General features: G+C 43.1%; 3 protein-coding genes across 6 annotated transcripts; 1 reads left to right on the top strand and 2 right to left on the bottom strand.

Moving 5' to 3' along the window:
- Positions 1-3827: 3827 nt before the first annotated feature.
- Positions 3828-25104, bottom strand: Atpaf1 (ATP synthase mitochondrial F1 complex assembly factor 1). 2 transcript variants are annotated; one of them, XM_032899486.1, is made up of 9 exons: positions 24627-25104; positions 22004-22112; positions 19813-19863; positions 19144-19206; positions 14962-15012; positions 13719-13766; positions 12492-12587; positions 10075-10182; positions 3828-4810 (listed from the first exon to the last, which is right to left on the bottom strand). In XM_032899486.1, the coding sequence occupies exons 1-9, from the start codon at positions 24950-24952 to the stop codon at positions 4616-4618; spliced, it is 1047 nt and encodes a 348-aa protein (XP_032755377.1). In that variant the 5' UTR covers positions 24953-25104; the 3' UTR covers positions 3828-4615. The 2 variants fall into 2 exon arrangements, with proteins under 2 accessions (XP_032755377.1, XP_032755384.1); XM_032899493.1 differs by having other exon boundaries at positions 22020-22112; positions 24627-24736.
- A 127-nt stretch (positions 25105-25231) lies between these two features.
- Positions 25232-29735, top strand: Tex38 (testis expressed 38). 3 transcript variants are annotated; one of them, XM_032899509.1, is made up of 2 exons: positions 25232-25407; positions 28961-29735. In XM_032899509.1, coding segments are annotated over exons 1-2 (606 nt in total). In that variant the 5' UTR covers positions 25232-25406; the 3' UTR covers positions 29566-29735. The 3 variants fall into 3 exon arrangements, with proteins under 3 accessions (XP_032755400.1, XP_032755393.1, XP_032755391.1); XM_032899502.1 differs by lacking the exon at positions 25232-25407 and adding an exon at positions 25939-26767; XM_032899500.1 differs by lacking the exon at positions 25232-25407 and adding an exon at positions 28412-28572.
- Positions 29736-32363: 2628 nt separating this feature from the next.
- Efcab14 (EF-hand calcium binding domain 14) lies at positions 32364-72215 on the bottom strand. The gene is made up of 12 exons (XM_032899477.1): positions 71076-72215; positions 69335-69483; positions 63213-63358; positions 55901-55999; positions 52318-52428; positions 50401-50487; positions 49210-49401; positions 47277-47357; positions 44893-45004; positions 43089-43208; positions 35633-35800; positions 32364-34562 (listed from the first exon to the last, which is right to left on the bottom strand). The coding sequence occupies exons 1-12, from the start codon at positions 71255-71257 to the stop codon at positions 34438-34440; spliced, it is 1572 nt and encodes a 523-aa protein (XP_032755368.1). The 5' UTR covers positions 71258-72215; the 3' UTR covers positions 32364-34437.
- Positions 72216-121765: the final 49550 nt, after the last annotated feature.

Here is a 121765-nt window from a genome sequence, read left to right as displayed (position 1 = left end):
AAGCCCTGTCTGCCCTTCTCTGAGATGGCACTGGTCACTGCCTTGTATTCATTGGGCATGTGAGTGTCTTGCTTGAACTATGCTCAAGGGCAGGAACTAAACCTATGCCCAGAAACAAGCAAGCTTGTGTTTCAACAGCTTCATAACCACTTTACTTTACCTGGTACTCTCTCCCCAGCTCACAGATCAAATGAGCTCCGCAAAGATGGCTTTCCTGGCCATAAGCCACTGCGTTCACTCCCCTTAGGTTTCACAGCTGGTATCCGATGAGATAATTTTACTACTTTACTTTCTTGTCTTTGTTATGGGAATATAAGCTACTGAGAGCAGAGGCCCCCTTGGTCCTGCCCTCTGCTCTATTCTCACTTTCAGTGTTCAGTATAAAAAGAGGTGCTTGGTAAGTGTAGTCGCGGAAACAAGGTTTTATCAAGTGCCTGTGGGAGTGGGCATCTGTGCTTGTTTCAGACTGAACAAGATGCCATTACTGTAGGGACTAGCTCTACCCCCTAAGTTTCAAAGAGAAACAAGTATGAATATTCTGAGAACAAGGCAAAGCAAGACAGCTTCTAGAAGGCTCAGAATCAGAGGCAAGGAACAAGTGGTAGATCCACGGCTTGGGGCAAGGATCACACCTCCTCCTCCCAGGTGCAGCGCTTAACACAGCAGGAGGTGCTGAGTTGCTACAGCCGCCCAGATGGTGGAATGCATCCCTAGCATGTGTGAAGTTCCAGGGTTTAAACTAGCACTAAACCAGCTCTACTGTCTTACCACCTAAGAGACAAAAGCCAGTAATTCCAGTAAAGGTGCATGCCTGTAATCCCACCTCTTAGGAGGGGATGCAGGCAGGAAGTCAAGGCTAGCTTTGGCCATATGATGAAGCCAGCCTGGGTTACAGGAGGCCATCTTGAACATCTGGAAGGCAATGGGGCTGGAGAGACGGCTCCGTAGTTAAATGAGCACTGGCTGAAAGGACCTGGTTTGATTCTGAGTCTCACAACCATCTGGAACTCTAGTTCCAGGGGATCCAACGTCCTCTCTGGCCTTCATTGGCATGCAAACATACACGCAGCCAAATACCCATACCTATACATTCTTTGTACTAAAAAATAAACTCAGGGTGGGAGGAAAGAGATGAGACTGGGGGCGGGGGGGACTTAAGTTCCGAGAGCATTGCTAGTTACTTCTGTGGCACTGTGAGCAATCACCTGACAGACAGCTTAAGCAAGCTTATTTGGTTCATTTGGGCTCCTGCTTTCAGCAGGCATAGTCCATCATGGCTCAGAAGGCCCGGCAAAGTTCATGGCAGTGGGAAGTGGTAGCTAAGGCTTGTTCATATTGAACAGTCATCTTGAAGGGCATGCTCCTGACCTACCTTTGCCAGTGAAGTCCCACCTCCTAAAGGTTTCATACCCCCGATCCCCAGGACCGCAGGTTCAATCACGGGAGCTGTGGGGAAACTTACATTCAAACCACAACATTACGGGATTTAACAGAGAAATGCAGTCAGTAAGAGCTTATGGCTAAAATCTGTATCATTTATTTGTTCAACAGTTGAGTTTCTTCTGTGGTTCAGGTCATGTCTCTGGCACCGAGAATAAAGATACATCCTGACTGGCAAGGAGCTCACAGTCTAGTGGGGTAAACACACCCAAGAAAATATAATACACTGTAAGTGGGGCACACTGGAACTATCAGGAATATCCCTATTCCTATTATCAGGAAGACAGAGAACAGAGAATCTAAATCCCATGTGAATGTCTGCAGGTGAGAAAGACCCATCTAGTGGACACTTCTATAAGGAACAGGTAAGGCAATGGTTTGCTCACTACTCACCTACATCAGAGTTAGCTACAACGCATACTAAAATGTAGGGTCCCAGTGCTTTGTTCGGCACTGGGACAAGTTGATTCAGCAGGTCAGGGCCCCGGAACTGCATTTTAAAGAGCTCTGAAGTGATTCCACTGTATCTCAGGTTAAGAATCAGTGAGTTAGAACTTGTTTAAGCGGAAAGGAAGAGTGATCTGTACATCTGAAATGCTGACTTAACTTCCTTCCTGTCTGGTGCTGGGAACTGAACTCAGGGCCCGAATATAATTCAGGACCCTGTATTGGTCTTTAATGAAGCAGAGAAGTGAAGGAGAGGAAGGAACTCGGCATGGACTAGATCCACTTACTCTGTATATAAGCTGACTGGAGTCTCACAATGATCCTATGAGGTAGAGATCATCCTCATGTTCAGAAGAAAAGTAAGACTTAGAGTTTAAGTAATTAGTCATTAACAAGCTAATGAAAGTAATGGTGATATCTGAACCAATTCAACAAGCTTCAAAGCCTACCACCATCTTAGAAACACCATTCAGGAGTCAGGGAATAAATGCATAGACTAACTGCTGGGATTTTCACTTATTATTTGCTAGCTCTCTTTAGTAAAATAAATATTAGCAACATTCTGATGTTACTTTAGTCATGTCTGCTATAATTACCAGTGGAAGCATCGTCCTTCTTTGGCAAGATGGGACTGAGGGCAAAGCTGGGAAGAACTATGAAATAAATGGTTAGTTCTTTTTTTCTCTCATGTTTTTACCATCTAGTGGAGGCATCATGGAAATGTTCTATGGCTAAGAACTGGGTCTATCTGGAGAGAAAACAGACATAAATGGACACCCACAAAAACAACCCTACCAAATGCCTAAGAATCTTGGCACATATATCAGTCAGAAGCTTGAAAGGCATTTAAGGAAAATGGCAGGGTTGATAGGACTCAAATTTCTCAAAATGCGCACTTGAGACCATAGTGGGGTCTAGAAGCTGCATTAGAGATGAACTCAACCTTTAGAAAAGCCCAAAATAGGTTGGTCCCAGCTCGAAAAAAAAAAAAAAAAAAAAAAAAAAAAAAAAAGAAAAAGCCCAAAATACAGCACAGCTTCAGTTAAGTAAACATTATGTTTCTTGATTCAGAAAAAGAATGGGATGGCCAAAGCCTCCTTAGTCACTGTTCTATTACTGTGAAGAGATCCCATGACCAAGGCCGCTCTTACAAAAGAAAGCATTTAATTGAAGGCTAGATTACGGTTTCAGAGGCGTAGTCCACTACCATCATGGCAGACAGCATGGCGGCAGACAGCATGGCAGCAGGCAGGCATGGTACTGGAAAAATAGCTGAGAGCTACATCCAGACCACAAGCAGGTGCAGACACAGACACACACAGACACACACACACACACACACAGACACACACACACACACACACACAGACACACACACACAGACACACACACACAGACACACACACACACACACACACACACACACACACACACACACACACACACCCCTTCAAATGGTTCTACTCCCTGGCAACTAAACATTCAAATACATGACCCTACGGAGGTCATTTTTATTCAAACTACCACCCCTACTTAAAACGCTTTGGGAGAGGCCTACCCTAAAAAACAAAACAAAACAAAACAAAACAACCGTAATGAAGAACATATACAATAAATTGAAAACACTACTTAAGTTTCTACTCACCGTATTTGGTGGCATCCAACAAGATCAGTTGGTGGCAGATTAAGACCAAATGACAGGTGTGGTACAGGGAGAGCCAATAATGCTGGGGGACACCCAGGGCTTTGGTATGGACCTACCATCCTTTTTCACCAATGAACTTGGAGCCACAAAGCGACATGTGCTTCTGGTGCTGGGGAATAACTTGCTTATTTCTGGTGTTTCAAGAAATCACTGAGCCCCAAGACGAGTTCTGATAAAATTAGCCCATGACATGGATGCCACCAACAGTATAAAGCTTAGTTTCCACTATTCTGTGTAACAGGAACTGAAAACGAGACTTATTTTATTGCTGCATTCCCTACGTCCAATCTGGGAACATTTGAACCCACATTCACATTACACTTATTTTTTAATCATGCAAATCTAATGATCTCCTTAGAAAAAGGTTTTATTTACACTGTAGTGATTCATTGGCTTCTCACAGGCGGAGTTCAAGGAGTAGGGCCATAAGCGAAAGTTTAACAGTATGCAGGCACTGTACCTGTCTATTTAAGTATACCCGTAATTCACTGAGTTACACTGAAGGCAACTCTGGAGGGGCATCTACAAGTCTTTATTCTGGTGAGAATCACTGGCTGTATTAGAGTCTGGCCAGATTTTTGGGTTATGGTTTTAGCCAGCTCACTGGTGCATGGAAAGAGTCCATAAAGCCAACATCTCTAGGATCTTCAAGCTTATTGCTACATACAATTATGAAGACGCAGAACTGGGAGCTATGAGGTCAAAATGGCCAGAATGCAACTGCACTATTACACGAAATAAAACCCAGCCAATAGTCGTATGCATCTCTGAATGTTTCTCATTCTAAAGGCCAGAAACACTGAACAGGAACCCTTATGCTGAGAGGTAATTATCAGAATATTTGTATATCTTTGTTCCTGAATATCAAGTAGTAGGGTTCAGGTCCACAATCACTTCTTGCATACACAGTAACTCTTGACAGACTGCTTGTTGCAGATGCTGAGCTCTGGAATTCAAGGGCGTGGGTGGGCTTCAGGCTATCCAGGACTGAGTCAGCACTGTGAAGGGCCAATCCAGATATCTCTAAGTCTTATCTTGGGTCTGGGTACATTTCAGTTCTGCTCCAAGTCCACTTTGCTCCAATTCAGCGATGACAGACATATATTTGAACTCATTTGGTCTGAAGTTAAAGGTCTCTACTAGGCCATAGATCTCCTTCCGATCAGTGGCGTAGAATAGCTGAACCTGATTGGCGATGCACTGCGCCTCGGCAACGTTCTGCAAGGCAACGAGAGCAGTGAGGCACCCCCTGCACAGCCCCGAAGCTCTGTGCCTGAGTTCTGTGGCAGAGTCACTGCTCCTGGAAAGCTTCCCTGGCTCCCTGACCTCTCTGAGTCTTGGTAGATGTTCCTTCCACGGAACCAAGGCATCTTGTTTACCACTGTCAGCACCTTCTCTTATATTAGTCAGTTTTTGGTCTGGATTCTCTAATATAAATTCTTCAAAGATACAGACATCATGACTTGTTTTATGTTCCTATACATAGTGACATGACGTTTGCTGATAAGTTAGTTCAAATGTTCACAATGTCTCAATTTAGTTCCTAAATAACCATTACCTACATCCTGGGAAGAGTAAGCACTAAGAATAAGTTTGCAAGTACTAAGTTATTGACTAATTAGACATACTTGAATACAACCTGTTATCTTGTTCTTGACAGCACCCCAGTCAGGAAAACATGGCAAAGCCAGTTGTGATGATTTAAAATGTCCACAATTATCATGGTCCTTCCTCCTTTGGTAGAGTTCAATCTCCATTCCTAGTATGAGGCTGTACTTAATGAATTGCTTCTAGCAGCTAGACTATGGGGAAATGATTGGGAATGGCTCTTGCTATTAGAACATAAAAGAATATATCTTGAATCACTTGTTCTGGGGAAAGCTGCCATGTCATGAGGACATTCAAGTAGCCCCAAAGAAGAGCCAATGTGTGCAGGTAACAAGGGGACTCTTAAGCCCAGTCAGCCTTCAGGTGACTGTAGTCCTAGTGACATCTTGACAGCAACCTCACGAGATTGGAGCCAGGACCACCCAGCTAAGCTGCTCTTGAGTCCCTGTTCCACAGAAGCTGTGAGGTAAAGCTCGTCATTGTAGTCCACCACAACGTGGAGCAATCTGTAACCATTTATGATCATTTCCAAGGTACAGAAAGGGCATCGTAAGGAAATGGTGAGCAGCATGACAGGAGGGACATAGGGGATGCACGGGTAATATCCTTAGAACCTAATGGAAGAATGAACTGAGGGCTGCTGATGGCTTAGCTGGTAAAGGCGCTTCCCTTAGACCTGAGCTTGATCCCTGGAGCTCAAGGAAAGATGGATGGAGAGAACTGACTTCACAAAGCTGTCCTCTGATCTCCATACACATGCTTTGTGGTTAGAATTCTTCCCATCATGTGCACACACACATACAATAACAGTAAATGGAGTGAAAGGAAGAAACACGTGACTGAAGGAACTACTGCTTTCTACATACTCTACAGTTCTAGCTGGCCAGAAATATTTGTCTATTATTACCATGCTTTTACAGACAAAAGTACCTCACCCAAATATAGGGGAAAAAATCACTTAAATGACTGCCCAAAATATGTTGTGTGGGCCGGGACTTAACTCTGTGATAAAGGACTTGCCTTGGCAAATGCCAGGCCTATGTTGAATTCTTAGCATTGGGAGAAAAGTCTGCCATATGTAGTTATAAAATGATGTAGATAAGTTTATAAAAACCATGGCTGTGCTTCTTGTCTTTGTATACTGTATTTCTTCTACAGAGCATTCATTTAAACCTTTTACTTTTAAATTGGGGCTGGAGAGGTGGGCTCGGTGGTTAAGAACATGTGTTATTCCTGAGTTCAATTTCCAGCATCCAGGTCTGGTGGCTCAAACTACAAGCAACTCCAGCTCTTGGGATATCCAACGCCTCTGGCCACTGAGAACACCTGCACTCACATGCACATACTCCCACTCAGGCCTACATATACACACATGACTAAAAATAATAAAGCACATCTTTTAAAATTACATTTTCCTTATGAATGTATTATGTGTCTATGTATGTGAGCAGCTGTGCCATGGCTCATCCAATGGAGGTCAGAGAGCAAGTTCCAAGAGTGAGCTCTTTTCTCTTCCTATGTGAGTCCTGGGGATGGAACTCAGGTCATCAGGCTTGGTGATAGTACCTTTATCTGCTGAGCCATGTATGCTGGGATATCACAGTCAACGTGGTTTATACAAGGAAAATGCATTGTCTGGTATGTCGTCAAATGAAGCCAAAAAGTCACCACCGCCACCACCACCAAAAAAAACTCCAAGCCCCCACCAAACAAAACAACCCCTCCAAACCTTAATGATAAGACTGCATCAGTTTGAGACTATCAGAGTGAAGTGGTGAGACAGAACAAACCAAGAAAAAGTCTCCGGTGATCTACCTGTAGGGTTCATTTAAGCATAGCCAACACCATGTTTAAGTACACAGCATAGTCTCTGTGTCACATTTCATGTGACACAGAGCACACACTTTGCCATCAATGATGACGTCCTGTCCAAGATCATCTGAGACATCTGCAACTCAAGTTCACTGTTCTTGGTGTCTTATCTTTTCACTTTCCTTTTTACTCAGCTTTATTCTCTGGTCTTAGATCCACCTGTCTCTTCCTCCTCAGTACTGGGATTAAAGGTGTGCACCACCATGTCTGGCATACTATCTCTTTTTGACTCAAATATCTAACCCCATGCTATGTTTTCAGGGTTACCCTGAGCTGATGGCTTTTCTTTACATAAACAAAACAAAACAACTTGGCAAGAACTTCTGCAAGCTGCCACTACCTCTATCCATGTAACTACCCCGCACCTCTACACTACCTCTATCCTCTAATATCCCGCACCTCTGCACTACCTCTATCCATGTAACTACCCCGCACCTCTACACTACCTCTATCCTCTAACGACACCGCACCTCTACACTACCTCTATCCTCTAACTACCCTGCACCTCTGCACTACCTCTATCCTCTAACTACCCCGCACCTCTACACTACCTCTATCCTCTAACTACACCGCACCTCTACACTACCTCTATCCATGTAACTACCCCGCACCTCTACACTACCTCTATCCATGTAACTACCCCGCACCTCTACACTACCTCTATCCTCTAACGACCTCTGCACTACCTCTATCCTCTAACGCACCGCACCTCTGTCCTCATTTCCTGACTTTCCCATTATTAAACTCCTGGTAAAAGATGCCTTCATTTCCAGACCTGCTCACCCAGAATATGATTCCTTTTCTTTCTCCTAGATGGCTAATATTCTTCTCCCTACCATAGATTTCCATATTATTTATCCAATATTTAGAACAAAAGACAACCTTGTCCCCACTGCTGTTTCCTCCATGCAACACCCTACTTTCCTTCTCTTGAAAAAGTTAATGTTTGCCCTTTCTAATTTCTCTTCCCATCTTTCTTAAATTTAATCATGCTTATAATCACACCATTTCTCTGTAACTATTCTTGGTCCCCAAACACTTCCATGTCTGTAAATCTTGTAAAACTTCAGTCTTTTATTTCATTTGCCCTATAAGCAGGTTAGATTGGCCGACTAAACCCTCCCTGTTGCTTACAACATTTTACCTTCATTTCTAGTGATTTTCCTTACTTTCCCTTGCTGACATTTCCTCATCCCTTTAGGACTTAGTTCTTACAACTTTTCTCTTCTGCACCCTCATTTATTTTCTTGGTATTCATTCAGTCTGTGGCTTTACATACAATTTACATACTACAGCTTTTCTGAACATTAGGCTAATGTATCTACCTGACTGCATTATATGGATAGCTACTAGACATCTCAGATTTAATAGTTCAAAAGTAAGATCTTGATTTTCCACCCAAAACTACTCTTTCTGCAGCCTTTATTTCAACTGATGGCAAATGCATATGATAGTAGGAATTTGGGATCAATGTCTTCCAGTTGAATGTTGCATGGTTTAGGAGGAAGGAAAAATCCAGAGAAGTAAGACTGGGCAGGAGTAACAGTCAGGGAAGCAGTGTCCCCACTGTGTTCCAGTGTGGAGACTACTGTTGCTGTGAGACAGTAGTCTAGTGAAACCATTTCTTTCTCCCTATGCAGCTGATAAAAGACAAAGAGGAAACATAAGTGGATGCTGTAATGGAGGAAGAGGCTTTACAGTGCCCAGTCTTCTGAAGGCGTCCTACGCAACTGCTGTCAGTCAGATGGAACTGAAATAAGCAAGCCTTAGACAGACCTAAGACTGTCTCTGGGGCTGGAGAGATGGCTCAGAGGTTAAGAGCACTGAATGCTCTTCCAGAGGTCCTGAGTTCAAATCCCAGCAACCACATGGTGGCTCACAACCACCTGTAATGGGATCTGATGCCCTCTTCTGGTGTGTCTGAGGACAGACAGTGTACTTAATAAATAAATAAATCTTAAAAAAAAAAAAAACAAAACTGTCTCTGGTGCCTGAACACACGGGAAAACAATGGGCATCATCAGCTATGGGTGTGTGGCTGATGTTCTATTCTATGATTCAACTGGAAAAGGAGGAAAGGAAGTCCCATGGTGGACGTTATATAGCCGTGAACAGTGGAGAGGAAGATAAAGACACAACTATTACTTTAGACTCTGAGCTCAACCCACACTTCATAAGTCACCTATGAGTCTGTAATTTTACTTGAAATCTCCAGGGTCAGATGTGTCTTGGTTTCAGTATTACTGGATTTTTAATAGGTATAGGTGAAGATAATATGTAACTTTGTGTTATGATCCGTAATCAAACACATACATACTTTCTTAATAAAATGTGTAATATTTTGTATCAAATGACTGTAATGACTATAAATGACCTCATCTCAGTTTAAATGAAAATTTATCTCCAACAGAGTTTAAGGCAGGTAAGATGCTGTGATCAAATGAGAATGAAACGATTTTCAGCATTAGCCATGGTGGCAGACACCTTCGACCCAGCACTCCAACAGAGGCAGGTGGATCTCTGTGAGTTTGAGGCCAATCTGCTCTACTTAGCAAGTTCTAGGCTAGCTAGGGCTACATAGTGAGTCTCTGTGTGAAATAAAATAACCATTTCCAGGGCTCAGTGGGTTTAGTTGCTTGCTGCAAGATGACCTGAGTTTGACCCCTGGAAGCTAGATGGTGGCAGGAAGAGAACAGACCTCCAGAGCTTGTCCTCTGACTCCTTACATAGGCATCTTGCCATGTGCCCCATTCCCAAAGTGTACGCGCACACACACACAATTAAAAAGTAAAATGAAACAAAATACCACTGACAACAAAAACACCTACTTATCTGTGGATAACTATACTTCAACTTGGATACATGTAAGCAAGACAAAATTGTTTTCCACCATGAAAAACAAACTACACAGGCGTCTTTCCCTGATCTCGACCTGAGGCATGGAAATGAGTACTACTACAGGCCTACTAGGTAAACTCAGAGAGACAAATGGAGAGTCTTACCAGAAATGTGGAATCCATTTCTGCTGTCATCAGCACTATGCCCTTTTCTTCCTTAAGTTCAGGATAGTGGTATAAAATCAGCTGGCTGGCTGCTGCATCCCCGCGGGTCTGCATGGAGGAACACTTATCAAAGCTCAATAAGGCACCACGGCAACGAACTGCAATTTCAAAGCAACAGAGTCTGGAGGAAATGCTAGCTCTTAACAGCCCCCTGGGTGCTGGTGAGTTAGAGAACTGGTATGTAGGGGCAAGGTCAGGCCTGCAAAGGCACAGTGAACTGACAGTTTTCATGGTGTTATTTGTGTCTTCAATTGGAAAAGATTTGGCTTTTTTCCCAGAAATGTTTACGAAGGCAGTGAATCCTTCATTGTAGTCATACATTTAAAAACAAAATGGTACAGGCAGCTACCAAGCGAAGTTCTAAAGAAAGTGATGTGCTGGTGTAATTGCTACTTCTACACACTAGCGCATTTCATCTATTGCCTGTGGCAGCTCTAAAGTCTGAGCTCTTTTAAGCCAGAGCAAGCACTGGACAGTTTGTGCACAAGCCAGATTTCTATTGTGTGGCTTTAAAATATTATCTGGTTGGGGCAGAATGGAGAGAAAAATGACAAAAGTGTAACTTCATGAAGAATGATCAGCAAAGTCACCAGACCTCAGGTCTAGACTAGGAAGAGAAGCTGAATTTAAAGCCAATGCCTTTACATAGCACAGAAGCAAACAACCATATTAAAGCAGGTCCTTGGGCTTCAGCTTTAGAGCTCCAGCAGCCATCCTTTAAGTACACACTCAACCACTGCTAAGGCACTCTCCACAGTCCATCCTCTTAGTTCTCTCACCACACGTCTAACGTAATGATCACTCTGGCATAACCCTAATACATACTAATTATTTTGATCATTATGTTTCTGAAGGACTTTCTGACGGTTCATTATGAAATTCATACATGATAATATAACAAATAGACAACCACCTCTCAACCCATATAAGGAAGAAAACAGTAGAGACTGTGGTGGTTACAATGGTTAAATGTACCCCAAAACTCAGGTATCTGAACACTTGCTCCCCAGTTGGTGGTGCTATTTGGGGAAAGTTCTGGAACTTTTAGGAGGTGGAGCCTCACTGGAGGAGGTACATCTTGGGGGCAGAGGCGCCCAGGAGAGTTTACACCTTCGCCCAATTCCAGTGTGTTATCCACTGTATGCTTGTTGAAGAATGACCTCTCAGCCTCCTGCACTGGCTACTTGCTGTCATGTCTCCCAGCCATTACGGAGCCCCATTCTGGAACTGGAACTGTAAGCCCAAATAAACTCTTTCTTCTCGAAGTTGCTTCTAGAATGGTGTTTTATCACAGCAACAGAAGCAAACGAGGGCAGACATGCAGTATGAGGATCCCTCTGTACCTCTTTCCACTCGTATTCTAGAGTCAGCACCTACTCTGTATTTGGTATCTGTAGATTCCTCTGTGCATTTATACTTTTACTCTCCTCTTACTCTTAGCTATGAACTCCATTGGGGCAGTCCTTTTCTCATAGGACCTTGCAGGGTTCTCAAGACAACGGTCAGTGTTTAAGCTTACAGACTTTGGAGTCAGACAACCCGGACTCAACATAGTTTACCACTTAGTAATGCAAACCAACTCCCCTAGGCTCACCTTCTCTATAGATAGAAATAGTAACAGTAGCCACTTCATGACATATTTGAGAAGATTAAGTGACAAGTATAAAACACCTACTGCATAATATCCATCTAATGCTAACACTCTGCAAATTATAAAACAAATTGTAATACTGCAAATGCTCAGCAAGTTACAAAACTACAATGCAAAAGCGTGGTCCTTCATTTTATTCTGTGCCATCTGCCTCAACTTTAAAGTCAAAACAATACATGCTTTTTAAAAAACAAAAACAAAAACAAAAACAGATATGAGCTCCAAATATGGAACATCAATCCTAGTTACTATGAATTAAAATACTGACTTCTTTTTGTAAAGAGCTTCACGTGTACTTTGAGCTCTATTTTTTTACTCTATTATTGGAACTAAAACAAAGAAGAAAAGAAAGCAAGTAAACTACTATTTATGAAATGAAAACTATTCATCTAGTACTTTGGAAAAGGTAAGACACGGAAGCATTCCTCAATGGGCTTATAGCTAGGGTTAAAATGATCCACTGTGTTTAGACACATGCAATAGATGCCACAGAGGTTGTGGAAGGAGATGAAAGAGAGTGAAGCTAGAGAAAGGGATTCTGACTTCAAGTATCTGGTACTGAGGCCTAGAAAGCCAGCCAATACGCAATGATGGCAATTCATCAGCGGCGCAGCAGGCGCTGTTGGGAGTCAGCGGAGTTCTGGACCCCAACCCCAGGGAGGGCTTCTAGTCTTACAATGTGTTTTGTAGGACATATGTCACCTACCTGAATATTTATAAGTGCAGTGAAGTGGAGCTCTGTACCTGTCCATTGTCCTACAAAGAACTCATAACCATCCCTTCTTGGTAGTGCACAAAGAAACTGGGAAACAGAAAAACAAGCAGACAGGTGAATAAATGAAGTCATTTCTTCAATGTCTAATCACTAGTAGCACTCTGTTTCTTTAATGCTTGCATATTTAATTTTCTCTTCCTTCTTTCCTTCCTTTGGCTTGCTTTTTTTTTTTTTTTTTTTAATTTAAAGAAAATGTCTCATGTATCCCAGGCTGGCCTCAAACTTATATACAGCAAAGCATGACCTGACTCCTGAATCTCCTGCCTCCTGAATCTCCTGCCTCTTACCTCAAGTACTTGGAATAAGCATGTGCTGCCATACCCAGTTGATGGGGTACTGGGAATTGAACCTAGGATTTTGTGCATGCTAGGTAAAGTAACCTACCAACTGAGTTATATCCCCATCCCATAATGCTTGGCTTTATGGGATGAAGTTATGAAGTTAACTATGTGATAGAATAACAAACCCATGCACATTTCTCAACCCATCTAAGAAGGAATGCATCAGAGATGAAATCTGAGAGCTGACATTTAGCAATATTGCTATCCAGCCCACCAGTATGATATATATCTCTGATTTGCTAAGGTATTTTCTGCAAGCAATGTTTGAGAAAAACCCTAACAATCATTGCTGACAAACTGGCTGTCACATCAGCTATTCACTCCTTTTCCCTGGAACCGTGTGGTAGATCACTACTTCAGCATCAAAACATTAGTTTATTTCTGGCACATATTATCAGAATAGCGTTAACAAAACTGTAAAGAAAACGTAGGAGCCTAAAGGAGGTTGTGAAGATTATGGTCTTAAGTGGCCTTCTAGTATCCTTCCTTCCTTCATTTATTTATTGAGGCAGGGTCTCTCTATATAGGCCAGGCTGGCCTGGAACTTACTATGTAGGCCAGGCTGAATAGGATTAAAGGCATGTATCATTACACTAGCTGTATGGTGCCTTTTCATATGTACATACACTGTAGATTAAAAGGCCTAAGATATAGCAGGGTGCTAAAAGGCCATTTATAAGAATAAACATATCACTTATCAATATGATTAGCATATGAGGACCACTGTTAATAGAGCATTAATTATGAGAAGAACTGGTTTGAAATCGACTATTTGGTAGTATTTATAAGCAATTCTATATAGTCAGTACAGACTTACTGTTGGGCAGGACTGAGCCCGGTTCCAGATCAGATCAAACTTCTCTTTCTATAAGTTAAAAAAGAATAAAATTAACTCACAAATATGAAAAGCCACAGTCACACTGGATTTTTTTCCAGAACTGAATTCTAGAATTCTATTACGGATGAAACAGGCTTTTAAGTTCCATCATTTTACAAATCATTCTTATAATGAAACCACAGGAAAGCCTGATGCATGCTTTGCTGCTCATTGCTACAGATTATGTGTGAAGATTAAGTGCTCCAATGTTCAAAGTCTCCAAGGAACCGGGTGACTCAAGGGAGACTTGAGAAGGCCTGCTCAATGGGCTGGTATGAAAGATCTAAAACCTAACAAGCACTGACTGCTTAGGTCGTGGCGTTCATGAAGGTAAGAGCATAGATGTATAAGAAGTTAAAAGAACAAAGGACAGAGATTTCCTCACAGCCAAAGGCCTGGCCTAACTTTTCTTTCTGTATGCATTTTCCTCTTGAATCTTATAGCTATGTAAGTGTCTCAGAATACAGCTGTGTTCTTCAGTGAACTTTAAGGTAATAGGTAATCTCTCTGTGTCTGTCTCTCTCTCTGCTTTTCTTTTTTTACTTGCTATATAGACAAGGCTGGCCTCTAACTGGACCTGTTTGCCTCTGTTTCTACCTCTCAAGCACTGGGATTAAAAGTACGCACCACCATGTCTGGTCTAGAGTAAGACATAGTTTTAACTAGAGAAGACAGCCATGTCATTTCTTAATCATAGGCCTTATGGTAAAGCAGTGGCCAGCAATCACCTCTAAAACAATTCCAAGAAGGTAAAGCCAAGAAAGTGCCGCTTACTAAGGAGAAAAGCTGGAGAGAGGCCCAGAGGGCTCCAGGTCAGCTCAGCATTCGCCATCCACACAAGAAGGGAAGGAAGCTATGCTGTGGCAGTGTCTTGACTCCCCAGTTTGGTTGGAAAATGAAAATGAAATGCATCTGGAAATCAGCCAGAATCATGAACTTACACTAGCCTCTCTGGTTAGAGACTTGGAAACATTTCTAAACCAGAAAAAGGGAAAGCAAAAGTCATAAATATACCATATAGAGCTTCCAATCTTTGTTGCTTAGGGCATAATAAAACTCTTAGAGCTGTAAAGTGTAAGTTCCTGAGATATCATAAACAGAGGAAAAGTAAAGGCAATTGCCTGAGAGGGTTGGAGCACTGGCCTCACACTGAAACACTCCTATCTCCCCTCCAATTACTTACAGGAATAACTGCGTAGACAGTGTCTTTTGCTGAAAAATACTGCTGCCAAATCTGCAATAAACAAACAAGCGAGTGAATGACCTGTGGCAATGTGGTTACCTTTTCAATGTATACCAAGATACAGGGATAACTTTCATCCTCAGAGTATATTCTATCTGATAATAGGGAGGAAAACTCCACTGTAATGTTTTTACAACTAGCATATGGTTAAAATTTCAGTACCAGATTTTCTAAGATTCATTTTTTTCTAAAGATTTATTTATTATATGTAAGTACACTGTAGCTGTCTTCAGACGCATCAGAAGAGGGCATCAGATCTCATTACAGATGGTTGTGAGCCACCATACAGTTACTGGGATTTCAACTCAGGATCTCTGGAAGAGCGGTCAGTGCTCTTAACCACTGAGCCATCTCTCCAACCACCTAAGATTCATTATTTAAAGTAGATATCTATGTCTCTATGTGCCATGTGTGTAGATGCCCTTGGAAGCCAAAAGAGGTGTTGGATTCCCTAAAGCTGTTATTCCTTAAAGGCAGTTATGAGTCACCTTATGTGTATGCTGGAAACTGAACACAGACCCTCTAGAAAAGCAGAAAGTTCTCTTTACTCCTGAATCATCTCTCCAAGCCCCAAACTGTTTATTTCTTAAAAATCAACTCTGGGAGCTGGAAAGATGGCTAACAACAATGGTTAATAACATCTACTGCTCTTGAAGGATGTGAGTTTGGTTCTCAGCATCCATGTCAGGCAGCTCATGACTGACCGTCTCTAACTCCAGTACCAGGAGACCAGTGGGATCCAATACCTTCGGCCTCTGCAGGCTCCTGCACTCATGTGTACACCCCCCATCCCCCGCACACACAGTCAGCTGATAATAACAACAGGGGCTGTAGAGATGGCTTGCAGAGCACTGGGGTTCAACTCCTACTGCTCAGAGAGCAGCTCACACCATCTGTAACTTCAGTTCCAGGGAATCTGACACTCACTCTTGGCCTCTACAGGTACTGCATGCAGATGATGCACAGTCATATATACAGGCAAAAAACCCATACACATAAAATAAAATAACCTTTACAAAATCAGCTTTGTCAAAGAACTAGTTTCTATGACTATAACAAATTACTGTTGTTAGGATTTATCTTGTTTGTGATAGGTTTCCACAGTTTCTCTATCCTCTTCCCACACACCTTCCAGCCAACTGTGGACCTTCTCAGAGAGAGAGAATACAAGCCCTTCAGAGTTTAGGGCCTGGAGTCATGGCCTGGGACGAAAACCCTAGCCCTGACCATCTACTAGCTTTTTTACCTTGGGCAAATCACTGAAAGGTCTTAGACAACATCAATAAAGCAGCAGTGATGCCAGCCTCATAGGACTGGTGTGAAGACTAAATGAACTGATAGAACTGAGACTGGCAGAGTAGACACTAAAATAATGTTAGCTTTTATTGCTTATTACAGACGGCTCTTAAAATTCTGCTTCCAGGAAGTCCTACATATAGGGAACAGATATCTGCTGTCTGACTAGGATACAGAGCGGTCACAACCTCTCTGCCTGGCATCAAAGAACAGAGTATAGTTGATTTTCATGATGTAAATACCCAAAAGTAGTGAGCAGGTTTACACAGTATAAAATTAGAAAGCGGAAAAAGAAGAACATCCATAGTTTTATTACATTAAGAGGATTATTTTGGTGTCTTTTCTAGGGGTCTGTCTTTACAATATATTATATATAATATCTTCAGTATTATCTCTCAGTGCATAGGTATGTTCTATGTAAAGGCTTTTTACTCCTTTTTTTTTCTTTTTTTTTTTTTTTTTTTTTGTCCTTTGTGGCTTTTCACATTGTTGGAGTTTTCTTTTTCACATCTCTGACAACCTTCTCTACCAGTTCTTCCTAATACTCAAGGCTAAGTTTATCTGCATTTCCCCCCCCCGAAAGTAGCTTTCCTTCATCATTTCAGTCAGAAGTTTTCCTATGAATTGTCTACCTCGTATCTCTCTAGAGACTGAGCTGGCTTGTTTTATGTCAATGTGACAGAACAGTCATTTAGGAAGAGGGAGCCTCCATTGAGGAAATGCTCCCACCACACTGGCTTGTGGATAAGAATATGGTGCATTTTGTTTTTAAAAAAACACATTTACATTTTTTATTTTATTATTTTGTATATGACTATGTGGCTTGCACATACATATGCATGTGTACCACATTTATGTCCCTAAGAAGTCAGGAGAGTTTTTGATCTCTTGGAACTGTTGTTACAGATTACAGATGGTTGTGAGCCACCTAGTGGATGCTAGGAATCAAACCTCGGTCCTCCTGGTCCTCAGCAAGAGCAATTAGTGCTCTTAATGGCTGAGCCAATCCTCCAGTGTGTTCGTGATTAGTGACTGATGTGGAAGGCCAGCCTATGGCGGATGAATGCACCTCCTTCCCTAGTTTTCAAGCCCTGTGCAGGCAGGATATTGATCTATGCCATCGCCAATGCCCTTCGATCCAACACTATCAGATGCCTGTGATGCTAGGGATAGAGCTCAGCAGCAGAGCATGTGCTTAGCACGCATGAGGTCTTGGTCCAATTCTCAGTGCTGCTTGGCAGTGGGGGAGGGGGGAGCAAAGGGAGGGAATTTGGTTTATACCAGGACTTCTTAAGGTTTCTCTACCTGTGACTTCCTTTTGCCCAAGAAATGATTATGGGTATATGTAACATAAACTAGGCAAACAAATCAAATATTTACTGATATTAAATTATAAAAAATATTTCAAAATAAATCTTTCACATACATATAATTTTATCATTAAAGACAAAAGTGAACTTGTATATTTTTGAGAGGTATTTGCTTAGTTTTAAACAAAGAACTAAATCTTGACTGAAATTCGATATTGTAAGATGTAAATAATGAATATTTTTTCAGAGGTGATTGATTTCTTTTTAAAAAATTATAATTACCAATGTTTAGAACATTGTTTTACATAAATATTTATTTTTTAACCCCATTATTCTTTAAATTGAGAATAACAGCATCTACTTTGAAGGGTGGACATTAGAATTTAATGAAGAAATACCTATGAAGCAACAAGCAAAATGCCTGCCTGTTTTTCTTATTCCTTTAATATCATATTGCTAATTAGTACATAAACCTAAAATATGATGGAAGTGTAAGGAATCCTCAAATAGTTTCATACAGGCTAAAGAGAAGAGAGTTACTGTCATAAATAGGAATGAGCAATGCAGATCAAGGCACACAGAAAGACAAAGCAGGCAGGGCGGATCACGAAGGCTTTCAAGAGCTGGCTAGGAAATGCCTATGGAAGGTCCTTAGGTCACAAAGGCCAAGGAAATGAAAATGGGGGCTGGGGAGGGGTTGTCACTGGACATTTGCAAACAAGTTCCCAACACGGTATGTTTTCATTTAAGACAGCTACAGCACTTACTCTGTGCCAGGATTCGTTCTAAGTGCTTCTCAAATGTTAACTCATTTAATTCTCAAATAGTTTGAGAAGTAGGAATGCAGTTCCTACAGTAGGGAAACCAAGGCTCTGAGAAATTAACTTGCCAGTCAGATAAGTGGTAGAGCTAGGGCTTAAAAACGGCAGCTCATTTCTAAAGTCTTCTTTCCTTCTTCCTTTTTTTTTTTTTTTGAGACAGGATTTCTCTGTGTAACCAACAGTCCTGGCTGTCTTGGAACTTACTATGTAGATCAGGCTGGCTTTGGACTCACAGAGATCTGTCTGCCTTTGCCTCCTGAGTACTGGGATGAAAGGCCTGTGCCACCCAGCTCTACAGTCTCTGCTTTAACCAGCACACTATCTTCTCTGTAGGGCAAGCAGAACCTTAAGGGCACTCAGCTAAGATAAGGCAAAGGAAAGCTACTTGGATGGCAGCTGTGCTCACCACCATCCCACCAGGAGCCTATGGAAAGGTAGCACAGGCCAGGTATAGAATTCTGACGACTTAAAATGAAAGGGGAAAACTAAGTCATTAGACATATAAAAGCAAGACAAAGAAAGACACTTTTTTTATGTCTCTGTTATTTATGTGACTCATCACTTTTGTCCCTTAGGACTATTTATTATTGGGATAGAAAAATGTGTAAGAAAAATGTCTGACTTTTTCTATTCTCAGACTTGGTTCACAGAGCAAATAATCTCAGGGAGCCTGCCTACTCATTTTCATCCATTACCTGTTTTATTTCCTCTCCGGTTTTGTCCTTCACCATCTCAACGTTGAAGACTGAACTGAGAGTCTTGAAAAAAGAGATAGCAATTAACATCTACAGTTGGTGACAACAAGAACCCCAGCTTAGCTCTAAAGCCTGGTGGAAAAGAATGTCAGCACAGTGAAGCAGACCTTCAGTAGGTAGGTACAAGAACCACTCACGCTCAGAGAATGTGAGTCTCGGCTCCCACACAGACCTTCACAGTTCTATTCCTGGGGAACATCTATTAGGTCATCAAGCACTCCCCAGATGCCTGCACACCAGTGAGTCCTGCAGCACTTTGCAGCTGGTAAGAAGGGAGAAACACTGGCTGCGGTTCTACCACGGAGCTCTGTATTTGCACACTAAGGAACAGCTTCGTGTGGTGCTTTGACTTGGAAAGTTTCTTTCTATAGAAAGGAATGTATCCCATTTCCTTCAAATTTCTTGTAGCATCCTTAGACCCATACTTAAGATAGAGGTCATGTCAAGGACACAACAATCCAGACAAATATCTCTCATCTCTACTGTTGGGAACAATTGCCTTATACAAAATTCCCTGAGCACAATAAATATGTTTAAATTTGCAGTCTCTTATTATAGATGTCCCGTATGACTTCAGGCTTGGATTTCTATATTTAATTACAAACCTACCTTGTCCTTAGTGAATCCTTTGCTCACAGGCTGTTTCCCCAAGGCATCTGTCTGAAATACATGATGAGACAGACTATTAAACTATACTTTCCTTATACAAAGAAGGAAAGAAAGAAAGAAAGACAGAAAATGAATCAAGGCAAGGAGGTAGCCCATCTCATTAAGTCCTTTTGTTCCTGAGAAGTCACTCATATCCACTCTTTAAAACACTGTTCATAACACTCTAGAGTTACTGCTGATGGGACAGTTTTCCTTCCGCTGGGATTCTGAGATCTAGAGCTGAGAATGGGTGTTAGTAGACACTACACCTGCACTTAGAAGGATGTGCTTGGCCCTCTGACCTATCCCCCACCAGACACTGATTAGAGGGGAAATGGAGAGATGTGTTTTCTGAAACGGATTATTTCTGATAGCATTTCTAGTGATAGGTGTCCTCAGCACACTAGCATCCTGCTGAGGTCTCAGATTCTCTATTAATTAGATAGACTTCTTGTGATGGTTAAAATCCTTTGTTATATAGCACACTGACTGGACTGAGAGGTGCCTAGGGGATCTGGAATACACCTCTGGATAAGTCTGTGAGGTACTTCCAGAGACAATTAGGTCACGAGGGCTCTGACCTAATAAACAGATGAATCCTTTGTTGGGTTTATAATATTATGATATTGAGAAGTGGTAACAAAAGGTAGGCTGCAGGGCCTATCTGCAGGAAGTGTGTTGTCAGGGTGTGTTCTTAGGGCTCTCTGTCTTACTCTGTTCTCTTTCTATATCTCTTTCTTTCTGTGTCCTGAGACCACATGCTCTTTGACATGATGTACTGACAAATCTGAAACGATATGCAAAGACCAACCCTTCCTCATTAAGGTTGTTTCTGCCACAGAAATGTGCTAATACACTTCCTCTCTAAAAGGGCCAGAAACAACTGAAAGTGGGTCTAGCCTGGCTCGAGTCTCTCCAGAATTTGTTCCGTGCACCTCCCAGATTAGAAGTTTTCAAACTATGTTGTAAAACCAATTCCGTGGGTTGTCACCAGAATGTTTTAGGAGGTGAGAAGTGAGAATGCACTATCCCGGCACGATGGCTCACACCTGTAACGCGAGCACATGGGAGGCTGAGATAGGAGGGTTACTGGGAGCTCAAGAGGATTACCTTCTAAGTTCCGGATGAGACTGGCTTTTACAGAGTGAGAACCAGGCTAAACATAGAAGAAGAATGTATTTCACGTCACAAGAGCACTGCTGCATAAAAGTTTTTGTTTGTTATAACATAGACATGTGTTCTGAGTAGCCATGTAAAAATTCCTCCTATGAGTTGTGGTCAGATTATCACTGCTAGCTTTCCACATGCTTTCCCCAGCACTGGTGCTAAGGACCACAGGGACTAAGGATATAGCAAGTTCTTTTTATGTGCTAGGGACGGTGCTGAAGAGCATGCACTAGTTCATTCAATCTTTGGCATGACTTTGTGAGGCAGGTATTATTATTATTTCTAATTCACAAATAGGCAAAACGGAGGCACAGAGAAGCTGCATGATTTGCCTATAACTACCTAGCTGGTAGCTGAAAGCTATGATTCAGTCGTTGGCAAGTGGTTCAAGAGCTTGTCTTCTTATCAGGTAAGTTACTCTACCTCTACTTTTTAAACTCAATTACCTCTGCAGCCATGTGCACATCCTCACATGCAGACATACACACACATAACAACTCCTCCTCCTCCTCCTCCTCCTCCTCCTCCTCTTCCTCCTCCTCCTCCTCCTAAAAATCTTGCTGGGTGTGGTGGTACACAACTTTACTCCCAGCTCTCAGGAGGCAGAGACAAGAGAATCTATGAGTCCAAAGCCAGCCTGGTCTACAGGGCAAGTTCCAGGCCAGCCAGAGATAGACAGTGAGACTCTGTTTTTTTAAAAAATAGCAAACCCAGGACCTCCACTGAAAATATTTCCCTGCTTCCTTACAGCTTGGTGCCATGTGCCCCCTGATCACTAGACTACGTTTCTTAGGAGCGGAGACTCTCTTTTCCTTCCTTCACATTCCATCATGACTACAGGGTCTTGTCCAGCAAGAACAGGGTACACATTTACTGACATTGAATGAGTAAAGATGAGATGTTCTGGTCACTGGCGAATACTTCAAGGGTAAGGGCTAGTGAACTTATACAACAAGACACAACCAACCCCCAGGCCCATACTCACCTTCCGCTCCACACACTTGATAAAATCACTTTGTTTGGAGTGCCCCACTGGCTGCTTTCGGAACTCACTGCGCTTCTCCAGGCGGGACTCAAAGGCAGCTGGGTCAGACCTGACAAAAGGTAAATAAAGGTAAAGCAGCCAGGCCTTTCTGGGTTTTGAAATAAGGAAGTGCCACATTTTACCTCCTCAGAGAAGAGACACAGGCACCACGAGGCTAAAGGGTCTGCGTTCAGTTGTTAAGAACTGGGTAGAAGCCTGAAAGTCAGGACAGTGGAGAGCAAAGCCAGTTATTCAACTAAGTTAAGCCTCAAGGGACCAGCAGCACATCGCTGTTTTCTTCCTCTTTTCTCTTGCGGGCCATTCCCTCAGGTGACGCAGGGCTTGCTTTCTCAGGTTTGGCAGCTACTCAAGATAGGAATACTTTAAAGTCATATTGCTGGGGCACCTCTGTGGGCAGGAGTCCTACAGCATGCCTACTAGGTGCTAAGATTTTACTGGAATATATCTACGTTTTGATGTCTCCCTCTATACCCACCCTAGATCCTGTGCTCCAAGTCGATGCTTTGGAAGAAGACTTAGTACCTGAGTATCTCCCTGATCTATCAGACAGAACATCAGAATTAATCTTTTATCTTAAAATGGGGATGCTCTTCAGGCTTGAAGGCTAGGCTGAGGTGGCCATTGTCACTAAGAATACTTTAGAATGTGCAGCTGACCATGGGATGCTTGGCTTTGTATTCAGATATGAAAACATCATCCAAGAACTCCAGCTACTTGGCTGGGAGACACGCAAGACTATGGGTGAGGAGCCAAGGATATCTTGTTTAACCCTTTGGTAGACCTTCATAGTCAAGACATTATAGGGTACAGTCTATTCCATAAAACTGTTTGGATGTGACACCTAATGTCACTCTTTCCACTACTACATAGACAGGCTGATCTTTTCTTTCCATCTGGAAGGACTGGGTTAGCCCAGCTAGTAAGCACAGATGTATTTGAGTTTGCTTATGGTGAGTGCATAGAAAACAGGGGCGCCCTGGGCAGCAGAGTTCTGGCATAGAAAATAGCTAATACACTGTTCCTACTTCAAGAAACGTACTATCTAGTTGTAGAGACAGATCTATAAATATGTACACAAGCACTGCTGATAATTAAAACCATAACAAAAATTTGCTCAAACATCCTTAAATGACTGAGGTGGTTTCATGACTGTACTTTTGTGTTATTTCTCATATTTGGAACACATTCCTCCAATTATTTTAGAGCTAGACCTAGACCATACTATTTGAAGTTTTAGCACCAGATTGGTCTAGAGAGAATGATGGGGACTAGTGTGTGAAGTCTTTATGTGGCACACGGAGCAGTTTGGACACTGAAGAAATCAATGGGGCATTCTGGAAAACTCACTTTCCGAAATATCAGTGCGTAAAATGTTGATGGGAATGACCTATTAAGGAAAGAGGTCATTATTGGCTCCTGATTAGGTATGAATGGAACTGCTAAGTACTAAGTGTGAGGAGACATCTCTTTGGAGACGCTTGTGTGTAAAAGGGTCAGAGAGAAATAGTGGAGAGGACTGCAGGTCAAGTACTATTTAAAAATGATAAATATTTGAGAATATCTAATGTTTGAAGGAGAGCAAAAATATTCACTTGTTTATTCCATCATTGCTTCAAAAAGTATGGATGTTCACTATATTCCTGACAAAGTGACAGGCAGAGGGTTCCAAGGCTAGAATCGATAAATGCTAGTTAGAGGATGCTGCCGCCCATGTGAAGACGAAGAACTTAAGGGAGTGGAATTAAAGTGGGACAAAATACAGAGAACTTAGAGCCCATGACGTGTGGCTTCCTTTCAGAACTGCCTTTCCATAGTCCCGAACTCTCTCAGACCACCTTTCCATTTTACCTTCATCCTTCTACCTGGAAGCAGGCACGCACTATACTCACCTTAACAGCCTTAACCCTACCACACTTTTACTCTTCAGTGCTGGGAACGGAACTCAAGGCCCTGTGCATACCAAGCAAGTTCTCTTCCACTAAACCACGCCCCTTCCATCTCCAGGTTTCACCTTCTGGAAGCTGAAGCCTTAGGAACTCTGGTTTCGGTCAGATAAAGCCTAACCAACTGTGTGACCTCTGGCAAGCCTCTACCTCTCTCCAGATCCCTACATTACGTTAATGAAAGGGTCCAATGGACAATACAAAAGTAACACTATGTTTTTGCGGCACTCCCAGTCTCCTGTCCATGCAATCAGGGCCCTAAGCGGGGAGCCTGTGAACCTGATCTCTCGGGCAGGTATCCACTGACTTTGACCTTGAGCAAATCAAATAAATGCCTTCGATGAAGACTTCATTTTTACCTTTCTAGATAGGGGATAACTTTCTCCGAGCTGCCTTCCTCACAAGGCTTTTTTAAGAGTTTTCCTGAGCGTTCTGAGAACTAAGCACAAAGACGACGATCCAAAGGTTCTGCAGAGATGTGACCTTAGGCAAGTGACCTCGTCTCTCTGAACTTGGAAACAAACTATTGGTATAGTGTGGGGACAGTACCAGCCCACCATGCAGGACAGTAGCGCATTCCGGAAGCTCTGTTCCCACCCCCAACCCGGCCAGGACCGCACCTGCGCAGCTGCTGGATCTTGTCCCGGTAGCGGTCGTAGAAAGGGTTAGTTTCCAGTTCGCTGACCCCACTGCCATCTGTTCCCCCGGAGGACAGGCCCGAGCCCCGGCGCACCGGGAACACGCGCAACTGTGCCGGTGACACGAACCCCAGCCCCAGGGCGCGGCTGCGCACCGCACACAAGCCTCGGTAGAGGCCGGCCACCTGCAGGACTGCGGGGCACGCTCCACCCGCAGCGGACACTACAGCCGCCATGGCCTCCTGCGCCTCCCCCTCCTCCTCCTCTGGCGCGTCAGCCTCGGCCCCCGGCCCGCGCGCCTGCTCCATCGCCCTCTAAGTCCGCGAGGCCCGAGTTCCGCCACCGAAGTTCCGCGTGCTCAAGGTTCCGGGTGCTGGAGTGGAGCAGGGACAGCAACTCTTAGGGCTGGCGGCTCTCGGTTCAGCCCACCCGCTCTGTGGGTGTAGTGGCGCGTCTCCTCCCGGGAGTCTGCCCGGATTCACCCCACCCCCTACCCCCGACCAGCAGCCTCTGCGCGCCAGGCTTCTTCTGGAAAGCTGGCTTGCATCTTCGGGTTCTCACCGGGCCTGCCCCTTTTCTAAATTTACTTGGCACTAGCTGTAACAGTTTCTTTAGCTGCAAAGGATGTTTGAACATCATAGCTGAAGCTTCTCTTTATCGGTTTCTATTTGAAGAAGGTTCCATTGGCCTCATACCCTATGAAGTAGATATTAACCTCATTTTACAGACGGAGAAGCTAAGCCGGCTGCGAACCATTAAAGTAGTAAGTTCCACCTAAGAGCTGAGCCTTTTAAAAACGCAATGCCTCTGAAGTCTGGCATTTAATTGGACTACTTTCCTCAGAAATACAGGGAATTGTCCTTGACAAGTCTTTATTCGGGCTCATTTGTTATCCTTAGAATGCTTTCCCCTCTCGACCAAAATGTTCTCCTGCCGAACCAGACTTGAGCTTAGGAACAATATCTCACCTGCTGCCAGCAAAAGCAGACCTTATATAAGGGCAGTCACATGGAAGTTCTTATCTGGGCCTTAGGTGATAGGGACCCCTCTCGAGGCAGGAACATAGACTCCAAACTGTTCAAGACTGCACTCAGACATCAGACTCTTGATGCTGGGACAATGCAGTGGGAGATTATGGAAGTCTGACTTTCCTGATCTGTACCGGGCTCGCGATTCTTCCAAGTGCTGTTTCCTCTGCTCAGGCAGGCATGCATTGCCTCCTCCTCATCTGGAACTCATCTGAACTCAGTCCTCAGTGCTAGGCAAGTGCTCTACCACCGAGCTAAATCCCCAACCCTTCCCACTCTACTTTTTACAGAAGTTATAACTATCCAAAACTTTAGATCTGTGGTGGTTTGAGGTAGAAACGTCTCCCATAGACTCTAGACTCAGGTATTTGAACACTTGCTCCCCTGTTGGGGAAGCTGTGAATCTTTAGGAGGTGGAGCCTTGTGGGAGGGAGTATATCACAGGGGTCAGTTTTGAGAGTTGTAGACTTACCTCACTTCCAGGCACTGCATCCTGCTTCATGCATTTGGATGAGGATGTGATCTCCCAGCTTCTCGCCCCAGCCACCTGCCCTCGTGCCCCACCACCTATAAAACAAAACAACCCCCAAACAAAAACAAACAAAACAAGGCCTCCATCTATAAATTGTCTCACTCGTGGTATTTTTATCACAGCAACAGCAAAGTAGCTAATGTAAGCACCATGTTTACATAAACCCATGGGATTTACATTTTAGTGGAATCAGATAAAACACTTGTATGTAGAAAAGCAAAGAGAGATCAGAGACACAAACGGTATTGCCTGAGCATAGCTTTGAATGGGGTGAGGGAATGACTTGTATGGATGCCTGCAGGGACAGACTAGCTAAGGGGAGGAGCAGATGGGAAGTGATTATAGTGCTGTAAAATGACAAGAGCTTATCCCCATGGCTGAGGGGACAGAGGTAGAGACAACCCAGAGTTGAGTGGCTACATTGCTCAGGTCATGGTTAAGGACTGCCTTGGATCTGAGTGAGATGGGAAGTTCAAGCAGAGGAGTAACATGACCACTCTTCAAAGGATCATTCTGACTGCTGGAACCTGGAGTGTGTGGAACAAATATGGACACCTCCAAGGGTGAGTAATTTGTCCCACCTTAAAGCCCAAAGTTAAGTATAACTTAATAGATAGGTAAGGAAAGATGTCAGCCAGACTGTTGGGCATGTGAATCTAAAGTTCTGAGGTATATTCCAGGCTGGAAGTAGAAAGCTGTGAATTATCAACGTATTTGTGTTCTTTAACGTTATAAATGTGGAGAAGTCCACTGAGAAGGGAATGGAGATAGAATGCTAAAGACTGACCCCTGGAGCATGCCAAGACTTAGAGACCAGGAGAGAGTGGAAGGGACCAGCTGAAGGAAAGGAAAAGCAGGGGGCAGTAAGGTGGAGCCGAGGGAAAGGCATTCTGGGAAGAACTCTGTAAATATTGCCTGCTCTGGTTTGAATCCGAAATGTTCTCAATAAGCTCATGTTTTGAACACTTGGTCCCCAGCTCGTGGCATTATTTTAGGAGGCTGTGGAAACTGAAGAGGTTGGGCAGAAGAAGGTCACACAGGATAGGACTTTGAAGGCTCTGGCCCTGATCGCCATAATGGCCCACCCACTCACATGGTAATAAGCAACTATGGGACCCTCTGAAACAGGAGCTAAATCAAACCTTCCCTCTTAACATTGATTCGTCTGGTATATGGGTCACAGAGATACAAAAGTAACCAAGAGTGCCTCAAGTCACAATGAGAGACTTATAAAAAGGGGAAAAACTAAATGGTAAGATTTCAAGTTAGGACTGGTTGGTGTGTCTCCCTGAGAGTTAACTGAGACATAACACCCAAGGGCTTTCTAACTGAGTTACCCATAAGTGGATCTTAAGTAATGGGCAAGACTTTGGCTCCAATCAATCCTGAGGGATCGGTTGCCCCAGTGAACCAACAAGGTTCAAACATCTGAAGGTAGTTGGACTAGATAGCTTCAAGTCTTTTCTGGGAAGAGAACTGAAATGACTGTTACACAGCAGGACTGAGCTGTGTGTGTGTGGTGTGTGTGTGTGTGTGTGTGGGGGGGGGGGTGCGGTTAGATAGATAAATAGATGTTGGATAAATATGGGGGATTAGTAGTACTCAGTGGTAAAACAAGAGAAGCCCTCAGTGGGAAAAAGCCCCATGAGCAAGATTCCCAAGGTGATTAGTGTGTGTGTAGGGGGTCTGATGGCCTGGTCAGAAGGGAATAGAGTATGTACGATAAAGGAAGGAGGTTAGCCAGGAGTGGGATGCAGGAACAGATAGAGGAGAGCTCCCGCAGGGCCCAAGAACACTTGCCAGGACCTGTTGAAAGAAGGAAGGAAAGTAGAAATAAAAGATTGTAGGAGCCCAAAGAGGCACTGACCACTTGGCTCTCTTGAGCTGGTTTTCTTCTGACAGCTTGGTCCAAGATTTGCTGAGGGAAGACATGCCCAATGCTCTCTGTGTGCTCTGTCCCAGTTGACACCAGGGAAGGTACCCAGTGGTGTTTCTATAATCACCAACCACATGGTTAGCCCCTTGAGAATGCCAAGGCCCTGCCCTGGGGCTGCTCTTTGGGTTCACTGTGAAGAAGAGGGCAGAGAACTCTCCTGGTGCCTCAGTCTTTGATTGTAGCAGTAGATGTTGTCTACCAGATGTCACTAGGTGGGCTCCTCCCTTCCATTAACAGGATCACTCCACAAACATTGCCCTGGAATGCCAGGTGGACAGAACCTGATGACCTTTCCTTTAGAGAACAATGAGGCCTGGGCCTTCTGAGGACTCCTATTGGTGGAGAGGTGTGAATTTCCTCTCTCCAGAGTGATAGGCTGGAGGCCAAGACTGACCTTTATGGATTCCCAAAAGGACCCAAGCCTCTCTGGCAGTAAGTGTAGCACCTCTAGTCCCTGCCCCACACGCTGTGCCTTTGGGCATGAGGACAGTTAAGGGGAATCTTTTGCATGGATGGAGGAGTGGTGGCTGCTTGAAGTGCTAAGCAATTAGATGATAATCTTTTCCAGAAACTAAGGATTCCTGGGAGGCTGAGTCCCTACCACTTCTAGACCTAGTGTTTCTTTTCCGTAAATAGCTAAAATGACCCCTTAAGGAACCTGGAAGTCTAGTGTTGAGCTGGAGAATGAGGAAGGAGGGGAGGAATTGAGAGCATAGGAAGAGTGACGAGTGGAGAGGCCTAGAAGGGGAGTGAGAAACAGCCGAATATTAGACACTTCAGCCAGCCAGCCTTTCTCTCTCTCTCTCTCTTACTGCCTTAGTGTGGATCTCCTTGTGTGTTGGATTCCTGGGGCTGTGTTCTGTGCTAATAGGAAGCTGCATAATCTTTCTGCACTGGAAGAAGAACTTGCAAAGAGAAGAACGTGCCCAGCAGTGGGTGGAAGTGATGAGAGCTGCCACATTCACCTACAGCCCACTGTTGTACTGGATAAACAAGCGGCGTTACCATGGCATGAATGTAGTCATTAACACAGGCCCTCCCCCTGCTGTCACCACGACTAAGCCGGAAGTTCAGAATCCAGAATCTTTGTGGGAGTTGGATATCTCAGAAGGCAGGAACTACGCTCTACAAGACAGCAGTCCCGGAGGTGAAGCCTCTGGTCTCTTGCAACATGTTTTGGCAGTTCCAAAGCAGCCCCTGTCTTCAGCAATGCCACAGCCTCGGACTGACTCCCCATTCCCACTTCCCATCTTTCAGGAGGTGCCCTTTGCCCTATCTCTCTGCCACCTGCCTCCCATGTTGAACCACTCTGTCTCCTACCCTTTGGCCAACAGTCCTGAAAGGAATGTTCATTTCCGTTCCCTCCCAACACTAGCCCATGGAACAAACTGCTTTAATGCCAAGCCTTTTGCTTCGGAGCTGTAGTTCCCTCTTATTGAGGGTGGAAGCTGCAAGCACCAAAGGCTGCCTTTGGTAGAAAACAGAGATAACCTCAAGGAGTTGCTATTGACAAGGAGGTCAGAGCCACCTGGTGAGAGGTTTAAAGCCACAGACTTAAAAAAAAATAAAGTCCAAGTTTCTCCTCTGTCTCATTTGCTCCTAGAAGGGCAATGTCTTTTGTCACAGCCAATGTGACTGTGGTGCTTTATAAGTGAATCTGGTTCTAAGTTTTACCACTGCATATGGGAACTGGAGATTAGCATTTGGGAGACACTGAACCAATACTTGTGGCTGGAAATCAAGATCTCTTCATCCAGTATTTAGCCTGAATGAGTGTCAGGTTGACCCAGGTCTCCAGGCACTGCTGTTCACCAGGAGGGAAGCAGATGACAGAAGAGGACAGTCGTTGAGAGCTACAATGGCCCACACTGGCTATGTCACAGGTCTAACGAATGCCAGCATGGTATAGTTGAACTGTTGTTTTCCATGTATTGATTCTTAGATGGCTGTCTTTGTCCTTTATTTCTAATGTTCCCAAGAACAATGCCAAATGGCAGTTCTGATACTCCTGTTAAGATGCAGACTTGGGTTTCTAGGGCATATGCCTTCGTTGTTCCACAACTAGCTTTCCAGTTCACATTTTTCTGGCATCTAATTTCCAGTATTTCTACCATACCTCATGGTGTCTTTACTTAGAGTTGTCTTGTTAGAACAGTTTGGCTAAAAGCATCAGCGTGTGAGGGGTCTCATCAATTTGACTGGCAAACTGGTCTAGAATTATACCTATAGTTTGTATCTTATCTTGTCTTTTCTTTTCTCCCATCTCCCATCTTCTCTTTTGATGTGGGGGCTCACTATTTTAGTCCAGGCTGGCTTGGAACTTATGTCAGGCTGCCCTTAAACTGCTGATGCTCCTGCCTCAGTGTTGGGAGTGCTGGTATTACAGGTTGGTGTCCCCATACTTGGCTTTATTGCTTATGTCTTTACATTTTCTCTCTCTGTGTATGGATGTTTTGCTCTCACGTATGTCTGTGCTTGTGGAAGTCAGAAGAGGGTACCAGATCCCCTGGAACTGGAGTTAGACAATTGTGACCCTCTATGTGAGTGCTAGGAATTGAACCTGTGTCCATTAGGAAAAGCAACCAGTGCTCTTAACCACTGAGCCACCTCTCCAGCATCATTTATATCGTTCTTTAAGATACACATGGCTCCTCAGAAGTAAAGGTCCATTACATGGGAAAGTTAATACCTCTTGAACAATTATTCTTATTAATTCTGCCTATTTGGTCCCAGTTTTAAGATTAGCAGGACTGGCTCAGCCAAAATAGGAATTTCTCCCTTAGTGCTGGGGATTCAACAGAGTTTTACACATTTGACAAATGCTCTACCATTTAACTATGTATTCCCAGACCTTGTTCCACTAAGAAAATGAGCCAAACCAATACTTGTAAATGGTGTAAACTTTATGTATAAACTCCCTGAGGGGAAGGGCCACTCAGACTTTGTGTATGCATAGGAAGGGAGAGACAAGGGGATTCCCAGAACTTGGTAAATAAAGTTAATTTGTGTATAGACAAGCCCAGTCCTTTCTATACAAACTCTCTAGAAATAGATTTTAAACCCTTTCCTCCACCCCTAAGTCAATGGAACATTTTTTAAAAATCATGCTGTTTAAATAGAATCTGAACACATAAAACGGCCCTAGATGGGGTTCTGATGGACACCAGAGCAGGCTCATTCCTCAGCCTCTGCTTCCTCTTATCCTGAATATGCCTAAAGCCTGAGCCCTGCACGCTTTGCTTCAGGTCAAACATTGAAATGCATTCCTGTTTTTTTAGAAAGAGCAAAACCCAAAAACCTATCAAACACTGAATTTCATTAGGGTTGCTTACCAGTGGCTACAAAATGACTCTCCCTCCCACAGCACCCATTAATACATTTATGTCCTCAGGGAGAGGTGGGGAGTCTAGGAGCTCCTTCCATGACATGACAAGATGTTTGTTGGCAGGCCCAGTCCTATGCAGGTAGTCACTGCTACCATGGGTTTGAGAATTCAAGAGCCCCACCAGCTCAGTCAGTATTCTATACCACTCCCCGACTTCCTGCAGCTCCTATGTTGTCTGCCCTTTCTTCTATATTACTTCTTGACCTGGAGGGGATACATAAATGCCTCATTTAGGACGGACATTCAACCCTCACTGTGACTGATTATGGGTCTCTGGAGTGTGGCATAGGACCATCCTCGCCACAGGCTTTTGATTGGGAATATGGTATTAGTTGTGAATTCCCTGGTGTGGAGTGGGCCTCAAATCCAAACAGAAGCTGTTGGTTATCCCTGTAAGAGCTGCTACTGTTGTATCAGCGGGCACATCCTGCCTGGCTGGCCAGTAGTATTGCACACAGGGTCTGCAGATGTCCATTAATAGCCTTTCTCCCCTAGCAGCCTGCAGAGAACCTTCATGCATTATGGGACTATCCATCAGGAAAAACTCCTGGCCCAGTTCAGCTTGATTTCTGTCCTGTGAACAGGAGGATGAGGTGTCTTCAGCAAAGGTCTTACAGAGGGGTCTGGTGGGCAACCAGTGGCAGCGACAATTCTTGCCTTTGGTGGTTGTTGTTAGTCCTAGGAGCCTCCTGGACAAAATTCTAAGGCAGATTCTTGATACTGTTTTGCTCCATCCTTAATTTCAAGAGCAAGTAGGCAGCAGTCCACTAAAATAAAGATTAAAGCAGGTTTCCCCCTTTAATTGTCAGGGGAGCAGGGAAGATTTTAGTCAGACACAGTGAGAGAGAGGAGATGTTTTATTTAGATAAATTAAAATGGCTATATTGATAGGAAATAAGTAAAGCTCAAATGAAGTCATGGAAACCTTGAATCCACTCTCTAAACAGAACCAAAATTGCTTATATATTACCAAAATAGTTCCATTAATATAAAGTAGATTTACAGTTCTTAATATGAGAAAACAAGGTAGGTTAGGTTTATATAACAAACAATACATGCCCTCTAAAGTCTCAGGAATATCCAAATGTGTTCTGGCTTGAATATGAGAGAAGGGACCACATCTAGATGGTTGGTAAGCAAGCCAATGAGGTGTGGAGCAAGCAAAAGGTGTCACTAAAAACAACTCAATAGGCCATTATGAGTGTGAGCCTATCACAGTCAAAACCTTCAACTGTGACGCTGGGACAGGGAGGGGGGCTGATGGGGCTGTGTCCAGCAACGGTAGAGAGCAAACTGCAATGGAAGGGAAAAGAGCTGGCTGAGAAGTGAGCTGTCCGCCTCAGCTCTTCTGCATTAGACCTGTTCTTAAGTGCCAAGCATCCTTTGCTCTGCTCTCCGCTTGAATGTCACTGCAGTCATATTTAAGCCAGGTACTTTCTTGAGACAAGATCTCACTATGTAGCCCAGACTGGACTAGAACTCATTATTTTCCTGCCTCAGTCTCCCAAGGGCCGGGGTTACAGGGATGTACTGCCATGGCTGGCTTGTGGATGGTCTTTCAGTACATACTATGCTGGATGGTGCACAGAATAAAGCAAAGGGCCGAAGAGCAACACCTAAAGAAACTACTCTGAGCTACTGACTGATAAGGCCAAAGGATTGAAATCCAAAGCCAAACTCACAACCACTACCATGGAGTTCGTCTCTGAGAGGTGATCTGTGGCTGGTGAAGCTTGGCTAACACAAGGCACTGGATGCACAAGTTAAGACAATAAAGAAATGAAGACCCAGTCTTCACTGACTGATAGGTTTTGGGCTCCTAAGCCAGTGAGTCTGTCCGATTCTTAGCAAAGGAGAATAGGATGCCCACCTCTGCCTAGATCTGGTAATGCCACAAGCAGGACAGAAGGGATAACAGGTCAGAGGACAGTTATGGCTACCTCTGGGCAATTTGGTAGGAGACATCATGCGGCTCAGGGGTGATGCTGGCAGACAGACTTGACATGGAAAAACCAGAAGAGAGACCAAGAAACAAATCCTGTTTCCTCACTGAAAAGCATCTACCACAAAGAGTTAAGGTGTCTTGAAAACATCTGCCTACAAATAAGAACTTGAAACTAAAAAGGACAAGCTTCATTACCCTCAGTGTATTTCATATAAATCAGTTCTCAAAAAAAAAAAAAATACCTTCCAGGTACAGACATACTATTTATGGTACAGTATATACAATATAGCAGAATAATTCAATTTATTGCTAGGACTTTATTTGGTTGTTACAAAATCTGTAAGGAGATATTATATATATATTAAAAGAGGGGGAGTACGGAAGGCAGCGAGAAGAACAAGAGCTACTTAAAGAGCCAGGATAATGTTGAACTGTATTTTTAACCTTTCTAAGAAGGTGACAGCATAAATGGGCAAGGCAAACATTAAGGCAACAAATTTAGAGAGAAAGAAACATGAGCTAAGAAGACGCACGCACAGGAAAACTTTATCTCGCCTTCGCTGAGTTTTAATATGTCTAGAAAAAAACAACACTAAACTGAATATCATAAAAAAGAAACAAAACATAAAAAGCAAAGCAAAGCAAGGCGAAGGGAAAAACAAATGTCTTTAAAGGTTTGAGGATACCAGAGTGTATCCACAGCTGACAGGGCAACTTGAACAAAATTAGGTAGGAGTGATCTATACTATCACAACAGCGTCCCCAGTGTTTCCCTGACTGGCTATAGCAATGTGTGGTTCTGTAAGGTCTTCTACTGGAGTTGCCCCAAGACCCCTAAGAACACTGAGTGTTCTCAACATGTTGGTGAATAGCGAGTTCCTTCTAGTCAGACCTTTCCTGACTTGCCCACAAAGCATGTAAAGGGGAAGCATCACACCTGCCTTTAGACTTGGGAAAACTGACCCCATCACCAGAAGGCTCCTGCTCCATGCGGCATCCTCTGGACAGAAAGCCCATAGCTCCCTCTGAGGGAACAATGAGGAAAGAATATGATTTTGTGTTTCATCTGACTACATTTTGGCTTTAGGCAACCTGCCAAGAAATAGAGCAAGTACTTGGTTATCCTAGAGGTAAAATCCCTAAAGGTACTGTTTCCCAAGTCAAAACTCAGAGCTTTTCTCTAGTGCTCTGGGCAACTAGCTCTTGGGCATAGCAACCAAGGACATGAACCTTCCCATTCCAGACTGGACATGGTGCAGAAGGTAGGCAGTTACAACTTTAAGGTAGTCTGGAGTGGGTGGGTAGAGAAGACAATCTCACTTACTTGATGGGAAAGCAATTTCCCACTGAGTAACTTTATGCTCATAAACCTTCAAAGATAATTAAAAATGAGGAAAATCCCAGTAAGACTTCTCTGGTTCTTAGGTTAGGAATAGGAGCAATGGCCCGGAATCTGACGTTCCTGAGCTCAGAACTGGCACCCTCTGCATAGCATCCATACCTGAACTGATGTCCCAGCTTCAACCCTATGGTAGTGCCCAGGCATCTGAGGGTTGCCTTAAGGAGATGTGAAGAGTTTCAGCTGCCACCCAGAGCAGACTGTCAACTACTCATAACAAGTTATCCATTCATTCTGTTCAAAGCCAATCTTCTGACTGTCTATGCAATATGCACAATCTTTCATTTTACATATGTACAAACAAAAGACTCCTCTTTCAAAGAAAAGACGTATTCTGAGGCTCTATAAAGTGCAGCTAATTTAAGGCAAATTCATATGAAATATAAACAGTGACTTATCTCTATACACACACACTTTCCAGCTTTAAAAGGTAAATTCTCTTCCCCTCAAAAACAGGAAAGAGAAGAGAGCTTTATTATTTTTTCCTGACAACTTTAAGTTACAAGATCTTACTGGCTTCATGAAATCATAGATTTCCAAACATCATATTTTAAGTAAGATTTTTTTTAAAAAAATAATTTTTTTAAATAGCATTTTCAAACAAGTTAAAAGGTGACAATGTGTTTGCTACAGTAGTATGAAGGGCTGGAGGACTGATGAGTTAGTTAAGAGTTTTTTTTTTCCTTTTTAGGTAAGTAGATTTTAGGTAGTCCGGGCTGCACATCCATTTCATCCATCATCTATGTCTGATGGGACTAGATACCTAAAGCTACTCTTAGCTCCAGGAAGGAGTATCTCCCGTCTCCATTGGAATCAAATGCTCTCAAGTGTTCTGGTCTTGGCATGGCAGAACCTAGGGAATTCCAGATTTCCTGGTAGGTCAGCATCCCATCCACATCTTGACCAATCTTGTGGAATAAATCCTGAAGATCTGTTAAACGAGAATTACAAAACAGACATGTAGTATGTTTATGCATACAGTTAAAAGTAGCTTCAGCTGACTTCACAACATTAAAAGAAAGACTACTTTGCTAGGTGTGGTGTTGAAGGTCTTTAATCTCAGCATTTGGGAGTGGGTGGATAGAGGCAAGCAGATCTCTGTAAATTTGAGGGTAGCCTCATCTATATAGTTAAGTTCAGACCAGCCAGGCTACATTGCAAGACCTTATTTCAAATCCTTCCCCTGCAAACCAAAACAACTCTCCCACCTTGCTGGTAGGGCAGGGAGACGGCGCAGTGATCAGAGGCTGCTCCTCTAGGACGGTGGGCTTGGCTCCCAGCCACTTGCAACTTCAGGTCCAGGAAATCAGATGCCCTCTTTTAGCTTCCAAAAACAAGCCCCCTCCGGCCCACTGGTTAAAGTGCCTGTGATCATGCATGAGTGAGGTTTGGATCCCCAGAATACATGCAAATGCCAGGAAGGCATGATGACCTTTCTGTAATTCCATCCTCAGAAAGTGGTGACAGGATCCCTAGAGGAAGCTGGCTACTGAGACTTGCCCTACCGGCAAGCACTGGGCTTGACTGGGAGACTGACTTGGTAAGGCAGGACTAGCAATGGGGATGATTCCTGACATTAGTGTGGGACCACTAAATACGCGTGCAAACATATACATGTGTACAAGTACACACACATGTAAACATGCACAAAACCCACACCCATACTTGTAAACATGTATATAGACACATGCTCACACGCACGCATGTGCGTACACACACACACACACACACACACACACACACACACACACACACAGATGCGAAATAAGGAGAAAAAACTGAGAATGATAAATTTCGATCCTTTAAGAAGGAGAGGAATACTATATTGTATACATAGTTTCTTACACTGTGAGATGCAAACCCATATGGGAGTTATATACCTGCATGTTGGGGCAATATTTGGCAACAGTAAAAGATTTCATTTGTGACCAAACATTAAGTAAGAATCATATGCTTAACAAGTCTGAGGTGTTCTGGAAGTGTTAGCCTGTGCTGCACACAGTCGTGCTGATACACAGCATATACTTTGCAGTGCATATGCCCTCATGCCGCATGCACCAAACGCTGCCTGAAGCACTTTGCTTTGGATTTCCGTCTACTGTGTGCTGTGAACTGCAGTGCTTTTACTGTATATACCAAGTTTTCTCTTCTCTTAGAAACATAATGGCTTGTAGAAGACAAAGACTTTCTATATTTTCTTGCCACTGTTCTTAGCCTGTATCAAATCAGTGCATCTTTTGGTTGCACTGTTAGAACATTTACTTTTCAAAACTGCTACCCATTGATGACTTAGTTTTCAATTTCTGAAATGGCTCTAGGGATACTTTCACTATTCTGTACTACAAATCTGTGGGAGGTGACATTCTCAGTCCTGACAATTATAAAACACAACGATCAACTGTAACCAGTCTTTAGCTTCTTTGTGGCTACTTTTTTATCCTCCACCCTTCCAACCCCCTAATAGTAGATAGGGGAGAAAAAGAGGACAGAGAGGAGAGAGGGCAACATTATCCTTAGACTGCTTCCTGCTGATTAGGGGTGTCGAGATCCTTGGGACAAGTTTGATCTTTGCTGTCAAGACACCTAGTTTTTTTTTTTCTTGTTTCTTCTTTGAGCCTGGCTACTTAACAGAGACCAACTGTGACCAATAACCAACAACCCAGCCTACCTCTTGGGGGCCTAGCATTTATACAGCCTTTGAAGAGACCCCAGAATTCAAAATGTTACATAATCAAAGAAACTATCTGTAGTTGTTAAAATTATGCCTCTGCTAGAATATGAGGCAAATCATAGTCAGCTGCTGTGGACAGTCTGAAGCAGCCCCATATCCCACACCTGGAATGAAAACAAAAACCTATTCTTATAATTCTTATATTATAATTCTTATAATATTATAATTCTTATAATATTTCTGTGTTTTTTAAAGAAACCAACATTCTCACTGCAATCAACCAACTTTGAAGAGCACTGAAGTGTACTAAATATGGTTGGTTATAAATTTTCATATTACCTATATGGGGATCCTTCTACTATGTAACATTATCTGTCTAGATCTAGAAACTAAGTAGTGGAAGAGTCAGGAACTTGGGAGTGAGATAAACACAGAAAGAGGGAGGAAGGTAAAATAAGTAAGGATGTCTGAAAAGTCACAGGAATCATATTATTAACTATTTGCCTAAAAAAAAAAAAACAAAAACAAAAACAAAAAAAACCCAACCCTTCCTATAATACACAAGTCTGTTGATCAGGTTTGTTCAAGATGCTCCCCCAAACTCTCCAAAACAGCTACCATTGCCATTGGTTGCCTCCCAGAGTGCAAAGTTAAGTTCCTATTGCTGAAGACACCATGCACTTGAGACACAGAGTCAGAGGCCCTGAGCTGGAACTGACCTGAATGCCTCTGCTCTAAGGACTAGGTTTTTTGGTACCAGAGGTGCCAATAAAGCTTCCAAAGGAGGGATGCAACCAAGAGTGCTACACAGATATGTTTGTGAAACACAATGACAGCCAGCATGGCATGATAACCCAAGGGTACAGTAGTGCCATGCATATGTTGGCAGTAACCATCAGCTCTATAATCGGACTTAAGACCTACTTAAATTAAGAGGTAAATTGTGTCTAGTACTGGAAATTTAGCCAACTACCCAGGCCTAGTGAAATCATGAATCTTGGAGGAGAACCAACCAGATTAAATCCTAACAACATTTAAAATATTTGTCCTTACATCTATGGATAAGTGCAACAGATAGAAACCATTACAGAAAACCACAACCAATCAAAATGCAGAGATATGGAGTCCAGTTCCAATGGGTGCATCTATAAAAGAGCTCCTACACCCAAGGTTCAGGAAACGCTGCAGAAGATAGGGTGGAAAGACTGTAAGAGCCAGAGGACTGTGGGGGAGGGGGGTACAGAAGATAGGGTGGAAAGACTGTAAGGGCCAGAGGACTGGGGGGAGTAGGAGGGGGTACAGAAGATAGGGTGGAAAGACTGTAAGGGCCAGAGGACTGGGGGGGGGGGGTACAGAAGGATAGGGTGGAAAGACTGTGGGGCCAGAGGCAGGGGGGTAGGGAGGGGGTACAGAAGATAGGGTAGAAAAGAGTGTAAGAGCCAGAGGGGCGGGGGGGTTTACAGAAGATAGTGTGGAAAGACTGTAAAGCCAGAGGACCAGGGGGGGGGGGTACAGAAGATAGAGTGGAAAGACTGTAAGGGCCAGAGGACTGGGGGGGAGGGGGTGCACTCAGACTTCGTCCTTAGGAATGTCAGAAGATAACACTGTAAAGTCATACCTACACGACTGTCTAAGTATGAACTGAACAAGGACAATAACAATTGATACACCAAAGTGGACAGGCTAAACCCCATGAAGCTTCAACCCTACACAAAAAACTAGATATAGGCAACTTTGAGATGCTGAAAGTAGAAAAAATAGTTTCTCCAGGAAAGAGCACTCCAATTGGTTATCTAATAACAAATGGTCAGTCCTGAAAACATACATATGAATAACATTATACAGATTGAGCAGGTTATAGTTAGGAATATACATTTATATGTAAACACACACACACACACACACACACACACACACACACACTTAATGAAAAAGAGACCATGGAGATGAAAGAGAGCAAGGAGACACATATGGGAAGGTTTGGAGGAAAGAATGGGAAGGGAGAGTTGATATAATTATACTATAATCTCAGAAATCAAAGAAATAAAGAGTCAAGATTGCAGACTATTTATGATCACCAGAATGGCCACCATCAGGCACCAATCATGATGTGGGGAAAGGGATGAGTCCTTATAGGGCTAACAAGAATGTAAACTGGAAGTCACATTCTGAACAACGGTTTGGCCATTCAGGAATTGTATGACTTGGCAATTTTATTCCTAGGCACTAGGTCAAGAGAAAAACATATTTCTATAAAAATCTATGCCCTCATGTTCATAGCAGTGTTATTATTTGTAAAAAAAAAAAAACTGGAAACAACCCAAATATGCATCAACTGATGGATGGATGAACCAAGTGTGAGTATAGCATACAATGGACTATTACTCAGCCATAGAAAGGAAGTGTTACTTGATGCCACAATATGAAAAGAGCACTATGATAAAAGAAGTGTACACAAGGCCACAGATTGTATGATTCCATTTCTACAAACGAAACATCCCAAATACATAAGTTTATTGAGACAGTAGGGGTAACTGGAGAGCAATTAAAATTTCTCCCATTTATTTATTTGTTAATTTATTTATTCACTTATTTTGTATGTGTACATGTTTACAGAGCAAGGTGCATGTGGAAATCAGAGGAGAACTTATGGGAGTGGGTTTTCTTCTGTCATGTGGCTCCTGCTCAGGGTGTCAGGCTTGATGCCAAGCACTGAGGCATCTGGCCAGCCTCAGGAGGAGCTGTTAAATGAGTATGAAGCTTCATTCTAGGGTGATGAAAAGGCTATGGAATTAAGACAAGGTGATGGCTGTATAACCGTGAGAATATACTAAGGCCCACTCAATTACATGGTTTAAAATGGTCACACAGAATATAAATGTATTTCCATTAAAAAAGAACCATAGGACTCTCTGCCTCTGTGTATTTATCTTTTGGTGGTTAATGCCACCTGTTAATCTGTATTAAAAAAATAACTAAGATACTATTTTAGTCAACGGCATTAGAAAGTTTCCAACAAAAGCCTTTAACATTTAAAAAGGATTTGATCCAGGGGTGGTGGTGTATGCCTGTAATCCAGAGTTCAAGACCAGCCTCAAGTATAGAGAGTACTGAGGTCAACCTGGCTATATGAGGTTGTCTCAAAACAAACCAAAGCAAAAAGCCAAAATACTTTAAACAAACACTAATTAACCCACAAACCCAAAAAATCCAAAAGGAGTTTCAGAGAGATGGATCAGTGGTCAGGAGTTTGTACTACTCTCCCAGAGGACCAGAGTTCGGTTCCCCAGCTTCCTTGTCAGATAGCTCACAACTGCCTGCAGCTCCAGCTCCAGCAGGATCTGACACTTCTGGCCTCCGAGAGTGCACACACAATTAAGAATTATAGAAGAAATAAAAAATAAAAAGGACTCGATTAAGTTCTTATGCTCACTGAAAAGATTTATAATACCGAAGAAACAAAGGTCTCCTGTCTGTGTTTCTTTAAAAGCTCTCCTGATTATTTTTCTTCATTTATTCACGATCACACTTTGACTCTTGTTGTTTGGTACTTGGGAAGAATGAATGTGCTGAAGGGAGGAAAAACCGTTTCTGTGCAAGATCACTGCACTGAGGATTCTTATAAATTCCTGACAGGCCCTCCTCCCGCCTGCCACAGGCCCGGCAGTGCAGCTGCTGGGACAGACCTCAGAAGTGCCCTGTGCCAGGGAGCAGATGGGGTACTTCTTCCCAACACCAAATCGCTAGATGGAAATTCTTGTTAATAGAGTAAATACAATGACTCTCCTTCCCCTCCAGAACAGAAAGGAAAGCCACCACAGACAAGGAGAAAGGCAGTGCAGTTCAGCGTTAACTGCAGGATGAATATGTAGCGCAGTCATTCAGTTACACAATTGTGTCTTAGAGGCCCCTGCTGCAGGCTGGGGAGTGATCAGGACAGACTTTACTCATGGAAGCTGAACTGTTTCTTCCTAGGGAATTTCAGCAGAGTGGCATATGCTAAACAGGAGCAAACGAAACAGCACAATGTGCGGGAAGCGCCCGCCTGCTCTAGACCGGGGAGATAACATACAATGGCATCTGAACCCAAGTGAGGAACCAAGTGGAAGGTATGTGGTCAGACCTGGGAGACTTTCCTGATAGCAAGAGACAACCAGGAGCCTCAACATCACAATGGAGAGTAGAAGACACTCCTGGGAACAAGGCAAACACTGTTCTATAACTTACAGTCTTTGTGTGAATATTTATCCTGCTCACTGTCAGAATCCCAGAGGGCCTGTTGCAGGCAGTCAACTTTGACTTGTTTTGCTGATCTAAAAGAATTGTGTGTGCTTTTTTTTGTCCTCTGCATCAGACAACCTATCCTTATAGAAAGAAAGGGACATTTTTGGAGACACGATCTCACTATATATAGCACAGGCTGGCCTCAATTTCTTTATCTTTGTGCCTCGGCTGGGATTATAGACATATGCCACTGTGTCTGGCCGAGACTGTATCTTATAATGTATTCCATTCTCTGACATGGGGTCTGGAGGGTACTTAGCGAATGGCTGAAGACCTTAAACAACATTTAAGAGAAAGACAATATGGAAGCTCTGGAGTCAGCCTTACCTTGAATTCTGTCTCAACTAATCCCCTGCTGTTTAGACTTAGGCAGCTTTCTGTACCTGGCCCAACAATGTTAGATGTACATTGTGTGTGTGTGTGTGTGTGTGTGTGTGTGTGTGTGTGTTCCTGTGTATTTGCAGGCACGTGGAGGACAGAGGGTAATCTCAGGTGTCACTCCACAGGTATTGTTCTCCTTTTAAAATGGATATTATGTTTGTGTATGATGTGTGTGGGTGTGGGTGTACACATGTCACATGTTGAGGTAAGAGGACAACTTCATACTCAACTCTCTGCTTTTATGTTAGTTCCGTGGACTGGCCTTAGGGCATTAGGCTGTAAGTGCTATTAGGCACTGAGCTATCCCTCTAGCCTCTGTTTACCCTTTTGTTTTTGAGAAAGTGTTTCTCACTAGCTTAGAATTCAACAAGTGGGTTAGGCTGGCTGGACACTGAGACCCAAGAATCCACCTGTCTCCATATTCCCAGTGCTGGAATTTTAAGAGTGTACCACCACACCTGGCTTTTTTCACATGGGTTCTGGGGACTGAACTCAAGTCTTAACCACCTAAGCCATCTCTCCAGTTCATTAGATATGCATGCATGCATGCATGCTTGCTTTCGCTTTCTCTCTCTCTCTCTCTCTCTCTCTCTCTCTCTCTCTCTCTCTCTCTCTCTTTTCTCTTTAAAAGATTTATTTCATGTATGTGAGTACACTGTAGCTGTCTTCAGACACACCAGAAGAGGGCATCGGATCTCTTTACAGATGGTTGTGAGCCTCCATGTGGTTGCTGGGAATTGAACTCAGTACTTGTGGAAGAGCAGTCAGAGCTCTTAACCACTGAGCCATCTCTCCAGCCCCAATATGCTTTTATTTTTAAACAAGAAAAACAATAACAAGTTTTAACAGTTACAACTTTGAACATTTCCACCAATAACATTACCTTTGATGCTAGAAATCCCAGGCAGGGAGATAAGTTTTAGTTGGGTCTCAGTTTGGTCTCCAAGAAGCTGTGAGAATTTTGGCAATGTTGAAGGATCTGATGTGAAGTTCTGTACTTGCTCTGTAGCAAACACATACACCTTTATTACAATCAACTCCAAACCAAATTAAATTAGTATGGTACCTTTTAGTACCACAGCAGGTATATTTAATTTAAGAGAAATTGCTGAGAGTTAAAGAAGCAGTATACTGTTCAGGTACAGACTGAAGGGGTGTGGACGAGTGAAAGGGGTCAGAACTACATTAAGGTCTGAAGCAGAACATGAACATTTCAGACCTAATCTGAAATGCCCCAAATCAAATCTTTCAGAGGAAAATCCACGTATGACTTCATGTGATGGGTCGTAGTCAAATAAAGGTGACCTAAAAATACTAAATAAAATTAACACCAGGCCATATGTATATGGATAATGTATATATGAAACATGAATGAATTTTTGTATTTAGATTTGAATAGCAACTCAATGATAACTTGCAAATATTTCAAAAACAAACAAACAAAACAAAATACCAAAAAAAAACAAAAAAACAAAAAAAAACCAAACTGGCCACACTTTAGGCTCTACCTGTTTGACTATCATTTATGCTTAGATGCTGAACTGGCTGGTTTTATGTGTCGACTTGACACCAGCTGGAGTTATCACAGAGAAAGGAGCCTCCCTTGAGAAAATGCCTCCATGAGACCCAGCTATGAGGCATTTCTCAACTGGTGATCAAGGGGGAAGGACCTAGCACATTGTAGGTGGTGCTATCCTTGGGCTGGTGGTCTTGGGTTCTATAAGAAAGCAGGCTGAGCAAGCCAGGGGAAGCAAGGCAGTAAGCAGCACCCTCCATGGTCTCTGCATCAGCTCCTGCCTCCAAACTCCTGCCCTGTGTGAGTTCCCATCCTGACTTCCTTCGGTGATGAACAGCAATGTGGCAGTGTCAGCTGAATAAACCCTTTCCTCCCCAGCTTGCTTCTTGGTCATGATGTGTGCAGGAATAGAAGCCCTGACTCAGACAGATGCTAGGACTTGAGTTGGATAAGTCTTTTGCCTTCTTGGGAAATAGGCAATTAAGTCTGGTCTTGGGGCATGAGCCACGATACCATGAGAACGCTATACAGTAAGATGCAGCCAGTGTTAGAAGACCTTCAGCATAGTTCTGTTTCTCACAGGAGAGAATCTGAGGGGAGCTATTCTACATCTCCAAAGCTGAAGAATGCTTGAGCCAGGGAGGTCAAAGCCAATACTGACTTGTATCTTGTTATAGCCTCACAGTTACTTGTTATAGTCCTAAATCAGTAGCTGTTAATTAATGCATCTAATAATATTGATTAGTGTGTCCTTACCTAAAGCCAAGTGACCTGCAAATTGAAGAATTCCATCATTACCTGTTAATGACTTTGAGGAGAACTAATATTTAAGTAAATTTTATGCACTCGCAGTAACAGAAACACAACATTTAGGACTGGTTTAATATAAGCTATGACAGTAACATTTTTGCCTATAATTGGATGCAGGCAGCATGGAGAAGTCTATTTCCAGCTAAACATTACCCGTTCTCCCCTTAATAGACTAGAGTACAAATCAAGTACAAAATGGGCTTTTGCTAAATGAAAGCGAGGTGCATCAGCCTCAGCTCGGTGCGCTCAGGCATCACTCACTCCGTTCCATCAGTGCTGGCGGACATCGGCCCTACTCCCTGTGTGGGAGACAGGCTGCCCAAGCCTGCGTGAAATATTCAGAAGTCAGCTAGCTGCTTACCCTCATCTGTGGTCTCTGGAGGCCTGTTGCTTTCGGGTTTGTTTGTGAGAGCACTGATCAGCTGCAGTTTTTCTCGCAGCTCCGATACCTGAGAATTTGAATTATCTTCTTTCTGCCCAAAACAAAGATCAGATAAGGTTTAAGGTGGTGTTTACACCTCACTGGAGCCTCTGCCGTATTCCCAAAACACAATCCGCATGTAAGTTGACCTTCACCCAGACCCCTCTAAGGTCAATGAAAAGATGAACAAATACTAGAGCTGTCTTTGGGGCTCAGTGTTGATAAGTGTATAGCTGGGTTTAAAGCTGGACCGTTACGGGGACATTACATTTTCTATGATCTGTTTCACTGTGAACAGTCCACTGATAGAGGAAGGCATGCATGTGTCAGCAGAAAAGAAAATGTGCCCTTACTCAGGTGCCTGCATAGCACCTGCTTCGGAAATGATGGGGCGAGGCGGGGGTGGGGGGGAACACACACTGTTTTCTGGAGCTATTTTACACTAACTGAAAAACTGCCTGGGATATCCCTTATCACTTTGTGACCATGTCATCCCAAGGAAAACATAAAAAACTGAAAAAAAAAAAAAGCTAAACAAAACCCAGCAGAACTCAATCAAACCACAAGTATTCCCCTGATTCACCCAATGCCCCACTGTAATGATCCAACTGGTGGCAAGGACTGTCAGAGACACAAAGTAGGAGCTGTAATATTTCTAATTCAAACTGTTACTTGAGCCTAATGCCTTCCCTATCCACACATGGCCTTCTTTTCAGCTTTATCTAGGATGGTGTATACAACAACAGACTTAATTGTAAAGGAGCAGAAGAGAGCAGCCTGGTTCTCCTGTGGTTGGCATCTGTTTACTGAACAGCCTGGTCCTATGTTTAGGAGCATTGTGCATTTTATTCCTCCCTCAGTGAGCTTACACGCCCCCTTTCTATCTTTGGTAATTCTAATAGTTACTAGACAGTGGCTCCTGGGTTTATTTAGGGAGACCCAATCTGAACACATGAACAAACCTGGATACTAAATGCTTACTGACAGCAGAAATTGAATCTGGTTGGGATGCTTTGATGAGGTAACATGAGGAGACTGACTGGCATGACAGTTATAAAACACAAGGGATCTAAAAGGAAAGCCAGAGATTTAGGCAGAAGTGTGGTCCTGTGTTCTGATATGACTGTTAAGATATGAATTATTGTTGAGATCACTGCTACTTTCTAACATTAACCATCTGTTACATTTTTGTGTTCAACATTTAAATCTGGTTTTTAAAATGTTCTTGTCATTTCCTAAAAGATGTTTAAGAAAAGTACAAAAGCAATTTAAAAGCTCAATAAAAGCCCACCTTATACTGCATCAATACAAATTTGATAAGGATCAAAAAGTAAAATTAGAAAGCTTTACATCAAAAACTTCTGGAATACGGCTCTAGCTAAGTTCCTGGCCTACGACCTTCCTATCCTCTGAACTCAAACACTGTGTGCATCTCAGATGACTCTGTACTAACTCTGTCACAATCTTCCTGGCTCTCCCTTTATCTCAGCAGGGCTTAAAAGGATTATGAAAGTGTAAAGAATACAATTTAAACGTGAAATAATTTTTAAGATGGACACCATTTCTATGCCCCTGTCCCCTATTGTCAGTTTAAATAATTGTGCTAATTAATTTTTGTCAACTTGACACAAACTAGTGTCAAGGCGTGGAGGGAACCTCACTTGAGGAACTGCCTTCATCAGCCTGTGGCTTTGTACATGGGCCTTTTCTTGATTGCTAACTGACATAGGCGAGCACAGCTCCCTGAGGCAGCAATATCCCTAGGTAGGTGGACCTGAGTAAGCCAGAGGAAACAAGCCAGTGTGACATTCTTCCTCCACAGTTTCTGCTTCAAGCTCCTGCTTTGGCTTCCCTTGATAATGGACTGGAACTCATACAGTATAATAAACTACCTCCCCATGTTGTTTCTGGTCAGGGTGTTTATCATAGCAACAAAAGCAAACTAGGACAATAACTGTCTCTGTTTAATAGTTGTTTCCTTAGGAGCGCCAACCTGATCATTCTTAATGCTCTCATTAGACCCTAGCTTTTCCAGTGTAGCACTTATCAGACTTATGACTGTCTGTTCAGTCTTCAGCCTTGCCACAGTAGGGGTCACATATCTGTCTCATTCACTGTGGCCAATCCAGTTCCTCGTGAAGTACTTAGTACAAGGTATGTGACTGATGTGATATTCATTCATTCACCAATACCTGAATCTACTAATTGTTCTGTCTTGGAGTTTGTCACAGGAGATCAAAGTGCCCCTTTTAGAGGGGATGGCTGGTTGTAGGTATAGATGCTGATTCTTTTGTTTTTACTTTCTGAAGTATCCTGTTCCTTACCTTTATGCTTTGGGCCTTTACAGCATCAGTTCTGTTGGTCACTGAAGACTCTCTTTTCAGACTGGCAGCCCTATTACCCATCTTAGAGGGAAAAAAATAGGAGAAAAGGTTAAAGGGAGACATTAAAACTTAAATGACATCAATTAAATGACACACGCGTGCGCCAGCCTGTCTCTGCTCAATCCCAGAACAAATGGGTTTCAGATTCATACCACTGTGTGTGGGTCACAGTGGGTGCTGGGGATCTGAACTTGGGTCTTCATGTTTGTGTGGCATCCACTTTACCAGTTGAGCCATCTCTCCACCCCTGACACTTAATACATCTTAAACAAATTGCTCACGTTTATTTAAGGGTTTCTGAACCACTTTAAACACAAATGGTAAAGGAGTGGGAGAAGAGAAGAGAATGGGGAAGGGCACAAGGAGACAAAGTGGAATAAAGGCTTCTAAATGTTTTATTCACAAATGTTAAAACTGCAGTATAAAAGGCAATGTAACTTCTCCCAGGATCCAGGCTTGGTCTGATGCTGTTGGAAGAAATAGGAGGACAGATGGATACTATTACTGATTTTCTTTGCTGGATAAAAATAAAAAGGGGAGAGCAGAGACAGCAAGGGGTATGACGGGTTAAGTTTTCACAATAAGCCTTGAAAATCCTTCAAGGCACACTATTCATCAAATCACCAAAGTTCTTAGCCCCTACTTAGCTTAGCTGAGTTCAAAAGGGCTTTAAAAACTAGGACTCCTTTAATCTTCACAGCTTTGTAGTAAATTACACACTCTTGTAAAGCAGGAGGACCAGGCAGAAGGGGACAGGTCTTTCTACCCAACCCTTCAAAGCCATTTTCAGGCAGCTTGCCAAGGTTCACTGCGTCAGAGCCAGCTTAAACATTTCTTACTCTGTGCTAGGGCTCCATCTCATGAGTGGGTTAGCTCCCAGCTTTGGCTGTTCCTCGAATTTACAAGTATGATTCCCATCAAAAATGTACACGTGTTTTTGCTCTATATATAACCTTTAAAAGCGAGACCTATCACTGTTAATGAAATGATCCCCATGAATCCCAGCACGAGGTACAGATGAAGTGTGATTAAAAGCAAACACTCCATTCATGAGATCGTGAAAACCAGAAGTGCTCACTTCAGTGACTTAGTGGGTCACTCAGTTCTCTAACACAGAAAACACCTCATTAACCTTGGAAGCTGAGCTGCTCTGATTTCATCTGTTTAAAATGTTTTTATTAGCATATATTAATTTTATATAATGATGGGTTTCATTATATTTTATCCACGTACAGAATATATTTATCATAATCACCTCAATCCACTCCCCCATTAACCCTGTGTTCCTCCCACTCCTGCTAATCTCCTTCTTCGCAACTGATTCCCTTTCTCCTTTCATGTTTTTTTTCTGTGTGATCTAATTGGTTGGGTTTGTTTATAGAAGCAACTTCATCTGTTTAAATGAGTTTCCTAACATTATATGCAAAGGATTTCCTCTAATATGCAGACAGAAGCAGAATGACTCTGAAAGCCAAGTTCAGGGTTAAAAAGAATGGCCCAAGATTTTTGTATCTATCACTTTCATCACTTCTAAAACCTGATGAGATAAAGAAAAGAAAAGGAAATATGTGCCCGTGTCCCTACCTGATGGACCACTGGCAACACTGAAAGAGACTTGTTCTGCCAATAAGCTGTAGTGAGTTGATGTGTTTGAATTGACCCTTGATATCACCCCTTTCAAACACACACCCTAAATCCTGTGCTACTCACTTCAGAGCTGTTCTATGGATTAAAGCAGATGTAAGTTAAGGACAAAACAAACGTGCAGTCTCTCAAGTGTGGCACACTACTGTTCAGATGATGGGGAGGATCATCTATGCACAGACAACACACACCAACACAGAACATGTCACGGCAGATGGGAAAAGCTTACCGTGCTGGAGCTCACGTTTGTTCTCTGTTCTGCCTTGCTCAGTGCAACCACATCACTTTCTATCAGGTCGAGTCTCTGTGTCAGGTTACTGAGGGTCTCGCTCATCCCCTTGAGTTTAAGGTCATTCTGTCTCTGGTATCCCACTACAGTACTGTTGACCTCCTCTAAGGAGTTGTGCAGGTACAGGATATCCTAGATTGGAAATAAACTGAGTTATAGGACCCATCTAGTACTGCAATTAGACAAGCAGGACAGGAGGTGAGGTACTTCTGGCTGTGACCACCAACTGTCTAGATTTGCTTTGTTCTTCCTCTCAGCTGTTCCCACTATCCCCTCTCTTGGGCTGTCTGGCTTCAGCTAGACAGGAGGGTGAAGAAGAGAATTCTCTGCAAGCTCCCACTCTGGGCCTTCAAAGTGGTGAGTTTGGGAATTATTTTTCCAACATTTACTCACTTGCTGGTAGGCTATTAACTGAAGTCCCATTAGCCTAATTGGTCAGAACAAAACTACGGTAGGAACAATACCAATTACTGAATTGGCCATTAACAAAAGCAGAGCAAGTAGTGCATTATTTAGTACAGGACTCAATTCTGTTTACTGACATCTGTAGTACTGATTACTACTTAAAGAGGAATGATGACTATAGGCTTTAAAAGGCATTAAACTTAGGGCAGAAATTCTTAGAGATTTCCTTTACTCTCTTTAATGACCTTCTGACATTCTGAGCCCAGTATCCCTCCTGTCCCTCTCTTCTGCCTTTTGTCTTCAGGCTTTAGAAAACACTAAGTTTCAAGAATATGTTTCTCAACACTCTCAGAGATCTCTGTGGCTGGAAGCTGCTGTCTTCCTAGATTCTGCACCCTCAGAGATCTCTGTGGCTGGAAGCTGCTGTCTTCCTAGATTCTGCACCCGTCCCTCCCTTGCCCTGGTTGCTATTTGTCATAGTTTCAGGATAGTCTGGTCGTTTTATAGCTTTTAAGATGTGAAAAGGAATTTACTCCATTGGTTGACACAGGGGAGGAAGCAGCGTATTCAGAAGAGAAAATCCCCAGTGCTAACATGTATCCCTTCCTGCTCAGCTCTCAGGCAGGGGCTGATGTGTGAGGCCCCCACTGAGGTGCCTGCTGGAGCACTGAGTGCGACGCCCACAGTCCTCAGCCTGTCTACACCACAGCCCCAAGCAAAAGGTACCTGTTTTGCACTTTCACTGTGGGTTCTGTTGTCAAGTTCTGATGGAGGTGGAGGCGATGGCATGATTTGGTTGCTTCCATTGGTCTCCTTTAAGAAATGTTAACACAAATCAAATTAGTATACAGGCAACAGTCAATTAACTACTAGGTTACTCACTGTCTTGGATGGTCCTGGAACACACCTGTCTTCCCAGGATGTAGCTACAGATTATTCTACAGTAGTTCTCCCAAACTTATAGTTTGATCCATCTGAAAGGTGTCAAAGGTATCATGGACTTTTGATGGTACCCAGCCTGAAGCAGAGGCTGGATAGCAGCAGCCAGAATACCCAGGAATTGGAGCTTCTCCTAGTATGTTTTTCAGTTTCTTAATGGAATGAACTTCTCAGAAGCTCCTCTCTCTCTTTCATTATCTATCCTGCAGGGAAACTGCATAATCTAATCTAATTCACAGCCAGTGAATGCACATACGATGGGGGTTTCCCTTACAGGTATGCTGATATCTACACTGGAGGGTGACTCTTCCTTCTCTTTCCTCCCCACTGCTCTAGTCTTTGTAGAGACCCAAGTATATCACATTTTGATCCTTTACTGGGAAGAGCTGCATCACTGATTCCCTTGAGCCCACAACCATAGGTTAGTACAGTGTGCTAGTAGGAAGAATTATATCAGTAGATACTGACTCAATTACAACACTATAATTGGCAAAACAGTTCTCCTTAAAACCTGAAATCCTAGACATTTATCAACCTTGCTTTCATATAAATTGAAGGTAAGATAAAAAAGAAAAAGGTGTAACATCCAATGGTCCTAGGAAGCAGAAAACATTCAGCTAGGAGACAGTATTTTAGGAACTGGCTCATCACTTGAGAGCATGCCCAAGACAGAGGAGTGCTAAGTTGGAAGGTCTGTGTTGTTATGAGTTATAGTGGTCTGTAATGGCAGATGGAGTCAGAAGCGAGGTGTCTGGATGCCTACACTGAAACTTTTGGGTTAGCCCCACTGGTAACAACAGTGCCTTGCTAATAGCGAGCACTGGTTCTGAAGACATGAACACCTTTTCTGGAACTCAGAAAATGCAGTTCAACTTTCTTGGTACAAACTGCCAAGTTTACAGTGTGAAGTCAACTTGTTTCTCCATCAGGATAGCACAGGCTGTGCCCCTTTTCCTTACCTTCATAAATCCTTCAGGGAGCTGTTACAAGGAGGTTTTAGCCTGGATGACTGTGGGGGCTTGCGTGCGGGGCTGCATGAGGAGACTGAGGTGGCTGGAAATGGCAAGTCTTTGCTTCCACTAAAGCTATTTGTTGTTATACAAGTCATCCTCAAATTTTGGGGTTGAAAAGACAAAATTGTCTTACTTCTCCCTATTCTGTGGGTTCCCTGAGCTCATCTCAGGGGCTGGTGCAGGATGGATTCCATGTGGTCTAGGTCATATATATGGCTGCATTCCAGTGACTCCTGGAGGGAGCTGGACCACCTAAGATGACCATTCTTCCTCTAGATGCTCTAGATGGACTCTCAGCACCAGGGTGTAAAGCGCTGCTCACATCCCTGGTGCTCAGAGAGTGAGAAATAACAGCTTCCTGGAGTGGCTCGCTTTGCAGCGATAAATGAGACAGTTTTCAATGTCCATCTCCTCCTTCCAGAGACCTTTCTGATCTTCTGATCCTTCTGCTCCACCTTTGGAAAATGTACTGTGAGTATCTCCTCCAATACCATGTTTACAACAGACCTTGCTTTTAATCTCATCTACCTTACCTGTTTGACTTACGGACTGCAGACCAATGAGTCCACATTGCTTTTTTTTAAAGTAGGTAAAGTAGCGTCTGCTCAGTGCAGTGGGAAATTAGTATCATGACGAACACAGGAAAGGTGGCCAGAGCATGCTGACTTCCCATAGTGTTTACAGGCCTTACCACACTGCCCTGCAGTAGCTCCAAGGTGGCCTTGTGTTCGTCCATGGTCTTCTGTATTGCCTCTACAGCAAGGCCGACACTGTTTAACGTATTGCCAATGGAAGCAACACTCTGCATAGAAACAATGTAGGAATATGAGTCCACTGAAGAGCTTTATTAAGCATAACTGACATGCAGTCTATGCACATACTCAGAGGCATAAGAAGCCCGTGAAACCATTCCCATAACAGAAGCAACAGGCACTGCTTCCCACCCCCAGTTTCTTCATGCCTCTCTGTAATTCCCCCTTCCGACACAGGGCAACCATTTACTCATTTTCTGTCTCTATATGTCAGTCTGCACTTCCTAGAGCTTTGCGTACAGGGAACAATGAGCAAATACCTTCTACGATGGCTCAGTATGTCTTCCTTTACGAAGTACAACTGAGATTCATTTATATATAAGTGTTGGCATGTTACATACGATCGGCATGGTGTCACCAACTGCTTATTCAATGGCCAGGAGACATTTAGGCTACTTTCAGTATTTGACACTGAACACACAGAGCTACGAGGTAGTCTTCATGTGGACTTGTGCCCTCACCTGCCTTCAGTTTCTCATCACCACAATGCATGGAGGAACGGCTGATCCATGGCAGACCTATGCCTAACTTATTACAGAAGTTCCATGTGACCGTCTAAAATGGCTGTGCCGTCCTGCAGCCCTGCTCATATTACTCTGTACATTCAAAACACACGAGCTGTCAACTTAAAAATTCTGCCCATTCTAATGACAGTACAGTGGCATGCTGTGATTTTAATTTACACTAAAACAGTAACTGAATATAAATAAATATTTTAATTATTTCAACTATATTTAAATTATAAATACCATGTAACTTATACTGAAGCAATTAACAAAAACCATAAACATTCATTCTTTATATGAACATTTTCCCATATATAAATATAAGTTAAGCTATTTTCTCAAATAAGGGAAACAACAATCTTTCTAAATAAAATAAATAAATAAATAAATAAAATAAATTTTCCTAAAAAAATATTTATAACAGTCAAATACTAAATAAAATAAAATAAAACAAAAGAAAAGAAAAGATAATAACGTCTGGAACTCATGGATAATATACCCACCCTTAAGTTACGTGTATTAAAACTCTGCAGGCAAACAGATGGCCGGAGCTAATGCTGTTGACTGTTAACAGTCAGGAATATTAAGTGAATTCTTTTGAGCAAAATTGGGCAGGTGTAATTTTTGGCTCAAGGAAACCCAGCTGGCAGTAGAATTCTGTGGGCAGTGAGTGTAGACAGGTAAGGGCGGCCGCTTATTTTGCTCTTATTAGTTCTAAAGAACCCAAGTATACAGAGGGCATGACTCAGAAGTCATCTTTTAAATATTAAGAAATTAGGCACGAGTATATGTTGTGGGTATGTGCATGTGAATGCAAGTGCCTGTGGAGGCCAGAGGAGGTCACTGCACCCCCTGGAGTTAGAGTCACAGGAACCAAACGGTAGTCCCTGGCAAGAGCAGTATGTGTGCTCTTAACCAATGATCCATCTCTTCAGTCTCCATTAGTTACTTAAAAAAAAAAAATCCAAAAGAATGTTATTATTTGGTGGGTTTTATATCTTTATATATGACAATTCATATTGAAACATTAGTATTTTTAACCAAAGTTATTTTATTGTTTTGAGGCTTGCCATATACTCAAGGATGATTTTGAATTTCTGCTCTTCCTGCCTCTACCTTCCATGTACTGGGATTGTAGGCCTACATCGCCACAACTGCTGGGAATCTAACCTAGGGCTTTGTGCATGCTAGGTAAGCACTCCACCAACAGAACTGCGCCCCCAGCCTCCAGTGCAAGTTTCTAAAATTATACTGAAACAAGAACTTAAAGAGAACAGGAGATGACAACACTTTCAATATTTAAAAAATTACATGACATAAATGAAAGCTAGTTAAATTTTGGAGCTGAATTACCATTTCAAAAGCACATCATATTTGCAATAAAAGCAGTGCCAGCAGGATGGCAGAGATAACATTTGGGGTAGTCTCCAAGCTACTACGCTATGTAAGCCCTGTTGTTGCAAAAAGCCACAGGCACTCAAAGACACCTACTGTTTGAGAATCCTCACTGGCTGGCTGGCTAAGCCGTCAGGACACAGGAAGATAGTGAGCCCTTGTTTAGGGGTTGTTTTTAGGAAAGCAGCTGACAGCTCATGTAAATCCTGGAATAAAAGTCTGAAACTAGTATTTCTACCCACTGCAAAGTGCCTGGTACACACTGGAGAAAGCTCCACGAGTGTTTACTGAGTTAAAGAGAATAAGAACAAGCCAGTCCTTTTTTAATGCAAGACTGCCAAGGTTTGCCTCTGTAAAGCTAGAGAGGCCTGACTTTTCCTGCTTGATTCTTGGGAGCAATGGCAAGAATCTGCCTCTTTAAACTTGCCGCGACTTTTCTAATGTAGACTCTGAGAGCAGATGACCGTACTGGACAGGCAGCAAATTCCCTGGACTAAGCACACAATGTTATGGCTGCAAAACACCAAGCTTTATTTTTGTTTGTGGTTTAGAAATTTCTCATTTTGTATAATAATTTAGACATTTATGGACAGAGCCTGGCATATAATTGAATCAAACATCACAAGCTAACTTTTAAAAGCCATGAATCTTAGATTTAAAATTCACTGTGCAGGGGGTTCTTATTCCTAAAAACCTTTCTTTTATTTCCTGTTGTGAGGATGATGGTTCCGTGTTCAGTGAGAAGCCTTGTTCCCCTCCACCCTCTTTTCGCTCCCTGTCCAGCTCTAGGAATTCCTTGTGCTCATCCTTTCAGCTGGTACTTGTCTGTTACATCTACCAGGGATCACATAAACAGAAACTCTGAACTGCTCTTTGCACAGAGCCCTGGAGTCTATGGTGTACACACAAACATCTTTAGAAAATAATACCAAATTTTTTTTGATTTATACTCCAGAGTGTTTAAAAGTACCCTTGTCACAACCTTCTCCCTAATTTTTAACTTCAGCATTCATCTTAGATCATCTTTTTTAAAAAGATTTCATTTATTTATTATATATGAGTACACTGTAGCTGTCTTCAGACACACCAGAAGAGGGCATCAGATCCCATTACACATGGTTGTGACCACCATGTGGTTGCTGGGAATTGAACTCAGGACCTCTGGAAGAGCAGTCAGTGCTCTAAACCACTGAGCCATCTCTCCAGTCCATCTTAGATCATCTTTAAGGAACAGAACAAAACAAACAACTCCTTTCCAATCATGGAAAAGCAGGGTCCAGTCCGGGCTCATGAAGTGGAACAACAAACTGAAATGTAAACCATCACCTGCTAACACAGTGGTCCCAGAAGAGCAATTCTGAAACCCAGACAGATAAATGAAACACTGTCTGAACCATAAAGTAACCTGTTGAAACGAAGGGTCTAACTACCAGAGTCTGTCCTCCACAGAACACTGTTCTTTAGGAGCAGGTGATTTCAAATGCCGGGTTTGCGAAGGGAACGCTCAAGGTGCCAGAATTCCAGCACCAGGGTGATCACAGGGCACAAATGCAGCACTTACCTTCTGAAGTCCCTCTACAGTGCTAGGCAGGCTAAGTAAGTCTGCGGCTGACTTGACATTGGCTTTTAGGAGGTTTACTGCAGAACTCAACAGAGAAATCTGAAAAAGATTAATAATCAATGAACACAGAATTTGTAGAGTATATGTTTCCTTCACAAACTCTACAGTTCACAATGTCGGGTACCTGCCAGCTCACAAGAGTGGAGGAAATGTGAGGGGAGCTAAGATGCAGTAGGAAGCAGCAACAAGCCCCCATTTCCCTGCCCAATTTGTACTGGTGCTGAAGAGGCAGAGCCTTAAGTGTCACTCTTTACCTTGGTCCTAGCTGTGGCACAGTGCAAACCCCTTCAATCACTCAAAAGATGTAGTGACTACCACACCATCCTTCAACAGTTGAACAGGAAAAGACTGATGACCAAGGGCCACTTCAAAACTTCACTTTGGTAAAATAGAACACCTCAGTTATTTAACTGAACTTTTGTTCCTGTCCAAGTGGGAACGTACATTATAAAGTAAGAGCCCATCATCACAAAATATAGTCCTCAGGAATGGTATCCTGACAACTTGAACAGCACTTTCAGCTACTCGGGGACTTGGTTTTGGTTTAATAATGTGATTAATATTTCAAACTCAATAGCTCAACCACAGCATTACTCTGTACCCTGAAGGAGTTCAATAAATACCCACTGACTCACTGAAGAAGGCAATGAATGTATTAAAACAGAAACTGAATGAAAATAAAATGTGGCTTCCTTTCTGCTACTTAGGGGTAGGCTTCTAAGTAGCTGGATTCCTGTCTTCAATGGGGACTGGGGGAACCTGAGTAACACGACATTTCAGGCTTCAAGTTCGCATTCCAACAAATCTTGAAGTATGATTCAAAACACTCTTCAAAGAGTCTGGGTACCAGACTGCTTTCTTAGTCTACATTTTAGGACGAGAACAAAGGCCTGACCAGTAGTTGTAATGAGTGGCCTCCACCAGACATCCGACTTTCTGGGCACTTGCTGCAGGTCAAGCTGTGGCAGGCATGAGAGGATGAGACACAGCAGAATCGTGGCATTTGTCATTTTCTCTGTGCACCTCAGCAGCAACCCTAGGGAGTTAGCCTTAACACTGCCAAGCTGCTTCACAGTGTGTGGCACACAGACAGTGTGAGGTAATGAAAGTTTGTTGTTTTAAGCCACTACGTTTGGAGAGTAATTGTAACCCAGCAACAGATGAATCACATGTTACAAGAATTAAAGGACATATGTGACGGCAGCTCTTGGCACATCACTGAGTACAGTGATTAACCAGTGGCAGTTCTTTAGGAGTGAGATTTAGTGCGCACTTACACAAGCCATCCTCCCTAAGTATTCTCCAACACGCAGACCACTCACCAGTGTTCTAACTCTATCCAGTGAAAACGAAAAGGTGAGACTCAGCCCACACTGGAAATACTTTTAGAAAGCTGTAAGCTTGTTTCCGCAGCAATTGTATCAGGGAGGCCGTGGGTTTTTTTTTTCCCATTCCTTTAAGAAGCTATGGATAACACTGAGGCTTCAAAGAACACAAGGAAACAGGCATTCTCATGTATTGCTCATAGGGATTTAACTGGAAAAGGACTGTTCTGAAAGAATAGCCCTCGAATGTTTATATCCTTTGTTCAGCAACTTCATTTATAGAAACCTATCTTGAAGATTACTTGTTCACAGGCACAAAGAAATATGCACAACGGGTCTTTCTTATTTGTACCAGCAAAACACTAGAATAATTTAAATGCTTATCACTAGGTATAATCAGTAGATATAATCAGTAAACACGGGACGTTGTAGTATGCCACTTACTGGATGTCTCCATTATTTACATACGCACTCGTGTAATCCATAAGCTGATGATATTAAAAGCTATTAGAGCTCTATACTACATAGGCGGTGCAGAGCGTATCACTGACATGAGACAACTATGTGTGAACATGAAGGGAAGGGACAGCTCCCGGGTATGTCTTACGATTATTCTACATGCCCTATTATGTGACACGATACACACTAGTGAATACACTCCTTTCACTGACAACTGGCAGATGGATCCTAAAGGGATAATAACACACTGTGCTCCGAGTGATCTAGGTGGAAACCATTCTGTCAGGTACTCTGATATCTTGAGGCTATGGCAGAGCTAGTCAGAATTATCTTAGGAACATTATGGTCTCAGAGAAGGCCGGTGTGGCTGCTGGAAGCTGCCATTTCACTTAAAACTAGAGAAGTAATAAAAGCCAACTCAGGAGGAGCAGGCTAGGCCTTCTCTCTGTGTCACAAACACTTTAGGTCTGGACTCTAGACTCTAGCGTGTCAGCTGGATCACAGACTGGTCCCAGCTCAGTTATACACCCCTATATCACCAAGACAGGCCACCCTCCAGACCTCCCCTCTTCAGCAGAGCCACACTGTGGGAAACTGCAGTAAACATACACGTACAGTTGGACTGGAGAGAAGGGGCTCTCTCCCATGATCTCTGGTCTCAACAGAGATTCTAGAATGTGAGACTGGATTCAAGCATTACAACAGAACTTATCAACAAATGTCACATTTTACAATCTGAAGACAATAAAAACCGAGTAACCACTAAGGAAAAAAAATCACATTTAGCCAAAAGATGAGTTATAACTTCTATGCATACTCTATGATTTTTTTAATCAACAAAAGTAGAAAAAGCCACTGTAGACTATTTGCTTAATATAAAATTTTATACATCAAAAGCAGAAATGCTATTTTTTCTTCAGGGTTAAATTTAATGTTCTTTAAATAGTGAGGAAAAAGTACACAAACAGAGAATCACAAATGATGAATTATTGAGTAGGGCTTTTCTACACAGTCCTGACTGTCCTGGAACTCGCTATGTAAGCTAGGCTGGCCTTACACTCAAGAGGTTCTCCTGCCTCTAGCTCCAAAGTGCTGGAATTAAAGGTGCACCTGGCCCTACTTACGCCTACAAATATGGAAGGCAAACAGGCTCCCAAGACTTAAATGCTTCAATGCTAGATTGATACACAGCTGTCAATTGGGTAAGCTCCTTTACCTCTGAGCCTCAATTTTCTTTTTCTTTCTTTCTTTTTCTTTTTGTTTGTTTTGTCTGTCTGCTTTGTTTTTCAAGACAGGGTTTCTCTGTGCAGCCCTTGCTGTCCTGGAACTCAATCTGTAGATCAGGCTAGCCTTGAATTCATGGAGATCTGCCTGCCTCTCCCTTCCAAGCGCTGGGATCAAAGGCATGCCCCACCCCCCAACCCCCAAGAGGCAAATCTCAATTTTTCTTATCTGCACTGGGTGTACCACTCACTACTTCATGTGACTTAAGGACACAGAAAGGAGGTCATATATGCAGTACAGCTAACAGAGTGGCGTGCATAAGGAAACATTTAATGTAAGCGGTTATCACTACTACCCAGGTTTTCCTCACCAGCTTGAGTGAGTACAGTGTACTCGCTCCTGAGGCAATTAGATGCACATGCAAATGACCGTCATACAGGTGCTCAGAAGGAACTACAGAAGGGCACCAAAGGTCCTTGATAACAGTGCTTGTTGATTTACTTTATCTTTGGCTTCTTTCTGGGCCCAAGGAGGGCTATAAGGAAGGACTAAAATTTCCTTGATCCAAAGTCTTTTCACTTACCTTTTGTTTTACAAAGGTAGTCCATTCTTGTCATTAGGTAGTTATCTACTGAAAAGCTAGCAAATGCTGGACTAATGAATGCTAAACACTGTTCCTAGGGGTAGGAGCTAGGTTCCTGTGAGCTCTTTGTCACATATTCAGTAACTCATCAATTTAATATATAACCTTGTTTTACACGTGTTCCTGTGTAAACATCATATTTTACAACACTGCTGACTAGGACTGAACTCACAGCCAGCAGCACTGAAAGTGATGACTGAAGGAAGCCCCCAATAATGAAATCACCAACACAGAGGACAAAAATGTGAAAAGGGACATGAAATACACCCTAGAAACCCACTTGTTTACAGTATGAGAACAGAACAAGAAGGCAGGGTGCTCCAGCTTTCAGTGTCTGTAGGGTGACTCAAAAGCTATTGTTGCTGTGCACGCATCAGTGGATGATTGGAAAGCTTCATGCTTACACATTCTGAGTTACAAATAGGTTTTAGCAAGTAGATGAGGTTATGAGGATCAGCTGCACTGTCCTGTGGAGGGTAACCTTCTCTCTTTCTCCAGGGTCCACCTGGTCCACTTCCCCTTCAGACTTAGCACATCTCTGGGAAAGCTGGTCCCAGTCTGGGTTGGATCGTCACTGAAGTATGCTGTCAGCATTTGAGCCGTAGGGACCGGCCTCACGTCAAGCTGCCTACTTTCCTATTTCCTGTCCATCCATAAGATCCCTGTGGTAAGGAACTGCATCTTTTTGGCTCTAATGACTGTACTCTGATGTTGGTGCTTCCCTAAAAGCTTCATGTTCGAAATCTCCGGTGTGGTGGCAGTAAGTGGGGTCCTTCAGGCAGGCTAAGAGAGGGGTCTACTTTAATGAACAGCCCAGTGAGGCCGTTGCACCCCTTCTGCTAATGAAGCTACACCAAGGAGGGCCCACGGGTGAGGCCGACAATGAGACCAAATCTGATGGCTTCTTGACCCTGGAGTCTTGGGCCTCCGGAGCTGCAAGTGATAAAGTCCATTCTTGACAAAAGCCACCTCATCTAAGGCTCTGTTGGAGCAGTTTGAATGGACGGAGGCTCAGTCAAAGGCTCCGGCTCCATAGAACAGCTTGGAAAACACTTGTCTCTACAGAAGGGGGCGTCTTATAGCCCCTCCGTCAGGAGGGAATAGGCATAGGACCAGAGGTTTCATGAATAAAACAAAGTGCAAATGAAGATTCGAGTACCACCTTAAAGATTTAAGGAAAAGTTGGATTTTATCTTTCTCAACCAGATGGCCCTTTTCCCAGCCTGAATTAACTTCAGCTCACTTGGCAGTAGGAAGAGTTCTTGGTAAGTGACAGAATACATTTTCTTGTGGGTTAATATCTTTCAGTTGTTTAAAATTGCTATTAGAATCACCAGAGTTGACAATTACTACTAGCCACAGAAGCATAATCAAACATTGTTTTTACCTTTATTTCTATTTTGGCTCATTTTGGCTGCTGACTTGAATAGGGCTCTAGATGTGCAGCAGCACTAACTTTGGAGAGCTACCAAGCTCCCTTCGGAAGACGCTCAGCTCTACTTCACCGCCATCCATCCTTCTGGGTCTCTGACAGCCGAGGACTCCTCTGCATTAGGTTGGCTTTAATAAATCAATCTCGCATCTCACAAAGTTTGGTGCTACTAATCTACAAAGAGTTTTAGTCTAAACTTTTCCAGGTTCATACACAAAGTCCTAGGACGTCTTACAGCACACCAAGTGCCAGTTTTCTCTTTGAGCGGTCTTAGATGCCAATGTGTAAGAAGGAGATGGAGACAGACAGTTGATGTTTGTTTGTCTTTCCGTGCAAAGCAACCTTATCCTTGTCTGAGAATGGTTGACCCTGTTCTGCCAAGTGGGATCCACAGACTCCCAAGGAGGAACGTTCCTTCCTCCAGAGCTGTGCTACTCCCACCTGATGTCATCTCTGTGATGTCATCTCTGTCCACTCTGCTCCTCTGCTGTGGAAGTTGGGCCACAGTTGATTCTATTCTTTGTGCACAAAAGAAATGAACAGAGCCAGGTGTGGTGGCTCCCATCATCTTAGCGTTCGGGCCAGCATGGATTACATAATGAAACTGTCTCAAAACCAAAACCAAAATAAAATGAAGCCCCCAAAGGAAAGTAGGAATGTCATAAGGCACTGAACATTCTGAGTGAGCCACTACTTTCATAAAATGTCATTTTAGCTACTTATGGTGTCTTAGTCCACTCCCTATAGCCACAGCTAAATACCACAGAGTGGGTGACTTATAAATAGGCTTATTTAGCTCATTTGAGAACACGCGGCTGTGTCTAATGAGGAGGTTTATGCCTTACATAGTGCAGGCTATCACATGCATGTGATAAGAACACACGTGTGTGCCAGAGGGCTTCTCTTTCTCTTCTGGAACCATTTTGGAGTAAATGCTAATGACCCATGAAAGGCTGCACTTCCATATACACTTGACACATGAACTGGGGACACATTCACACCACTGCACATTGTTACACATACTTATTGGGAAATGCAGGCATTTTTACTGTGGGTTCCAGGCAGATGACATTTTATTTTCCTAGACCACTGAATTTCAGCCTTAAATACTGAACTATCCTATTCCCAAAATGTGGCCGAAAGGTATAACTTTATAAATATTTACAAGCCTGTTCTTCCAACAGTGTTCCTCTTACTGATTCATTCTAGACTCCATCCTGAAGAGAATGTTCTCTTAATCCCAATAAAGATGACAGCCTAATTAAGCATTTTGCATGTGTATTTATTTGGTACTTGAGTTTTCTTTTCAATGACCATATCTTTCCTAACTAAACTGAAAACAACAAAAAGCCAAACTAAAACAGCAGCAGCAACAACAAAGATCAATCCAGAATGCAAGCCTGACAATGGGCTTTGGATCCCATAGTAACTACAGCTCTCTACATGTGTGAGAACCTTGTAAAATCCTTAGAATGAACAGTTGCTCTGGTAGAGTCCTTCTCTTGGAAGCAATGCCTAGGGAGCTCCGGACAACTCTGAGGCTGGATGGGTCCCCTAGAGTTGCTTGTCTGGCCAGAGTCAGGGGCTCCTCACCTGCCCTAAGCCGTTCTCCCTGACCATTCATCCACAGCACTACATCCAGTGCTAACCCTCTGAGTCTGGAAGCGCTCATAAACAAAGCAAACTCATCTAATGACGACGGCTACAGCCTTGCCTCGGGCATCAGATGGCATGCCTTCTTTTTTTTTTTTTTTTTCTTTTTTTTTTTTTTCGGAGCTGGGGACCGAACCCAGGGCCTTGTGCTTGCTAGGCAAGCGCTCTACCACTGAGCTAAATCCCCAACCCCATGGCATACTTTCTTATTGGATACCTATACTACTCTGTAGAAAAAGAAGACTCAGTTATTCATAACTCCCTCTATAATGTTCTACCCTGTGGAACTCTTCATGTGCAGAAAGGGTTAACGTTTTAGATACTTGGTAAATGCATTACACTCTAGGCAAATGGTAGGTGTTTTGTTTTGGCTATTTTACTATTTTAACATGTGATCACTGTAAACTCCAACTTAAAAAGACAAAACTTGAATTTATAAATTCATACTAAATGCTCACCAACCAATATAAATTCATTTCCACAGCTTACACAGGAATAAAGTCACACTTTCACTACCTGCTTATTCATTTCTGTGATGTTGGTCCAGACTCTGCTTAAGCCCAGCTCCCCAGACTCAATCTTCTCAAGTTGCTTTTCTTTGCTGAGAAGTTCTTCATTAAGTTTGGGGATTTCCTGGAATGAGCTTTTCTGATTAGACTCCACTGAAAGCAAAATAAGAACAATTGTAAATAAAGATTATATTCCCTCTGGTCCCAAAATAGGGGGAAAAAGCAATCACAAGGTAGGAAAGAAGGGAAGAAGAGAGATTAGTGAATAATTAGTGAATTAATTTGGGACGATGATGACTTAATTCAGTTACCTAATTACACTGAGAGAGAGGAAAGTGCGGGCAGGGCAGCACTGTGATGTAAATGTGCATCTTTAACACTTTTAACCAGGCATACAGTCGGTGATGAATGAATGTCTGACCAGCTTTCAGATTAGTCAGTTAAACTTACAACGCCTATCCCACAGATGCTCAAGGTGCCGTTACAAACTACCTCTAAATGCTTATTTTCTTCTACTTTAAGTTGGCTGACTGCGAGGGGGCATTCAAATACTAATATGAGGAATAAGATTATTCCACAAAGCTTTTTCTTAACCACCTAAAGCTCAAGATGAAGCAGAAGATAAGCCTGAGGTGCAGGGGGCATCTGGACTCTGTGGAAACAATTCCTGCGTAGTTAAGGGATCGGAGGCCTGAGGCAGAGGCTGAGGGTGCACTCTCTTCCTCCTTTAAAAAGCAGTTTTTCCTCTTAATGGAAAATAAAATATTGATAATGGCTGCTCCTGTAGAATAAAACCTACATCATTTTTCTTCAGGTCACAGACTTCTTGATTAGTGTGTGTGTGTCCCAAAACTGGCATACAGGGTCAATATAAAATAAAATGTGAACTCTATGACTTGGTTTTGTCCCTTTCTGTATGATCTGCACTTAGAATATCATTTTAAGCACTTCGTAAATACTTGTTACCTAAATAAACCTGGTCTTTGCTGACCTCCCAACCATACGTCTCAGTACGTCACTCTCCTCTTCAATCCAACCAAGAAAATTCAGAAGGTAAAAACATCAGACAAGCCAGCACACTGAACAATAACAAGGCCTCACGAAAACTGAGGGTGGTGGCGATATCCCTTTTAGCAAGCCCACTATGGAACAATTCACAATAATGAAATTAGGTATTTTCATTTATTTTTCAAAAGTTGCTGCCATAGGGTTGCATTCTAAATAACAGACTTTCCTGAGTGCTTTTAGTGTGGCATTTGATTTACACATGCTTTGCAGAAAACATCTGTCTCAGTCAGTAAGAACATTTCATTACTCATTCTAACGAATGCAGCTCTGTGTCACTGAATTGCTTATCGAGTTTCAGCTCAGTTGTAAAGAAAAGCCCGACCCATGAATGCCTTCCATACTCAGGTGGTCAAACACCATCAGCAGGGAGGGTCTCTCTTTCCTGAAGTCTATTTGCAATAAATAGGACTTAGAAGTGGGAAAGAAGTAAGACAGAGACATAAATAACCTGACTTACAACTTACAACTATTAACTAATGCACACATGATGCTGGTGAGCCCTGAGGACACGCTGGATCCTGAGGAGTCTACGAGCCAAGAGGGGGTCATAATCACTATCTGATGTGGGCTTTTTAGGAGAGAGAAGCCAAGCTGAGGCACTTTCGTTACAGAAATCCAAGTATGGCAAACAAACAACTTACAATTACTTATTCATGTTCTTTCACCAAGGAAAGCAATTCATTTAAAATTTAATACGTTGAATCTCAAAAGAATTTACCTAGTTCTCTTTTTTTCATCTTTACAATTAGGAAATGAAAATTTCTACACTCTTTAAACACAACAAACACAATGTCAATAGTTATGTTTTGTATTCATACACTACCCCCATAATTTACAATCAATTTTGATGTAATTATCAGCAAATGACACATTACTGAGCCTCTACTGTGTGCCAGCTCTCTACCTGACGCCACTGTATGGAAAAGACCCTAAAGCTCTCTGTCTAGAGGCGAAGGGAGGATTACTATAACATAACAGAGCAATGACCAAAGTGCTTTCGAGGCAAAGATACGTCTTCACGTGTCATGTGTGGGTAAGAAAATAGAGGCTCGGAAAGAATGATGTGATTGTTCTAATTTTATAGTGAGTAACAGAAACAGCCAAACTGAGTGTCCACAGGACTGACACTTTTTTAAGGATGCCTAAGATGTCACTGACACATCTTTGTACTGCAGTCACACAAAAGCATCTAATATTTTGTACAAAATTATCAAACCACCACTTTACCTGGAAAGGAGATGCCTGACAGATTAGTACTTTCCTTCTCTTCCAAGTTCTTCCTTTTTCTCTAATGCTTCATCATTCACAGAAGTTCCAAGGCCAGGTGGCCCAGTGGTTAAGACTGCTCCTCTAGAAGTGCTCTTCCAGAAAACCTGGCTCTAGTTCCTAGCATCCTCATGCAAGCTCAAGAGTCTGTAATTATAGCTCAGGGGACCTAGTACCTTCTTCAGGCCTCCAGGGGCACTGCATATACACAGTGCACCAACACATCCAGGCAAAACACCCACACATAAAAATACAACATTACAAAAAGGGAGGGGGGCTGAAGAAATGGCTTTGTAGTAAAGAGCACTGGCTGCTCTTCCAGATGTCTCAGGTTCAATCCTCAGCACCCTCACGGCAGCTCACAACAGCCTGTAACTCCAGCTCCAGAGGACCCAGTCTCCTCACACACACATACATGCAGGCAACGCATTTTTAAAAAGGGGCTTGAAGGCCAGCTGGTCTCTGAATTCAAGGATCAAGTCACTCTTGCTGCAAAGAAAAAGCACGTCATAAGCTTTGTTTTCCACTTGAGGTCCCCAGCACTCCTGCTCTTCATTGGCTTCCTTGGAAAAATTACTGAAATGAGGAACAGGAGGCACTGATTTCTCAAAAAACATTCAAGTCAAGCAGGCAGGTGGTCTTATCTGAGCTTTTAAGTTCCACTGTTTTATTCGATAAGAAGTAAAAATTAACTTACTGAGATGTGTTTAAAGTACAAGGATAGTTTTTAAAATATGATTATTTAAACGTAGTAAAATTACTCCACTTAGTCAAGATGACTCTCCTTTCCTTTTTTTTTTTGAAACCAGAACTAGGGGGCAGTGAGTCCAGAGTAGTCCAGCCTGAGCAGGCCAGACCATAGTCTTCCCTCCCTCATGAAGTCCTTGCTTATCTTCACTTGCTTTCTCTTTCTTGTGTGTGTGAGCTTCTGTATGCACGTGGTGCTGGGGATGTTTGTGTGCCGTAACATGGACACAGAGGTAAGAGTATGACTCACACACGTGGCTCTCTCCTTCCACCACATGGACTCCAAAGACTGAACTCAGGTCATCAGGCGTGGTGGTAAGAACCCTTGCCCTCTGGATGAACTCAGTGGCCACTGACATTTCTGTTGTGGCAAACCAGAGCCAACCATGCAATCAGATTGACAATTCCAAACCTGCTTTACTCAGCTGGCTGACAAACACAGTTCTGACTACAGGAAAATCTTCCTCAATGACAGCAAGCTGGCCCCACAGCCCAGGTGTATGGATAGAGTAGCATCTCCTCAAATATACTATTTTTAGGAACTGGCATTAACAAATGCTTAACAAGTATTTATCGACCGTTTGTCAGGCTTACTACATGTCTTACATTTTCCAAACAAAGAAATCCATGGTGAGCTCAGCTAAGGAATAAACTACATTGGTATCCTGTAAATACAGGTCCAGCATAGCTGCAGAAAGGGATCTCTAGAGGGTAGAACTGAACAATGTATGAAATATATAGACATATAATTGCTGTATGTGATCAAAACAAGGTGTGTCACAAGCCTAAGAAGCTCAACTAATTACGGAGAATTCATAGGACAGAAAGGTGTGCTCAGTGGTCACATACAGTTCAACACTGTTTCCAAATTATGATTATAATTTATATACAAAGAAAATACAGGCTCAAAAAATATTTGCAATATTGCAAAAACAAGAATTACAGGGAGAAACCCTGCAGGTTGTCTCTTTTTTGTGCTGTACTTTGATTCAATCATATATATCAGGATGATTCTGATGAAGAATTGTGGATTTACCCAATCCCATCCCTGGACTAGGAAGTTAGAAGAAAACGCAAGTAAATATTAAAAGATTTTTAAAGCACTATCCCTAGAGACACGCTGAGGAGCAGCTGTCCTTGTCACCTTCAAAGCTTGAATGATGGTAGGTTAAGAGAGGAGCAGCTGTCCTTGTCACCTTCAAAGCTTGAATGATGGTAGGTTAAGAGAAGCTGACTGATCCTCCCGCCTCGTCAGGCTCTGATTTTCTAGGCTTAAGAGGAAAAGTGAGAGCTCAAATTTTGGTTTTGGAATTTCCCATAGTTCTAGGAAGCCTGTGGTCAGTTTCCTGGTGTGCTATTACCATGGAGGTCTGTGATTAGATTGAAACTGGTTCCTTAGCTTAGAAAATTAATTCTGGAAACTTAGAACCAAAAATTATACTGTTGTTTAAAAAGAAAAACAATTGTTAGTTAAACCTGGCTGAAACCATTATACGAACATGCCTTTCAGGAAAAAAAGTAGTTTGGATGTATAGAACTAAACTTCGTAATTAGAATATATGACATTTTGTAAGTTGAGAAGTCTCTTAAAGCACAAAACCCCATGAGACAAATTTGACCACTGGCTCTGCTGGGTTCAAGGCCAGAACTGTTATGCTCAGTGCACCTCTTCAGCAATGTGCAACGTACTTCAAAGGATCAAGTGCTCCCTAAAACTTTTTTTTTTTTCTTCTTTTTTTTTTCCGGAGCTGGGGACCGAACCCAGGGCCTTGCGCTTCCTAGGCAAGCGCTCTACCACTGAGCTAAATCCCTAACCCCCCTAAAACTTTTAAGATGGTGATGTTCATGGTATTTGAAGCTTTTCCTCCTTGGAATAGACGGCACAAACAAGCATCCTGTGGGAAGGAGACTACTGGCTACCTGTTAGTTCTTGCTCTGTGCTCGAACACCAAAACATACACATGCACAAAACCAGCTCTTCCAGCAGCTACTAAGCTTTTTATAGCTACGGATCTGAGCTGACATGGAGTAATTTGTGGGCACTTGTAGTCATTCGTGAAGCTTTTATAGGCACTGGAGCAGTAATGCAGTACAGCAGTGGCTATAAATATGGACTTGAGATAAAGGGCAAGAGGGCCAGGTGTAAATCCCAGCTCTATATACTTAACTGCTAAACAACCTCCTTAACTTTTCTAAGCTTGTCTTTTCAAACATTGATTTATTATTTGTGTATTTGTGTGTGTGTGTGTGTGTGTGTATGTGTGTGTGTGTGTGTGTGTGTGTGTACATGCCACAGCATGTCTGTGGGAATCAGAGGACAACTCAGTGCTCTCCTTCTAGCACAGGTGGATCTCTGAGATTGAACTCAGGTGATTAAGTTTGGCAGCAAGTGTCTATACCTGTTGAACCATCTGGCCCGCCCAGCTTCTTCTAAGAACACAAATAGTAATTCTCATCTTAACCACTGCACAGGCACACACACACACACACACACACACACACACACACACACACACACACACACACACACGGGAGTGGGTGAGAACAAAAATAATGCCTATGTTAGAAGACTGTTTGGGAACAATTTACTGGTCAAAGCACAAGCAGAAGGTTGTAAATGGTGGCTCTTAGAAAGACTGTTGTTCATTCCTATGTTCCTACACAGTGTTTCGAAAGAGGAAGTCATCTGACAGATGCTTCCACGTTTTAATGGCCGGCTCAGCGAGGTAGAAGGAAACGGTGGCATTTCGACAGTCACTCTGTGACTAGGCTAGGCTGTAGGTTGAGTCTAATCAGGCTTCTGGCCTACAGTTGTTCCCCTTTGCATTGAGTTGTCTGCAGTGTTGTAATTTCAGATGCTACTTGTCCGGTGGTAATAACTACTGAGTTGTTTATGGGTTGAAAAACAAGTGTTACTATGGTTGAGCTGACAGTTAAGATAGTGTACAGAACAAGATGCGTAACTGCTTACCAGAATGGGCAAATTCCTATGTAATTCAGCATGGGCCCAGTTTTTCCCAAAACTTGAAAAAACACTTGACCACTTACTTGTTCGAAATTTTTCCTTGAGGACATCCAGATCCTCCTTGAGAGCCATTTGCATCCACACCAAGCCCACGCAGGCCACAACACAGGCTGCGAGGATGACAAAGGCACAGAGGGGATAGCAGATCTTGCAGCATCGGACATAGTTTCCCCTGTCAGAAGAACACATTTGCCCTTGAGTGAGAAGGTAGCTGTGTGAACAGCTTTATTAGCAACAGTATGTTGCTATGCGATTATCTTTTCTAATGACTGACCAACGAATTTACCAAGGATCACAGGATAAGACACTTATGTCTAATAGAAGGAGGTTGAAAATTAATGCATATGACCTGTGAAAAGTTCTTCTGGGTACAAAGGTTTCAAACTGCATGGGAAACGGAGTTCCCTCGGGTCACAGGAAGTGCCTGTAGGCTCTAGATCACTGCTGTCAATCCAAGAAGGTGGTCTTTGGAGCTGAACTCAGTTTGAGAAGTGTAAAAGACAAGAAGGGCCCAGTGGCCCATCTGCAATCCAAGTACCTGGGAGTCTGAGGAAGAGGGATTGCTTGAGCAAGTTACTAGAATCCTGTTTTACAAGACGGTGGTGGTGGATGCTTGCTTGGTGGGAGAGAGGGTGCTTGTCTACCATTCGTGAGAACCTAGCTCAATCCTTAGTAGTACTAAGATAAAAAGAAAGAACGGATGGAAAGAAGGGTAAAAATGAGTGGTTCTGTGGAATTCTACCCCTGCACTGTGTTCCCCCCCACCCCTCTAATACATGCTCACTTACTCAGGAGACCTTGTCTCGTTTATTGAAATTTCACAAACTCTTGATCAAGTTTTACTGCAAACCGAATGAGAGAAACAAGATCTGCTGGTTTAAGTGGTCACCTGATATTCTTTAACTTAATGCCTTGGGAGGACAGAAATAGAAACACACTAGATTTCACACCAAACCTCATCTAGCCTTCAGTTCTAAGCTAAGGCAGCGGGGCAACTCTCAAGTCCCACACTTTGTCAGATGACCTTCGCAACACAAACCTGGAAATGCCCTTAACTAACCAAGTCTTAACCAAACGACACAGATTCTGAACACGCTAAAAGATCAACTCTTTTGGCACCCAAGCCCTCTGCCTGACCACTTGTCTCTCTCTACACCCGAGCAGACCCTTAGCTTTTAGTCTGGTCTCTGACAGGTCCAAATGTCTGAGGTTTCCTTCAGCTACCTCACAAACTGACCTCTCAATCCCCCCAGTCCTCAAAGCTCATTTGTTTAGTGGCTGCTCTACCTGAAACTGGTTTGGGAAAAAGACTGCTCCCCCCACCCCTTGTACCCTCATCCTGTATGCATTTGCAAGGTTCATAAGTATGACCTTCACCATATTCTCCCATCACCAATAACCAAGCTCATTAAGGAAACACAAAACAAATTATTGGTCTGAAGGTCCCTTGACCTACTTTTTAAAAAGTAGCCCCCAAAGCCTCTCTGCTGCTGTCTGTCTCCATTAGCAACCTTTTAATTCCTTCTTGGGCTACGGGCCCATTCCACAAGTTCACACTTCCACCTCTTGCTAGACATCAGAGTGACTGCTTACTTTTTATTTAGGGTTAGAACTTGCTCTCTCCCAACACTCTTTCTCCTTCTGTTTTCCACGGCCTACTTCCTGTTTTCTTCCTAAGGACTCCTCCTTCTCATCTATTTGCCTGGCTGGTAGTAGTGCAAGACGTCTTTTGCCCATTTCAGCCCTCTCCACTGCTACACTCACTTGACAAATCGAGAGCGATTTCCAATTGCTCCAAATTCCTCTTCCTCTGAGCTGGACGCTGAGTCTGAGTCAGGAGGTTCAGTGCGAAGCAGGCGATGGCTACTTGAGCCTTGCTTGGTCTTCTTTCTCCGACTGTCACCAGCCAAGCCAATCAATGCATTGAGTTCTTTGCGCTTTTTCATCTTTTTGTGGGGGGTGAGTGGCGGGCCCACTCCTGAGCTGCCAGGTTCGTAGCCAAAACCCAACTCTCTCGCTGACTTGGAGCTGCCTTCCAGGGTTGGAAATCCTGGGCCAGAGCCCCCTGATCACTCCCACCCAGAGGTGGGACTGACCAGATCTACTGAGGGCTGGAGAATTGAGCCCAGAGGAAATTGGGCTCAGATGGATGGGGGGTGGGGTGGGGAGGGGGAGTTACATAGAGATGGCCAAGGAACTGGCGATCCAAAAGGATAACTTCCTGAAACAACTATTACCTGTCAAAAGGAAAACAAAACAAAACAACCCGCTAAGTCAAGCACGAGAGTCTTAGTCGTGTAGGCAGCCAATATTTCTAGGAGTGCTCCAGAAGCTGGGAAAAGATACACAAACTAAGGTACTTTGGATCTCTGGGACAAGATTCCCAATGTAGAAGGAAAATAAACTTGGTTTTCAATGGGAGGAGAGGCGAGGAGACTTTGCAGAGCAGGCAGTGGGAACTCGCTAATCCGTAACTGGAGAGGTGGTGACAGGAGAGAGCACCGACACTCCTGGGCGCCTAGAAAACGCCCAGGCCAGGACGCCCGCTGGGTTTCGGGTTGATCACCTTCGCGTGGCTTCGGTACGGAGTTTGAAGAGACGGGTGAGAGCGGAGTGGGAGCCTGGAGAAATCCCAGCCCTGCTGCTAGGGCCTGGAGGGGGCGCAGTGATGAGGGGTGACCACCGCTCCGCCAGCCTGAAGTGCTCCAAGTGTCAAATGTTCCGCCACCGGCGACTTCCACAACTCACAGGGGCCGCGGCCAGTTCAGCCGCGTCTCCGGTCCCTGCTCCGGCCGCGGCTTCTCTGGACGTGCTGGCGGCGGCGGCGGCCGCAGGCTCCAAACCCGGGCCATAGCTCCAGCCTTAGCTCACTTCCCCTTTGGCAGCGGCCCCGGGCACTGCCTGCCAGTAAGCCGCGCCCCCATTGGGCGCTCCAGGGTGACGTCACGCAAGAGGGCGACAGCGGTGCTGGGGAGGTGGAGAATTAAAGGGGCCGCGGCTCTGGCCGGGCTGGATCTGGAGTCCTAGTTAGTAGGCTCCGCCCCCAGTAGGATCGCGGCTGACCGCTGCAGCCTAGAGCGGAGGCGGAGTTTTACCTGCAGAGAAGCAGGGGCGGGGACTGGCACCCGAGGCTCCACCTTCTGAAAAGTTCTTCAAAGACGCCATTCCTCTAACTTTTAAGGCTCATTGGTTTAATGGCCCAATTGAATAATTCCTCCCTCCCCTCCCTCCCTCCCCTCCTCCTCCCCTCCTCCCTCCCTCCCTCCCTCCCTCCCTCCCTCCATCTGTCTAACAAAGATTTACTGGTAGTGACATTTCAAGACTGTTCTAGCTCTGAGGATGCTGCCGTAAACACAATAACCAATGTGTTTGCCTTATTGTATAGTTGCCAGATTTAGCAAATAAAATACAGAGCAGTAGTAAAGTTCAAATACCAGATTAACATTGATTTATTTTTTTATTTTTATTTTTTATTTTGGACAGAGGCTTTCTATATAGTTCTGGTTGCCCTAGAACTAGCTATGTAGACCAGATTGGTCTTGAACTTGCAGAGATCTGCCTGCCTCGGTCTCGAGTTCTGGAATTAAAGGCGTGCATCGCCACACCTGGTTTAGCTGTTTTTTTTTTTTGTTTTTTTTTTTTTTTTAAATTATAAGCTCTCTCCAATATCTATAACAACTTCATATTGAAAAATAATTCGCTGTTTATCTGAAATTCAAATTCAACTGTGCTTTCTCTATTTTACCTTCTCATCTACTCTAGCTTGTACTTGAGCATGAAAACAACAATAGGCACATATATTACCCGGTACAAGTGGGTGGATATTATGAGGGAATCTAAAATAAGATAGGGTGAGGGGTGCCTGTTGTTTTTGATAAAGGGATGTTTGGAAAGAGGTCCCCAGGAAGCCAGGGAATGAGCAAAACAATGGTATCAGGAAGGAGTGCTCAGAAAGACCTGGTTTGGCAAAAAAGTGGTAGAAAATGAAGTTATAGAGACGATAGGAAGTAGACCTTGCTGGGTCTTATATGAGTTTGAGAAACCGTTGAGGAACTACTCCGATTTTTTTTTTTCCAGCTTATAAAATGACTCTAGGGGCTGGACAGATGGCTCAGCGATTAAGAGAGCACTGACTGCTTTTCCAGAGGTCCTGGGTTCAATTCCTAGGACCCGAATGGCAGTTCAGAACTTCAGTTCCAGGGAATCCAATGCCTTTACGTACATACATGCAGGAAAAACACCAATGCACATAAAGTTAAAAATAAATAAGTTATTTTTAAAAAGATGACTCTGGCTACTGTTTGGAAAAATAAACCACAAAAAGAGAGGGAGCCAAGAATTTCTTCAGTCTGGATGGACACAAAGAGGACAGACGGGAGTGGCAACAGTGGGGAGGGCTAGTGTTCTGTATGCTTCTTGTAGACAGAGCTGATGATATTTGTCAGTGGATTAGAGGAAAGAAATTTTTAGAGAAGTAAAAGGAGCCATGGATGACCCCAGATGTTTGGAATGGTGCCGTGAGAAGAGCCTTGTCATTTGTCCAGACTTGGGAAGGTTTGGGGACAAGGTTAAGAAGCCAATTTGATATCCAAATTTGGAATCCAGTAGGCTGCTTGGTATTTCCATAGGGAATTCTGGGCAGGAACTATGGCCTGAAATATAAACTGGAGACTCTGCAGACGTCAATGATATTTATAACACGGTGCTTGGAGCTACCTGGCAGGAAACCAAAGGGATCTAAATCTTTGTATTCTCACTGTGGCACCGAGCTGCCTTTGCCTGAGGACAACCACCACCAGGTAGATACGTGACGGCATGCTCACCTACGTGAACAATGTAGCACAGAGGTAGGGCCACGAGATCTAATCCTGCCTGCAATTCCAGCTCTGTCCAGAGGCAGCTGCTTGACTTTCCTGGGGTTGTTTCAACACTCTGTATCTGAAATAGACATCTACTTTGTAGGAGACAGTGACTGTCTTGATGCTTTTGAAGCCTGGAGCTGTGGTATGGATGCTCCATTTTTTATTGTCCCTTCTTGTTTCTAGAGCTGCTCCAACCAAGCATAGAAGCTACGAACCGTATATGCCGAATGTACAGGTAAATGTCCCATTTAGCTCTGTAAAGTGGAAGTATTCCATTTGTCCCCCTGGCACCACTGGCTCCATATCCAGTAGCCATATGTGGCTAGCGGCTGTAGAAAAGCATCATTCTGTCATCATAAACAGTTTTATTGGTCAGATCTGCCCTGGTGCTTTCCTGCTGGGCTGGAAATGGATAGATGAGGTTACCAAATTCATGAACCATTTCATAGACACAACTTACCTATGGTCCCTACAATCCACAGGCAAGAGAGGTACCTATTCAGGGTGGGAGGTCTTTCTACTGTAGATGCTACATCCTTACCAAGGGAATGGTGGCTGTGAGGATCTCAGCTCCATGGGATAGGGCCAAGGATGCACCACCCTCCGCCCTCACTGCTGGTGGAGCTGGTCTTTCTGCTGAGATTGCTTTTGGTTTCTCTGCCTGTTTGGTCTTCTATCTCTGTTCTGGAGACCACACCTCAATGTTGGGCAAACATCCCCCAGGATGCTGAGTCACCCTCTAAACACTGTATACCTGGTAGTTTTTTTTTCCTCAGGAGCACTTGGATGTTTCTCTGGTCTATTTTCTCAGAAGTGGGACCCTCAAGTCCAGGGATCAAGCCAACATCATCAAGGCCAGGGCTCCCGAGGGGTCTGTGCTGCCCTGCTTCACTAGGACTTTTGAGGCGATGGCTGCTTCTCCACTGGGAATGCACATATTGTTACCCTGATCCTCTGGAGCCCTGCTGACCTATTTAAAACTTGTCTGAAAAGCAATGCGAGTGTGTGGAGATAACATTGCTGCTCTGATGCTTCAACATTCTTGTCTGGAAAGTGGCAATGCTAATATTCCTTGCTCCTCTTAGCACTACTTGATGGGGGAGTGACATAAGAATTCTTTAAATGCCATGATGTGTCATGTAGGGTGGGTGACTGTTATCTGCTACAAGCTTCTGCCAGTTTTCAGGAGTCTGAGGGAGGGGCAGGGTTATTGTAGTCAAAAATCACAGCCTGTGCAAGTTAAAGCCATGCCTGAGAACCATGCTACCTTGGAGGACTCCCTGGAGGAATTTCATTCGGAAAAGATGAGAATGGACAACGTGCTCAGGATTCCGGTCACGAAGTTAGATGCAGGGCTCCCAATTCCTGGGCTGAAGCTCTTCAAGACTCTAAAACCCTTTCCCCAGTACCAATGTCTTTATCCAAATGCTGTCACTTGTTAGCTGTGTAATCTTAGACAAATCACTGAGCCTCTCTGAACTTCAGAATCTATTTCTGTCAAGTACTTTTAATTAATAGAACTTATGATTAGGTATAATTACATATTAGAAATAAAGCATTTTCACTTTAGGCAGGCCTTAGTTTAAAAAAAAAACATCAGGGAGACAAGCTTTCCTCTTGCTATAATTTTCTCAGGCTGTTAAACTGTTTATTGTTCTCTGTTTAATGTTGTCCTGGTGATATGAAGTGCACACAGAGGGTGGATAGGTATAGGACCCTGTCCTGTGGTTGGGCAGACACACCCTCCTTCTCTCTCCCAGTTCCTGTAGTGAGGCCCCACAGGATCAGGAAGATGGGAGCGGCTGGGGAGCAGGGAACAGGCAGGCACCTGCCGATCGATCTCAGAGAGGTGGAGGTTTAGAGGTGACAAGTGGCAGGTCTCTGCGTAGGCCTTAAATAATAACCCTCCATTATTTTCACACACAAATCATACTCAGAGATCTAGTGATTCCGAATTTCAAGATGGCCGATACGGAAAAATAAGTCCCCAGTATAGGGTCCTCTGTGTACCTGTGCTGGTCACACATTTGTCACGCTGGTGACACAGGGTAGCTGTGTCAATGCTGTGTGCTTGATACATTATAAATGTCCACACACATCAGCTGCTCCATTAATGTGATTATAAATTATTAAATATATTGCCCATTCATCAAACGTGATTTTGATGATGCTTCCATTGCAGGGTTACATCTCTGTTTACCCAACAGAAAGAACAACTTTTGTTTGCTGCAAAATCTGTTTGGCATTGTCTCTGTTGATTCTTTGATGTTGGTAGAAGTGGCAAGAAGCAAGAAAGAGGAATGTAGGTATTAAGACATTTCTGTGTCAAGCCTCACTTCAGGAAGTGACTCTTCATCACACAAACATGACCTATTTATGACATAAATTGATGTTCTGAGATGGAAAAAGACTTGTCTGGGGACACACAGCAAACCAGTGGTTGACTGCCTTTGAAGCCTGACGTTTTGCTGAGATTGTTGCCTGGCACCTTCATCTGCAGTTCTTCTGGAAAGATACCAGCAGTCGAAGCCACTTACTGTTCTAGGACCGCCTCTTGGCTTCCCCAAGCCCCCGCATCTTTTTGCTGCTATGCCAACGGCTGCATCTTCTACCCAGATGATGGGCTTGAGGACACCGGGAAGGGGAGGGACTGAAGTGACCAAACAAGAAGCTAAATAATGGCTTCTCCCATGGACCCCAGACAGGTGGAAGCAGCAGCTGGTTCCCAGCATTATTGTGTGCAAAGATAAAGGCTGCCCAGCCAGGATTCTCCTGTTCTAGCACAATCTCCTCTGAATTCCTGTAAGCTTCTGTGCCTGTGATTGGCATTCACTGTGGTTTCCTCATCTGTTAACTGTGTCTTTGGCATCTAGAGCAGAGTCCAGTGGGAGAATCTCAGGGGCTGGAGGGAGTAGTTGGAGTGGATGAGACTAAAGAGTTCCCGGGTGTTGTCGATCCTAGGATTCCATCTACTTGTGCAGCCACACATTGTTCCAAATGAGCTATTCCTTGTTTGTGAGGTCTTGTGTGCTGTGCTGAGTACACTTGGTGCCTGCATGTGCTCTCTGGATGCAGGTAAAGCTTAGCCTTGCAACCTCTGGGCACATGCCATAGGGAGAGGGGAGAGGGAGAGGGAGAGGGAGAGGGAGAGGGAGAGGGAGAGGGGAGAGGGAGAGGGAGAGGGAGGGGGAGGGAGAGGGAGAGGGAGAGGGAGAGGGAGAGGGAGAGGGAGGGGAGAGAGAAGCTTATAGTTGTTAGGCCTATTTTAGGATAAGAATAATTCTGGGAGAAAAGGACCTGTATCAAGGCTTCCAACCAACCTGTCTGGCCTTCACACCTGGCTTATCTACTGAGACTTGGGACTACAGATGGTGAACAGCACCGGGCATTAACCTCGGCGACCTTAGGCACACTCTTCTTTCCTCTTGGAGCCTGTTTCCTGCTCCGTGAGTTGGGGCTAGCAATGTTCCTCTCCTGGTAGTGCTTGTGGCAAGATTTTAATAGAAGTGGCAGGAATTAAAGGTCCCCAAGGGGTTTGCTGGCTACAGTTGGTGAGCTGAGAAGGAGACAAACAGACTTCTGGAGAATCTCATTTGAACCGGGGAACTTGGCACAAGCTAGAGAAAAGGGGATCAAATAGGTTAGAAAGGGGCTCTTTTAGTTGAGGAAGGGCCTGCCCCCGCCCCGTGTGTGTGTGTGGTATGTGGGTGGTGTGTGTGTGTGTGTGTGTGTGTGTGTGTGTGTGTGTGTGTGTGTGCGTGGGGGTGGGGGCGGGAGTGAGGTTTGTGGGTGACAGTGAGTGGTAGGAGACACTGAATTAATAAGGCAGTGTGGGGATCTCCTGAGCTCCCCAAGTTCTTTTCTGAGGGAACCACTATGGCTTTGTGGGTCTAAGCTCCAGCCCCATGTAATAATGTCTTCTCTTGACCCAGGAGACTGGCGTCAGGAAGGCAGGAAGGCAGGAAAGGCAGCCCTCTGCTGCCCTCTTCTGCTTTTCTGGGCAACTGCATGCCTCCGAAAGAACTATTCACATTCAAGGAAAACCCTCCCAGTGGGTTCACCACAGAGGACAGTGGTGTGTGTGTGTGTGTGTGTGTGTGTGTGTGTGTGTGTGTGTGTGTGTGTGTGTGTGCGCGCGCGCGTGCGCGCGCGTGTGCACATGTGTTGGGAGGGGTAGTGACAATTTTGGAATTTTGGTTTCTGTGGAAAACAAAGAAATACAATAATATATGTTTCATTTTCATTTTAATCCCAGATGTGGGTCATGGGGATGCTTCAGATTGTCCATAGCAGCAGAATATGATTTGCCTTGTGCTATAGCAGGGGTATGATTTTTCCAGCTACAGACAGTTCTACAATTGTGTGACATCTGGAATTCCGGAAACTTTTCAGAGAATGTATAAATACTAGGGCCCTAGAGGCAGGGTAGTTGGTTAGTTGTTAGTTGTTGGTGGTCACGGTTTAAGTGACTGTGCACAAAGAAGAATCAATAAGATTCCTGATGTCCTGATGGTGAAGAGCAAACTCGCCCCAAGGAGCTCAATGCCCTAACCAGCAGGAAGTAATCTAACGATGATGCTGTCCCCTTTCTGACTCCTGACTTTATTCAGGGATCTCTTTCTTTTCCTCTCTCTCCTTTTGTCTCTTCATCTAGTGCTAGGCAGTTAAAAGGGGTGGAAGAAAGGACAACCCACAAAGTAGCCAAGATAGTCACCAACAATAAAAGTATGACCAACACTATGATACAAAATATGGAAAAGGTAGGAATGGCATCAGGAAGGTGTTCAAGTGGTCACATTTATTGTTAATTATTTGTTACTTAATATATTCTAAGCTTAATATAATCTTTGTTCTGGAGCTACAAGGTAGAAGAACCACACAGGATTCTTGCCAGCGAGGTGCACACATTCCAACAGAGAGAAACGGTTACCAAATAAGATGGATAAATACATAAGTAATGAGAATTAGAAAAACCAAGCAGAAAAGGAGGGCAGTGAGTTCTTCTGGGAAGAGTGCAAGTCTTGATGTAACCTTTGATTAAAGATCCAGTCAAGATTATACACTGAGGAAGAAGAGATCAGTGAGCTGGGAAATAGCAATAGAAAATATGGAATCTGTAGTACTGAAACAGTGGCAGCACCACCAACAGCAGAACAGAGGTTCAGAACTTGCAGGACAGTAAGAATGTTCTAATGTGTTTATAATTGAGGCTTCAGGAAGGCAAAGGGCAGTAAAAAGTTCTTGGAAAATTTAATGCTAGTAATTCTGACAGCTTAGAGATGAAATGGACAAATTCTCTGAACAGCACAGATTACTAGAGCTTCCTGGGTGGGCAGAGGGAATGGGTGACTTCAGTAACCCTCTATTATTAAGATTCTTATCAAAACTCACCTTTTCAAGTGATAATGGAAAATAAAACTCAGAGAGGTGAGAAGCACTCTCGTCACTGCCCAGCTAGCTGCTCCTTTCGGTGTACTTAATACCAAAAGTTTCTTCCCCCAACCTTCAAATAACAACAAAACATAGAACAAAACCATGAAAGGTGTTTCCAAGTTGTTGTTGTTGTGTGTATAATTGTACTTAGGACCTCACATTCACCACATGCTAGGCAAACACTCAACCATGGGGGCTATAGTCCCAGCCTAATTTTTTTGAGGCCAATATTAACCCAATACTAAATTCAGAGAAAAACATTCCAAGAGAAGAAAACTAGAGGCCATATTTCTTATGAAAAGGACACAAAACAATATATAGAAAGGTACATCAGGACAAAATAAGGTTAATAGTAAAAATGAAAGATGGAGTTAAAATTTGAAAATCAAAAGAACTCATTTATATTGCATGTAGGAAAACAATAAAACCATTCCAATACATGTAAAAAAAAAAAAAAAGAGGAAACAATTGAAAAGCAGTTGATAACTTTGAAGAAGAGAAGTTTCACAGTGTGATAAAGGACATGTACCCAAAGACGACCGCTGAATGCTGAAAGAATACTTTCTTTTAGACTAGGAAGAAGCCAAAGGAATCTGTCCTCACAGATCCCATTCAAAACTACTAAGTTCCTAATCACTACCATAAGACAAACCAAACCAAACCAAACCAGTTTATTACCGATATGTTAATGTCGAGGTCACCAATGAGCCTCCAACTGGATCTATCGATCTGATGTCCAGGGCAGAGGCTTAGGTTGAAGAGACGTTTAAATCCACAGGAGTAGATGATATCACTGGGGGAAGGAGAGGAAATAGAACGTCAAAAATATTAAGAATTGAGTCCAGGGAATCTCCCAATGATAGCTTGGGAACCAGGGTGGGAGGGGAGACGGATAGGGGAGAGGGGACAGGGGAGAGGGAAGAGGGGAGGGGATAGGCAGGAGGGATGAGGGGAGGGGGAGTGGGGAAGGGGAAGGGGAGGGGGGAGAGGTAGAATATAAAGTTCTGCCCTGAACAAAACTCTGTAGGAATAGAGGCTATCCACAATGTTGGAAATAAGGGAGGGATATCTTATACTGGGCCTTGGCTACTAAGCTAGGGCATCGTGGAAGTTTCTAATGATGGAATTGTGGTCAAATGAACAATTTAGGAAGGTTGCTCTGGCAACACAAGGTGTGGTGGAGAGTAGGGTAGGGAGAGCCTGCATACTGGCAGGAAGGTCAAGGAAGAAGTAAGAGGAAGTGTATACTAGGTTAGGAAAGGGTAGAAAGGTTTCTGCTGTAGAGCTTGCCGGAGGCCCAGAGGGAGCTGTCCGTGGTGCTGACGCGTAGATTCTATCTCCACCTCTTGAGGGCAAGTCTGGAATCCTGTCTCAGATCTCAGGACTGGCAAGGAATCAACAAGTCTAGCATTGGTCAGAGACTTTAGGACCTGGCAAAATGGTTTAGAGACTTGGGGTACTTGTGGTGGCCTCTCTTCTAGGCACATTCCAAGGTCATAGTTGTTTTGATGGAATCCAACTAGTCAGAGAGAGTGAGAAAGGGAACCAGAGGACTCAGATATAGTCACTTTCCTAGGCTCCAACTATTACTGAGGCTTCTGTTGGAGGCGAGGCAGGGCTTGCCTCACCACTAGTCTTGTTCGCATGATGCTTACTTTCCCTTTGGCTCAGTAGCCATTTTCAGCCACCCATAGGCGCAGGCGGATATTTTGTCCCTGTATGTTATCTTTTCCTGAAAAGTCTCTTTATGCTTTTTTTTATGACTAAACTTAGTGCACCTATTTTGGTGCACTTCCTCAGATCCTCCAAAGTTGGTGAGGTTTCTTTGCTTCTTTTACTTAATTGACATTATGAACAAAGCTAGCTGATCTGTAATCTTAGCTCCTGAAGTTGACTTCACTAGTCCTTACATAGATCTCTTCCTCTCACACATATACTCACGTCCACCTGACCCAATAACTAATATCAGCCATATTTATGTGTAGGGAGTGGCGCGGCGAAACAAAGATGGCGCCGACATCCAGCCTCGTCTAGATGTCGACAACTTACCGCGCATGTGCAGGCTTGTCGCTAGGGCGGCCGTATGATAATGAGATGTAGCGAGCCCTCCAGTGCTGAACAACAGTACTGCACATGTGCGGTTTTTGCACCTGGTGTCAGTTGGCCGTTAATATGCTAATGAGGGGGCGGTACCATGCTAGTGAGGTGATTCATTTTCCGCCAATCCCTGGAGGACAAGTAGTGGGGTGATAGTGGGGTGGTCTGTGCCCCACCAATCCCTGAGAGATTATTAGCATACTGTTGTGTATATAAGGCGAGCGACTTTGCCACTCGGGGTCCCTGTTCAAGAGAGCTGTACAGTAAAGGCTTGTTCACAGAAGAATCCTGTTGCCGCACATCGTTCTTACTGGCGAGACGTTGGGTGCGCGATAAGTGGTGCCGAAACCCGGAAACCAACATCGCCGGTGCCGAGGGGCCCCTTCAGTGTGCTGAAGAGGATTCAGAACTGCGAGAAGAGAAGCTCCGAGAGGCATGCCCCATTTTGGATTTAGTCTTGCCGTGGAGGGATTGTTGCTCGTTCTTATAGTGACTGTTGTCTTCTTACTAGTTGTGTTAAAATGTGAGGACATAGTCAAGGCAGGACAGAACATTCAAGAGAGCATGTCAGAAACGGAGCGGAGTGAGAAATTAGGAGCGCGCAAAAAGAAAAAGGTTACTAAAACAAAAGTGAAAGAGATACAAAAGGCGGAAGAAATGCCGCCGGAGGAAAAAGTAGGTATGGCCTGGAGGACAAAGTACAAGTCATCTGGAGAGGATACTTTGTATCCATTAAAAGAATTAGAAGCCTTAGAACTGACTGGTAGTGACTCTGAGCAAGAGTTGTCAGAGTCGGAGGAGGAGGAATTAGAGGAAGAGGCAGCCAGATATGAGGAAGAAAGATATGGGCCTAGGTGGAGAGCCACTGTGAAGAAACCGAAAGTTATTAATGCCGCGGTGGCCTCCGCTCCCCCGCCTTATATAGAGGGGAAGTGTGAGTACTCTTTCTGTCCGCCTGAAACACAGCAAGCACTCAGGCAAATGTTTCCTGTGTTTGAGGACGATGGCGTTCGTTCTCATCAGCCCCTAGAGCACAAGCAAGTTAAGGAACTGGCAGAGTCTGTTCGTGCCTATGGGGTTACTGCTAATTTTACCATGTCACAGGTAGAAAGACTAGCAAGCATTGCCATGACTTCAGCAGGCTGGCAATCTGTGACAAAGGCCTGTCTCCTTAGCATGGGACAGTATATTGAGTGGAAGGCATGTGGCATGATGCTTGCCAAGCACAAGCACGCGCAAATGCAGCAGCAGGACAACCTGCCTGGACATTTGACATGTTAACTGGACAAGGGCAATGGGCCAATAATCAAACTGCCTTCCCCTTGGAGGTATATGGCCAGATTGCTATTAGTGCTGTCAAGGCATGGAAAGCTCTAACTAACAGAGGAGAGGTGTCCGGGAACCTGACCAAGGTCATCCAAGGATCAAGTGAGCCTTTCTCAGATTTTGTGGCCCACATGATGGAGGCTGCTGGCAGGATTTTTGGAGACCAAGACCAGGCCATGCCCTTAATAGAACAGTTAGTTTTTGAACAATGTACCAAAGAATGCCACAATGCAGTCCTCCCCTGGATATCTAAGGGGCTGCAGGCTTGGCTGAAAGCCTGTAGGGAAATAGGAGGACCACTTACCAATACCGGTCTAGCCGCGGCTATATTACAAGGACAAAGGCGGCCTGGCCTCTCTAGTAGAGGCATCACGTGTTTCCAATGTGGAAAGCCTGGTCATATGAAAAGGGAGTGCAGGAATCAGAATCCTGGCTTTAATCCAAAGAAAGTCCCAGGACTGTGTCCAAAGTGTAAGAAAGGGAAGCATTGGGCCAATGAGTGCAGGTCAGTAAAGGACATAACGGGGAAACCCTTGGATGTGTCAAAAAATGTCCAACGGGGCCCCCGTCCTCAGGGCCCTCAAATATATGGGGCAACCAGCTCCCCAGTAACCTGGGCTCGTCAAACTTCCCCAGGAGAGCCACTCCGGGTTCCACAGGATTGGACCTCCGTGCCACCTCCAGAATCGTCCTAACCCCTCAAATGGGGGTGCAGCCTATCCCCTCTGATTTTCATGGCCCTTTACCACCCAATACAGTTGGGCTGCTTTTAGGACGCTCCTCTACTACTCTTAAGGGATTGGTGGTACATCCTGGGGTTATTGATCAAGATTACGAGGGCCAGTTGAAGATCATGTGCTCCTCCCCACGAGGTCTCTTCTCCATTTCCTCAGGTGACCGGATTGCACAATTTCTTGTTTTACCCAGTTGTCACGCCCAGTTTAAATCAGGAAGTACAAAAAGAGGAAAGAAGGGTTTTGGCTCTATGGGCACTGATTCAGCATATCTTATGGTCGATTTACACGCTCGACCTACTCTGATCCTAACCATTGAAGGAAAGACATTTGAGGGAATTCTAGATACAGGGGAAGACAAAAGCATTATCTCCACTAAATGGTGGGCTACAAAATGGCCCATTACTCAATCTTCCCATTCATTACAAGGTTTAGGTTATGAAGCTAGTCCAACTGTTAGCTCTAGGCCCTTAAAGTGGAAAGCCCCAGAAGGACAGGAGGGTAGTTTTGTCCCATATGTTCTTCCTTTACCTGTCAATTTATGGGGAAGAGATATTTTGGCTGAGTTAGGGCTTAAACTTATGAATGAGTATTCCCTACCAGCACAGAGAATGGTGAGGGATATGGGGTATGTCCCAGGAAAAGGCATTGGTAAGCATCACCAAGGAACTACAGAGTCAATTCAACCCACTGCAAAACTCGATCGTCACAGTCTGGGTTTTTCTTAGGGGCCATTGAGGGGGCTATGCCCATACCGTGGATAACAGAGGAGGCTGTATGGGTTCCTCAATGGCCTCTCTCCTCTGAAAAGCTGGAGGCCGCTCACCAATTAGTAAAGGAACAGTTGCAATTAGGACATTTGGAACCTTCAAGCTCACCCTGGAATACTCCAATATTTGTTATAAAAAAGAAGTCAGGAAAATGGAGACTATTGCATGATCTTAGAGCAATTAATACACAAATGAAATTGTATGGATCAGTCCAACGCGGTCTTCTGCTTCTTTCTGCCTTGCCAAAGCAATGGGAGGTTATTATAATAGATATTAAGGATTGCTTTTTCTCTATTCCTTTACATCCTAAGGATAAATAGAGGTTTGCCTTTACTCTGCCTGCAATAAATCATGTGGAGCATGATGAGCGCTATCAATGGAAAGTCTTGCCCCAGGGGATGGCGAACAGCCCCACTATATGTCAGTTATATGTACAACAGGCCCTGACTCCTGTCAGAGGGCAATATCCATCACTAACGATTCTTCATTACATGGATGATATACTCCTCTGTGGATCCAAACCTCAAGTGCTTGAGATAGCATATGCTGACTTAATTAAGCATTTGCAACAGTTTGGGCTAACTATAGCTACTGAAAAGGTTCAGAGATCGCTGATGGGCAAGTTTTTAGGAGCCGTTGTACATCCAGAAGTTATTACTCCACAAAAAATTGAAATCAGGCGAGATCACCTACAAACCTTAAATGATTTTCAAAAACTTTTGGGAGATATTAATTGGCTATGGCCATTCCTGAAAATATCTACTGCTAAGTTAAAGCCTTTGTTTGATATATTGGAAGGGGATCCGCAATTAACATTCCAGAGACCCCTGTCTATGGAGGCTGTAGAGGCCCTCCGAAAGGTGGAGAAGACTCTTTCTGAGGCTCAATTAGTAAGGATACAACCTGATGAACCTTTTGAGCTTTGTGTTTTGCAAACTGCTAAATTACCCACTGTGGTGTTATGGCAGAATGGCCCCTTACTTTGAATTCGCCCACAAGCCTCTCCGGCTAAAACCATAGAGTGGTACCCCTCAGCGGTGGCAAGATTGGCTATGAGAGGACTAAAAGTAGCTGTAACTCATTTTGGTAAACATTCAATAAAAATTGTTATACCCTATACTGCAGAACAGCTCCAAGTGCTGGCCGCTACAAATGATGACTGGGCAATACTTGTGTGCATCTTTTCAGGGGTGTTTGATAATCACTACCCCAGGCACCCCATTTTGACCTTTGCAAAATGTTATCCCCCTGTGTTTCCCCGAGTTACCATCATGGAACCCCTTCAGGCAGGGGATATTGTTTATACGGATGGTTTGAAAACTGGTTTGGGTACTTATGTGCATGATGGTAAAGTGGTAACTAAGCAATTTACCCCTAATTCCCCTCAATTAGTTGAGTGAGTGTCAGATTGTATTGGAAGTGCTCCGAGTGTTCCCTAGTCCATTAAATATTGTTTCAGATTCCTCCTATGTGGTTAATTCAGTTAAATCTTTAGAAGTTGCGGGAATGATTAGAACCACTAGTACAGTGGCTTCTATGTTTCTGGAGATCCAGCAGGAGTTACTATCTCGGCATTCCCCTTTTTTCATCACCTATATAAGGGCTCATTCAGGGTTGCCTGGCCCAATGTCTCATGGGAATAACCTGGCCGATTTGGCTACTAGAGCCACTACGTTTGCTGTGCTGACTTCTGTGGAAGCTGCCACCCAGTTCCATTCCTTGTTTCATGTTACTGCTGAGACCCTACGCAGGCGTTTTCCTATTTCTAGAACAGAGGCCAGAAAAATAGTGCTTCGCTGTGGTAATTGCAGTGTGTTTATTACCACCCCACATGTGGGCATTAATCCCCGTGGCCCTCAACCCCTGCAGGTTTGGCAGATGGATGTTACCCATGTCCCCGCCTTTGGAAAATTAAAGTATGTGCACGTTTCCATCGATACATGCTCTGGGGTCAGGGTCATAGTTGCTTCTCCCTTGTCTGGGGAAAAGGCCTCTCATGTCATTGCCCACTGTCTTGAGGCTTGGAGTGCTTGGGGTCTTCCTAGGCTGCTCAAGACTGACAATGGCCCTGCTTATACTTCAGAAAAGTTTAAACATTTCTGCAATCAGATGGGTGTTGCACACACCTGACAGGACTTCCTTATAATCCTCAAGGCCAAGAATCATTGAATGTGCCCTTCGCACATTAAAAGGCTTATTTAAATAAATAAAAAGGGGAATTGGTGAGGTGCCACCAACCCCCCAAGGTTGCCATCTCCACTGCACTTCTTACTTTAAATTTCTTAAATTTAGACGCCCATGACTATTAGTGGCAGAACGCCATGGGCAGTGGCCTATCCCACCCAAGGATCAGGTGAAGTGGAAGGATGTCCTATTCTAATATGATCCAGGGAAAGGCCCGATCCTATGTTTTCTAATATGATCCAGGGGAGGGATTTGTGTTTTTCCCTAGCGGCCTAGAATCCCCAGCTCCGAAAAAAAAGAAAAAAAAAAAAAAAAAAAAAAAAAAAAAAAAAATCCAATTTGGGTACCTGAGCGTTTGACTCGAAGATTGTCTTCTGCTCTTCCTGAAGATGAGACTATGAACCCTACTATTACTGGGAATGGTAATCCAGGTTGATTCACTCATCTTGTGGGCTATTGCCAGATCCTGGCCAGTTCCCATGCCAGTTCATAGCAACTCTACTGTTTTGCCAACTTTTCTCTACCTCCTGTTTGTGTGATGTTCCCTGTATAGTGCCAGATGGAGAAATGCCCCAACGGTATGCTGCCATTAACTTTTCTCTGTCGCATACCTTATGTTTTACTGTTAAGAACTCTTCCCTGCCTTGCGTTTGGTCGTGTAGAGCCACATTTCAATATTCAATATAATATAAGCTCTAATGTGAGCAATGTACCCATTTGGCATCTGGCTTTCTATTAGCTAATCATAGGATAGATTTAGTTCAAAAACAAATTGAAGCACTGTGTCATATGACGCAGTTGTCCTGCGATTCCTCCTTTAGAGTTTATGTATTATTCCTTTTAGAGCTAACTTTTCTCAGCATTTTCAACAGAGCAAAGAAATCTCGAATTACCTGAAAGGAAACTGGTCCATGAAAGCAGAGCAACTATCAAGACAATTGCTGATGCAGATTGCTGTCCTCAACAGCACTAGGTTGGACCCCATCACAGTTGAAGATTTGACCTCATGGATTACCAATGCTTTCTCCCTTTTCAAGGAGTGGGCGGGCATGTTTGTCCTGGGGAGCTATTGTCCTCCTGGGATGCGGAGTAGGTCTCTGGCTTATTGGCCGTTTAAAAAGAGAACATGCCAGACACAAAGTGGTTGTTTACCAGGCTATGACCACCATTAAAAAGGGTGCTTCTCCCAACATATGGCTGGCCTCTTTGAAAGATCAAGAGTTGGCCCTAGATCATTTTTGTCACAGTCATGTGGAGTCATTGTATCCAGGGACGGGCAACTTTCCTCGAGCTTGGACCAACCCAAGACACGGGGCCTGGTGGCGATAGGGTAACCCAGCGACGGGTAAGCCTGAGTCATCGTCAGGAACGACCTAAGACAAGAGCAATGACAAGATTGACGTGACACCCAGATCTAGACCAGTCATTTTATTAAACAAAAAAGGGGGAGATGTAGGGAGCGGCGAGGCAAAACAAAGATGGCGCCGACATCCAGCCTCGTCTGGATGTCGACAACTAACCGCGCATGTGCAGACTTGTCCCCTTGCTAGGGCGGCCGTACGATAATGAGATGTAGCGCGCCCTCCAGCGGTGAACAACGGTACTGCACATATGCGGTTTTTGCACCTGGTGTCAGTTGGCCGTTAATATGCTAATGAGGGGCGGTACCATGCTAGTGAGGTGATTCATTTTCCGCCAATCCCTAGAGGACAAGTAGTGGGGTGATAGTGGGGTGATCTGTGCCCCACCAATCCCTGAGAGATTATTAGCATACTGTTGTATATATAAGGCGAGCGACTTTGCCGCTCGGGGTCCCTGTTCAAGAGAGCTGTACAGTAAAGGCTTGTTCACAGAAGAATCCTGTTGCCGCACATCGTTCTTACTGGCGCGTGACATTTATGTTTGAGTACTCAACACCTTTCCACACGGCTCCCATCCTGAAGTTTTCACTTGTAATTTCCTTCATTAAAAAGGTATATGTATATAATTATAATTATATATAACTACATTATGTATAATTATATGAATGGATTAGAGAACACATTATATAATATATATTATATTATAAATTATATTATACATTCATATATAACACATTAGAATATATTACATGTAATTATAAAATATACCATAAATATATAATTATATTATATGTTATATGCTTTAATATTATATTTGCAATACATGCAAATATATTGTATTTGATTTTTAGATGCTATCAAAGTTTATTAAAAGAGTACCTTATTGTATGCACTATTCTGTGACTTGCATTTTTATTTCAAAATATTGCCAAGATTTATGAAGTTGTTGTGTGGGCTATATAGTTCATTTACTATTTCTGATATGAAAATATTCTTCTGTGGAAAATATATCACTATTTTCATGTCAATGGACAATAACGTCACTATTTTGCTATTTTAAGTTGTCCAGCTAAAGTATGATTGTACATATTCCCTAGTATATAGATTTCTTAAAGTATACGATTTTATCAATTCCTTGAGAATTTTATACATACAAAATACACACAATGTGTTTTGATCATATTCACTTCCCATTCCTTTCTCTGACTCTTCCTGGATCCATCTACCATCTACCTGCCTCTTCACTTCATGACTTCTTAAAAAAAAGAATTGTTCAACCCTCTATACATGGGTGTGAAGCTGCCCACAGGAGCATGGTCTACCCATCAGGGACCACATCCATTAGAAAAAGACAGGTCCTCCATCCCCTAGCAGTCATCAACTACCCATAGTTCCTTAGTAGGCTCATGAGTTCTCTTGCCTCCATGCTGGATTGTTGACTGGTTTGGACTTACACAGGCAACCACAATTGCTCTGAGTTCATGAGAGAATTGGTGCTGTCCTGTCTATGAATATTGCTTTATCCTAGTTATTCTTGACTTTTGCAACCCCTCTCCCTTTTTATGGTGTTTCCTGAGCTTTGATGATAGAGAGTGTGATACAGTTGCCCTACTTGTAGTTGAGGATGCTATAGGTCCTCATTCCTGTCCTTTTACTTTACTTTTTTTGCATTCCTATATTAATCAGAATTCACTACAGAAGCTTCTCTGATGATGTCTGAGAATTGGCACTTATCTATGGGTATAGAGGTACAAATTAGACAACACTTTGAAACAATGTCCATTTAACAAGTTAACAGTAGCAGGTTCATCCCTGGGGTATATGGGATCCCAGGACATGTGTTCTCAGTCATAGTTACAGTACCAGACATTCTTTCCCTTTTGTGGAAAGGACCTTAAATCCAAACAGAACATGGTTGGTCACTCCTATAACATTGGTGCTACTATTGCATTCATGTGCATATCTTGTCAGGCCAATTGTTATTGTAGATTACAGCTGGGAAAGGTTCTTGGTGAGTTTTCTCTCCCACCAGCCTATATCACACCTCTGGTACTATGAAAGTTAGCCAGTGGTGAGGAAACTTTGCAGACAGTGCTACTTTGATTTCTTCACCTTCTGTGATCAAGGTGTGCAGTGTTTTCAGGAATAAATTTTTATTATCTAGCTCTAGTGGGCAATCAAGAGCAATGGCAAGAGTCTATATTATTCTGGAGGAGTGGTCTCTGGGATATTCGTGACTAATAATTCAAAGAGATTTATCCCATACTTGGCATTGGGTTTCTTCATTTATTAATCTATGGCTTCTGGGAAGACCATTATTCCCATATACAGGGTAACTCCAATTAAGCTCATAAGTAAAAAAAAAAAAGTCTCTGTTGTATGAGGTTATAAAATACCAGGTTTCCATATGGCATTTCAGGCATTGTTAATATTAATTATCCCTTCTCTGCCCAACTCTGTTCTCTACTCTCCTGTCTCTCATTCTCTCTCCACTTAAACCTCCCTCACCATTATTTCCCACTTCCTCTTCCTTAAGATATCCCCTCATGGTTCCTTTCTAGTTAAACACACACACACACACACACACACACACACACAAAGCTTTGGCCTTAGGATCTCTATATGAGTAAGGACATAGGGTGTTTGTCTTTCTGGGTCTAGATCACTTTACTAAGTATAATTTTTCTAGTTCCATCTATTCATCTTGAGTTTTCATTTTTCTTTACTGCTGGATAAAATTCTATTCTGTATAGGTGATACATTTCCATTATCTGTCCGTCAGTTGACAGCTATTTCCACTTCCGAGCTGCTGTGGGTAGAACGGTGATGGACAGCGTGATGAGCAGGCATCTTTGTCGTAGGATGCAGAGTCTTGGGTATATTCCCAGGATTGATATAGCTGGGTCATAGGGTGGATCTATTAATAGCTTTTTGAAGAACTTTCATACTTTATTTTTCACAGTGTCTGCAATATTTAGCTAGTGCTAATTAAACTTTATAAGAAAATAAATTATTTATCAGCATGCAACACAACATATAGTAGAACAGAATGGTCAACTTAATGTCTCTAACAATTGCTACTCTTCTCAATCTTTATAAGATGAATAAAGACAAGAAATTTTTTGGAGTTCTAGACTTTCATTTTTTTACTGTTCAGACAGTAATTTTTTTACATATATTAAGTATATCTATTCATGAACCCGAAAGAAATGTCTTCATTTATTTAATCATTCCTGAATATCTATCAGTATAGTTCCCCCCTCCAGTTGTTTATTGTTGAAAAATGTCAGGACTATAACCTGTCTACAAGAGTAAACATCAACACCCACTCTTGCAACATTTCATTTAGCCCTCTATTTGCACATAAATGCCAATATCTTATTTTATTTTGAGCTGTTTGAGACTAACTCTTAAATTGTGAAATTTCCACTATGTAGAAGGGCATTCTTCTGAATGACAATAACAATGATTACACTCAGGAAATTTAACATTGATTCATTACCACCCTTTAATAAGTCCCCCAAGTCCCATTAGTGTCCTTTAGGAATCCAATCAAAGATCACACATTGTATTAGGCTGCTTTCTCTGTTTTTCTTCTTTAATCTGGAACAGTTTCCCAGCTTGCTAGTGACCCAGATAAGGCTTGGCTTTGGAGATAGATTCTTAATTTTTTATTCTTATTTTACTTTCTGGGTATGGGTGTTTTGCTGGCATATATGTCTGTGTACACTTCTGTGCCTGGTACCTGCCGAGGCCAAAAGAGGGCATGGGATGCCTTGAATTGAGCCACAGTGAGTCCTGAGAATCAAATTTGAGTCCTCTAGAAGAGCAGCCAGTGCTCTTAACCACTGAGCAATCTCTCCAGCCTACGAGGATTTCTTTGAAAGTACAGCCTAACGTTTTTAAAAACAAGTCTTTTAATTTGGTTGTAAGACATTCAGGTCATTTCCTGTCAACCATTACTTATGTCCTCATAACTGACTCAGGTTCAGCTTTTCAGGCAGGAATGTTGTTATCAGTGACATGTTACCTAATAGTAAACATATATTTTTTATAATTATTGGTGTTAGCTTTGGTGACTTGGCTAACTCCGGAAGTTTTTCTTAGTACTGCAGTGTAATTACTTGTCTGTAGATCTTTAACGAGCTTGTTCTATATTAATGCCTACTTATTTTATACAGACAGTTGCCAGGCTAGGATAGTCCAATCGATGAGTTTTGAGTTTTGAATGTTGTGAGAGTGATTCGAATCCAGCTTGGATCATATCAGCGATTGTGTTGCATGGCTTCATATTCTCTTTTGATAACAGGTAGTCACAGTAAGTTCCAGCCCCTGTCAGCTATTGGATCACGAGCATTAAGAGTCAGTAGTCTGTAGTGTGCTTTACTGCTAAACCTCAGCTGAGGACACTTAATAGATTAGTTGTACTGTGCATTTTAAACTTCTAACGTTTTAAGCTGTGATAGTTTTATTGGTTAAGATGTAAGCATATTTTTAGTTGGGGAGAGACAGTAATGGTCTTTCTGTTACAGATGAAATCTTTAAATATTGTTTCCAGATTCTCTCCCTGCTCTAAATTTTAAAAAATATGTTATGAATGTACTTTTTATTGTACTCAGTGTTGAGTTTCATATAGACAACTTCTTCCAAGTATATAATGTGTTTTGACTATACTCATCCCTCTGCCATTATTGCCTTTTAGTCTTCCCAGTCTCTGAGAGTCTCCCCCTTCTTCTAATCTCCCTTCTGGTTTGATGTGTCTTTAGGACTACAAATAAGAAAGACATGTCTTTTTTGTATGTTGGACATAACTTGCTTAATACGATGATCTCCAGGCATATCTATGTTTCAGGAAATGACATAATTTCATTCTTCTTCATGGCTGAATAAAATGCCATTGTATATTTATAAAACTTTTATCCATTTATCTGCTGACGGACACCTTAGTTATTGTGAATGGTGCTGTAATAAACATAGCTATGTGTGCTGCCTTATAGTTCTTTGGGTGTAGACCCAGCAGTGGTATAGTTGGTCATACGGTAGTTCTGTTTTCAGTTTTGATTTCCATAGTGACTGGAACACTTATAGTCCTATCCTCAGTGTAGAAGGCTTGCCTTTCCCCCACATTCTTGCCAGTGTTTGTTTTATCAATGATTCTGACTGAGGTGAAAGAACTTTAGTGTAGTTTTAATTTGCCTTTCCCTGATTGCTAAAAATGTTGAACACCTTTTTTTCATGTCTATTGGCCATTAGCACTTCATCCTTTGAGAACTGTTCATTTCAATAGCCTATTTATTGACTGCATTGTTTGAGCTCTGGTGCTTTTTCTTCTTTTTTAGTTTTTTTTATATGTTCTAGATATTAATTTTTAATCCTCATCAAAGTTCCAATAACATTCTTTATAAAATAGAAAAAAATCTCTAGGATTCATATGAATTCACAAAAAGGTTGAATAGCCCAAGCAATTGTGAGCAAAAAGAACAATACTGACTGGAGCCATCCCAATAACTGATTCCAAACTATATTACAGAGCCACAGTTATAAGACCAGCATGGTAGTGGTTAAAACACAGGATCAATGGAATAGCATAGAAGACCCCAAATTAAAATTAAGTCCACACAGCTGTAAATGCATTTATTTATTTATTTATTTATTTATTTAATTAACATACAGTGTCCCGCATATATAGATGTCAGAAGAGGGCACCAGATCTCATTGTAGATGGTTGTGAGCCACTGTGTGGTTGCTGGGAATTGAACTCAGGACCTCTGGAAGAGCAGTCAGTGCTCTCAAACTCTGAGACATCTCTCCAGCCCTAAACTCATAATTTTTAAAATAGTAATTTTCTTTATCTTTGAGAAATTATATATAGATGTATATATATGGTAATATCCACCTCCCACTTTCCCCAACTTCCCTCAAACTCCCCAAACATTTACCTCCCAACTTCTTTTTTCTTTTAAATAATCCACTAAGCCCCAGTTACTGCTGTGCACACTGTGCTTGGATGTTGGGATGTGGGACTATCCACTGGAGCATGGGAAATCTGCTGGTGGCACACATTTTAAAAAGGGAAAAGAAGAAAGAGTGATTCTCTCTCCCCAGAAGGTTGCAAGTGTCAAGAGCTCCTCAGTCAGGATGTGGCCTGAGACCACCCAGCCCCCATCTATTCTGGACTTTTAGCCATATAATTTTGATGAAGACATCAGAAACAGATCAAAGAAAAGATAGTGCCTTCAATGTTTTGGAAATGCTGGGAAAATGAGATAGTCAAATGTAATAGTTACTTTTTGTTGTAATAAAACTCTTAGGGCTGGAAGTTACTTAAAGGAGAAAGAATTTATTTCAGTTTCTGGTTCCAGAGGAAGAGTTGATAATAGCAGGGGAGGCAGGGGAGGCAGGGGAGGCAGGGGAGGCAGGGGAGGCAGGGGAGGCAGGGGCAGGGAGGCAGGAGGCAGGGGGCAGGGAGGCAGGGGAGAGGCAGGAGGCAGGGGCAGGGAGGGGGGAGGCAGGGGAGGCAGGGGAGGCAGGGGGGGGGGGGAGGCAGGGGAGGCAGGGGGGAGGCAGGAGGGGAGGCAGGGGAGGCAGGGGAAGCAGGGCAGCACACGGCCAAAGCAGGAAGCTGAGAGATCACATCCATCTCCATCTGTATATAGAAAGCTGAGAGTGAACTGGAAGTAAGGTGATGCCATAAACTGAAAGCCCACCCCCAATGACATACTTTCTGTGGCAATGGTCCATGTTCCATGTTCCAAAGATTCCATAACCTCCCCAAATAGCATCACCAGCAGGGACCAAGTCTTTAAGTATGTGAGACTACGGGTGAAAGTTCTCACTCAAACCCTAGCTCATTCATAGAAAAACAAAACATCTCTGTCAAACAAAGCACCTTGGTCCAAAACGAACTCAAAATGGTCTAATGCTAGTCCCCAAAGTATGAAACAGTCAAAGGAACATATAGGAGAAATGCTCCAAGAGATATGCATAGACAAAAACTTTCCTCTTCCACTGGAGAGGAACTGCTGAAGTGCAGGACCAACTTCTCAGCTCCTCCTTGGGGTTTTGGATGCCCAGCATCAAAGTGCTTGACCACAAAGCACTTGAGGTAAGCTTAGGAAACTGTCCCAGAGGCATGGTCTTTTAGGATTCATTGCAACTCTGAAATACAGTAGGGATTGTCACACGATTCTTACAGCCAAGCAGACAGGCTCAGAGAGGCTGCATGAACCTCCACACTGCTGGGACTGCATGTGCTACACCTGCCTTCAGCATCCTCTCTCCCCGTGGAGCTACTCTCGTCAGCCAGCAGAGGGAAGCATTGAAACACGGAAACATCTCGCTCAGTGGCTTGGTTTCGGTTTCTCCTGTGAGCTGAGCTTCAGCAGAGTTTTAGGCAGATAATAAACGACATTTACTGAACACAGTGGGTCCAAGTCATAACTTACCTTAACTTTAAACAACTTTGCCTTACAGGGATACCCGTCTCCGTTTCCCAGACATCTGTTTCGGAGATTGTCAGTTGCCTGTGGCCTTGGCATTAGTGTATGGTTTGCCTGGAATTTTGGCCCAGGCTTTCTGGTTCTTGAGGTTTATTGCTTCCTCACAGAGAGACTCAGAACAAATGTTGCTGAGTTAGTGGCACAATGTATGTCTGAAGCCCAGGACCTGCAGCCTTCACTTCTTTAGATCAAAAATTGTAATTCTCTCATATCTTAACTTTCTAAAGTTTTCATGACCCAGCGAGTTTCTTCAGAGCTGATTACAGGACCAAGGCTGAAGGATTGCTTAAGGGAGCATGGCTGCCTTACCCGTGACTGAAGAAAACATCTCCCCTTCATCAACTGTTGACTACATGGAAGTCCTCCGGGAGGAATAGTGCTCCGTGAGCCCTCTCCGTCTACGACAAGGTGTTGAAGGAATAGTGCTCCGTGAGCCCTCTCCGTCTACGACAAGGTGTTCAAGGACCTAATCTAATGCAGATGTTGTGCAGGTGCTCACAGCTGCCATGCGGTCAGGAGCAGAACTCAGCATGCTCCATGGATCCCTTATTTCATTCTTCTCCTGCACGGTTCCCTGATTCTTGGGTGGGTGGGTCATATGACTTCTGCAGCCAAGGCCCTTTGACCAGATTTATAACATCCTAGTTCAGGAATTTTGTTTCGTCTTTGCCTTTAGATCTTATCGTTTATCTGTTACTTTTTAAAAAATTTTTTATTAGATATATTTCTTTACTTACATTTCAAATGTTATTCCCTTTCTCGGTTTCCTGTCCATAAACCCCTATTCCCTCCCCTCCCCCCCCTCCCCCATACAGGTATGCCCCCTATACATCCCCCTTATTGCCCCCCATATTCCCCTGCACTGGGGGTTCAGCCTTGGCAGGACCTAGGGCTTCCCCTTTCACTGGTGCCCCAACAAGGCTATTCTCTGCTACATATGCAGTTGGAGCCCTGGGTCAGTCCATGTATAGTCTTTCGGTAGTGGTTTAGTCCCTGGAAGCTCTGGTTGGTTGGCATTTTTGTTTTTATGGGGTTGCAAGATCCTTCAACTCTTTCAATCCTTCCTCTAATCCCCCCTAAGGGAGTCCTATTCTCAGTTCGGTGGTTTGCTGCTAGCATTGACCTCTGTATTGGACATGCTCTGGATGTGTCTCTCAGGAGAGATCTATATCCCTTTCTGCATGCATTTTCTAGCTTCATCATATTTGTTACTTTTAAACATTTATTAATTCTATATAATTCTTGGCTGGGTACTCATTCAATAGTAACTTGTTATCTGTACTTGGCCCAGTCTCTGCAATCACCACTGAGGACTGCAAAGAAGCCCTCTGACCAAAGCTGACAGCAGCACTGCTTCACAGACATCAAGGTAGTTATGGAGAAGCAGATCTGTTTAGCAAAACAATGGCAGCTGCTTTCCTAATAGGTCATATGACTTCTGCAGCCAAGGCCTTTTGGCTAGACTTATAACATCCTAGTTCAGGAGTTTTGTTTTGTCTTTGCTTTTAGATCTTATCATTTATCTGTTACTTTTAAACATTTATTAATTCTATGGAAAAACATTTATACAACATATTCAGATCATGCTTTTCCTTCCCCTAACTTCTCCCAGATCCTCCCCACCTCCCCATCTAACTCCATGCCCATCTCTTTCTCTTTCAAAACAAACAAAGCCAACAACGACAAAATAAGAAAAACAAGAAACACAACACACACCCACAGCACAAAAAAACATAGAAACGGAAACCAAAACACACAAGCCAAAGGCCAATAAGTTAAAAGAAAAATGCCCAAACAAAGCAAAGTGAGACAAAAACAATCTACAAAGATACTGTTGAGTTTGGTTTGTGCTGCTGTCCACCACCTTGCATGGGGCCTGCCCTGAAGTGTGGTTTCCACAGTGAGACTCCGCCGGGGCAAACTGCTCTTTTCTCCTTTGTCATCAAGTATCAGTGGCACATAATCTTCTTGATTAGGCTTGGGATCCTAATCTGATTCCCTCTCTCCATGTTGGGACCCCGTGTTTGCCTTGAACTTTTGCAGGCAAGCCCTGTGTGGGCTGCCATAGTATCTGAGTTCATATGTGTGGCAATTGTGCTATGTCTGGAAGATGCTGTTTTCTGGAGTCATCCTTAATCTCTGGCTCTTACAATCTTCCTGCCTCTTTTTCTGCATAGATTGATGAGCCCTTAAAGAAGAATTTGATGAAGGCATCCTGTTTAAGTGAGCGCTCCAAAGTCTGTCACTCTTAGAGACTTATTCTTGACAGGAATCAGACTTTGAAGTAGAAGCTCTCAGGGAGGGCAGCCTATGCTCCCCTCCCCCCAATCTATTCCTGGCAGTTTTCTCTGGCTTCCTCCATTTTCTTGGGCAAACGTTTAATGTATTCTGCAGCTTCCCCATTGCTTGTCTTAGTGCATCTCTCTGGCTCTTTCTGTCTCTGTCTCACTCTAATTTTTTTTTTTTTGGGTTGTTGTTTTAAGACAGGGTTTCTCTGCATAGCCCTGGCCATCCTGGAACTAACTCACTGTGTGGACCAGGCTGGCCTAGCATTCACAGAGATCCACTTGCCTCTACCTCCCCAGTGCTGGGATTAAAGGCATGGGCCATGACTGCCTGGATTTTTAATGACGATTTCTTCAGAGAAACACTTCAGCATTTGCATTGTAGAATGTGTGGAGTCACACGTTCTGAATCTTGGGTGCTCCAGTCCATGTTTGTTTTTTTAATCTTTCTTGTTTAAGGGCTCTTTGAATACATATTGGTGGACATCATATTCTACAGAGAGATTGAAAAGATTTTGGATTTTGCTCCTCTGACCTCTAGCTGCTGAGATGCAGTAGTATCTGTCAGTCCAGGGATATATAATATTCTCCCCCCTCTCTCCCCCACACACACACCATCACACACACCCACCATCACACACACCCCATCACACACACACACACCACTCACACACACACACACATACACACAAACACACACACACCATCAGACATACACACCATCAGACACACACACCATCACACACACACACACATACCATCAGACATACACACCATCAGACACACACACCATCACACACACACACACACCATCAACACTCAATTTCGCATCTACAAATAGACTGGTGCATCCTTTCTCTAGCTCTCCTTGGTCTACAATGACAATTTTCTTTACTCCCCAGCAGGCACCCGCTGCTGTGCATCAAGACACCTCTGCTTCATGGGACACCCTTCATGTCCTTCCCATTGATTCAGACCATACAACCCTGTCACTCTTCACCCCCCAAACTGGCAGCTTCTCTCCTGCTGCGCACTTCTTACAGAAAGTGCAAAGTTTGCTTTTCACTCTCCACTTCCCTGTGCTCTTGACAGATGTTCAGCTTAGGATTTTGATCACTGGGAAACCATTATCCAGCCCCGAGTGTGTGTGGCAGAGCTCCAGCCAGTTTCTAAGTCAGTTCTAAAGAATATTTCAAGTCTGCAAGTTGACTGTCTGCTCCTGCAGGGATGAACTCTGGGGCATCATACATGTTTTCAGATTTAAAGCAAATGCGTATGCACCAGTGGAAGCCAAAGGCTGCAGAGTTGGATGCTCTGGGATGATTGGTCATGGCACCAGGGCAGGAAGTCATTGTCTAAGTGGTATCAGTCAAGCAAACCGACACTCATGGCAAGGTTTCCCCAAGTCCTCTTTCTCTGAGGTCACTGTGCCCTTTGGTTCTCAAAGACAGTCATCTGGGATCTGTTTCACTGTGTGGTCGGAGAAAACCAGCACCACCCTTCCCACCTCTATTTCTTTGGCCTCTTTCTACCAAGAGGTCTGGTCTGGCCTAGAGTGATGGCGCAGAGGTCAAGAGCACTGGCTATGTTTTTAGGGGCCCTGGCTTCAGTTCTCAGCATTCACACTATGACTCACAAGTCATCTGGACTTCAGTTCTAGAGGACCTGACAGCTGACCTTCATGGGCGCTAGGCACTCACACCGCGGACATACACATATCAGGCCAATGCACAGAGGCAAAACTCTTATACACAAAATAAAGAAATCTTAAATGGGGGTTGAGCTCAGTCCTGTCCCTCTTTTGGTATGAAATGCTCTGTGAGGTTTGCGTTTAATAAACACAAGGAGGCCCAGGTGATACTGCTTGCTTCTGAGACTATGCTGTCACAGTAGGTCTCTGTTAGGCTCTCTCTTGTTGGATGCTTGCTTTTGTAGTCTAAGTGCCACGTGATGAGGAAGGCTAGCTTAAACAGAAAAGCCAGGTATAGGTCCTCCTGCAGCAGAGGTCTCAGGGGGACATGTGAGCTGCGGTGTATGAGTGAGCAAACCTTCCAGGGGACTCTTTTCCCAGCCACCATCTATCTAACTGTCATGTGTCTATGGCTTGAGCCTGCTCTACCACACACACACACACACACACACACACACACACACACACACACACACACACTGTAAGAATGTTTCTCTTGGTCTTACTGGTTTTCATCTCGTCTTCTCTCTCTGCTGGGCATTAAGTTCTGTTTTGGTTTTAACCGTGGGAAAGTGGCTCCAATCTAGCATGCATTTCTCCAAATCTGATATTTGGGCTTATGCTTCGAATCTTCAGGCTTAGGCTTTTGAATTCTCAAATCAAAAACTTCACTTTGATTAAAAAGACCTACAGGACTAGCTGCTGGAGAGGGATGTGGAGGGGAGGAGGGAAGTAAACATCACAGTTCATTGTTTGCTTGGTCCACAGCTAATCTACGGACAGGGTAATTTTATCTCAAAATTCTTTCTCTTATTTTTTTCTTCAACTGAAAGAATGTTAGGAACATGTCCATTGGTTTCCTAGGCCAATTGGAAAGACTGCAGATTAAAATAGCATTCTCGCCCATTCTGTTATGTATTTACTGAGTTGTGTAATCAGAAGTATGGTGTACACTAGCCCTTAGGAATGTTAGAGTAGGGACTAGAGAGAGACTGTTTACAGGCATGGGCAGCAGAAGTCTTTTGAATGGGGCTGTTGTCTTAATTTGGGAGAGCATTCTAGATTCAGATTGTCCTGGGCCTTCTCCAGATGAGAAGGATGTGTAGAGTGTGAGAAAAGACAGCTTACTCTACTCCCCTCACTTGAAGTGACTTTTCTTCCTTATGTGGGAAGGACTGGCTTTGCTCAGTTAACATTCCGTCTTCTCCCCCTCTATCCCTGTACTGCTCCATGCTTTCGCTACGATCACCCCAAACTTGCAGGCTTCTGAACAGTTTCTTCTCTCTTCCACTTCTGAGCCTTTATTCTTGCTGTTCCCTTTCTTCAGAGGGAAAGGCTTCCCCTTCCCTGTCCCCCTCAGGCTGTCTCTATCTTGCAGGTCTTGACTCTGTAGCTATTTCCACAAATCACATCTACACCATGCCATCCTTTCTTTTTGTGTTTCCATGCATGATTGTGTCCTCTCTAGTGACCCCAGGCTGACCTTTGAATTGTAGGCATAGTCCCTAAACCAAATCTACCAGGGCTGATGGCTGAGTAGCAACTTCGCTTGTTTGCTGTGAGCAGGTAGGTGGAGTTGGCAGTCCTTGGGCCCTGAAGTGGATTTCCAACTCAAGGCTCAGGTCACGCAGAATGTAATAGGCTTAGTAGGTATATAATTAGATAGTTACAAGGAAAGGAGTAGACTCTAGTTTCTAAAGGCCTAGGTCCTGTCTCGGAGTCAGATGACCTGGGCCGTAACCCAGCACCAATCCTGATTTGCTGTGTGGTTTTGGCAAGCTTGAGCCTTGATTTTTCCGTGGGTGCTGAGCCAGCTCTGCTGTGGGTGGTGTGTAATGGAGGCCGACGCTGTTCCTGTGAATACAGAGCGGGCAGTCCAGAGGCGATGCATATATACTAAGATGGTTCACTCATTCACATACAGACAGATAGTGGATTCACATACCCACAGATGGTCCCGACAAAGGGGAAAGGATGGGGCTTGCGCTTTCCAAGGTGCTGAGTCACCTTTAGCGACTGCCTCTGCCTCTTCATTCCCTTTGGCAAGTGAAGATGGTAATTCTAGACAATGGGAGGTGTTTATAAAGGTTAAGGGAAGGGAACACAGCTGAAGAAGCCCAGAAGTCAATGCATAGATTGCAGCCAGGATGAGAAATGTGCAGGGGTTGCAGCCAGAACAAGAAATGTGCAGGGGTTCTCAAGGAGGGAAATGTTTCTGCTTGAGGTATGGGAGGACCGAGAAGGCTTCCTGAGTCATGCTTTAGAGGGTCTAGAGGCTCCCTCTGACAGGGACTGGGGTGGAACTGTAGGCATGAAGGTTCCAGGGCTTACTGCAGAGCCCAGAGGCTCCATTACCTCCCCCCAGGTGCCTTCCATCTGCTCAGTATTGCTGTCTCACTTCCTGTTTGCTTCCTGTCATCAGTGATTGCTTCTAGGCTGCCTACCCTTTCCGACTCACTTCTCTCATCAGGATAGCCTTCCCACCGCCCATGGCCTGTCACTTTCTCAGAGAAGTGTCCAGTGTCCTCAGTCCCCTCAGAACATGCTTTTCTCTCTGCTCAGCTCTCACAACCCTACTTGACCTGGACATAGACAATATTGCAATGTAGCTCACATGTCACATGTATGTTTGGGTGTTATTGTAAAATTATAAAAAAGGCTGTCTTTTACCTTACTAGGTCCGACACTGTAGTGCTCCAAGATATCTGGTAGATATCTTGCCGGAAACACACATCCCAACTCCGTGGCGGCCCAGTGTCTCTGCCACCACCCACAACTCAAGAAAGAACACAAGAAATAACACGTAACACAATAACCTCTGACCCAACTGGTAAGATATAATTGCCCACCTAAACATACAAAGCTCTACACACATCCATCCCTTAAGAATATTCATAATAACCTATAAATATACAGAATGGAATCTTAACGTAAGCTTCCATGTTCTCTCCACGTCTTCTCTTGCAGTGTCCTTCAGTCTCCTCCCATTCCAATCTCCTCCTCTTCCCTCAAACTTTTCTCCCGCCCATCCTTTCTTCTTGTCCAATGACAGGCTTCATTCTATCTTGCACCTGCCTCACCTGTATGATGTCATCCTCCATTTGGGTCGTTTTCATCTAATTCCCCACTTTGCCCTGTGTTGTCTACCTTGTTCCTTCCAGGGTTTTATTTATTACTATTGTTGTTATTATTATTTAAAATATGCATTTTATTTATGTGTATGTGCACATGTGCACCAGGGTGCAGGAGCCTGGAGAGGTCAAAGGAGGCTCCAGAGTCCCCAAAGTTGCAGCTACAGGTGGTCGTGAGCTGCTAGGTGGGTGGTGGGAAGTAAATCTAGGTCCTCTGCAAGAATGGCAAGTGCCCTTAACCACTGACTCATCTCTCCAACCCCAGATTTTGTCATCTTTTAGTTTGTAAAATATTCACCGGATATTAGTAGCTTTCCCTGGGACAGGGCTATAGATGAAACAAGGAGGACACAGGAGCTTAGACAGCTCTTGAAGTTTTGAAAACTGCACTAAGCCCAAGTATTGCTCTTTCACACAGCAGCCAGAGGGCGGGGTCAGGACCCATAGGTGACTGTGAGCAGCTTAGCTGCCTGGTAGGTTCTGCTTGAGCTCGGAGAGGTGTGATGCGGAGAGGAGTGGGAACTCCAGGTTCATTTGTTAATCTTGGGAAGTACCTGAGAGCAGGAAAGAGGAGGCGAATGACAGATGACAAGAGCCAAACAAAGCCATTCTGTCTCCAACTGAGTCTTCCTTTTTCCTCTCGTGAGATCTAGAATGGGTAATTTGTCCCTTCGAAAAGTGCTGGCTATGAGAGACGTGCCTTCCTCAAGCTGATGTGCTTTCTTCCCCCAAGTGTGATGTAAACGTGGGTTTAAATGATCTGAAGATTGCATACACGGGTGTGTGGGTAGATCCGGGAATGGGAGGGAGTGCCTAAGGGGACTCTGTGTCCCCAGGGACGCTCACTGATTGTCAGGAATGGAAAGGCATCTGGCTTTTGGGGAAATGGACAAAATCATTTTCTTTTCCTGGGCTTGGGAGGAACTTCACAGAAGAATATTTTGGGTTACAGATGTGCATCTTGGTGTTCTCTTTGGCTCTCAGGGGTGAAAACAGACCACAGAGTCAGTCCCCTGAGGCACTGCAACTGAGAGAATTCTGACTTCAAGTGACTTCTGGGAATGTATGGGATGTCCTTCTCCCCTGTCATCACCCACCTCCCATTGCCACTTGCAATCTTTGAGACCATCTCCATTGCCATGGCTTTGATCCTTCACAGACGGATGACCCTTGACCTGTTTCTTCCTGAGAAGTTTCTATTCCCTGTCTTCCAGCTTTCTAGGTATCTGTTTCCTTCTCTGCCTGGACTTAATATTGGTACAGTGAGAATCGAGGCATTAGCAATGTGCTTACCTTTGCTAGGTGAAGGGATGGTATGTGAAGGCTGTCACATTAGTCAGGTGCATATTTTGGAACCTGAATTTTAAGATGATTTATCTGGAAGTGTGTTGTAAAGAGGATGACTAATACTGTTTGGATTTCCAGTGCTACCTTGAAGTTTTGATTGATGGCCACTGCTCTAGGCTCTCTTCTGTGTTTGATAATTGATCAGTACACATCTCTATTTGGATGGCCTCTGGGCACTCATTGCAGTTAATGCTGATCTTAAACTTTTGTATCCTTTGTCTTCTCCCCCCAAACTTACTTCACTTCAGTTTTCTCTTTCTGTCTCAGAGAACACCATAACCTCATAATTAACTAGAGTTAATGCTTTTCTTTTGAGGCAGAGTCTACCTTTGTAGCCCTGGCTGCATCAAACTAGTCTGCACTTTGTAGAGATCCATTTGCTCCTCCCTCCTGAGTTCTGGATTAAAGGTATGAACCACCTTGCCCAGCCCTCTAATTAATAATTTTGAAAATACCTCCAATTCTTTTTCCTTTCTTGTATTTTGTTTCTAGTTTATCATTAAAACCAATAGTTTCCCTTTTCCTAATATTTAGGATGGACCTTCTGAAAGTACTTTATTCTTTTCACAAACCTGTGAATATCTATACCCATTTAAATACTTTCCCTCACTTTCAGACTAAGGTGTTCTCACTCCTATTTGAGACAAATTCTTCACGTGTGCTATAGATTCCACCCTCCCCCTCATTTCTTAAATTGTGTCATAAGTTGCCCATTCTATCCTCCACTTTAAAATACTTCTCTCTAGCCTATACTTTTGTCCAAGTCTCTTCCAAGTCCCTAAACAGCTTTGCCTGACACCATGTTCCTTCTATCCCACATCTCTAAATTTTACTTATCTACAAGTCGTAAAGGTGTTTTCTGTAATCTGACTTATTCAATTGACATGATGCTTTCCAAGATTGACGATTTTTTTAAATATTTTGAGATTATAATTTCCCTCATTTCCCCCTCTCTTTCCTTCAAACACTCCCCTATGCCCCTCCCTGATTTATTTCTTTTTTTTTTAAAGATTTATTTATTTATTATATGTGAGTACACTGCAGCTGTCTTCAGACACACCAGAAGAGGGCATCAGATCTCTTTACAGATGGTTGTGAGCCACCATGTGGTTGCTGGGAATTGAACTCAGGACCTCTGGAAGAGCAGTCAGTGCTCTTAACCACTGAGCCATCTCTCCAGCCCCCTGATTTATTTCAAATTTATGACTTATTTTTCATTAATTGTTGTTACATGTATATATGTATGTGTCCCTAAATAAATACATAAATATACCTGTTGACTATATATATACATATATGTGTATATATACATACATACATATACATATACATACATACATACACACACACACATAGGCTTTTAAGGTTATTTGTTACTGGATACCAATTTGGTGTGCTCTCCAGCATGCCATGATAACCCTAAGGGTACAGTGGTGGCATGCATAGCTTGGCAGAACCAAAACCTCTCTACTTGGACTTAAAGCCCTTGGACAAGAGGGAAACCATGCCTCATACTGGAAATATAGCTAACCATAACCTAACTCATGAGGTCATGGACCTTGAAGGAGAACCCGCAACCACCAATTTACTAAACCAGCACAATACTTAACTACATTCTACATTTTTTTTCACACATGGGTAAGTGCAGTCCTTGCCAAGAAAGAAACTTCTCTTTGTGTCTGATGAGGACCATTACAGAAGCAGGAAAGAACCCAGATGCCCTTCAACAGAGGAACGGATACAGAAAATGTGGCACATCTATACAATGGAGTACTACTCAGCTATCAAAAACAACGATTTCATGAAATTCATAGGCAAATGAATTGAACTGGAAAATATCATTCTGAGTGCGGTAACCCAATCACAGAAAAACACACATGGTATGCACTCACTGATAAGTAGATATTAGCCCAAAAGCTTGAATTACGCAAGATACAATGAAGCTCAAGAAGAAGGACGACCAAAGTGTGGATGTTTCACTACTTCTTAAAAAGGGGAATAAAAATATCCATAGGAGGGGATATGGAAGCAAAGTTTGGAGCAGAAACCAAAGGAACGGTCATTCAGAGCCTGCCCCACATGTGCCATATACTAGATAAGATTAATGAAGCTAAGAAGTGCATGCTGACAGGAACCAGACATAGATGTCTCCTGAGAGGCACAGCCAGAGCATGTCAAACACAGAGGCGAATGCCAGCAGCAAACCATTGAACTGAGAATGGGATCCCCACTGGAGGAATTAGAGAAAGGACTGAAAGAACTAAGGGCGGGTGACCCCATAAGAACAACAGTGCCAACCAACCAGAGCTCCCAGGGACTAAATCACTACCCAAAGACTATACATGGACACACCCATGGCTCCAGCTGCATATGTAGCAGAGGATGGCCTTGTAGGGCACCAAAGGAAGGAGAAGTCCTTGGTCCTGCCAAGGTTGGACCTCCAGTGTAAGGGAATGTTGGGGGTGGGGTAGGATGGGGAGTGGATGGGGAGGGGAACACCTTTATAAAAGAAGGGGAGGGGGATGGGATTGGGGGCTTATGTCCGGGAAACTGGGAAAGGGAATAACATTTGAAATGTAAATAAAAATACCCAATAAAAAATGTATATCTTATGAATCCAAAAAAAAAAAAGGAAAAAAAAAAAAGAAAAGAAAAAGGAAAGAAGCTACAACTGAAATGCTAAGTTGTGAAGCCTAGTCCAAATGGATACATCTATAAAACAATGTCCACCCCCAAGGTTCAGGGAACATTGCAGAAAGCAGGGTGGAAAGATCGCAAGAGCCAGAGGCTCAGAGAGTTTGCTGGGAGGCTATGTCTCCTAGGAAGGTCAGAGTGACATATGAAGTCTCCCCAACACAACTGCTTAAACATGAGTGTTGACCAATGGCAAAGTGGAAGGGGGAAAGCCCATGGCGCCTCAGCCCTACACAAAGAACGACAGGCAGCTAATGCTGAGACTGGGAAGAAGGACTTCTTAGATCATGAACTCTAGGAATAGTTTTTATCCTTGTAGATTTCTAGGTGTACCCAGTTTTCTTCCTCCATTTAACTAGTATTTATTATGTGCCAGGGACTTAGCAAGCCATTGGAGGAGGCAGTCATACTCCTACCTCATGGCTTTTAAATTCTAATTGGGAAGACAGCAATTGAGCAAGTCAGTAAAATACGCTACTTTTGCAAGATGTGAGACTCCTCGTGCAGCTGAATCCAGTTACGGTTAGGAGTTCATAGAAGGTTTCATGGGGAGTGCTGTTTCCAGTGTAAGCTCGCTAGGACTTGGCAAAGACAGGAGCAAGGGTTTCTGGCAGAGGAAAGAACTTGTGGCAAAGGTCTGGAGTCAAGTGGGAGCAGATGGCTTGGGATGCCTGCATGAGACTGGTGGCAGAGCCCGGGGGTGTGGAGTGAGATGATGAGGCTGAGGGGGAGGAGAACTGAGCAGTCCCAGGAGGCTACCCCTACGTGTCCTTGATGCTATGGAAACTTTCTTGGGGCCCAATGGATAACCTGTGGACAATGCCTCAGAGGGAGGCAAGAGTGGACTTGAAAGGACAAGCTAGGAAGACCGTGGCAGCACTTCTGCAAACGGGAGGACGTGTGTGCACTTAGAAACAGGAGAATGTCAGGGTGACACACTGTTTTGAGAGTTCTACGGGAAGCCCAATATACCCACCCACTACATTTGACATCAGATTTAGAGGAAATCTAAACTGTGCTTAGAGAAAATGGTTTGAGAACAGGACCATATGCCGGTTAGTTTTATGTCAATTTGATACAAGCTGGGTTATTTGGGGAGAAGACACCTCAGTTGACAAAATGGCCCCACAAGAATGGGCTGCGGGCAAGCCTGTGGTACACTTTCTGGATTGATAATTGATGTGGAAGGGCCCAGATTACTGTGGGTGGGGCCGCCCGTTGGCTGGTGGTCCTGGGTTCTATAAGAAAGTAGGCGGAGCAAGCCATGGTTAGCAAGCCAGAAAATTTCACTCCTCCATGGCCTCTGCCTTAGTTTCTGCTTTCAGGTTCCTGCCATTTGAGTGCCTGCCCAGACTCTCCTCAGTAATGGAGTGTGATCCGAGCGTTTTCAGCTGAAATAAACCTTTCCTCCCCAAGTTGTTTATGGGCATGGTGTATTATCACAGCAACAGAGACTGTGACTAAGACAGGGCATTGCCTGAGATGTACAAGTTTGCATCAAGCTTGGTTGGGGGAAATTATGTTGACAAAGGGACTTTGTGATGTTTACTGCTGATGCCAGAATGTGCATATATGGAGTTCAGAAGGGCGACTTAGGTGGAGCATATAAACTAGACAATTATTGGGATACTAATGGGGGTGAGGAATTGCCTCCTGAGAGAAGGGAGTGGGGAAGGGCAGGGGATCTGAGACTGAACCTTGAGTCCACCAACATTTTAATGACCCGGAAAGGTCAGCCTTTAAGGGGGCCCTTAATCATCAATGTCTCTAGGAATCAATATACTTGTTTAGTTTCTACCACATAGAACCAGGTTCATTGGTGTGTATCTGATAGATTATGTCAGAAATGGTGACATGCCACTTCTGAGACAAACGCTGAAAGATATCGTGGCTTTTTTTAGGTTGTTCTCTCTTGTGATTCTTTTCCCCTCTTGGACTATCTCTAGTCAGTCCCTATGCTGTGACTAGTCCTCAAGAAGGTACTAGGTGTCAGGAAACTTCATGAAGTGTTTTGCTGACAGCCTCATTGTACAGAGGTTGGAAGGAGAGCCTATCCTCCTTTCAGAGAGGGTACGCTCAGTCAACAACTAGTCTACAGCCTTGTTAGCTATCTCAAGCTGAAATTCACTTTAACTACCCTAACCCCGGCTCTCAGAGGTCATGTCAGTTGTTTGTTTCCAGCTGTTGGATTTTAGGATAATGTGTTACATATCCACAGATTACCACAGAGGGCAGAGACCAGGGAGATGACTAGAAGGAATGGAAGAGAGGTGGAGTGGCCACCCGCTGCTTCTGGATTGGGAGGTTACTAATGCTTATTATTGTATGTCAACATGACAGGGCCACAGGCAGCCCAGAGACTCGGCCAAAGTCTATTCTGGGTGTGTTACTGAGGGTGTTTCTAGATGAGAGGAACATTCGAAGCAGTAGACTCAGTAAAGTAGAGCAGGTGGTCTGGCTGAGGTAGGACAGAGAGGTGGAAGAGAAACAAGCACCTGACAGTCTGAGACTTTCCCTCTGCCTTTGGTCTTGACCTACTCTTGACCTACTAGTTGAGGGGCTGGAAATACATCATCCCCTCTGAGTCAGCATATGAACCTCAAAGAAACAAAAAGTGTGGAAAAGTTTTTCTAGTAATATATCTTCAATGATCACATTTATTTATTTATTTATTTATTTATTTATTTATTTATTTATTTTTTATTTTAAAAAGATAGACAGGATCTCACTATGTAGCTCTGGCTGTCCTGGAGCTCACTATGTAGACCAGGCTAGCCTTGAATCCAGAGATCCACTGGCCTCTGTCTTCTGAGTGCTGGGATTAAAGGTATATATAACTGTGCCCAACCTAAGCAGTTCTTAATATGATCAAATATATCCACATTCCCCTTTAATGGTGTCACATCCTTCTACAAGTTTTAAAGATATAAAAGTCCATTTGCATTTTGTATGTATATGAGACAGTGTTTGTATGTGGACGTTTAATAGACATTGAGCTATATGTAGCTATTGGCAATGCTATTTTTGCCACGTATGAAGCTTTAATGTCATCTGTGGTTTTCCTGTTATATTTTGTCATTTCCTAGGTTTTAATATATTATTGTAGTTTTAAAGTAAATCTTGATATCTCCACGGGGATCAGTTCAGTCCATTCTTCTTTAGAAACAAAGCAAAGCAATCTCTTTAGCTATACTTAGCCCTCGGTTCTTCTATGAGGTTTGGAAATGGACTCAGTGAGTCCCACTCCTGTTGGGATTTAGTTGGGATGCAGTTGAATTCATAGATTATTTAGGAAGAAAGTGCTGTCTTTGTGACATCAAGTCACCCCCTCCTGGATTGCCCTGTTTCTCCATGTGGTCACCTCTCTGCGTCCCAGTGTCTGCAGAGATGGGGACTAGGTTTCCTTCTTTAAGGAGCAAACACAGTTTTATGGGAATCCACAGGGCATATGCTGAGGAAACGTTTTCCAGAGTTTACAGTTTTGTGCAGATGTGTTGCAGTCTTGACATGTTAAGACCAACTAGTTTTTTCTGACTTTTATCCCCGAGAAGAAAATTTATTAGAAATGGGCCACCCTTTTTGCTAACACATTTCCTATGTATTTTTCTCTTGATTTTATATAATGCCATGCAGGCATACTTTTTTTTTTTTTGGCTACTTTATTGGGTTCTTATATCTTCCACTCTTTCAATCATTATTCCACCCTAATCCCTTCCAACCCCCAATGCTAGGTAGGAGAGAGAGAAGGTTAGAGGCGAAATGGGGCATAGGCCTCTTTAGGCTATTTTCTGCTGATTAGGATAGGAGTAGCGAGTTCCCTGGGGCAAGTCCAATATTTGCCATCAGAATATTCAGCAATCTAGTAATCCAGCAATTGCAAATGTGGCAGCAGGGGCAGCAGGGGCAGCAGGGGCAGCAGGGGCAGGGGCAGGGGCAGCAGGGGCAGCAGGGGCAGCAGGGGTAGCAGGAGCAGGGGCAGCAGGGGCAGCAGCAGCAGCAGCAGCAGCAGCCAGGAACAGCACAGCAGTATGGGTAACCAGCAAGGAGAGCAGCAGCTGCCACAGGCCCTCTTGGGCCTCTCCCATTTATACCCTCACAGATGTGAACTGTCCGCAGCTGGCAAAAATCACCCCTAGAGCACAAGGCAGTCATAGTTAGCAGCTGTAGACAATCTTAAGCAGCCCCATATCCCACATCTGGGATTGAAATGAAACATATTCACAGAACATAACTGGGTTTTTAAAGAAACCAAAATTCTCACTACAATACTAAATATAGAAGGATCCAAATAGATCCATATGTATCACCCCGCACAAAACTCAACTCCAACTGGATCAAAAATATGAACATAAAACCAGATATACTGGACCTGTTAGAAGAAAAAGTGAGTGAGGAATAGCCTTGAACACATTGACACAGGAGAAGACTTTCTGAACAGAATACCATTAGCACAGGCATTAGGATGAACAATCAATATAATTGGGACCCCATGAAACTAAGAGCCTTCTGAACAGCAAAGGACACAGTCATTCAAAATGGCTGCCAACAGAACGGGAAGTGATTTTTATCAATTACATTTCCAACGGAGGACTAATATCTAATATAGATATTATACATGCATATAACATATATCAACGGACTAGACTATAAAGAAAACCAATAGCCCAATTTAAAAAATGGGATACAAATAGAAACAGAGAATTCTCAATAGAGGAACTTTAAATGTCTGAGGAACACTTTCAGAAATGTTCCACAACTGTAATAACCAGGGAAATAAATGCAAATAAAAACTACTTTGAGATTTTAATCTTATTCCCACCAGAAGGGCTAAAATCAATGAAACAAGAGGAACACACATTCATTGTTTGTGGGAGTGCAATCTTGTACAGCACCTAGTGAAATCAGTGTAGCCTTTCCTCAGAAAGATCAGAATTATCTGCTACAAGAGCCAGCTATACCACTCTTGGCCAACGTGATATTCTAACCTACGTTCCAGCTGGTCTCTAGGTAGCTTTCCTGATGAGGAGAAAGCTAGGGAGGGTGAGGGGGAGGAGCTAGAAGAGTTTTTGGTGAATTCATGGAGCGAGGATCACCTACCACATGTGTATTTAGTTTTCAAGATATGAAAAGCAGAAGCTGACAGGAATGCAGGGAGAGCCTATGTGGGAGTAAGCTGACGAGGCCAAGCAGGAGATGCTGTTGCTGCTTCCCACAGACCCAGGCTGCAGGCTCAGGGCTGAGTCAGCCTGTAGAAGTGAGGTGTGGTGGAGGCTATAGGGGTGACAGGAAGATGAACAAGTGAGTGCATGGATGCTTTTTCTTCTGGAAGGGCAATGCTCTTTTAAGTGCATCTTTCATAAATTTGACTAAATTAATCCTCAAAGCTTAAATAGGAGGAGGTTGGCTTGACCTCACAGGAACACTGCAGTATGCCACTGTAAGTTATGTGCCATAGCACATTAGCAATGAACGACCAGGGAACTAATGGCAATTCTACCTTTGACTTCTGCTTTTTGTTTTTTGTTTTCCCTCAGATCTCTATCCTTTTGTCTAATTTCTCCTGTAAGTTGTTAATTTTCTTATCCTAACTTTCACCTGACTTTTTCATTTACATGTTTATGTGCATACCCTTTGACATTATTAATTATTTTAACATAGACTTGTTGATTCTTTTCTGGCATAGCAATCATTTTTTTTAAAGATATATTTCTTTATTATATGTAAGTACACCGTAGCTGTCTTCAGACACACCAGAAGAGGGCATCAGTTCTTATTACAGATGGTCGTGAGCCACCATGTGGTTGCTGGGATTTGAACTCAGGACCTCTGGAAGAGCAGTCAGTGCTCTTAACCACCGAGCCATTTCTCCAGCCCCATAGCAATCATTTTGATGCCTTTATATTTAGCTATCAGAGAGTTATGAGCTTTTGGAGAATCCACATCTCCTTGCCTTTTTACATGACTTACTTATTTTATTTGTTTGTTTTGAAATATAGTTTTACAATATAGCTTAGGCTGGCCCCGAACTCATGATTTTCCCAACCTCCTTAAAAAGGCTAATCTTGTTAATGCTGGCATTATAGGAATAATGCCACCAGTCCAGTCTCCTTCTTGTTTCTATGTTGCAATTTGCAAACCTGTTGGGATGTATATCTCTTCTGTAAATTTATGCAAGTTCTTCCTAGTGATCAGCCTTTCCCTGAGAGCTCACTTCCCAATACCTCTTAAAAAGTAGGAAACTACCACAGCAGCAACAGCAGCAAAATAAACTAGCTATAGAAACAATGAAAACAACCTACAGACAACTACCACACCGCTAACAACAATGAAAAATGGTGATATAACATAAACTATGAAATTGAAAATGAAAGAAGTTAAAAACAGTAAAAAGGAAAACAAAGTGTGAGGTGGGGAAAAGAAAAAAAGAAATATGGTCAAATAAGAGAAAAAAGGAAAAGAAAGCAATAGGAGGAAGACTATAGTAGAGCAAGAGATAAAAACCTCAAAGTATGAAATAAAGAAAATTAGATGCAGGCATGACTAGGAATGAAAAGTCTAAGTTAAAATATTTAAAACGGATATAAAAGATCCATAAAGATGAAGTCAAGATAAGTGAGATATAAAACAACCCCAAAGTTCTCTGATACATGATTTTGCTAACTGATGTGATCTCTCAGACCCCTGCTTCTGCAGTCATAGCTGACACTCATTGTCCTGCCTCCCTGCCCTGCTGGACTCTTATTCCTCTGCCACTGTGTAAGCCCAAATAAATTCTTTCTTTTATAAGTTGCTTTGTTCATGGTGTCTTATCACAGGAGTAGAAAGTAACTAATATAGAAATTCATAGCAGAGAGTGGGCTGTTGAGGTGAAAAAACTGACTGTGCCTTTCTTTTGGAGGAATTTGAATGACTTTGGGACTTTGGACTAGAAAAGTGGGCGAATGCTGCATGCAGAATTCAAGAGGCAGTTCCAGTAGGAGCAGGGAGAGCAATATGGACCTTGGCGGCCCAACTCAGTAGCTTTCAGAAGGGAATAGCATTAGCAACCAGGCTAGAGGCCATTCATATGATATTTTTTAACAAAGAACCTGCCTGGTGGAAATTATAAAGGTGGAAATTACAAAAACCAGTATCTTTGGTGGAGAAAAATTTTAAGACTGCATAATGTTGAGTCTGTTGTATGGTTATTCTTGATAATGTGTATATAGGTCTACAATGAAAAATTGAAAGTGGGGCAGAATGAGTTATGAAATGTACAGTTTGGAGAAAAAACATGGATACTAGGAATCTAAATGTTCTAGTCAAGGCATATGCTGAACAAGAATCTGTATTGTTAATGATATTAGTATCATTTACGTGCTCTTTACTGGAATGAAGAAGAAGGGTGCTCTCAGGACAAAAATACAGCCCAGATAAACTTCCAACTTGTGAAAAGAAACCTAAGGACACTTTCTACTTCTGTAAAGCAACTGCGTACAAAAGCTGCTGTAAATGTGACTTGGTGGGGGCAGGGTCCATTCCAAGATGGCAGCCAAATGGCAACATTGTCCTGGTGGTGCTTGTGGGTTTCCAGGCATGACGGATGAAAAGTGAAAGAGTTGTGGATTCTTCCTTCACAGTTTCAGAGAACTTCTGAGGCTAGGCAATGTGCAGCAGGAAAATCCTTATGTGTTGGACCTGAAAGGGCAAGAGTCTGAGAGAGACCATTGCACAAACCTGTGAAAGGGAAACCTGGGTTGCAGTGGAGACTTTAAAAAGTTGGAGTTGCCAGAGGCATGAGACATCTGCCAAGAATTTTGAAAAGGAGTCAAATTTTTAGAAAGGAGAGAGAGAGAGAGAGAGAGAGAGAGAGAGAGAGAGAGAGAGAGAGAGAGTTAGAGAGAGAGATGTTGCAGGCAGTAAGTTAAAGGGGCAGCACCATCTATGCCCTTTGTCACCAGACATGGAGGTACAGGATTCATTTAGTGTTTCCCTGCTGGCTTTTAGTTATGTTTTGGACCAGTATTTCCTCACTATGCCCCCATTCTTCCCATTGGGATGGTAATGTATATTATGTGTCATTACATATTTGAAGTATATAATTTGCCTTTTTGATTCTACAGGGGATAACTGTTAAGAGAATGCTTTTCAAAACAGATGACTTACAGCAAATGCTAGAGAAGATGTGGAGAAAGAAAAATCCTTATTCATTTTTGGCAGGGATGTAAGTTAATATAGCCATGATGAAAATCAGTTTGGAGATTCGTAAAAAATTAAAAATCAAATTTCTATATGACACAGATATTTTACTCCAGGGCATATACCCTCCATACCCTGTCACAGAAATATTTGGATCTACACATCTATTGCTGCATCTGAAAATGAAATACTATTCAGACCTAAAGAAAAATGAAATCACAAAATTTGCAAGAAGTTAGAATATATAATGTTAAGCTGAGATCATGAGGTCACCCAATCCAAGAAAGAAAGCTTCTCTCTCTCTCTCTCTCTCTCTCTCTCTCTCTCTCTCTCTCTCTCTCTCTCTTTCTCTCTCTGCTATGTTGTATATATTTTCTACCCCCCTAGCGTGTGCACCGTCTTGCGTGCACACTTGCATGTGTGTCTTAGTGTTTCTATTGCTGTGAAGAGACACCATGACCATAGCAACTCTTATAAAGGAAAACATTTCATTGGGGCTGGCTTGCAGTCTTAGAGGTTCAGTCCATTATGGTCATGGCAGAAAGCACAGCAGTGTGCAGGCAGACGTGGTGGAGAAGAAGCTGAGAGTGCTGTGTCCATATTGACAGGTAGCAGGAAGCCAATGCCACATGGGACCTAGCTTGAGTATCTGAGACTTCAAAGCCTGTTCCTAATGACACACTTCTTCTAACAACACCACATCTATCCCAACAAGGCCTCCTAATAGTGCTATTCTCTATGAGCCTACGGAGGCCATTTTCTTTCAATCCACTACAATGTACATGTGTATGCATGAAAAAATAAATATGAGGGTACAGTACAACATTTATAAAGGAGAGAAAGGATGAAATTCATGTAATAGAAACATGAGTCATTAAAGAGAATATAAATTGCTTTTAAATACTAATTCTGTTATTGATATTTTCTTTTTCTATTTGGTCTATGTATGTGTGTGTAAGTGCACAAAATATTATTGATAACAAAGGTGTCAAATCCAATACGACACTCTACAGCTTCAGCACCAGAATGGCTACCTAACCATATAGAAAGTCACTGAGATGTATAGACTTTGGATCTGGCTGAACATGTTGCATAATGTGTTTTTATTTGCAAGTCCTTTACATAAAAGTTTTGATCATTAAAAATAGTGCTGAGATGCTAAACACTAGGAGACCTTTGAAGTAGATCTAAATGCCCTTTGCACTATGACATGGCCATGAGTCTATGTCGTGGATTGAATGAGAAATGTTCATGCATTTGAACACTTGGTTCCAGTGCATGATGCGGCTTGGGAAGACTTAGATGTTGTCTAAGTGAAGGGAGCAGGCCAGTGAGGGGAGTGTTTGAGAGCATACATACTTGCTTTACTTCTAATTTGCCTTCTCTGTTATATGTTTTCAGCAAAATAGGTGCTCTCTCAGCTTTCTATTCCTTCTGCCGTACCTGCTGCTTGCTGCCACACTGTCCTACCACAATGGACTCTTATCTCCTGGAAACCATAAGTTCAAATAAACTCTTATGTTAAATACACACACACACACACACACACACACAAGATAGACACAGAAACACACACACATATGATACACAGACACATACACACATACATGAGATACAGACACACATGAGACACAGATACACAGACACATACATGCACACATGAGACACAGACACACGATACACACACACACACATACACACACACACATGAGACACAGACAGACACAGACACAGACACCACACAGACACACACACACACAGACACACACACACATACACACACACAGACACAGACACACACACACACACACACACACACACACACACACACCTATCAAACCAAGACTAACCCATAACAATTAGAAGGTTCCCTAATATTGGGATCTTCTAGGTCTGGAAAGGGTAGTAGTGAGTTATAGCTGTTGTCTATTGTAGTTTCTCTCTGTTCCTACTATACAGATTGTTGCTATGTGGAGGGTGAAAGCTGGGTGGGTCAAGAATATGTTGTCAGCATCAGGGCTACATTCATTTTTAGGAGCTTTTCTTCTTTGTATAATATGAGCCTTTTTTGGTTGCTATTGATCACTCCAGGTGATCTCTAGCTTGTGTACATCCAAGCTGAGAGATGTCAGTATCCAAAGCTGAGACGGGTCTCCTATGTGTGCGGGAAAGAGGAGAAAACTGACAGAACACTGAATTCAGTAGATTATTCTCTTGGTGAGTGCAAAGCCAATAGACACAATCAGACAATGAAAGAACAGAGCAACGTTCATTACCTGCAGCAGATAATGGAATCACTCCCCAAAACACATGATCCCTGACAAAGTAGATACAGGGATTTTACTCAGAGAACCCATACACAGGAAAGTACCTGGGATGGGCACATTCCCAAGTATGCCCATTCTATACCTAGCATTCCCAGGTTAAGATCACAGTTGAGGAAGAAGGGATGATGGACACAGTCCTGGATATATGTAGCCCAAGGTCTTGGAGCATATGCTTGAAAGGCTAAGATGCTGAAGAGAAACACACTTGAACATGCTTAGTTTGCATCATGAAGATGGCAGAGAAATATTTTGGCCTGCTCCACAAAGATGGCTGTCAGGAGCACTTCTGGTCTTGTTCTGCTTCTTTTCCCCCCCGAAGGGTTTTAGATGAAATCAAAGGAACTAAAGGAAAGGTGTGTTAACATAAGAGTTTGCCTCTCAGGATACCTGCCTCATTTAACTGCTAACATTAGAACTGTTAATCCATTTTCTTCAGGACAGTGGACCTGTTCTGGTTCACCTTGTGGCTTCCTGTTGCTGACCCAGAGGGAGCTGCAGTGGGGGTTACAGACTGTCTCTCAAGTTCCTGTTCACTGGGACGTTTCTTTGTGTTTTATAGCTGTCTCCTGTCATCTCTTTGTTGACTCCTAATGGCCTTTTCATCCTTTTCTTGGACTGTGAACTCTCCTTATCTACCCTGACTTATGATTCAGGGAGTCATATGCAGGAAGCTTCCCATCAGCCGTCTCACCCCAGATGAAAATACTGCTGCTACTGAGAGTTTTAGTGAACTTATAAATGATGATGGTGATATTATGTCCTGTCATTACAAGTTTTACATTTTTATCCACTGACAATTTCATATGTGTATATAGTGTATCTTAGTCATGTACATTCTCCTCCCCCTTTCCATCCCCAGACCTCCCCATGCCTCTTTCTTACTTTCATATCCTCCTCTTCTTTCTCCTCCTCTTCTTCCTCCTCTTCTTCCTCTTCTTCTTTTACAATTAGTAATACCCACAAGCACATGGGTGTGGGGCCATTGAATGCAACACGGGAAATCTATCAGAAGTCATATCCCTGAAGAAAATTGTCTTCCTCCAGCAGCTGCAGACCCTCAATAGCTCCTCACCTGAGGGTGGGACCTCAGAAGCACCTGTCTCATCTACTTTCGAATATCGACCGCTTGCTCCTGGGATGAGTTTCCAAGCTGTTGTGAGTTCATGAATAGAATGGCTATTCCACATCCAGAGAGCAGTGTTTTGTCTTATCCCAGCCTGTAAGTTCCTGGTTTTGTTGTTCTACCTTCTGGGGACAAATACAAAAGGTCTCCACTTTCTTCCTCCCCAGGGAACTCTTTGTGGGAGGATAAGGACCGGATCTGGAGCCTGAAATGCCTTTTTTTTAAATTAAATGGAGATTGTTTTTCTCCATGCCTGTGGCAGATGGCCATGGGGTAAGAGGTGACTAGTGCTGGCTTTAACCTTCCCCATTCTGAGCACAGGATTTCCTCTTGTCTCTTTCACCACTGCATTTTATCACAGTCAGAGAGGCCTCTGATCAAGTTTTGGAGAAGAAAGGAGAACAAATAAAGTGGCGTGGATGCTTAGAACTTTGTGCCTCTGGATAAAGTGGAGGGTCCTTGTACTGCTTTAAAACACATGGGCCCTTGGCAGTGGCTTTTCTCTGTGGAGGCACTATAGGCTGCTGAAGTATTAAGCCAGGATTAACTATTTGAAAAATATTTTATGGAAATTCTTTTGTTTGTTTTTGTTTTTCGAGGCAGGGTTTCTGCGTGTAATCCTGTCTGTCATGAAGTTCACTCTGAAGACCAGGCTGGCCTTGAACTCAGACAGCTTCCCGAGTGCTGGGATTAAAGGTGTGTACTATCACCTGACTAACAAGTTGCTTTTTATTTATTATTAATTACTTATATTTTATTTTATTTTATTTTATTTGTGTGTGTGTGTGTGTGTGTGTGTGTGTGTGTGTGTGTGTCTGTATGTATGTATGTGTGTCACATGTGTGAAGGAGCCTGTAGAGGTCAGAAGCAGGTGACATTTCCTAGATTTGGAGTTACAGGCAGTTGTATACTGACTGCCATGTGAGTTGGGAACCCAGCCTGGGCCTTCTGTAAGAGCAGTAAGTGCTCTTGACTGCTGAGCCATCTCTCTTCAGAATTAACTGAGAATTAAGTTTAGTAAGTTGTTTTCTAGAGGACTAGAATGTCTGCCAACACAGAGTCTCACAGATCTGCTTGATTTCAGTTCATACTGTGCTCAGTTGGGACAAACTACCATAAAAGGCTTTCTCCTTCCCAGTTCCTCCTTGTTATTGTCACCTTCTCGTTGGCTACAGCTTGTTCAACATCCAGAACTTTGCTGTCCAGGTCCCGGAAGGAATCTGTGATTCCCTACAACTTGGTCCTGTGCTCCCTTGAATTTGTGTGAGCCTCTCAGGTCTAGTCATCTCAGAGTGTTAGACCCCTTGGTGTAGGCTTAATGCAGGAAGCATGTAGATGGGGAGAATCTAAGTCTCCTTTAGAACCTAGTAGATAGAGCTTGTAAAATAGTGACTCAAAGGACCCATCATGGAGGTAATTTTTTTTAAAGACTAAGCCTTTCTTTTTCCTTCCTTCTTTCTCTCTCTCTCTCTCTCTTTCTTTCTTTCTTTCTTTCTTTCTTTCTTTCTTTCTTTCTTTCTTTTTGATTTATTCACTTATTCCATGTATGTGAGTACACTGTTGCTGTCTTCAGACACACCAGAAGAGGGCACCATCAGATTCCATTACAGATGGTTATGAGCCACCATGTGATTGCTGGGAATTAAACTCAGAACATCTGGAAGAGCAATTAGTGCTCTTAACTGCTGAGCCATCTCTCTAGCCCCCGTCATGGAGGTTTGATATCCCTCCTCAATGAAATCTAGGAAATTCAGTGACTGACTATATCACATGGCAATATAGATACTCAGAAAACATTAAACAAATGTAACTATTCCTTTTGGATTAAAGGCATTGAATCGAGATAGGTTAGCATGGGTTTAGCAGGAGATATAAGTACATATACAGAAGAATTGTCTAAGATGTGTAGGTCTGAAATAGCAAAGCAAGGGTGAAAAATCCCATGGCCTCAACTCATGGAGAGTACAGTTCCTATTTCTCACCATTGTTGTAACTGGACATACCAAAAGATATTATTTAAATCTCCTTTCTATTTTCCTTCAGTTCCTACATATAAACTATCAGTAGGAAAAGGGGCCTATGAAAAAACAGAGGAAGAAAGGGGGAAGTATGCTGCTCACGGCCATAGGTAGAAACTGAGGTGGAGAGAAAAAAAAACAACCCTTGTTATAGAACTTACAAGACAGATAACTAATATCTTACATTATAAGACAACTTTATTATTAAAACACTTTTGTTAAATACTAAAAATTTCAAAACCATTTTGTATTAGACTAGCTTAAAATACAAAAACAAAGATTAATTTTAGGATTAACCTGTGTGTAGATGTGCAGAGATAGTTACATGATTTCTGGGCTTTGCTCCATCTAAAATTATATATATATGTATATTTATATGTATATATAAATTAATGTTGAGTTGATATAATTATGCTAGTGGAAAAATAAAAATTTCACTTAACGATAATTTATTTTTAATGGAAAACATATCTTGTTATAAATTCTGAGATTGGATATTTTGATATCTACTTTGATGATTATGTACATTTAAAGTTATCTAGATTTATATCTTATTAAGATAATGGATTATGTTTCCAGGTGTTTCTCTGGGATTTTGACTACTTATGAGCCTATCTCAGCAATGTCAAAATTTTATTAAGTTTATGTTAGTCTTTTAAATAACAACTTTATAAGAAGTTATTTAAAGTATTTTCAGTAAAATTAATACCCTATGTACTAGGAAGTTGTGTAGTTGTCTTCCTGAAATTGGTGTATTACCAAAAGCTTACAGCTACAGACATGTAATCAGTACGTGTAAAGGCCAGCAAGTGCTGTTTTACTTAGTGTATCTTGTCTGTTAGCATTTAAAATGACCTTTGAAATCCTTTAGATATGTCTTTTATTTTTTAATCCATACCACTCAGCTGAAAACCTGTCATTTATGCAGGCCCCTTTAAAACCATGACCTATAGCATTTTCCCCTGACAAAATAAATATTTTGTTATTGTATATGTGTGATATGCTTGTATCTCAGAAAACGAGTCTGTCTGTGGTTACCTGCACTATTCCTTGAACATGTAAGAGGTCTAAATTCATGATTGTCAGTGCTGTAGATTTATAAATGACAGCCCATTCTGCCCATCACATGTACAAAACAGGAATGGACTCTTTAAGCAGTATTTTATCCAGAGAGCCAAGAATCTGGGAAGGTAACGGGTTAGGTTCCACAGATTGGTTTCCCATCTAATCTTCAGCCAGCAGACTTTATAGAGGGGGAACAGAAGCAATCGATCATCCCAGGACTTGGTCACCCCTGTGGTCAGGGGGTCAGTCTTGGCTCTAAGACTATGTGGTGTTGATGTTTTTCTTATCATCTCCCTGGAGCAGGAGAACTTCACAAACACCCAGGCCATT

This window comes from Rattus rattus, chromosome 1 (genome assembly GCF_011064425.1).
Source record: "Rattus rattus isolate New Zealand chromosome 1, Rrattus_CSIRO_v1, whole genome shotgun sequence".
NCBI lineage: Eukaryota > Metazoa > Chordata > Mammalia > Rodentia > Muridae > Rattus > Rattus rattus.
This window is presented reverse-complemented; position numbering and strand designations above follow the sequence as displayed.

Excerpts from the sequence above, each read along its gene's own strand:
- Tex38 (XM_032899500.1), top strand. The coding sequence starts at position 28,539 with ATGGATTCCCAAAAGGACCCAAGCCTCTCTGGCA. Across the intron at positions 28,573-28,960 it reads GGACCCAAGCCTCTCTGGCA|TGTGGATCTCCTTGTGTGTT; the intron begins GTAAGTGTAGCA and ends TTACTGCCTTAG.
- Efcab14 (XM_032899477.1), bottom strand. The coding sequence starts at position 71,257 with ATGAAAAAGCGCAAAGAACTCAATGCATTGATTGGCTTGGCTGGTGAC. Across the intron at positions 47,358-49,209 it reads CAAACGTGAGCTCCAGCACG|ATGGGTAATAGGGCTGCCAG; the intron begins GTAAGCTTTTCC and ends TTTCCCTCTAAG. Across the intron at positions 45,005-47,276 it reads TAAAGGCCCAAAGCATAAAG|AAAGAAGATAATTCAAATTC; the intron begins GTAAGGAACAGG and ends TGTTTTGGGCAG.
- Atpaf1 (XM_032899486.1), bottom strand. The coding sequence starts at position 24,952 with ATGGAGCAGGCGCGCGGGCCGGGGGCCGAGGCTGACGCGCCAGAGGAG. Across the intron at positions 15,013-19,143 it reads CCGGAGAGGAAATAAAACAG|ATTTGGCAGCAGTATTTTTC; the intron begins GTAATGGATGAA and ends TGTTTATTGCAG. Across the intron at positions 10,183-12,491 it reads CTGCACTTATAAATATTCAG|ACCCGCGGGGATGCAGCAGC; the intron begins GTAGGTGACATA and ends TCCTCCATGCAG.